At 44.1% G+C, this 131867-nt stretch overlaps 4 protein-coding genes across 8 annotated transcripts; 2 read left to right on the forward strand and 2 right to left on the reverse strand.

Annotated features, from left to right (window-relative positions):
• The first annotated feature begins 1196 nt into the window (after positions 1–1196).
• On the forward strand, positions 1197–99982 carry TMEM177 (transmembrane protein 177). Of its 3 annotated transcripts, XM_079969323.1 has the most exons (3): positions 1197–1206; positions 97100–97129; positions 98833–99982. In XM_079969323.1, the coding sequence occupies exon 3, from the start codon at positions 98847–98849 to the stop codon at positions 99774–99776; it is 930 nt and encodes a 309-aa protein (XP_079825449.1). In that variant the 5' UTR covers positions 1197–1206; positions 97100–97129; positions 98833–98846; the 3' UTR covers positions 99777–99982. The 3 variants fall into 3 exon arrangements, with proteins under 3 accessions (XP_079825449.1, XP_079825450.1, XP_079825451.1); XM_079969324.1 differs by lacking the exons at positions 1197–1206; positions 97100–97129 and adding an exon at positions 97135–97174; XM_079969325.1 differs by lacking the exons at positions 1197–1206; positions 97100–97129 and adding an exon at positions 97170–97193.
• Positions 18868–66183, forward strand: MRAS (muscle RAS oncogene homolog). 3 transcript variants are annotated; one of them, XM_079969512.1, is made up of 6 exons: positions 18868–19026; positions 43943–44153; positions 51643–51796; positions 52934–53033; positions 54164–54243; positions 65862–66183. In XM_079969512.1, exons 2-6 carry the CDS (start codon positions 43961–43963, stop codon positions 65959–65961), a joined length of 627 nt encoding a protein of 208 aa, XP_079825638.1. In that variant the 5' UTR covers positions 18868–19026; positions 43943–43960; the 3' UTR covers positions 65962–66183. The 3 variants fall into 3 exon arrangements, with proteins under 3 accessions (XP_079825638.1, XP_079825640.1, XP_079825639.1); XM_079969513.1 differs by lacking the exon at positions 18868–19026 and adding an exon at positions 34350–34373; XM_079969514.1 differs by lacking the exon at positions 43943–44153 and having other exon boundaries at positions 18903–19026.
• Positions 99983–101352: 1370 nt separating the features above from the next.
• On the reverse strand, positions 101353–105831 carry LOC307212294 (fibrinogen-like protein 1-like protein). The gene is made up of 3 exons (XM_079969429.1): positions 105766–105831; positions 105499–105685; positions 101353–102059 (listed from the first exon to the last, which is right to left on the reverse strand). Exons 1-3 carry the CDS (start codon positions 105817–105819, stop codon positions 101407–101409), a joined length of 894 nt encoding a protein of 297 aa, XP_079825555.1. The 5' UTR covers positions 105820–105831; the 3' UTR covers positions 101353–101406.
• A 10359-nt stretch (positions 105832–116190) lies between these two features.
• On the reverse strand, positions 116191–120542 carry LOC307213610 (fibrinogen-like protein 1-like protein). Its single transcript, XM_079971647.1, has 3 exons — positions 120437–120542; positions 117848–118010; positions 116191–117020 (listed from the first exon to the last, which is right to left on the reverse strand). Exons 2-3 carry the CDS (start codon positions 117999–118001, stop codon positions 116359–116361), a joined length of 816 nt encoding a protein of 271 aa, XP_079827773.1. The 5' UTR covers positions 118002–118010; positions 120437–120542; the 3' UTR covers positions 116191–116358.
• Positions 120543–131867: the final 11325 nt, after the last annotated feature.

The following is a 131867-nucleotide window of genomic DNA, read 5'->3' on the forward strand; positions in this document are numbered from 1 at the left end:
AAAACCCCTAGGTGGGTGTCACCAATGGAAGCTAGGGAAGTAAAAAAGCTTAATATGGACTCTAAATGGCCAAAATATTATGAAATCTTGGAATATGATGGTGAAAGGGTTAAACTTCAGAGTTATGAGAAACTAAAGCCCAAAGTTCGAGATTGGTTGCACTATCATCAGATAAATGAGACATTTAAACAGGACAGGAAAATAGGATTCCAGAAAGAGCGGTCAAAATTAGAAACAGAATTGTTGGAATCCAATACTAAGAACTTATCGAAAATGTATAACTTGCTGTTGAAATGGAATACACAGGATGAAACGGTGAAATCAGCAATGATTAAATGGGCACAAGATATTGGTCATGATATTATGTTTGCTGACTGGGAACAGTTATGGACCACCGGTACTAAATTTACTGCATGTAATGCTTTAAAAGAAAATATTATGAAAATGATCTATCGGTGGTACATGACCCCAGTCAAGCTTGCAAAAATTTACCATTCGCCTAACAATAAGTGTTGGAAATGCAATGAGACTGAAGGCACTTTTTACCACCTTTGGTGGACCTGCCCAAAGGTTAAAGCTTTCTGGGAAATGATCTATAATGAAATTAAGAAGGTCCTTAAGTGGACTTTTCCTAAGAAACCAGAGGCTTTTCTCTTGGGCATGGTTGGCCAATTGGTGCCAAAGAAGGATAGGATTTTCTTTATGTACGCCACTACAGCAGCAAGAATTCTACTGGCAAAGTATTGGAAGATGCAAGAACTACCTATTCTGGAAGAATGGCAAACAAAGGTGATCGACTTTATGGGACTGGCCGAGATGATGGGCAGAATCCGTGACCAGGGGAAAGAGACAGTGGAGGAGGACTGGAAGAAATTTAAAATATATCTTAAAAACAATTGTAAAATTGAGGAATGTTAAGATGTCAGGGGGTAAGAGGTAAAGAATTGCAGCAGTAACTAAAAAATTAAAGGAAATTTTATGAAAGGGAATTAAGATAATGGACCTAAGGGTTGCTAAAGAATCATTAAACAAGGATGCAAGGAAGGGGAGGCATGGGGAAGTCAAAGGAAAGAAGGGTATGAAATGAGGAATTTAAAGTCACATGGGTTTAATTGTTATGTGCCTTATTTGTTTTTTCCTTTTCTTTTGTCTGTTTTGTTGAGTTTTTGTTATTTGTTTGAAAAATTAATAAAAAAATTAATTCAAAAAAAAAAAAAACTTCTTCCCAACAACAAGGGAAGCCCCAATTGCATCAGTGGCCAACGATCAATTAGCCCGCCTCCCAACTTTAGAGTGTCCTGGCAGCCCCCACCGCAACACGTGCTCTCCATGAAGGAGAACACGCTTTGCTTTTGGAGCAGAAATCTGGAAGCCAAGGCCTACATAACTCAGTGTCTCTCTTTCTCAATTTAGACAAAAGGATGTGCTTGCTGCTTTCTGTTCCTGATCTGTGGGACCAATGCAACAATTAAGAGTTTGCTAATACAGATGATGCTGTTTACCCATGGTGACGCTTCTGCCATTTCAGGGTGACCATGGGCCTGTGCAATAGAATCTTTAGTTAGATTGCAGCCAAGTTTCATGAGCTCATGTGCATGACATTACACTATGTTAGCTAGTGTGATTTGTCCAATGTATGTAATCCTTCCTTGCCAAAAAGTGGGGAGAATTGTGTGTGTCCGGCGAGCTGGCATGGGGTGCATATTTACATTGTGCCAGGATCACACACTCCCAAAGCTAGTCCCATTCCCTATTGTGTGGGGGCAGGATCACAAGAGCTGAGGGCTGAACTTAATTGATACCGTGTGGGATTTTCCCCAATCCCCCACTGTCAGGGACTGGACTGAAGAGGAGGGCTGGGAATTGCCCCCTCCTCTCCCCCTCTGCTTCCTTCAGAGGGGGAGGGGAAGAATCACCTCCCCCCAATAGCTGCAAGAGGAGAAGGAGACAGGGTTGAATTACAACAAGATGCTGAACTGCCAATTTATGAAGTATTGGGAGGAGGAGGAGGAGTTGGAGAACTGAGAGCAGACACATCCTTGGAGAGTCTGGGAACTCCCTCTCACCAGTCACTTAGAATTCAAGAGCAAAGAGCGTAACAACGTTTGACTCCTGGGACCTCCAGTAGGGACACAGGGTGTTGCTGGGGAATGAAAGGGAGGGGATCAGAGTGAGCAAAGTCACCATAGCATCCAGAACTAGATTCGTTGCCTTGCTCCACAATTGCTGAATAAAACCATAAATACCGGTACAAACTTCCTTGTTTCTTCTTTGATCCTGGAGGCTACTGGGGGAGGAGAGAATCCATCGAGTCCAACATTCAAACTGCAACACCATTGATTCAACGTGTGCATGCTGCAACATGCCTGCAACCTGTATGATTTCTGCATGTGTTTGTCAGGTATTGGGTCTGGCTTTCATGTTCCCTTCCTCTCCCCTTCTAACAAAGCATTATATTACTATAGCAACACTGAGTATATATAGATGTTACAGTCAGTGTTAAGATGGTGTCAGTGTGCCACTTCACTTTACTGCTTACTGTAATGTGTGCACAGACAATCTGTCAGTGCAAAAACAGTCACATCTTCAAAGCGTACCTTCTTCCAGAAGAAGAAGAATGGGGGTGGAGATATATAAACGTGGCACTAGCTTGCAAGTACAGCGCTGGGCTTTGTATTTAATCTGGAAATCAAGAAAGAGTCGTACATCTAAATAATGTATGGCTAATATAATTATTTTGAAAGCTCTGCAAGAGGGGATGTCAGACTCCTGATAGGTTCACATCAGGGTTTCCTTTCATTATTCGCCTCTCGTTCAATATTGCCCCTTCACTATGGATTGCATTGATTTTGTAATCAAGAAAAGTAGTCATGTGGTGATTTTTCTTCCTGGAAAAGAGGGGGAAATAACAAGGGTGCCACTCTAGGAGAAACTGTTTGGGGAAATTATCTGTAATCAGATGCTTGAGGCTGGAAATTAACATTAAGCTAATTTGTTTCCCACTAGAAGGATCAAAATATTATATTTCCTTCTGCACAATGATCTAAATAGAAACGCTGAGAATTTGGGCACGGTACATGGGGAAAAACCAAGTTTATACTGAAATTTCTCAGAAAAAGCAACACAAACCACTAAATATTAGGGGTCGTTCACACTTCCCCTTGTTCCGTGCCTGAAAAGCATGGGTCCAAGAAGTTTGGCCTCTGCCCTGCAACTTCCCCCCAGAAAACATATTTTCCTAAAAACGTTCCATAAAGAAGACCACACCATTCAATAAGTATCTTGCATAACTCTAGCTTGAAAACCTGCTGGTCTTTATTGTGGGAGTTTATAGAAATAGTGGACATTCGCAGGGACTCACTGAGGGAGTGGGGGGCACAGTTTTGGAGGAGTACGGCAAATGCCACTAGAAAAACAACTAGTTAACTTGGCTGCTCTGGGACTGCAATCTTTTTTTGGTCTTCTGATCTGGACATTTACCTGCAAAGTTTGGGTAGCTGTAACCTTAGCAGAGTTTGCAAGTTCTTGGTTGCTGGACAATGCACAAACTTCTTCCTGACAGGAAGCATTCCAGACAGGGCTGTACCATGGGGGAGCTGCTGGGGCGATGGCCCTGGGTGTTTCTAGGGGGTCCTGGGAGGGTGGTATGAGGAGGATGCAACAGACATGTGCCCTTCAAATCAGTCTATGAAGACACACTCCCCCCACTGGTTCCAGATGACTTGCTTATTGAGCATCCATCCCAATTTGTTTGCACAAACTTTGTGGGAAGGTTAGATGATGCCACACCAAGCAATTGTTATGCCATACTTTCCAGAACATTTCCTCATCACTTTCCTTATTGTAAAAAGTGTGATTTTGCCGTTTAAACTGAAACAGGTTTGTTGCATAAGAGCATCATATCATCATTAACTGAGCATCCCGAATTTGCCTGCATGTTACTGAATATCACCTGAAAATAGCAACAGTTTGGAAGCACTCATAAAGTGGTCAGTCATATGGGAGAGGTGAAGCACTGTGGGGAGCTATCTGCTCTTGCAGTAGTCATGGAAATGGTCACATGGCATAGCTGCCAACGTTTCCCTTTTTTTAAGGGAAATTCCCTTATTCCGAATAGGATTCCTCGCAAGGAAAGGGAAAAGTTGACAGCTATGTCACATGATCCTTCAGTAATCCAGGCATACCAGTCTCCAATTAAACTTCTAAAAGCAACAATTTGAGAATCCTAAAAGCAATTCCATACTCTCAAACTAATAATTTCAAGGTTGCCGGGCCAGAACTTTCAGCCACTGGATGCCTGGGCAAACAGGAATGTTTTTAATTCTCTCCTGATGTCAATAGGCAGGGAGTTCCATAGTGGAGCTGCTGCTACGCCAAAATATTGATTTATTATACAGGGTCACACACATTAGCTGCTGTTGAAAGCAGGGGAACATTGGCTACTTTGCTTTTAGCACCCAATCCTGTGACTCCTATTTGTAGACTTCATACCTGGTCGTTGCAGCATGCAGAATCTTCTTGCAACAAGTTTCTCCCAGCAACTTCTTCCTCCTACCAGCTTCATCGCCTCTTGATACTGTACTATACTCCTTCCGTTCCTTCACCTGACTCAGTCAGTGTCTGCATCTTGTGATCAGCCACCTTGGCATCAGCAAAGAAACATTTTCCTTCCATCCATCTAACTAGCTTGTGTAAAGGAGCTGCCTCACCTTGCAAAGCAGAACTTGCGAGCCTCCTGTCTTAACTTTGCACTTGATAGTCCACTGCCCCGCCCCTCCAAAAAAAAAACACCACCTGATTTCTGGGTGCTTTCACTCCAGCAGGCAAGCATTCTGTAACAAAAAGCAAACACGACGACAATTTATTTAACCAACATGGCTTTTGACTCCCAGCACTCTCCATATTCCAGAGAAGATGAGCCAAGCTAATGTGACAAGGTCAGTGCTTTCACTTGAACTGTGAGGATCAAAACATTAGTCTTTTGGAAAGCTGCAGAAAATGTCAGAAAGGAGAAGAAAATCACTGCACCCTTTTCCTGACATTTCCATGCCAGATAAAAAAAAAACCTCCATTTGTTTCCTCTACTGGCTAGTAAATATAATGGCTGGGGACTATAATCATTGGAATGAATTATTATATGCCTATGTTGTGTGTGCATCATCACTATGTATGTTTTGTAGCATGTATTTATTTATTTGTTACATTTAGGGAAGTTTTTAATGTCTGATGCTGTATCGTTTTTAATATTCAGTTGGAAGCCGCCCAGAGTGGCTGGGGATAAATAATAAATTATTATTAATTATTATTATATTATATCTCACCTTTCCTCTAAGGAACTCAAGGGGGTATCCGTGGTCCTCCCTCTCCCTATTTTATCCTCACAACAACCCTGTGAGGTAGGATATGCTGAGGAGCAGCAACTGACCCAAGGTTACCCAGTGAGCTCCATGGCTGAGTAGAGACTAGAACCCTGGTCTCCTAGGTCTTAATTCAACACTACACTACTGTGTGTGATGGATGGGAGATACTCAGGACATGATACAGTCCACTCAGGGTGCAGAGAATCCTGGGAGAATTCAGTAGGCTTATGTCTGTCCACCCCATTCAGTCCTCCATCTTGCCTCAAGTTGAAGTAGCTGTTGAAACCATCCAGAATGTGTAGGGCAACCTTCTCAGACCTGATGCATCAACCTCGTGTTTTGGATTTCATCTCTCATTATCCATGGCTATTGGTCATGGTTAGGGTTCCAGCCATTACTGGAAGGCACCAGGCTGGAGAGGATTTGAGCAGAAACTCTACTACATCAAACCAGTTGGGGGACGGGGATAAGTAGTGTCAAGTTATGTCTGCCTTCGCTTTTGACTGAGTTGTAAATTTTGAGCATGTGTTGCTCATTTTTAACTAAACCAGCTATTCTCACTTGACTGTACCTTTGCATATTGGTTTTAGAAAGCTAATTTCGGTCACTGGAGCATAAACTGGGGAGATGGCTTGCCAAGAGTAACCCACAGATGCATCTTGACAGGTCCTTTGCCTGCTGGGGAGGAAATGGACAGGCCTCTCCTCCCTGCACTCAGCCAATGGGCATTTTCAGCCTGTGGATCTTCCAAGTTCTGTCTTGTGTCACAACTTGCCAGAAGCCAGAATGGGGGAGGTCATCTGGTCTGTCTTCTCTCCTGTGATTCTACAGCTCACTCAGCCTCATTCAATCTGGCAGAGCTTCATAATGGCCTTGTTCCAGCTACAGAGAAGCCGTCAAGCGGCCTCCCCACAATCTTGAGCAGATATGGGAGATTCAGGCCCATTGCATTCCATCTCTTCAACCATCCACAACAGTCAAGGAGAGATTTGTATGTTGTTAAGGCCAAAAGCGGGGGCCGCCGAGGTCAGTTATCTTGGTTACTCTTATTCCACATGCTGTGAAATGAAAGTCAGTCTCTTCCACTGTATGCTAGTGGAACTACTAATATCGGAATAATTGTTTCAAAGATGGGTGGGTCCTACCATAGGCAACCCGATCACAACTGGGCTAGCCATTTGCATACAGAAAACTAAAATTCAAAAGCAAGTGGTTAGAAGTGGCCCAATCTGTACTATGAAATTCTAAAACAGGTTGTCATTTCCAATAATCGACCTCTCCTTTCCTTTCTTACTAGGTGGGTGATGGAGAGGGAAAGCCTCATAAGGGCAGCATTTGCCCCAGTATTCAAGATCACCGAACAATGGGGATCATAACCAAGTCCCAAGACACAGAGCCAAAACCTACAAACCAACATAGCTTTAGTCAGGTGGCTAGTCGAAGTATCTAATGAAAAAGAAACAGCATGATCCATGGGCGAAGACCTTCGGAACACACTCAGCTTCACAATATGTTTTATAGGCATCAGAGGGCCTATTTATTCATTTAGTTAACAAAACTTGTATACTGCTTATGCTTAATTGTAAATTAAATCTCTAAGCCAGGGGTAGGCAACCTGAGGCCTGGGGGCCGGATGCGACCCAATCACCTTCTCAATCCGGCCCGCGGATGGTCCAGGAATCAGCGTGTCTTTACATGAGTAGAATGTGTCCTTTTATTTAAAATGCATCTCTGGGTTATTTGTGGGACATAGGAATTTGTTCACTTTTTCCCAAAAAAAATATAATCCAGCCCACCACACGGTCTGAGGGACGGTGGACCGGCCCCCTGCTAAAACAGGTTGCTGACCCCTGCTCTAAGCAGTTTACAAATAATACAAAACGTACATTAGAATATGGGCCCAAGACCCCTTCCCACCCACCACCAAATCTTCAGTTTACATACCAAAGCGGCGTGTGAATCGGCTTGCAATCTGGAATCCCATGAAAACTGGTTATTCTGAGAATGAACAAATCACAGAGATATTATATTTACAATACAGTCATACCTCGGGTTGAATGTGCTTCAGATTGAGTCCTTTTGGGTTGCGCTCCGCGGCAACCGTAAGTAATGGAGCACGTTACTTCCAGGTTTCGCCACTCGCACAGATGCTCAAAATGACGTCACACACATGCGCGGAAGCAGCAAAACGCGACCTGCGCACGCGCAGACGCACCATCGCGTCTTACGTTCCATTCAGGATGCGAACGAGGCTCCGGAACATCCCAAGGTACCACTGTATAAACAATACATTATGTTACCATGAAAGATGTTTTCCCCACAGGATTCTCTTCTCTTCCCTGTGCTATGTAGCATCTACACGAAGCCGCTGGCAGAGATCATATGGGGCATTCTGTCTGAGATGTCATCAGTATTTGGGTGGCACCCACCTTTTTCTCTTATTTCATCAGATACAGGGGAAGCTGCTGATGTCCGGAATCAGTGTTTGTGCACAGTAATAGATGGGGGTGAACAAACTGAGATTCAATCTAGACAAGACGGCGGTTTATCCACACAAATGAATGGTGTTCCACTCCTTCTGGATGGGCTTGTGCTACTGGGTCAAGTTTACAGTCTGAAGGTGCTTATTCAACCAGGTGTTGTCGTCATAGAATTGCAGAGTTGGAAGGGACCACGGGGGGTCATCTAGTCCAATCCTATGCAGTGCAGGGATCTTTTGCTCCATGTGGGGCTGGAACCCACAACCCTGAGACTAAGAGTCTCATGCTCTACAAACTGAGCCATCTGCAGAGCTGCCACTCAAGTGGCCTCCATGACTTGAAGCACCTTTTTAATCATCTTTGGCTGATATGCCAGCTGCAGCAGTACCTAGATGGAGATTAGTGGTGTCATGAAAATCGCTTGGCATGCCCATGAAATCATTTACCCCTCTCTGAAAAATATGGAGGGAAATTGTTGTTGCTTTGGGGGAATGTGGCAAAAAGAAATCCCCAAAGTTTTCCAGAGGTTGTGGCTTACTTTATTTCTAAATTATGTGCCTGAAGGGGAAAGTTTTTGTCAACGCTGTTGTTTTTACTTTGTAAAAAGTGTTGCAGCAAACTTGCCTTTCCAGTGCCAGATATAGAGACCTTCTGTTTTTACATCCTGCACTTCTCAGTTTATGATTCCTACTGTATTTGTACGTCCACATTATTAACTGTTTTATTTATTCCTCTACTGGAAAAAGCCACAAATGTTTGCATTGCTTTCTGCTGCAATTTATATTATATTTTAATATTGAAATCTATTCTTTCTTCTACTTCTTTGTGATCAGCCCAGAGAACATATGTCATTAGGCAGTGTGGCAGATATAGTTAGCAAATTAGCAAACACCTAAAACCCTATTCAGATTCACCAGTAAGATTTTGCTTAGTCAAAAAGGGAACTCAGAGGCTGCCTTCTACCAAGTCAGACTATTGGTCTATTGGCCTCAGTATTGTCTCCACTGACTGGCAGCATAGGGGTTCAGATACTTTCCCCTCAGCCCTCCTTGAACATGCTGGGGATTGTACCTTGGGCTTTCTGTATGCAAAGCAATTGCACCACCACTGAACTACAACCCTTGTCCATAAATTATCCCCCAAATCATGGATCCAATTGAGGCTGTGCTTTTGCTCCCATGCTGTGTTTGTCAATTCCTAAAACTAGAAGCTAATGGTTTGCAAAAAAACAAAAACCCTTAACTTTTGAGGCAGCCAATTTCTATAGCTAGCAAAAACAAATTAAACATTATGGTTTTTGTATGGCATTATTCACTGAGATATTGTTCAAATGTGTCTTGCATCATCTTACAAGATTCTTTCTCAGCCCATGGGGTTTGCTGAACAGAGTGCAAGCAAACTGCATGGAAATTTCATCAGTGGGCTACATTAGATATTATCGCTTTTGTTCTCTCTGGATGATTAATTCCCACATCTCCTTTGTCTTGCTACTCACATCGCAGACTAATATGATTCCCCCACCACGATATAGCACGTGTCAATCTAACTAGGGCTTTCAGAGCTTAATGGCAGAAGACTGAAGCAAATCAAATGTATTATCGCTATTAAGAACCTCTTGGGATGCATCTCATATGTTTTTAAACCATCACATATTTGGCTGGCTAGAAGCGGAAGCCACCCACCCACTAGGGTGGGGGGTACATGTAAGCTCAGAAACAGAACAGGTTTATATATTGCTCTCTGACAATCTTCACCTTTTCCACAGTAGCCCAATGGAGAACAAGCTGAACACCACCTATCCAGTCGAGGGAATCACCCACTAACAGTGCCTCAGTTTCCTGGACTGAGCTTCAGTTTATTGGTTCTCTGCCAGTCCACTGCCAAGACCTGACACTGGTCTGGCACATCCACTGCCACAGATGCAAAGGAGAAATGGAGCTGTATTTTATATTGTTGTACTCCATATCCCCAGATAACTCATCTCAGTGGTTTCATGTAGATGTTCAACAGCATGGGGGATAAAACTGATTTATGTGGCACCCCACCTTGGGGGATCTACAGGACCAAACAGCATCACCCAAGCAACACCCCCCTCCCCGGAGATGGCCATACAAGTAGGACAGCTGCTCCAGAAGACTACTATGGTCCAGTGGCGTAGCGTGGGGGGTGCAGGGGGGCCCGGCCGCACCGGGCACAACATCTGGGGGTTAGGAAATCCACGGGTTAGGGGGCGCAAATCCATGGATTAGGGGGCACAAATCCATGGGTTAGGGGGCGCAAATTACTTGCCTTGCCCCGGGTGCTGATAACCCACGCTACGCCACTGCTATGGTCAATGGTATTTTAAGTTTGTTTTGTATACATTCAAGTTCTAATGGAATTGTCACGTTCTGTTCTTTGTGTGTTTCATTGTCATTTAACTCCGGCAGTTGGTTCTCCTCTTCTACAAGGAGCCTATCTAGGTGACCGACAGACTCTGTATGGACCTGAGAAGAACCTGCTGGATCAGGCTAATGGCCCATCTAGTCCAGAATCCTGTTCTCACAGCAGCCAACCAGATGCCTGTGGGAAACCAGCAAGCAGCATCCGAGCAGAAGAGCACTCTCCCCTCTTGTGGTCCACAGCAGCTAGTGTTCAGAAGCGTTACTGCTTCTAACAATGGAGGCAGAACACAGCCATCATGTCTAGTATGCAAGAAACTCATGCTCAGGTGCCCAACAGAGTGCCGCATCTTCCAAAGATGAAATCTGTGTCTTCCCAATGGGCCCTTCATCATCAATGTGTTTCAGGTAGAAGAAAATGAGCCTGTTTGTCTATCATCCACCATTTCACTTGAAAACACTTTTCTGACCTTAAAAGGTAAAGGGACCCCTGACAATTAGGTCCAGTTGCAGACGACTCTGGGGTCTCCCTTTATTGGCCGAGGAAGCCGGCGTACAGCTTCCGGGTCATGTGGCCAGCACGACTAAGCCGCTTCTGGCAAACCAGAGCAGCACACGGAAACGCTGTTTACCTTCCCACCGGAGTGGTACCTATTTATCTACTAGCACTTTGATGTGCTTTCGAACTGCTAGGTTGGCAGGAGCAGGGACCGAGCAATGGGAGCTCACCCCATCGCGGGGATTCGAACCGCCGACCTTCTGATCGGCAAGCCCTAGGCTCTATGGTTTGGACCACAGCACCAGAACTCCCCTATTTCCACACCAAGGGCTGCTGATGCTCTTGCCCATCCCATAATCTACATTAAGGGCAACGTTCCAACATTGCTTGAACTCTATTTTATTCATCATACCGCTGCTCCTTGTACGAGGCATTTTCTGTTACATCTGACGGCCACTAGGTGTCACTGACTTCTTCTCCGCTGGCTTTCACGACTCTCGATGGCAACACAAAAGGAGCATTCGTGCTCGCCTTAATATTTCTATTCCACGTATGACACTGCGTAGGCCACGGTCAAATGCCACATCTGGTTGTTCAGCAACGTGCCAGGCTCAATCTCAAAGGCAAAAAGCAGGTTCGCTGTTCGTTTCCCCCTGGGACTGCTTGCGGAGGCATTTTTTCTAAAATGAATCACGACATCCCCTTTTCACATGGGCATCTCTGTGTGTGTGTGACTGCTAACGTGATGCAGAGAAAAGAAAACCAGAAGCATTTCTGCAAAGCCATCCAAAGACAAGCACTGCGTAAAAATCGTGACTGTAATGCAGAACTAAAGGTAAAGGGACCCCTGACCATTAGGTCCAGTCGCGGACGACTCTGGGGTTGCGGCTCTCATCTCGCTTTACTGGCTGAGGGAGCCAGTGTGCAGCTTCCGGGTCATGTGATCAGCATGACTAAGCCACTTCTGGCGAACCAGAGCAGCGCACGGAAACGCCGTTTACCTTCCCGCCGGAGCGGTACCTATTTATCTACTTGCACTTTGACGTGCTTTCGAACTGCTAGGTTGGCAGGAGCAGGGACCGAGTAACGGGAGCTCATCCCATCGTGGGGATTCGAACTGCCAACCTTCTGATCTGCAAGCCCTAGGCTTTGTGGTTTAACACAGCACCACCTGCGTCCCCTAATACAGAGTTACATCGGCATTAATAATCCTAAGCCAACCACCAGATCTGGGCAGATCTGATCCCTCCCCATGCAAGTACAGAGGGGCATGTGTAGCAGAAGCTCCCATTCCTCCCCCAGCACACTCATGGGCTGAAATGCTGCACACATCAAGGTGAATAGGAAGAACAGGACACCAAGTGAACCCTGTGTTGACTCATCCAGAAATGCTCCCAGACAGATTATACGCAAAGCTGAAAGAAATCCAATCAACAGGGCAGGACATTTAGAAAAGTCTAAATATCTAAGCTGTTATATAAAATATACAGAAGTAAAGCTAGCCAGAATGAAGCAAGAAACTGGAAGAATTCAGCTTCCACTTCTGTTAACAGCCAGTGTGACGTAACGGTTAGAGGGTCAGACTTGGAGTAGGAAACCCTGGGTGCAAATCCCCACTTAGCTGTTAAGTTCACTTGGGCCAGTCACAATCTGTTAGCCTAACCTACCTCCTCACAGGGTTATTGCAAGGACAAACATGGGATGTTGCATTATTCCACCAGTAACAAAGAATTCCCACTTCTGACATGGCTAGACTGAAGTTTTCCAAAATAGGGATTGTCACGGACATGGGCAACCAGCTGCCTGTCGCACATCATGATAAATCAGATATTATTTTGCACCAAAGTTTGGGTACGTTTTCTTGTTACTTGTCCTTCTTCTTACTATTTTTAATGTAATCAATTCTGAACTGAATGAGTGAGTGAATGTTTAAATGGATGTTAGCCATCAATAGCTTTCAGCAGTTTAGCTATCTCAAATAAACAGGACTTTGCCTCTGAGAAGATGAGCTGCTTTCCTTGCAAGTTACGAATCAGCAAGGCATGAATTGGCGTCAATCAAGGCAGTAGTCTTACAAAAGCATCCTGATAGGGCCAGAGAGCCCTGTAATCACGATGCCAACTTGTCTCATCGGAGTAAGCAGAGAAAGAGGCTTGGAGCAAATCTGTGGGGTTTTTTTTTTGCTATCCCTGCCAAACATGTGTGCATGGATGAGAACTCTTGAACAGATAGAACTAATAAATGATTGAAAACTGGTACCGTTGCCTGGGTCCCCTTCCAAACCCAGGCTACATTCATGACATGCCGAGAAGGACAGTGTTTTTGGTTTTTGTATGTGAAAGCACTTTTGCTATGGCTGCAAATTGGTGTATAAGTCAACAATGGATACAAGCATTGGAGCCCTGAAGGCATATTTACACGGCAAATGTACATCATATTGTACCATCATAATTGTCATGGCTTCCCTCAAACAATTCCAAGATTGTGTTCCTTAATGATGGTGTTGAGAATTCTCTGTCACCATCCCTCCTGCACACCCACAGAGAACTACAAGTTCCCAGATATCCCCTGCTGTGCTGATATGCCAAGTGGCAGGAAAGTGAGTTGGCGCAACGTCTAGTCATCCTGATGCCAAAGGCACAAGTTATGCAGCCAAGGAAAAGCATCCCGTTGGGAGGTTCCCATGTTGTGGTCCACAACATGTTTTGGAAAGTTAATTTTGGATAGAACAAGCACAGGATTTTTGCACTTAAATGAGTACAGCTCTGTTAGCACATGACATCTCACGTTCCAAAGACTAACTTGACCCAACAATCTCTCCCTCCCCACTCCATGCAAACAAGTGTCTCACTGCAGCCAACTAAAGAAAACCAACCATGCTCTGTCCCCCCCACCCCACCTCTCTCACTGCCAAGGAAATATAATGAATGAATAGAAAGAGAATCTACCCAAGTGACGCTGACACAAAACCTCACACATACACTATGTAAAAGAATGAAAGTTTGCCACCCACCTCTCTTCTCCCCCAACCTTATATTGTATACAACATCAATGTCTCACATAGGACATAACTGATTTGTAGAAAAGATACTATGACCTGAAAATAGACAATGCACGTGCTCTTGAAACCCCCAAAAACTTGAATAAAAATTTTATGTGAGAGAGAGAGAGAGAGACAGACTGCATTAACACTCCAACTGATCTCACGTCTCCATTAAGTTCCTTGGGTGCTCCACAAACCATAGCTTTGGATTCAGCCCACAAAGAAAGTCAGCTTTGATCTCCCAGCATCAGCAAAACTCACCCACATATGCTAACCCTCCTGGCTATGGCTCTCCTTCCTAAGGTGGTAAGGTCGTAAGGCATCCAGCCAGGTGAGGTAGGAAAAGGCCCACCCCACTCCTCCTGGGAGCATCTCCTGTTAATCTCTATCACAACATGGCCATACCTCCAGTTACAGAGATAAGGATATTTAACTGGCCATCAATTTGACAAAGAAACTAGCTTAACCAGTTCAGCAGTTCCTCGATCCTATGACAATATTTTCTCATTTAAAGCTGGATTTACTTTTTCCATGGAAAATCTGGTGTTTTTCTAAACAAAAAACAAAAAAAAAACCAGTAACTAGAAATCGTAAATCCAGATGAAGGATGCAATCCTAACCCTGGTTTCAACTAGCCAACAAGGAGGACATGAGGACACATCATGTCCTCAAGGAGGACACATCAAGCAGGCCACACACTGGATTTGATCTTTGGCGCCGGTATAGATGTGATCATGTCTCCTTCGATGAAGGTGCCATGGTCGGATCACTACGCTCTGAAAGCCAGGATTGACGTTCCACCCCCACCCTGCTTAGGTTGCGAGCCGATTTGGGCTCGCCCGCAGAGGCTGATGGACCCTGATAGATTCCATCAAGCCTTGCGGGACCTTGCTCCCCCTGGCGACTCATTGACTGAGCTTGTTGAGGGCTGGAATACCCAGCTCCTGGCAGCCATCGATGAGATCGCACCTAAGCGCCCTCTGCGACCCCGCAGAAACCGGGCTCCCTGGTTTACCGAGGAGCTCCGGAAAATGAAGCGGGACCTCAGACGGCTAGAGCGAGTATGGCGGGGTGCCCGTGACGGAGCCTCAAGAACAACTTATAGGGCTTTTATGAAAACCTACGAGATGGCGGTGAAGGCTGCTAAGAAGTCTTACTTCTTGGCCTCCATTGCATCCGCTAGCTCTCACCCGGCGCAATTATTTAGTATAATTCGGTCTTTAACGTCCCTTGAGGGACAGCCAAATTTAAATAACAATCTGACACACAGCTGTGAGGCATTTGCGAGCTTTTTTGCGGAGAAGGTCCTGTTGCTCTGCCATGACCTCCCTGCCAATTTGGATACAATAAAGGAACTGGAGGCCCCTCGACTGTCCTTGGGTCCAGTATTGGACCACTTTGACCCGATATCTCCAGCCGATGTGGACAGACTCCTCCGAGCTGGAAAGCCCACCACCTGTCCTCTTGACCCGTGCCCGTCATGGCTGATTAGAGCGTGTCCAGACGAGGTACGGGCCCCCCTGGGGGATATCATCAATTTGTCCCTTGGCACCGGGATATTCCCAGGGGAACTGAAGGAGGCAGTGGTGCGTCCGCTCTTAAAGAAAACATCATTAGATCCCTTAGATCTATCCAATTACCGCCTGGTCTTGAATCTTCCATTCCTGGGTAAGGTGATTGAGAGAGCGGTTGCTGAACAGCTTGGTAGATTTCTGGATGAAACATCTGCTCTGGATCCATTCCAGTCCGGCTTCCGCGCTGGTCATGGGACCGAGACGGCTCTGGTCGCCCTAACAGATGATCTCCGCAGGCAGCTGGATCGAGGCGGGTCGGGGCTACTGATTCTTCTAGTTCTGTCAGCAGCCTTCGACATGGTCAATCACGAACTTCTGGACCACCGCCTTGCCGACGTGGGGATCCAGGGCACAGTCTTTCAATGGCTGCGCTCGTTTCTCTCTGGTCGGGGACAGAGGGTGGCGCTTGGGGGGGAATTGTCATCATGCCACTCCTTGGTGTGTGGAGTGCCTCAGGGTGCGATTCTCTCCCCGATGCTTTTTAACATCTTTATGCGCCCCCTCGCCCAGCTTGTCCGGAGTTTTGGGCTGGGTTGCCATCAGTATGCTGATGACACCCAACTCTATCTGTTGATGGATGACCATCCTGACTCGGCCCCAGATACACTGGTGAGATGTCTGGAAGCTGTAGCTAGATGTTTACGTGGGAGCCGGTTGAAGTTAAATCCTTCGAAGACAGAGGTCCTCTGGCTGGGGCGGGACGATATGGGATTGAGGGGGCAACTCCCATCTCTTGCGGGGGTGCAATTAGTGCCAGCACCGTCCGTTAAGAGTTTGGGTGTAATCTTTGATACCTCCCTCTCTATGGAGGCGCAAATTACAGCTATAACAAAGGCGGCATTTTTTCATCTCCGCCAAGCTAAGCAGTTGGCCCCTTATCTCTCTCGCCCTGACCTAGCCACTGTGATCCATGCGACGGTCACCTCCAGACTGGATTATTGTAACTCGCTCTACGTGGGGCTGCCCTTGAGACTGACCTAGAAACTCCAACAGGTGCAGAATGCCGCGGCGAGACTCCTTATGGGGTCTTCATTGCGAGATCACATTCATCCGGTACTATACCAGCTGCACTGGCTCCCGGTGGAGTACAGGATCAGGTTTAAGGTGCTGGTTTTAACCTTTAAAGCCCTATACGGCCTAGGACCCTCATACCTATGGGACCGCCTCTCCTGGTATGCCCCACAGAGAAACCTACGGTCTGCAAATAATAACATCCTCAAGGTCCCAGGCCTCAGAGAGGTTAGGCTGGCCTCAACTAGAGCCAGGGCCTTCTCGGCTGTGGCTCCAATCTGGTGGAACGCTCTGTCACAAGAGACTAGGGCCCTGCGGGACCTGACATCTTTCCGCAGGGCCTGCAAGACAGAGTTGTTCCACCAGGCCTTTGGTCAGGGCGCAGCCTGACTCCCTCCTCTGGCAACCTGCACAGAATTTTGCTTAATCGGTTGCCATTAATTTGATTTTAATTAATTTTTATAATGAAATATTTTTAGAATGTGTGATTATTTGATTGTTTGATTATTTGATTATTGTTAGCCGCCCTGCGGGACGCAGGTGGCGCTGTGGGTTAAAGCCTCAGCGCCTAGGACTTGCCGATCGAAAGGTTGGCGGTTCGAATCCCTGCGGCGGGGTGCGCTCCCGCTGCTCGGTCCCAGCGCCTGCCAACCTAGCAGTTCGAAAGCACCTCCGGGTGCAAGTAGATAAATAGGGACCGCTTACCAGCGGGAAGGTAAACGGCGTTTCCGTGTGCGGCTCTGGCTCGCCAGATGCAGCTTTGTCACGCTGGCCACGTGACCCGGAAGTGTCTCCGGACAGCGCTGTCCCCTGGCCTCTTGAGTGAGATGGGCGCACAACCCCAGAGTCTGTCAAGACTGGCCCGTACGGGCAGGGGTACCTTTACCTTTACTTTAGCCGCCCTGAGCCCGGCTTCGGCTGGGGAGGGCGGGATATAAATAAAATTTTTTATTATTATTATTATTATGAGCACAACTGGCTTCTCCATCTTGTCACCCCCACCAACTGATAATGGTTCTGGAGATACTACATAGCCATCATAACTAGAAGCCACTAATGAGCTGGCCTGTGGTGATAGATCTAGTAGTATTAATACTTTGGGGGGGGGGGGTTGCTGAGGCTGAGAATTCCTGGCCTAGTTAGGCCACCTAATGATAACGTGGCAGAAACGGTATTTAAACCAGGTACCTTCTCAGTTTATTGTTTCAGTTGCTTTCAGCCAGGGCCGGATTTAGGTTTGATGAGGCCCTAAGGTAATGGGGCCCTTTGTATGTCCAGTTGTCCTTTGTCAACAACAAATTGACGCTGTTTTTTGTGTTGAATATATGCTATATGGTAATTTACGGACCTAAGAGGTATCAAAAACTATTTGCACATAACAAAATATGTACATCATAGGAGCCTACACAACACAAAACACTGTTGCTGTATGTAAGTTTTATTTGTTTTTTATCTTATATTTTGGAAATGTACATCCAGGTGTTTGTTTTCCTCTAATTTTTTTTTAGGGGGAGCCCCAAGAGAGTGGGACCCTGAGCTATAGCTTGTTTAGCTTATACATAAATCCAGCCCTGCTTTCAGCACATAGCAGTATCTCTGGCTTTCTTGATTTTTAGTGCAAGGGCTATGTCCCCCTCTCCACTCTCAGAGGCAGAGGCAGAATACTTCTGAATACCAGGTGCTGGGCCCTGCCAAGTGTGGCATGGGATGCTGCGCTCAGATCGTGGGCTTCCCAGCGGCATTTGGCCGGCCAGGTGTGAGAACAGGATGCTGCACTGACTAGGTGGGACCCGGCACGGCTCTTCTGGAGTCCTGGCGCGCAATACTAGCCCGCAACAACGATGCACTAAAGGCAAGAAGCGTAGGTGGGCGAAATGGATCTTTTCCTCCCATTAAGGAGAGAAAAAAAGATGGAGCGAAGGGTGCCCTGGATAAAATAGCAGCGCGTACACAGGGCAGGGATCTGGAATGCGCAGAGTTGGGAGCGGCGCGTGCCGCTCTTTGGCACTGCTGATGGCTAGGGAAGCGCTAGCTTGGCTTTATTTGCGGAATAAAACCGCCGCCCCTCCCTTCTCAATCGTTGCTGGACGATCCCTCCAGCAAGCCCACGTGCAAACAGCCAGGGATCCCAAACGACTGAAGGAGCAGCGCGTCCAATGCCCCCTTAAGGTGCCGCCGCCCCCCAAACGCCTGCACCTTGTAAGTCCACCTTAAAAGCCAATTCATGGAGGGAACTGGGGCAGGACCGGACCATTTTCCTGAAGGAGGGGGGGACCGCTCTTGCTGACCCCGATGCCAAAAAGACTGTCTCCGTCTCTGTCAGTCTTAAACAAACCCGTTCAGAAAAATAAAGCCTGCCAATCGCTTTCTTCCCTCCCGCCGCCTTCCCGCTCGCGTTTGAGCCCATTCTATTGGTAATCGTCCCGGTCGGCCTTTAAAGAACCCCACAGAGAGGTCGCTGTAGCTTTAAGAGGGTAGAGCTGAGCTGATTGGTCGCAGACGGGGAGGGGGCAGGAGAAGGCGTGACTGACGGGGAGGGGGCGGTTTCATGACCATCTTCTCCTCGGAGTGCTTTTCCAAAGGGATGGATTTACTTTGAAGAGAAAGAAGCGCCAACTGGAGCCAGAGAGCGTCTTGTCCTGGGACGGGCGAGGCTTGGGCCAAGCCGGGTGCTGGCGGTGAGTGACTTCTGGGCTGAATAAAGCGCAGTCTTTTTTGTTTTGTTTTCGCCCACCGAGAGGCGATGCATGTGACTCTTGAGCAGAGTTCTGCTATCAAAGCTTGTGATTGTCAAACGCTGCACACCCTGTAACTTGAAGATCTCTCATTTCCAGAAATGTAGATCTATCTTCGTATTAACTAGCCTGGCCAGAGTTATAATTCTACCCCTTCGAAGAGGTGCCAGTGAAGAACTTTGCCTGTGTAGTTCGCCTCTTTCCTGCAAACTATTTTCTGTTCTTTAAATGACTAAATATAGTTCTGTTCGGATGACCTAATTTGTTGGGCGATATAGGGAGAAGCCTCTTTTTTGGTAAGTGTTTAGCAGTACAGTTATTCGTGAGCAATAATAATTTATGCAGCGTACTTAGGAATGCTCCCCCCCCCCCGCGTCGGTTCTGTGTTTACTCAGAAGCATGTCCGATTGTACTAAGTGCGGTTTGTTTCCAAGCTAAATTTATACAGAACTGCAGTCTCAGTTGATCATAGTATATTTCACATGCCTGACCTTTATGCTTGGACTCTTCTCTGGCTGCTTTTGGAGATTCCTTTCAAGAATATACTTTTTTTTAAAAGGAAAAATGCATACACCTCTCTTTTCTAAAAGATCATTGGCTCAAAAAACCTAAAGCCTCAGATCTGAAGCTATTGGCCTGAAAGGTACATAATAAAGAGCTGGAAAGAAAAACAAAAAGCTGCTTCACAGCAGGGGAAGATGAATGAAATGAATGAATAGCAAGCTTATACCACAGTAGCATGCACATTTACTCAGAAATAAGTCTCACTTTGTTCAATGGGACTTGCTCCCAAGTAAGTGGTTCTAGGGTTGCAGCCTTAACGAAGCTTTTTTTTTTTTTTGTACACAAAAAACAACTAGCATACAGAATCTAATGTCCTGACTGAAAATCTGGTCTCTAGCTAGGTATGAAACAGATTTCATGTGGAAAAACCCAGTCAGTAGTTAAGCCAATTCATATAAGCAACATAAGGCTGATCTACCAGATTGATTCTGTGCTGTGTAGTGTTGGGTTCGTTCAGAATCTGGCACTGTGGACTTGGCTAAGTGAAAATATGAATAGTTGGAAAGTGGATTACCCCATCTTTGCCCAATTTCTTGAAGGAGTTTACAGCCGAAGCCTCTGTTCTTCTGCTCTTAAAGCAAGCCCCTGTCAGTCTCATTCTCAGGAAAGTATGCATAGGATTGCACCCTTAAGAAAGAAACTGATACTGGTCATTATTAATAGTTCAGAGGGTGTATCTGTGCTTGACAATGTCAAAACAAGAAAATAGTTTTTCAGTGCATCAGATGGAATGGACTCTCATCCTCAGAAGCTTTTGTCACAGTAAACTTTTCAGCCTTTTTAAGGAGCTACTTCTTTTGTGTCACGCACAAAGTAATAGACTAATATGGTTATCCCTCTGAGGGTCGAAATGTGAAATGGATGAGGTAAAATAACCTTGTGATGAACTGCTTCTCTCAAAAAGTTGCATGTGACTTGACTCTTTGGCATGTAGCCATGTGACAGCATTGCCACACATCCAGCTTGCAACATTTAGGGCTTCTTTACACGTGATTTTCCTGCACAAATATGACTTGTACGCGGGGGGCAGGGGGAATTAGCACAATGTGTTATGCCTGTTCTATGCATTTGCGTCTCCTGCACTGGCGTGCATGGAAACCGTCACCCCTTTGTCACAACAACGCTTCAGCCACATTGTAAGTGGAGCTGCAAACTTGAGCCTGTAAGAGGGGAAACTGTTTGACTACATACGCCACATCACGGACATAGCCAGGATTTGGGGGGGGGGGCAGAACCGAGTTATCTGCGAGACAATTTTTTATTTATTTACATGATTTAGGGGGGCAGCCGCCCTCCCTGCACCCCCATGCACCACATGCCATGTTTCTGCACTGCTTCCATATTCTCAGTTGGATCAGTTCAGAATGCAAATTATTGCTAGCCCATTTTGTCACAGGACTAAAAGGCACTTTTGAAACTCGTATTTGTGCCTTGCGTGAATGTCTCTGATGCATGGTGGAATATAGAAGAGATATGGAATGTTTGCAAGCATGTTTCGTTTTGTGCAGACAGGGGAGGAGGGCTGGTGAAAAGACTAGAGAGGAGATGGATGGGCGGAACTATAGCCACCTCATCAAACTTGCAGACAGTTCTTGAACCAGTCATAGTAACCACTGGTACCCTCGAGGTGTGAGCTCCACTCCCATCAGCTAGCATGGCCAATAGTTGGGAATGATAGAAGTTGCCATCAGCAACATCTGGAGGGCACCATGTTGCTTACCCTTGTTTTAGATTAATCTTTCTCACGCGACTGTTGTAAAGTGAAGGAATGGATTTGGAAGAATGGCATAGTATAAGTAAATGAACTTTTAAATCAAGGCTTATTCATAATTTTAAATGCATTGCCTGTTTGTGGTTGGGTTTTTGTGTTGTTGTTTTTTGTCTAGGAGTCTGCATCACTTTCACAAGAAAGTAAAAGTATTATTTTGTGGTGGGGAGAGATTTCTCTGCAGTGATGTGGAATGCCCTCCACTAAGTGGAGCAACTTGAGCCAACACTGATTTAGTCCAAGGTTTTAAGACATATTTGTTTGCTCTGAGTATTCAGTCCGGATTGTTTAACCTGCTCTGCGATTGGCAGATTTTAGCTGCCTTAATTTGCTGTTGCTACATTTAGTAACTCTGTTGTATGGTTGCCTTATTTGTTAACTTAGTATCCATTGAGAGGAATGTGGGTATAAGTATTTTCAATAAATAAAATGCAAAGACTTTAACACACTGGAGGATCAGAAGATACATATATCAAGCTGTTTGTATGCCACATTTCCACAGTTTATCCACGTTCAGGGTGTCTTACAACATGAAAATAATAATAATAACTGCAACATAACAAAAGCAGTCATAATCAATAAACAAAACATCAAAAATATGCAGCCAAACTGAACAATTTCCACATAAATCACAACAAGATCTAAAATAAAGATACAAAAAACCAACAAGAGTGCAACAGCCTCTGGTTTTGTCCTTGGAGTCACTCAGGGCTCTGCCATCCCAGGCCAGGTGGGAAAATGCCTGCAAGGCAAGGAGCAGGTCTTCCAAGACTCACAGCCAAAATGCCTCACAGATGCACACAAGAGTATCAAGTCTTGGTGAAGAGTTGATTGATACAACTAAATAGATGGTTCATTTTCCCCAAAGACAAGAGATGTATGAAGGAATCCATTGTGAATGCAATGTGTGACAATCAAGTCAAGCGTGCTGTAGTGAATAGAGTGCTTGACTGGGTTCAACTGCTGATTCAGCCACTAAGCCATACAGTATTTCACTAACCTGGGTCCTCCCAATGTTTTGGACTACAACTCCCATCATCCTTAATCATTAGCCATGCTTCCTGGGACTGATGGGAGTTGTAGTCCAAAATACCTGGTGGTCGCGAAAGGCTGCACTACACTCCTCGGACAGCCTTGGCCCATTTACTGTGTCCTAGCCTAACCAACTCACTGGGTTGCTGGGCGGATGAATGAGGATAACCTTCCATGGGCTGCCCTGATCTCCCTAAAGGTTAAATAGGACCATATTCCTCACATGAGCCTTTCTGTTCCAAGCTTCCCGTGTTCCTATTACTCCCCCCCACACACACCTTTATCATTGGAACATTCTTGCATGGTAGGTTATTCTTAAGCATGACCTCCTAGTGAGATTCATGACTTATATAGCTATTAGCTTTCTTGTTTTCACAGGCATTTATACCCTCGTAGTATTGTATGGTGTGTGCTTTTATGTTTTCCTTTTTGGCAGCTTGTATTCTCCATGTTGCCACCTTTTATTGTTCATTGTGCTATGCCAAAAGCTGTAATCAAGTTTGTAATCTTCTAAGATCTATTGCACTGCCCCACCAAACCAGTTGGACAAAATGTTTCAGATTAAGATACGAGCCCACTTGCCAAATGAGGTCTCCTGATCTCCTCCTGCAGGGGTGGGGACCCTGTGAACCTCCAGATCTTGTTGGATCCTTACAAACTATGGATCTTCTTCCCTGAAGTTAGGACAACTCTTTGCTCTAAATATTTCCATCCTGCCTTTCTGTGAATTCTTCCCATCTGTTTGGAGGTGGTGTAAGACCCTCCTCATCCATTTAGCTCTGGATTTTTTAAATTTTTAAAAAACGATTTTCTATAGTTCTTTAAGAAATTCTGTAGTGATGTACTTATGTTGTTGTGTTTTCAGTTTTAATTGGGGTTTTTTTAAAGACATTCACTATGAACAACTCTGAATTGCTGTGAAAGTGGTGTAGAAGTATTTTAATTTAAAAAAATGCATTAATGAAACATATTTCCCTATTAGGAATCAGTCCCTTGATAATAATAATTTAAAAAATGCATGTGTAGTGTTAGGGGGACTCTGTCAGCATCAAAAAGAAGCATTTATACCCTAAATATATTCAATACAACATGAAAGGTCCTGACCCTGAAACTGAATCTTCCCATAACATTTGCTGGAAATCGATGGACATTTTAAATGGCTGCAAAAATCCATTTGTGTGGGGCTGGGTTTTAGAATGGGTGCAATTATGAGAAATTAGCAAGGGAAAAGTTAACTGGCAAAGAAGTCCAATTTGCCCACGGCAGTGAAATCCTTCTGGCTGCCAGAACTCTCAGTATGGAATAAGGTGTGCTCTACAACTGCAGCTTCTGCTTGGGACTAATGAGTCAGGCAACTAATGAATAGTTACCATGGGTACACGCACAAAAAGTTGCCGCCCCCTATTATAGGGGGTCGTATCCATCAGCCCGGAGTTGAGACCGGGGAGGTGCCAGACCATTGTAATGGAGTGGATGAGGACCTATAAGCTGAAGCTGAATCTCAACAAAATGGAGATGCTGTGGGTAGGTGCTTCTCTCGTCTGGGAATTAGGTAGCCCAGCTCTAAACATGGTTACACACACACACACACACACACACACACACAAACCCATATGTAGTTCAGGAGCACTTTAGATCCTGCTTTGACCCTAGGCGCCCAGTGGTTTGCCAGCTATGGCCATTCTTGGACAGAGCCTGGCTATAGTAATCCACACTCTGATAATCTCTTGGTTAGATTACCGCAATGTACTGTACGTGGGGCTGCCATTGAAAATGATTCAGCAGCTACCTCAGGTATGTTAGTATAGGAATGATGCCTCCATCTTCCTGTCTAATTCATGCCTCTTTTTCCTGCCTGCTGAGAAAGAGCATCTGAACAGAACTGGCCCCCAGAACACTCTGTCTGCTGAAGGGGTGGCCTGCCAACTTTTCTTAAATTTTGGCAAATACAGATAGGAGCTTATGAAATATATACATTGTGGGCGTTCTAAATACTGAAGGTAGAATTCAACTTCATCCTGTTCCAATCATTCATGCCTGCAGAAGCATTCCAGCTTGCCAGACAGAACAATGCTCCACCCCCCCCCCCATGTGCTGTTCTGGGCTTCTCCCAACCGCTGCCCCCAGGGCCAATTGCAGGGGGGGAGCCCCATGATGCAAGTGGAGGTCATTGCACTGGGCTTTTGCTGATGGGGCTGGTTAGGTGAATCTTGCCCTCAAATTCTTTAGATATTACTAATTTGCCTGTCTCCTAGCTTTGGATATTTTATTTTTCAATTCTGCTAAAGCACACAAGAGTTGTCGGTTTTGCTATGTCTAGACAAAGAGGGTTGTGTCTTCAGTTTTGGCATGGTGTGACTTTTGCTGGTGGAGCTGCATTTGTCATAACCGTAAAAATGGAGAGGAACAGAAGCAAGTTCACTCCCTCAGATCTGGGTTCTGACCCACTGACTCATACTCTTAACAGCAAGGTCAGAGGTTATCATGCAGCCTATAGAAAGAAGATGGCAGTCTTGTATTACTAGGTTCACAAAGCAGCCCTATGCATGCTTAGGTGGAACAAAGCTCTATAGGTACGGACTGGGTTTCTTGACTATGTGATTTGATCACCCCTGCCTGATCAAGGTAGGCCCTAGCCCATCAAGACAAGCTTCGCCCCTCAATTCTGCTTACACTCCAAGTCCTCCTCTGCCTGCTAGCCTATGTCCCTTTCCCCAAAGAGGGATAACTCTGCAGTTTTCCTCTCATTGCAAGTAGCAGGCATAAGGAAGGGCTGTATTTGGGATTACAGGACAGGAAGAGGGGGGCAAAGGGTTAAAGCCCCCCACCCCAGTGCCATGCACCCCAATCTGCTCTGTGTGCAGGCTATAAACGATGCAAAGGCAAGCTACATGTAGTTTGACCTTAAGTAATAATGACTCTGATTGAACTTCCGTGTAATCTGTTGCAGAGTGAGATCTTGTCATTCTTATCATATCAAGAATAGCTCTGGTGACCACACACACACTCACGACTTTATTTGTCCAGGAAGGATGTGAAACCCAATTTCTGTTTACTAGCAGACTTGTGGGCTGATTTCACTTACTCACAGTTTTACAGAGGAAGTGAACATTGCATAAAATAAAACGCCTTTCCCCTTTTTTCCTTATGAGAGAGAGAGAGAGAGAGAGAGAGATATTCTTAAACTGGGTGGAACATCCCAAGAAAGCGAAAGGGGATGGATGAACAACTGATCCGCAATCTGAAACAGCAAAGGAGTTTTGCTTTTTGCTTTCTCTGCCTTTATCGGCCTGAGAAATGTTAACAGTGTGAGGGTGGGGCTGCCAAAGAGACACCAGAGAGACATGAAAAAAATCAAACCTGATGGGTTCCGTCTGCCCAAGCAGCTGGACGCCAGCCCCGGCCATACGCAGGCTTGTGCTTTTAATTGGCAGCGGTGCATCGTGATGTAAGTGGAGAGCATGGAGATGATGAATCACGCTCGTAACTGGCACAGCGCCTCGTGTGTGCTTCCTAGCAGAAGACGCAGCAACAGGAGGCTAGGACTGCATGGAGCAAGAACTGCTCTGTGTGTGCCTCGGAAACTTCGTGCTATTCTGTGTGGAACAAATAAGTCATTCTTGGGTGTGTTGATGGCTGAATGGGGGGGGGGGTAGGTGGGGAATGAGGTGCTCAGCCATGTGATCACCCCCTACCTGAGTTCTTGCAAATTGAGTTGAGGCAGGCAAGTATGTATGCTTGCACATAATTATTTTCCATCTATATATGTAATGCAAGAAGAAGAATTCAGTTAAAAGCATCCATCACACACCATATATCAAAGGGGGCATCCATTAATAATATGATCAACTCATTATTCTGAGTTCCCCAGTACTGTAGTTAAAATATGGAACTCACTTCCACAGGAGGCAGTGATGACCTCCAGTTTGGATGGTTTTATATATAAAAAAAAGGCGAGACAAAATCGTGGAGGATAAGTCTATCAAGGGCTGCTAGCCATTCTGAGGACTGTGCTCTGCTTCCACAGCTGGAGGTGAAATCCTTCTGAACACCAGTTGCTGGAAATCATGCTATTGTTCTCAGGTGCTGCTTGCTGTTTTCCATTTGGGGCATCTGTGAAAACAGGAAGGGACTACTGCATCTTAAGGGATGCAGGTTGAACCACAGAGCCTAGGGCTTGCCGATCAGAAGGTCGGTGGTTTGAATCCCCACGACAGGGTGAGCTCCCGTTGCTCGGTCGCTGCTCCTGCCAACCTAGCAGTTCGAAAGCACATCAAAGTGCAAGTAGATAAATAGGTTCTGCTCTGGCGGGAAGGTAAACCGTGTTTCCGTGTGCAGCTCTGGTTCGCCAGAAGCGGTTTAGTCATGCTGGCCCCATGACCCAGAAGCTGTACGCCAGCTCCCTCAGCCAATAAAGCGAGATGAGCGCCGCAACCCCAGAGTCGGTCACGACTGGACCTAATGGTCAGGGGTCTCTTTACCTTTACCTTACTGCATCTTAAAATACCATACCATAGCACCAAATACAATAAAGCCCTTCTCCTTATTTATAATTGATTCATTTTTCAAAATTCAAATCCTGTCTGTACTTGAGGAGTTCACTGCTGGATCAGACCCAAATCCCAAACTGGTCCAGCACCATCCTGTTTGTCTTTCACTTATATGGCAACATATAAAAAGCAGCTTCTTAGACTCTAGTCTTCCTCTAGTCTTCCTCTGAGTTGGTCATAGGCTGGATGGACCATAGGTATACTGCAAAGCTAGAAGGAACCCAAGATGTTATCTGGTCAACTCTCCATCCCAAGGCAGAAGTCTCCACATACCAGCCAGACACATACTTCCCACAGTCCGGTATAACAAATCCAGCTTTCCAACATTTCAGACACAAGTATTTCCCATATCTGAGATCCCTGCAGCAACACTGATAGTAATATGTCATGCCAGCAAAGTGCAGGATCTGCTCCAAAATGGTGTTCAGTGGGGCTTACACAGGTTTGCAGACTGAAGGTGCTTGAGAAGGGTAGATGATTCCTGCTCTTCCAAAGCTGTGTAAAAATGACAAGCTGCCTCAGCGTGAATGCCCTTTCAGTTACTTAAAACAGTCATTTGTGACATTTCGGTGTGACACAACTCTGTGGAAATCTAAATGTGAAAAAAGGAAAAGAAAAAAAGAACAGCTGAGTTTTCCTTGTGCAGAGTTTTGGAATCCAATGTATTTCTACTTGATCTCTGAAGATTGGTATGAGCTGTGGGAATAATAAGAGTAGAAGGGTAGACGAAAGTGTTTTTCTAGTCTGTTCTATAATAACACACGTGTGTGTTTGTGTGTGTGTGTGTGTGTGTAAGGCAAATCTGATAAGTAATTCACTTTCAAGGCTACAAGGGGATCATATTATCCACAAGCTTGAGAAGGAACTTGAAAGGTTAAGGAAACATCACTCAGAACTATTGCTTTAAAGATCAAAGAGGCCGGACTCCTGTGAAATGCTGAGAAAGTAAAGAACACAAGGGACTGAGTCCCAATTTGAAACAGAACTTGTGCAAAAGCAGGAGATAAGAGAGCGGGCAAAAGCAGGATGGGTTTGGGGACAGCATTTGTTGCGGCAGTTTAGACTTGCTGTGGAAATCTGGCAGGCAATGGGAGAGGAGGGGGGAAAGATCAATCACGCAAAACATGTTTCTTGTCTTTCTTCCGGAGTATCTGCTATGGACTCTTGCAGAAAGACCATCATATCCAGGACCATATTTCAAGAGGTAAAAATGTGGACACAAAAAGTTGTTGAGCTTTTTTAGGGCAATCACTGCCAGAGCCCCAGTTGCCAGAGCCTGAACCCAAACCACCCATGCACACACACACAAAAAAAAATGGAAAGCCCAAAGTCCAGGGCATTTGCTTTAAAATGTAAAATTCCCCCCAAATGGGCATGTAGGGCCCCCAAAAGAGGACATGTCCAGGAATTCCCAGATGTATGGCAACCCTACTTGGAGTCTTACCTGTTTTGTGGAAGGCAGCATGACAGTTGAGGCCTTCTGAGCTGAACACATTGCGTTCCTAAATATGACTGGCAGAGATGCTACCTCTGATATTACCAGCAGCTACTGGCCATGATAGTTATGTTTTACCTGCACTGTCAGGGGTATTATGTCTCTGAATACCAGTTGCTGGGAATCTCAGGTGGGCAGAGTGCTGTTGTGCAGATTGCAGGCTTCTCACAGACATCTCATCAGCCACTGTGAGAATAGGATTCTGGACTTGATGGACCACTGGCCTGTTCCAGCAAGCTCTGTTTTCCCCTATTCAGCTCCTTAGAATCATTGAGTTGGAAGGGACCTCGGTGGTCATCTAGTCCAAATTGACCCCTCACACAATGCAGGATCTGCATTGCAGGATGGAATCAGAGCTTCCCTAGCAGATGGTTGTCTGCCTTTGCTTTAGTACTCCAGTAACGTGGAGCCTGCCAATCACTGAGCATTCTGTCCCACTCTCTAACAGTTTTTACCATTAGAAATTTTCTTCTGATGTTTAGATTAAGTCTGTTTTCCTATTATTATTATTATTATTATTATTATTATTATTATTATTATTATATTTATTGAATTTATATTCCGCTTATACCCAGAGGTCTCAGGACAGTTCACAGAAAAGATCAACATAAAACCCACAATATATATATAATCAAAATAAAAACAACAACCCAATAACATCCCCCCCCCCAAAAAAAACCTCACATTTTAAAAAAGGAATAGGATATCAACCAGATCAACCAAAGGCCTGGTTAAAAAGGAATGTTTTTGCCTGGTGCCTGAAGGTGCCACGTGAACTTCTCTGGGGAGAGCATTCCACAGATGGGGAGCCACTGCAGAGAAGCCCGTTCTTGTGTTGCCACCCTCCAGACCTCTCAAGGAGGAGGCACATCAAAGAGAGCCTCAGAAGATGATCTCAGGGTCCGAGCAGGTTCATATGGAAAGAGGCGGTCCTTGAGGTACTGTGGTCCTGAGCCATTTAAGACTTTATAGGTCAAAACCAGTACTTGAATTGGGCCTGGAAACTAATTGGTAGCCAATGCAGTCCTGCTCTCTACAACATCTTAAGTCTGTTCCATCTTCTCCGTTACAGCAGATCAGATATTTGAAGACTGTTGTTACATCTCCCGGCTAAGCACACCCAACTCTTTCAACCATTCCTCATTCAGCTGTTTCCAGAACACTGCCCTGGTCTTCCTCTGGACATGCTCCCGTGTCCGTAAGGATATCCAGGCTTGAAACCCTGAGAGGTATGGGGTTTGTTTTAAAAAAAAAATCCTAATAGTTGCGGTGTAACTCAATACAACATTGTAATACAATTTCTCCCTGCCCTCCCCATCAAACTGTGGCAGGATGGGGGTGGGATTTGCTGCAAATTCTTCACAGATGGCATACTTATGTGGGAGTCTGCATTTCAAATATGTTCATGTTCCAGGCTGTTTTAAAAAAAGAAATAGAAAAAAGTGGAGATTTTTTTTTTCTCTGTGGAAAATAGATCTGACTTTAAAATGTCTCTTCTCTTTCCCCCACCCCCATTCCAATTAAAACAACCATCCCCTTTCATTTCTTGCAATGCTTAGCTCTAATCTATACTTTAGCTATTCCGAAAGGCTGTGTTATAATATCACTGCCTGATTCAGCTCAGAAATGGTACCTGGTGGAAGGCCAGTTCAAAAACCTTTTTGTGCTTCTTTCAAGAGGTCCAAGTGCACCCATGGATGCTAGAATGGGGAGGGGCACTGAAAGTACTGCTAAGTTAGTCACTAGATGAACTTGGAAGTTTCTTCTTGCTGTTCTTGTTTAGGAGATACAATAATGTTCTTGTCTGCCTTCCCGAGTCAAGCATCCTCTAAGCTTTACATGACAGGAGGAAGGAACTTTGACTTGGTGTGCATCGTCTTCTCCCAGTAATGAAAATGCATTATTATTAATCATTAAATTTGTGTACTGCCCTTCATCCACGGATCTCAGGGCGGTTCACAACATAAAATTGCAATATAAAACCCACAAAATACATAGGAAAAATAAAAGCAACAGCAAACTAATAATTCCCCTCCCTCACAACTTATTTAAAAGGGCATTGGATGCCAATCATCCAAAGGTCTGGTTGAAGAGGAACATTTTTTCCTTGCGCCTAAAGATCTATAATCTATAGCTGAACCTCCCTGAGGAGAGCATTCCACAAATGGAGAGCCACTGCCACCCTCTGGACTTCATGTAGAAGAGGCACACAAAGAAGGGCCTCCGAGGATGATCTCAGGGCCTGAGTAGGTTCATATGGGGAGAGGTGGTCCTTGAGGTATTGCTGTCCTGAGCCATTTAAGGATTTATAGGTCAAAACCAGCACTTTGAATTGGGCCCAGAAACTAACTGGCAGCCACTGCATTTGGGCCAGGATTGATGTAATATGCTCAATATGTCTTGACCCGGTGAGCAACCTGGCTGCCGAATTCTGCCCTTGTTGAAGTTTCTGAACCATCTTCAGAGGCAGCCCTACTGGATCAAGCCAGCATCCTATTCTCACAGTGTCCAGCCAGTTGTCTTCCCAAACTCATCCTTCCAAACTCAGTGCTTTCTTTTTGTTGATGTCCATCGCCTTGTGTGTGAGTGTGTGTTTGCTGCCTGTAGTAGCTGTTTAGTTCTAGCATTCATGGCACTTTTATCAAGCTAGGAGTACCAGCACCTTCTCTTTTTTTCAACCAACCCTCCAACTCATACCCTTCACCAGAACCTCCCAGAGTAGGCTACAGAATAAGAAAACAATGCAGTAGAACACAACTCATAAACAGTCAAAAGCAGTTTCTGGAAAGGAGGAGAGTGCTATTGCCCTCATTTCCCATCTGTGGTCTTCCCAGAGACATCTGGGCTGCATAGACCTTTCCATCTGATCCCCCAGGAAACCACTTATGGGCTATTGGCCACACAACTCTTCTGTGAAATGTGCACTCTGTTCACTCTTGAGAGACTGTTCCATGAATGTCTATATAGTATATAATTTTAGGTGCTGTTGTCTACTGTCAATAAGCCAAACTTAGTAATGAGCAGCATATTGCGTAGAAGGCAGACCCCAAACACTGGCCGTTTTCCAAGCTACCTGAAAGAATGGTGCAAATAGGCAACAAAGCAGCAGTAATCCTGTTCAAATTTATATTCTCCACAGGAAAAAATAGGATGTGGGCTGGTGGAGAAGCAATTTACATTAATCATCATCCTAGAATTATTCTACTGAAGGGTCTTTACAGCTTATGCTATTCTGGCTGTGAATTTAACTTGGCACTGTGTTGTCTGAAGTATAAACTAAGGTTGCAGAAAGGTGCCACAAGAATACCAAGTGAGGAGTATTTTATTACACTCTTATTTTGCCTGAGAGGCCCCCCACATCCCCTCTCCCCAAATCACGCTCTGTGTTGTGTTGTAAAAAGAGGGAGGCAACTCTTTGATGCCAGTCAGCAGAGCCCATGAAGGAAGATGTGGTTTCTTACTCACTTTTTTCCCCATCTAGCAAAACTGTTTTTAATTAAGCATTTGGGATTTGAATTATTAAATAACAGAGCAGTTTCTGTCTGCTTTTGTTCCCTAGCTAATGCGCCTGCCAGACCATTATTGACCTATTTTTTAAGAGTTTGGATAATGAAAGCAAAATGGGGATGTTTTACAAACATGTGGCAGAGCAACCCTATCCCATTCCATATTTTTAAAAACTGCATGTGCCGGTTGTTTCAGTCAGACCTCCCCACTCCATCTCAATTTCAGCAGGGATATAAATTGCACACTACTCAAGGGACAGCTCTGGTTGCTATAATCTTTTGCTGTGACTATCAACAAGCTATTGTCCCAAATTTCTGAGGAATATTTAAACCCCCGTTTTCTTTAGGAATTCGCTAGGATGTTACTTTAGAACGTACAGATGTTCACTTCTTATGTGGGTTAAGGTCCCCAGGAGATATTACTACATCACAAAACTTAATGTGGGAATAATGCCTTTAAATGGTTGAGATGGAGTTGAACGCTAGAACCTGTGTGATAGCTGCACACATCAGCATTGAATTTTTTGGGCTTTCCTCCAGATCAAAAGCAAGCTAAATCTTCTATAGTGCATGGCTTTGAGAAAAATCACACATTTGCCTCTGTTTTTCCAAGTTGTTCTACCAACTCTTATGGCTTTGCCAAAATCTTGCCACTCACAGTGTGGTTGTGTTCACTTGGGTTCTCTTTGTTTTGTGGGTCATTTCCCTCATAATGATGAGTCCATATTTGTAAGATGTATACACAGTGCATACCGCTTCCTAGTTCCTGTGTGCCAAATGTGTCTTTTACATGCCAGCAAAATAACAGCTTAACTTCCAATCCAATAAAGATGAAAGGAATTAAATGAACTAATAAGATTGAATTAAACAAAACTGAGCTGTTTTTAATTGGGTTACTACACTTAGAGCTCAACATTCCTCCAAGGAGCTTAGGGTGATATATATATACCATCATCATCATCCATGGTTCTTCCTCCAGCACCCATCCATTTAATCCATACAACAACCTGTGAGGTAGGATAAACTGGGATAGCATCTGGCCCAGTGTCACCTTGTGACAGAGTGGGGACTTGAACCCTGGTGTCCCAAGTCTCTTTGCTGTAATCGCTATACTACCCTGTCATTACAGCTCTTGTAACTGTCATGTTACAAGAAGGGTTAAAAAGTACTTGCACAAGCAATTCCCCTTTTCACACTTTTGTCTTCAAAATATATACAGTGGTACCTCGGGTTAAGTACTTAATTCGTTCCGGAGGTCCGTACTTAACCTGAAACTGTTCTTAACCTGAAGCACCACTTTAGCTAATGGGGTCTCCTGCTGCTACTGCGCCTCCGGAGCACGATTTCTGTTCTCATCCTGAAGCAAAGTTCTTAATCTGAAGCACTATTTCTGGGTTAGCGGAGTCTGTAACCTGAACCTGAAGCGTATGTAACGCGAGGTACCACTGTATGTAAATGGTGTATCTTTTATTACAGGGAAATGCAGTTTCATCCTTAGTCACTGAAGGTCCATGTTGTGATATGGAATGCCTTTTACTGTACCTTGGGTTTAAGTTAGGGATGGGCATAGATGTCAATTTCCATTTCTCCCCGTTTTTCCAAGCTTAAGTTCAGTTCTCCACGTTTCCAAATCAGTTAGTGATTTTTCAAAAGTCCTTATGAAAATTCATCAGCATTTTGTTGAGAATTCATTCCTGACATACACATTTTTGTATGCAGTTTTGCCTAATATACGCCATTTTACAAAACAATTCCCACTAATACAATGCATTTCCGTATATTCTTTCCACCAATATATGTGTGTTTATGCATGCTCTACCCTTCTATACATAGTTTTGTACACATTACTTGACTGGAGAAGTGCATTTCAAACTTTGGAGAAGGGATGTCCATTTCAGTTTGCTTATTATGTTGGAAAGTTCAACTTTTTTAATTTCTCCTCCACCCCTAGTAACTTTGTATCCTTTTCTTTTCCTTCCCTTGTTTACTATATAATTTTCACAATCAGCCTCCAGGGACTGGAGTCCTTCCACAAATATAAAATTGTGTTTTTATTTCCATTGGTTAAAATAAATGTGTAGATAATGTTGTTCACTTGGTTTGACAGTGAATACTTGGAGGTACAAAAACTGCTGAATGTGACTAGTGGCTAAATGAAAACATGTTGTGGTAGGCCAAGAGCAATTCCTTTCTTAATCATCCCCCAAGGAGGTTTTGTATAATTTCATGTGTTTGTTTTAAAGGAACTCTGTTTTAAAAGCAGTGGCACGCGTCTCTGTTTCCTTTTGTGCTTTTTTTTTCAGCAGAGAGGATTTTCTATCCAGGAGCTTGTCAAGAAAATGTCAAGAGTGGGCCTTCTTGGGTTGGTGGTCAAGGTAAAATACATTACACTGTCGACATCCATTAAGGCCGGGAGAAAATAAACCTCTGGAGGCAGATCTTAGCTGTGTTCTTGAAGTTTAGAAGTCTGTTGAAGCACAAAAAATTGAATATATGCAGTTTTAGAGTGGGAGGAGAAGTGGATGTCCTTTATACACCTTCATGTGTGCACAATTGTTGAAACAGTTCCACATGCTGGTCCTAAAGGAACCAAAGATTACGACCTTTTGATAGGAAGAGTATTGTTTTGGTTGGCCCAAAACATTTGGATGCCTGAAGTGGATGAACACACCCATTCCAAGTTTAGAAGCTGACTGTACTAGGAGTTGTTTGTTTTCCACACTGGTAGGATTAGCAAGTAGCACACCTGAGGATAGTAGGTTTGCTTAGGAGTTGAGTATGCTGCTTTAGACCAAATCAGACCACTGGTCCATCTAACTCAGTACTATCCATACTGACTGGCAACAACTCCCCAGCATTTCAGACAGGGGACATTCCCAGCCCAGATGTAGGGGACTGAACCTGGGATTTTTCTGTGTACAAGGCAGGTGCTCTGGCTGTCAGCCTGGCTGTCAAGGTGGTGACCTGGCTGTCATCCTTCCCCATCCAGCTTTGGAGAGATGTAGGGCAGTCTGCGCGACATGCAAAGAATCAATGCCTTGCTGCTGCCCCTCGTCTCTCTGCCAAATGGTGGCCCAGTCCTCTTTTAGCCCCAGAAGCTGCTGATGCTTGTCTGCTCAGGAACACACACACATTTTTGCAGCCCCAGATCGACAGCAAAACAGAAAGCAAAGGTTTATTGAGCTCTTGTGGGTGACAAGTTGCAGAGGCCTGCCTTTAGTACAGCAGTCTCTGCTTCCCCTTTAAATGATGGTTCTTAATATTTAATGCGACTCTCTGAGGGCATGTAAGCAGCCTGAAGCCACTTTTCTTTTGTGAACCAACCCCTCTTGCCAATTGGCAGAGGGACCTTGCATTCATAACAATAACAACTTACTGTTACAAAGTATATCCACTGGCAGTGTGCATGAACTTGTCACGCAAATAAGTTTTTCCTCTATACGGAATCTTCCATGCTCATCCTCAACATGCTGCTTTGAGTCTAGATCCTTTCTACCACAGTAGTGGCTGCGGCTACATGACAATTATGTGAAAACCCACCACATACCGTATTTTTCCGTGTATAAGATTTTTTTACCAAAAAAAATAGCTTTAAAATTGGGGCTCATCTTATACATGGGTAGTGCTAAGGGGTATTTTCTTAATTTGGAGTCCCCCAAAATAGGGGGCGTCTTATACACGGGAAAATATGGTAATTAGGTTGTCCATGCCTTTTTTGTCCCTGCACATCCCCCAGGTGAATGAAGAAGGAGGAAAGTAATTGTGATCTTGTGGTAGGATTCAGCTCATGAGTCCCATCAGTGGAAGCCCTCCATGGTGCGATTTCACCTTTCCTCCTCCATGCCCATCTGAAATTGACTATGTGGGGGTCAGGAAAACTGCCAGAGTTGGGGATCTAGCAAGCTAACATGCATGCCCAGACAGAACAATCAACAGTGTGTTGTTGAATTTCTCCCTTGGTATTTGCACCCACCCACAACACGGGTGTGGGGATGCACCCCCCGTTGCTGGAAGCACACCCACTCCTTCAGACACAATGGATTGTAATGTAGAATCAACCTGCATTGATATTTTATTTCTGGATTGAAACTAATTTGTGAAAAAGCTCTTTTTGGGGACGTAAAATATGCATTAGGTCTAGATGGCAGTGTACACTGAAAGTTGAATATAATGTTGTGTGTGTGCTCCAACACCAACTGATAGAACAACAAGCAATCTGTAGTTCTGTTATCTGTGTTTACAGGTGGCTTTTGTTTTACGAAATGCAGCTGCTTAGATTGCAATTTCACAGGAAGGTGGCAATGGTGGCAGTGAAACACGTTCACCCCCAGCCATTTTCCTGCCCTCAAATTGTCAGCTCCAGCTGCTTTTCCTCCACCTGTACCTTGGAGATGGAGAACTCTTGCCTTGCACCCGTGTGGCACTAGAGCATGTACCAACAAGCTTCCAACAGGATTTGTGATCCTAGACTGGCCTGTTCTGCGTAGTTCCAAAACTATATTGTGTGCAGACAAGTCCATATAGGCCTTTCTGACAACTTGGTGATTTGCTGTTTTTGTTTGCTTGTAGTCGACTAAAGCTAAAATGGATTGAAACTTCCTTTGCAACAAGTGTGAGATGCCCTTGAGAGTCTGAGAACAGATGGAAACAGGGAGTCTTGAGCTTAAATAAGAATTACTGCTCTCAGAGCTGAAGGCACCTTTCTCAGTTACAATTTATGTATGTGATCAAGCCTGGAGCTGTTGCTAGGCTTTGAAACCTTCCAAGCAGAGTACAGAATTTCAGAGCTTTAGGTGTATGCGCACAAGGAGCTTTGTGGCGTTAAAAATGATTACGCCTTGTCCCAAAGTAGTGTCTAAATGTGCTCACCTACTATGTTAAAATCCATAATGCAGATCCCCTGCCAAACCACAAAGGGCTAATGAAAGTGTTAATAGATGCACATTTGAGAGCCTGAGTTCAGCTACCAGTCTAGCTGTGGGATCCTGGAGCCATTCCTGTAGAATGAAAGGGTAGCTTGGAGGAGGTGGGGAGGGAGTTTACATTTCTGAATCACCTTCCCCGCTTCACATCAAAAACTTCCTGCATTCAGTAAAGCTAGCACAGCAGGGAAAGGCCTGTACTCAGCAATAATAAATAAAATAAAATAAATTCATAAATACATTTTCCCTTCGCAGGTACAGCCTGGGGTGGGGGGATGAGTTCAGCAAAGTGGAATAAGAAGTTGTCTGTGCATGGCACTGATTGGCTGGTGTCTGTGACATCATTAAGAAATTTCCTCACCCTGGAAGAAGTTTGCATGGGGAAGGGAAGTTGTGTTTTTCGGTGAATACATGACAATTAATAAGCCTTTGTGGGGCATTAAAAAATATATGAAATAATGGATGCTTGAATTGTATGGGAGAAGCGCTTAGCCGCTGCTCAGTTTGCTGCTTTGCATGCCTGTCATTTTGGTTGTGACACCAGGTCTTGCTGCATGAGCTCTTTTTAAAATATTGCAGCTTTACACCTTCCTCCCATAAAGTTCAATACACATACTACACATATCAAGTCTTCTTTTTTGTGAAGCATCCAAAAGAAATATCCAAAATAGAGACAGTTGTAACAGTGATCAAAGGCAATTAAAACGTTTCCCCTTGATTTCCTGGTGTTTTGAGGAAGTTTGATCTGGAACAGCCAAGGGTGGTGAACAGGAGGGATTACTAATTCATTTACTAGAAAGCTGTGATTTCCAAGAGGGAACCTGCCCATTTCCAGGGATTGTGCTAAAAGGAAGGGCAGGGGTATTTTGGAATTCCAAGCAATTTCCTCCTTGTGTGGATTAGCTTTCTTTCTGTTACGTCTACATAGGCAGGCATATGGACTTCTCCAGTATCTGATTTCTTTCTCCTGCCTAGTTAATTCAAATCCACTGTGTCGGTGATTACTACTGAAATGAGAATCGCTTCCTTTGCATTAAGTACTTTCATTGAAGGTGGTATTTTTTATTGTTTAAAAAAGGAACAATAATAATTTTCTCCAGGAGCAAAATGGAGAATAATATTTTTTTTAAAAAATACTAATAATAAAGGAAGAAAGAATAGGGCACAGTGCAGCCAAAGTTAAGCCCTTTTATGTGTCATTTATTTCTGCTGGAGGAGGTCTAAGTGCAAATTTCACCCTCTCATTGAGATGTAAGGGGATTTAAAAAGCGCTTAATAAGAAAAGCAATGTGCTGCAATGGCCTGAGTTCTGGAACTGCACGCAGGGAACAGTGGGGCCCTCAGGGAAGGACTTTGGGGCAGAGGTCTAGGGCCACACTCAACAGGTGGGCCCTGAAATAAGGCAGGGCTGGCTTTTGAAAGTTACCATCTAAAAGCAGGTGCAGTGTGGAGGGAATATAAACACCTACAGGCAATTACCCATTTATTCATGTGTACATGCGACTGCGGGACGCGGGTGGCACTGTGGTCTAAACCACTGAGCCTAGGGCTTGCCGATCAGAAGGTCAGTGGTTCGAATCCCCGTGACGGGGTGAGCTCCCGTCTTTCGGTCCCTGCTCCTGCCAACCTAGCTGTTCGAAAGCATGTTAAAGTGCAAGTAGATAAATAGGTACCGCTCAGGCGGGAAGGTAAACAACGTTTCCGTACACTGCTCTGATTTCGCCAAAAGCGGCTTAGTCTGCGGACAAACATCGGCTCCCTCGGCCAGTAAAGCGAGATGAGTGCCGCAACCCCAGAGTTGTTTGCGACTGGACTTAACTGTCAGGAGTCCTTTACCTTTACCTTTTTACATGCGACTGCACACATCACCACAAAACTGGAAGTGGCATGAAAAAGGGCAAAGAAGAGCATGAAAATGGCGTCTAGCCATCCCACAAGCTTTTGCAAGTGCAATCCCAGGAGCCTCTTCTGTCCTCACACTGCAGGTCTCCTGGGAAATCTACAGACACTTTTTAGTTTTGCTAATTAACCTGTAAGCAGGAGGGGTGTGTGAAATTGCACTCTCCACTCAGCCCTTTAGCTGCCTGTCTTCTTGGAAAGTTTGCAGCGCCGTGACACTCTGATTCTGCCTACCACAGTAATTTATGGTGACGTGGGTTTTATCGCCGAAGCTATAATTTTGTGTTTCCCGAAATAACTGTTAAATGTTCATCAAGGAGCAAAGGCCTTTGGCTGTTCCTTTGTGCAATTCCAGGACTGTGTTTCTTCTTAAACGCACTCCACATAGATGGCGAAGCAAGCAAATGCTGCTCTTTCAGCATAGATGGAAAGGGCATCAGGTGAGGAGCTCTGGTTCCCTTATGTGAGATTTGGGAGGTAGCGGGGAGAGAACAGCTGGCAACCGTAAAATGAGGTTAAGAATTGCCAGCACCGTATGAATCAGCCTTGAAGGGTCATTCACTCTTCACAGGAAAATGCACAGAAGTGTTCTCATTTCAGCCACCAAGTTGACTTGTGAGAATTTTAGAAATGGCGGCAGTGAGAGAGTGGGGGCAGGAGTCATTGCCCTTGTTTCGAAAGTGGAAGGATAAACACATGCTCATTAGAGTTCTCGCCCCACACCCTTTCCCTCATATGCACCCAGGGCTTTGGGGAAAACAAAAGAACAGATTTAGGGAGAGGAGAGGGGGGAAGTTTGGGTGCACAAGTGTAAATTCTTACACTAATGGAATGGGGGACTTGGCACTGCTTTGGATATAAGCCATAGGTTTTTTAAAAAATAAACCAGCCGAACTTGAATAGTCATTCAAGCCATAGTTAGGGACGAACAGACCATGTCAGTTTTACACATGTTCACATGTCCATTCTGTCCCATTTTTGCAGTCATTTGTGATTACTATTTTTAAAAAGTGAAAACTTACAATTAAATATATATTCCTCACAATCTTAAAAACTTATTTTTTTCTCTCGATGTACACAATTTGAAACAGATGTAATCCTAAAATATGTGTTTTAATGCACTTTGCCACCTCTTTGAGCCAAGATCTGCATCTCAAAGTTCAGAGGAATCCAAAGGATTGTTGCGTTCCACCAATGTATTAGTCTAAGACATTTGAATTTGGTTGGTTCATTTAAATGCAGCCTGAACAAAATTTTCCACTGTACTTAGCAATGGTTTTCAAACCTTTTGTCCTCCAGGTACATTTTCCACATAGATCTGTCCACCGTGGGTACCTTTATGTACTTACCTTGAAACCGCTATGGATTACACAGCAAGTTCTGGGGTGCATCTAGGACACATACTTAGTTAACAAATGGGTGTCATTGTCCATTCTTATTCTGAAAGGCAACTCTAAAGTGTCCATTTTCTTATTTCCCATTTATCACTGATACCATCCCTGTAGTTCCACTGATTGCTTTATCCTAGACATGTGTTGAGCTGCTGGCAATAACTATAGAAGTAGATAGAGACTGTGCCTCTAGGTCTAATGAACAGCTTTCTCATTCCCTCCAGCATTCATCCCTGGGTCTGAAACCCTTCATTAATAAGGCCGAAACATCCAGGGAAGCAAAAACCAATATTGATAGTCCATCACTTGGCCTCCCCTTTACCCACCAGTCTGCTGCAGATGCACATTGCAAGGGCAGATTGACAATGAGAGAGAGAGAGCAAGCTCCATCTTTCGAGGAAGCTTGCCCCTCGCCATTATTTGTTGTTATTTATTTATTAAACATATACCGGTAGTTTAGCCTGACTTTTGTTGTATGATCCCAGGGAGAGTTTCAATGCCATTAAAAAAAAAAAAAATCCATTCTAAACAATTAAGAACATTTTTTTATTTTATTTTTTAAAAACCCACTAACATTCATTCATAAAAACTAGCGGTGTGCCAAAAATTGTCCTTTTTAAATAATAATAATAATAAAAAATCCCCATCTATTAATGAGAAAAAAGATTTAATCTGAAAATTCTCAAAGGGTGGAGAGAAAATGCCAGTGACATTCTCATGGATGGGATGCAGAGCTGTGTTGAGCTGACCCTACTTTCAAGGTGGCTGAGGGAGGTCTGTGAGTGTTGTTTTGTTCTGCAAATTATCTCTCCAGGGGTCTGTACTCTGCAGCATTCTTAAGTGCTCATCTTCCCTAAAGACCTCAGCTGGATGGTACACCTGACAGCTTTTTGCTGGTTGTTTTAAAATGAAGTTGTTGGGTTTTTTACTTTTAAAGAAATGCTCGTGGACCATTTTTGGGGGTACGTAAAATGCAAAAGGAAAGACTTCCGTTAAACAGTATTAGTGAGTGCACCAATCTTAGGCGTTTGGTAGCCATCCTCCTTGGCTTCCCACACTTCCATTAAAGCTCAGGAGAAGATGCCACAAAGTAACTCCTCCCATGGTGATTTTTGAGATCAAGAAGGCTGCTGAAGTACAAAAAAAAATCTCAAGTGGAGAGCAAGTGCACCCTACCTTTGGCCACTGTGCAACAAGGCATAATAAAAAACCTCATACCCAGTGAATTCTAAAGTACCATTAGAACGAGACCAAAAAACAGAAGCCACATTTGAACTGAAATAAATCTTTTGATAAACTGGAGGGCAGGTTTCAGCCCAGCAACTAATAAAAATGCTCCTTACAGCTCCCAGTGGCAGCTGCAGCTAATGTCCCATAAATGCCCAGGCAAACAGGCAGGTCTTTTCCTGGTGCCAATATGCTGTAAGCTCTGGCACCAGAACTGCTTCCAGGAGAACAATCCACAATGGGGCACCACCACAGAGAAGACCCTACCCTGTGTCACCACCAGGTGAATCTCCATCAATGGTGTGATAACAAGAAAGGCCTCCCTCTGCCATACCAGCTATAAGGGGTAGGCTGTTATGGGGAGAGACACCTGTTCAGCCATCTGGGCCTCAAGTCATGATTGACCCTCACCAGTTTTACTTCCATCACTGAGTTCTCCTTATCTCCTCTGGAGCTTCCTGCTCCTGTATAAGCTCCCAACCTGAGCTGGAGCAACAAGATTGCCTAGGGCTCCAAGCAAAGTTGCCTTGAGCTAGGGAAATGGGCAATGGATGGTATGTGAGAACCAACCAGAATACGCTGGAGACTACAGAATTGTGGACTAGACGAACGTAGGTCTGATTTAGGAAGGAGACCAGCCCCTGGGACCCTGGCAATTCCGAAACAGGGGCAGGAAGGTGATGGCTTCTCCTGATTGGTTTAACCCCGATGTTCAGAGGCTTAGTGCATCTGCGGACATGTGTCATGAACAAACAAGGTTGCTCTAAATGGCTCACTGGTGATCATTTATCATTTCCATCTCCTGTGCAGTTGGGCTGGGATAGAGAGCAGGTTGGGAGACACAGGTTCGCAATGATTGGGTGCACTGGGTGAGCTCCATGTCCCTAAGGAAAGCCATGCGCAGACCCACCACTGTTGTATTGTTGAGGGATTTGGTGCCTAGTCTGTAACACTGGACGTTTCTCTCTCTTTTTATAATCAGCTTCATAGCCACAATTAAACAGCAATAGCGTCCTGTAGCTGTTGCTAAATATGAAAGCTACAGATTTTGAGAGAACCATCTGGAAGAGAGAAGGAGGAACACTGAGGCAGCTCCAGCTGCTGTTGTTGTATCTAAGTGCCCCCCCCCTTGCAGGTTTCATAACAGGATTAGGCAATTTCAACGTCACACAGGTTACCATGGATACTGTAAATCATTGTCATGAGCAGTTTCTCGGCCGAGGAGTTTATACATACTCAGAAAGGCTTTTCCCCCCCAGATAACTTTTTATTTCTTTTTTTGGCAAGATGAGATGTTTTGGTTCTGAGCTTCATGCTCTCTTCTAAATGGTGTGGACTATGTATTGACTTTGACCAGAAGGGGAAAGAAGAATTGAGGTCTCCTGCCATCTTTTGTCTCCTGTCTCCCCCACTTACAGACCTTGAATCAGGCTTGTTTTGCAAATGAAGCCAAGCTAATCCAAACCTGGGTTAGGCACTGAAAATTTAGGGGTAGTGCTAAATCCTGGATGTGGTAATGGGTGGAGGCAAGTAAGCTGAAGTCCAAGTCAAAGAAGACAGAGATCTTTGTGGGAGGTTCATCCTGCCCCGAGTGAGTGGGGTTCCAGCTGTTCTGAAGGAGATTGTGGGGCTATACTTCACTTATAAGGATCAGGTTTGTAGTTTGCAGATGACAATGAGACACATGTGGTCTCTCTGGAATGGAGAACTCTCTTAGCAGCTTAGGATGGGGTGCCAACTTTCCTGGCTTCAGTTGTGTATCCAAATCCTGGTACCTCCAAGTTGGATTACAACAGTACATGATGCTGCATTGAAAAGGATCTGGAAACATCAGTTAGCCTAGAATGGAAGTGGCTAACCTGGTGTCTTCCAGATGTCCTTGGACCACAACTCCCATCAGGTGAAGTCGACATGTCCAGTGGCCAGGAATTATGGGAGTTGTGGTCAAATAACTTCTGGAGAGAACCACATGGGCTACTCCTGGCCTAGAATGAGACTGTGAGATCACTAACTGGGGCTGGATGATGCAATACAACCCTATTAGCACAAGTGCTTTATCAGGCAGGTTACTACGACATGTACCTACTCAGAACTGAAGATCATCTTGCCAGAGTCTTAAGACATAACAGGAGAGGAGGCAGCAGACATGTAAATGAGGCTTTGTAGGATGATAGTTGGGAGTGAGTTGCACTATGGCCTTTTGGGAAGGAGAAACATGTAGTGGCCATTTTCTCATCTCTGACTTTTACACCATCCTTAGGGAGACATATGGCTTCCTTGATTCCTTCATAGTACCTGCAGAGTCTCATCTGCATGACTGCTACCTCCTTCTGTGTTTCATATTAGGCTCTTATGAGAGCCAGGTCCATAGCTTTACTACTAGCTACCTTTTTTCAATACTCACCCCCAAATACTCACTTACCATCATCTTGACAAAGAGTTTTGGAGAACTCGAAAGCTTGCATGCTATTTTGTTGTGACACAAGAATTCTCTCTCTTTTCCAGTTCTAACCTATCGATACCATGGCTACAAGTGCTGTTCCAAGTGAAAACCTTCCCACGTACAAGTTGGTGGTGGTCGGAGATGGGGGTGTGGGGAAGAGTGCCCTCACCATTCAGTTTTTCCAGAAGATCTTTGTGCCAGACTATGATCCAACTATTGAAGACTCTTACCTGAAGCATACGGAGATAGATGGGCAGTGGGCCATTCTAGATGGTGAGCCACCTATTTTGAATTGATGGGCTTTCATCTGATGCTGCTCAACTTTTGTGTGTGCATAAATTCCATATATCTTATTGATTGCATATTGTCAGAGCTGCCTCTACGTCCCAGCTCACAGAGGACCAATGCTAGGCTGTCGTAATGTACAAAAGTCTTTATTGAAGTTCAATTTCCATTTCAAAGCCGCAGCGCGCAGCCCTACATCTTAAACCCTAGATTGGCGAAGTCCCGTCTGAATCTCCTCCCCTCTGACACCAGTTTAAGATCCTAGCCCTGCTCCACCTTTTCCGCTGCTCTCTTCTCCTCTGGGTCCTCCTGCCCGCTGGGGCATTCCCCTTTCTGGACTCCTCTGACGCTGAGTCGCTTAGCTCCTCCCCCTGCCTCCGGCGGGCTTTAGGACCCGGTTCCCAATCCTCATTCTCTGCTGTCCCACGCTCCTGTACATTTGAACTTGCCTCTCGCGCCAACCCAGTGACCTTCCTCCTGACCGTTACACTACTTCTGTCACTGCTTCCCTCTTCCGGGATACTGGCCGGATCTGACCTCCCCTCCGTTGTCTGACTCTCCGATGGAGGCATGGTCAGCCCTGACTCCTCTCCTCTCCCTGCTGGGGGAGATGCTACTCCCGATACCTGTGACTCTTCCCCCCCACTATGCTCTGGTGGGGAAGCTGGTCCTGATTTCCAACTGCTGCTCTGGGAGTCCCCGCTGGCCCCTTGCTTCTGGGGTGTCCCCCTTGGGACCCCCCTTGCCCTGGCCACCGGCGCCCCCTTCTGTGAATCTTCCGATTCGCTGGAGAGGCTCATGGAATCCCTCGGGCCACTGTCATCTTCTCCTACGCTGCCCTCAGATTCTTCCCCTTCGCTCTCCATCTCCCCTCTTCCCTGTGCTTCTGCTCCTGAACCCCTGACACATATGTTATACAGTATCTCAGTACAGATAAATGAGATGCAAGAATCAAGTGGAGCTATTCCGATTTGCCCTTGGTATTTCTTCTCCAAATGAAAGTTATTTTAATGATAATGATTTAAATCACTGAAGTTTTGGTTTGGGGGATCATGGCCAGAACACACAGGCGTTTGGGTCTTTAATGGAGTGTTTTGCCCAGGTATTCAAAAATATGTTTATCTTGCTAGGCAGCGTGCTACAGAGAAAATATAAAAACCACTGAGAGAGAGAGAAAACATTACAACAGACAAAAAGGCATCAGACAGAATTCAAGCAAAGAACACATACAAAAAGAATGAAACACTTGGATAGAAGTAGATTTTGCTAGAGACAAGTATAATGTGTAGTTAAATTGTGGAACTCACTGCCACAGGGTGTACTGGTGGCCACCAACTTCAATGACTTTAAATAAGGATTGGACAAATTCATGGAGGAGACAGCTATCAGTGGCTATTAGGCATGATGGCTATGCTCTGCCTTCCTGGCTGGAAGCAATGAAACTTCTGTGCTACACCCTCCCCTAGTTCAAATAAAGAAACTCAGAAGTTCTCTCCTACCTGTTGTTCCAGGAGCGTATTTCAGTACCTTAGCATTGTACTGTATTTCTCTCAGTACTGGCTCCAAGACTGAGCAGTGGTATGAAGGTGACATTGATGGTATTTATTTGTTTGCCATGCTCAGTTCCTAGTTTTTCTTCAAGGACCTGAGAGGGGCATATATGGGATTCAATTCTCACAACTATGCTATGGAACAGGTGAGGCGAAGAGAGAAAGAGAGAATGTGGCTTGATCTAGGTTACTCCATGAGCTTTGTGAAGTGAAGATTTGAACCCACGTCTCCTCAAACACCCTCTTTATTAATCCATTGCACCAGCCCTTCAAAGTGTTCCCAAATTTACACAAACTGAAGCCATTCCTGAAATCGACTCAGCTACAGATTCACATTTTGCATTGTTGTTGTCATTGCTGTTTTTGCTTCAGATGACATGTGCACTTGAAAAGCACTCTTGCAGGTCTGAAAAGAAATCCGACCCCCTCTTGAACTTTTACTAGAGAACAATGTAGGAAAATAAAGGTAACCAAGGCAGGCGCTATTCATAAACTTGTGAATTGTTATGCAAGGGATGTTTTTTGATAACCACTACCACTTTCTCTGCATGTAACTATTTTCATCATTTCTCTCCTGGGGCTGTTTGTCCAGTTGCTCACGAACTCAGTGCATTTGTATACATGCAATGTTTATGCACACATGGCTGGAATCCAAGAATTAACCTTGCTACACTAAATTAATTCCACCTTTGTTTTGAGCGGTTTGGATCAAACAACTTGTTTTAGTCTCCTGTTTTCTGCCACCGCTGCTGCAACCACCCAACATCTTCTGTCTATTTGCTGCTGAATCTGATGCTTACAGAGTATTATTATTATTATTATTATTATTATTATTATTATTATTAATTTTGCTAGAGGCCAGTCTGATGCTGGTGCTTCAAATCTGAAGCCAAAGAAAAATGTTTTAACAAGGCAGGCGAACAGTAGTCTCCTGAGCTCACAAGAACCTGAGTACCGGCCCCCCGCAGGCAACCTGTTCCTACAGCCTCCATCCTGATTTGCTTGCACAAAGCTTAAACAGAAGTTAGGCTCCGGCCAATCTTTATTGAACATTCATTGGGATTTGTGTGCAAGGATGTTAGATGACAATGAGCATTCATCCTGGCTTGCTTGCAAGGTGTTTTATATGTCTTCCCATTAATCCTTCATTTGTTCCACACTTTTCACTTCCTAACTGCAAAAAGTTTTGGGGTTTTTTTGTTTGTTTTAAAAGGGGGCTGCAGGGTAGCATTTGTTGCACCATGGTGACAAATCCATTTTATCAACTTCAGCTGTGCAAATCTAAAGTTGCAGCCTGTACTTGCATCCCTCCTTCAAACTACTGACCAAGTGTCAGCACCTTGGTAAGGTAAAGGTAAAGGGACCCCTGACCATTAGGTCCAGTCAGGACTGACTCTGGGGTTGCGGTGCTCATCTCGCTTTATTGGCCAAGGGAGCCAGCGTACAGCTTCCAGGTCATGTGGCCAGCATGACTAAGCCGCTTCTGGCGAACCAGAGCAAGTAAAAAAATGGGAAGGAAGAGGTGTGGATTTTATTTTGTCCTAAAGGATGCTTGGGAGGTACCTTCACAGTCTTTTGATTTCTGGCTGGCATTGTAAGCCTACTTGATTGGAAGCAAATTCCATCAAAATCCCTGAGACTTGAGCAAATCTGGTTAAGACAAGGTGCTATGCCCACAACGCCATAGTCATCTGGGATATTTAGAATTACAATTGTATGCATTTATGCTCTGGTACTAACTCCACAAGTATGTATGCTTCTGTTGGCTCAGAAGTGAATTCCACTTGGGTCAATTTAGCCTTCCCCTAAACAAGTACGTGTAAGCTGGTTGCCTAAATTCTTCCCATAAGTTCTGTCAGCATTTCTTGCTGTGTTTGGCTTGGCCCACCTCCAGATGTGCTCTTGCTTCACACCAAGATCACGCTGGTTCGTCTGCCTCGCTTCTGCAAAGATCATAAAAACAGCTTGGGAATAATCTAACCAGAAGGTTAAAGGGCCAGCGATCATTCTGAAAGCATTCATGCTTGCATAGTCGCTGTCACTGAGAAGCTGGTTCCTGGGTTTCTTGTTTTGTTTTAAAATCTGACTTCTAAACATGCTAAACGGTTAAGGTTTTTGCCTCTATTCTGCTGGCCTTTTTTGCACCAGGGTCAGTGAACAGGTTCCTAGTTGTGCCATCTCTTCTTAGCACTCCAAATCCATGCTTCATCAGAAGTGAAATTATTTCTTCCCTTACAGAGGAGAGGGATAGTTTTGAATCCTAATGTTTGCTTTTTTGTATTAGAATCAATCCCTCCCCTCTCCCCAAAATTAGATCCCTTTCTCTCTGTCTTTGAAGGGGGGAAAGTATTGGCTGTTTCACACCACCCTCACAAGTTGTAAATCTTCTAAGGATTTCTTGTATCATGTGGTATGCCATCACATCATGGCAAATGCAGAATCAGAGCAACAGATCACAAATTAGCATAGCAGCGATTCAGAAGTATTGCATGCTGCTCTGATATTTTATGATACAGAAATTGCAAAGCCTTCCAAATTGGTTTTTTGTGTGTGAGTGTATTCCATAACATGTATTTGACACAACAATAGTGCATTAATAATAATAATAATAATAATAATAATAATAATAATAATAAATTTTATTTATATCCCGCCCTCTCCAGCCGAAGCCGGGCTCAGGGCGGCTAACAACAATAAAACAGTACAAAAGTACAGCATAAATGGATGGATTTACACTGGACCGTCCACACATCATTTTGCTCTATTATTTGTTCTAAGATGCTTCCCCAATGCTGTCTTGAGGGACGAAAAGTAAACCAAGACATTTGTGGTACAAAAAAAAAATTGTGGGATTTCAGTAGGATATCATGGGGATATACACTAATTAGAAATGGAACAGTATTTCCACTTTGAAATTTTGTAGCCACAGAAAGTATTGAAAGCAGGAACATATATAACCACCCCAATACCATCACGAGCACAAATCATCATGAATGCACAATAAAAATCATATCTGAGGGGCTCTAAATAGATAGTGTAAGCATATACCTTACATATTGCTTTTTTAATTTTTAAAGGGGGCGGAGCTAATATCTAGGGGCCTGAATCTGCCTTTACTTTTCACCAAGCAATGAATACAGTGGACCAGATTCAACTAAGTAGTTGTCCTGGCAGAAGCAAGGACAATGAGTTCTGCTAGCGCATTAGGACTTTTCCCGCTCTTCCCCTCATCCTCCCCAAATCGTATTGGGAGAATTGGGAAAACTCCTAGAACAGTATACAGTGGGAGGAAAAGGGAGGTCATTCTGTCTGGCAAGCTTGCACTGACGGAACAATCACCTTAGCGCAACTTGTTGAACTGTATATCTAGTCAAGTTAACTTTGAAAAACAGGTGTAAACTTGCCTGGAGGCCACAGTCTTTGACCTGGAGCCTCTGTGCTCCCTAATCCCAAATATACAGAGGCTGGCTGTGGCTCCATAGTTTGTAGTGGGGGAAAATGCATTCTGTACATGCTCTGAGGCATAAGAACCTCTTTAAGGTTACCAGATCTTTTTCAATGAATCTGGGGACACTTTTCAACTTCATTGGATTTTGTATGGGGACTGGTTTGTAAATCCGGAGACTGTCCCCAGGAAACGGGGACGCCTGGTAACCTTACTTTAGATATTAAGGAGAAAATGTGGTACACCCTTAAGTGTTGAGATTCCTGCATTGCAGGGGTTGGACTACATGACCCTCACAGTCCCTTCCAGTTCTGCAGTAATATGATTCTAACTGTTCCATTTGAAGCTTCATGGGGCGGGTCAAGTTCTAACAAGTCAAAATCTCCCTGCATTTGCAAAGCATTTCAGGATAAAGGCCAAGCTTAGTGCCTTCTCTGGTGTGCTAGCTTTCCAAGTAACCCGCTAGCTTGACACAAGGCAGTTTCAAACAACTCCACTTGTATGCATTCAGAGATTGTCATTGTTCCATGAGAAGACTGTACCACGTGCCATCCCTCGGCACTTAAATCCACTCACAAGGTCTGCCGGAGAAACAAGGGCACGATATTAAAAGAAAGCAATTATAGCATAATTCCTTTTTTTTTTTTCCTTCCTGGGCTTTTGCTTTGCTTTTGCTTAATGGCTTTAGAACAGTCATTCAGGAGTAGCCTTGAGGTCATGCCTTTCTCCGTCTGGCAACAAAGAGTTATGGAAAATAACTTTTATAAGAAGGAAAGAATGTTCTCAACCATTCCCCCCCCCCCAAAGGGTGCCTCAGAATTGGACCCACGCAGACTGCAAATATATGGAGCAGGGTTCACCTTCCCTCCTCCTAGCCAAGGAGAGAAGCTAATGTTTCAGAAGGGGCAGGGTAAAGAATACAAAGACGTCATAATCGTAACAGCAACATTTATTTCACCAAGCGTACACCAAACGTACAGTGGGACTGATGCTTTAAAAAGCAACAACAACTACAGGCCCGTTGAGTTCTCTAGACCAGTATCCTGTTTCTAACAGGGAGTAGCTAAATACTTCTATAAGAACATGAAAGAGCCAAACCTCTGTTGGTTCCCAGGATGGAGGTAGGTAGAAGTAGCCTCTGCTCTGCTCTTCACTACAGGTGTTTGAGCATAGTTTATTTTTCAGAAATATACTAGTGCATCTGACAAAAGTGTACCATGTGAAGCTGCCCTAGGCTTGGACTCTATGGATTATTCCATGGTCCAGGGACTCCTTTGCTGCCTATGTGTTTAACAAAATGCAGTTACACAACATACGATGTGACAGAATGCCCTGTCTAGCTTGGTCCTCAAATGCTGAGGTTTGAGTTTTAATATGAGGTCCAGCGCCGAGGGCCTTCTGACGGTTCCTTCATTGCGAGAAGCAAAGCTACAGGGAACCAGGCAGAGGGCCTTCTCGGTCGTGGCGCCTGCCCTGTGGAACGCCCTCCCATCAGATGTCAAAGCGATAAATAACTACCTGACATTCAGAAGACATCTTAAGGCAGCCTTGTTCAGGGAAGTTTTTAATCTATGATATTTTAGTGTATTTTTGGTTTTTATGGAAGCCACCCAGAGTGGCTGGGGAAACCCAGCCAGATGGGCGGGGTACAAATAATAAATTATTATTATTATTATTATTATTATTATTATTATTATTATTAATACAGTCATATTTTGGTAGTCGAACGCCATGGAATTCGGACGTTTTGGCTTCCGAACGCGCAAACCCGGAAGTGATTATTCCGGTTTGCAAACGTTCTTTGGGAACCCGAATGTATGACGGGGCTTCTGCAGCTTCTGATTGGCTGCAGGAGCTTCATGCAGCCAATCAGAAGCTGCGATTTGGTTTTCGAATGTTTTGGAAGTAGAACGGACTTCCGGAATGGATTCCGTTCAACTTCCAAGGTACGGCTGTACATCCGTAATGCAAAGGGAGAAGAAGATTGTCAGAGGGGAATCTTAACTGTTGCAAGGCTCAAGCCCCCTTTCAGTCTAGTTCTTGGGTTACAGTGGGGTGTTCATCATTGCTAAAACTAATAATCTGGGAGACTTCAGCTGCCATCCTAAGCACATCTGCCACCCTCTTTGCGTGTGACTTCACACATGCACTGAACACATGTAGAGGAGAGCTGGACCCTGCTGCCCTGGCTGCACCCTCCCAACATCCAAATGTTGAGCTGGGCATAGCCATAAGGAGCACCTACATGCATGCACCCTTAAACTCTTTTTACCTTTCTTGGTCAGTATGCAGATGTAGGTAGGGCTGGAGGTGGGGCTGGGCTAGCCATGCACAGCCCCACCTTCCTCCAGCATAGACCTGGCAACGTGTACAAAGGAGGCTTAGCTCTCAAGCAGATATGTTTAGGGCAGGAGAGTCAGGATGGACACACAATTTGGGTGCAGGCCAACTTCTACTTTCTCTTTTCCCTTGCTGTCCCTAGTTCTGGACACGGCAGGCCAAGAAGAATTCAGCGCAATGAGGGAGCAGTACATGAGGACGGGGGATGGATTCCTCATAGTCTACTCAGTCACAGATAAAGCCAGCTTCGAGCATGTGGACAGGTTCCACCAGCTCATCCTCCGAGTCAAAGACAGGTGAGTGCATTTGAGCAGCAAGTACTCTGAACTCCCATGGATTCTTTTGAGGAGTAAAAATGTCGGAGCCCTCCCTCGAGAGACTTAACTTTTTTGTATGGCTCTCGACTGAGTGGACACTGAATTGATTTGCATCCTTACCTCCTACATTTTTTATGACTTTATATTTTTATGACCCATCCTTTAACCCATTAGTTATATTTAAAATATCTGCATGTTGCCCTATGGAGATTTTTTAATGAACAGCATTGGTGTTTCTGATGTGGCCATTCAAAACCAGATTCTCTCTAGCCCGGGTCTCTTGTAACAATAAGATGTCATACCCAGTTATAAAATCTTTGAAAGTGACATCCTCAGTTTTATGCTGCCAGCCAGTGTGTAAAGTATGCTTGTTCACATGTTACATTGAACACAGGTACATTTGGGGGTGTGGCAGAGCTGCTGGAGGGAGCAAGGGAGAGAAATGTTCCCTTCAGTGAGTTTCCTTAAGTTACCTTTGAATCCAAATTCCCCAGTCTCCCAGCAGGGACATGCCTCATCCCACATTGTTCAGGAGTGCCTACTCACCCTCCAGATAAGCTTTTGGGGGGTTACAGGTGACTGCAAATGCAGGGAGGAAGAATGGAAACTATTTCCTCCTTGAATGTAAATTGCCGTCCCAGCATCCAGTCCACTGACTTGTTGTCCTATTTTCTGTGGATTGTTTTTATGTGTACCGCTTAGAAATTTGAATAATTAAGCGGTATATAAACATCATCAATAAATAACATTTATAACTTGAGCAGTCAGTCCATACATTCAGCTTCTAGTTGCTGACAATGACCAAGAAGAGTAATTAAGCAGTGTCCTTGCATGTGTGAACCAGGCCAAAGCTCAGATTTCTAGACTGGTTTCAGGTGTCCACTGCAAGTACATTTGCTATTAACATTTGCTATTTAATGCACCAGCAAAAGATAAGAAAAGTCTTGGTAGATCACCATGGCATTCATTCATGATTTGAATCAAGCTCTGTTCTTCAGTTAAGCAGCAAGTGCTTTGGTTTGTGGTTTCTGTCTTCTTCAGATACTAGAAATAATGTGACACCCAAGAAGCAGGGAGTTTTTGTACTGATGTTCTCTCTTGATTCACTTCTTCCAGGGAATCTTTTCCAATGATTCTGGTGGCCAACAAAGTAGACTTAATGCATTTGCGGAAAATCACCCGGGAACAAGGAAAGGAAATGGCAGCAAAGCACAATGTAAGTATTTTGGTTTATTTCCTGTTTGCATGCACATGTGCCCATTTGTACACCAAACCCACCAAGTATCTGTCTTTTCTGGAATATATGAATATATTTATTTCAGAAATTTCTATGGTGTCTTCACCAAAAATTTCCACAAGGTGGCTTAAAAAAAATAAGATACACTGGTACCTCAGGTTACAGACTCCTCTAACCCAGAAGTAGTACCTCGGGTTAAGAACTTTACCTCAGGAAATTGCTTGCCAGCAGCTCGGCAGCAGCAGGAGGCCCCATTAGCTAAAGTGGTACCTCAGGTTAAGAATGGTTTCAGGTTAAGAACGGACCTCCGGAACGAATTAAGTTCATAACCAGAGGTACCACTGTACTATAAAGACATTGTATGTATTCTAAAAATATACTATCATTGCTTGGGCTACATCAGCAACAAATTTCTATATTTCATATGAATGCTTTTGAATATCCCTTTTCCATGGTCTTCTGTTCTGCTATGTGCTACTGTATTTTATTTGATTATGTTGTGACCCACACTGGGATGTTACAGGATGAAGTGTGGTTTAAAAATGAAGTAGTAATAATAATATAGATGTCCTTGTAAGTACATATGTATTTTGCAGACAGCCATTCCTTCTCCCCAGGAAACTCTGGGAACTGTAATTTTGAGAGGGATAGCAAAGCTCTCTCCAAACTACCCATTCCCAAGTTTCTTTACATGAGACTATGTCAGTTAAACTGGTATAAAACTGATGCAAGGTTATAGTGCAACTATGTCACTAGAGAGCACCTTTGTCAAGTCATTTTCTGCCATGGAATAGTGTACAAAATGTAGCAGAAGAAACCCTGGAACATGTAACCCACCCTCTTCTTGTCCTCATTATCAAGTATCAGTGTGACATGCTCTATCTGTGAACAGCTCTTTAATCTTTCTGAGCTTCTAGTTATTCAAACTGTCTTCAGGCAGATTGGGGAAATAAAAATGAAACTCTATATTTGGTACAAGCCACCTTCCTTCTTTGTTATAATGGAATCCCTACTGTGTAATCAAATGTTTTCTTTCTCGAGAATCTTTACATAAAACCATTTCCCCAATAATATACATATTTAAGAGTTACTGGGCCTTTATTTTCCAGATTCCATATATAGAAACCAGTGCAAAGGATCCCCCATTGAATGTTGACAAAGCCTTCCATGATCTTGTTCGAGTAATCAGGTGAGCCATGATCCTGTTGAGTTGGCCAAATACTGACACAGTTTGCAAGGGTTTAATGAATCTATCATCCACGTGCTAGAAGCAAGAGCTAGTTCATATCTCACTGCTAAATGCCAGTTTTAATATAATGCACTGTTTACATATATATATTTCAGCACACAAATGACCATCTTGGTAGCACAATACTTATCCCAGATCAGTTGTGGAACCATTTGATCTCTCTATCACAGATGGTCCACATGATCAACTCAAATGGCCCATGTGAGCTTGGTCAGCCTTGAGTTCTGATGACATAATGTCATCTAAGCTCAACATGGATCACTGCCTTCCGTGGATCATGGATCACTGCTTTGCCGTGGTGAAGGGGCTTGAATAACTCAGAGAAGCTATGAGCTATGCCGTGCAGGGCCACCCAAGATGGACAGGTCATAGTGCAGCGTTTTGACCAAACGTGATCCACCTGGAGCAGGAACCGGCAAGCCACTCCAGTATCCCTGCCAAGAAAACTCCATGGACAAAGGCAACAGGCATATAAAAGTTATGACTCTGGAAGATGAGCCCCTCAGGTAGGAAGGCGTCCAACATGCTACTGAGGAAGAGCGGAGGACAAGTACAAGTAGATTCAGAGCTGATGAAGCAGCTAGGCCAAAGCCGAAAGGATGCTCAGTTGCGGATATGCCTGGAAGCAAAAGGAAAGTCCAATGCTGTAAAGAAAAATATTGCATAGGAACCTGGAATGTAAGAACCATGAACATGGGTAAGTTGGAGGTGGTCAAAAATGAGATGGCAAGAATAAATATTGACATCCTGGGCATCAGTGAACTAAAATGGACGGGAATGGGCGAATTCAGTTCGGATGACCATCATATCTATTACTGTGGGCAAGAATCCTGTAAAAGAAATGGAGTGGCCCTCATAGTCAACAAAAGAGTGGCGAAAGCTGTACTGGGATGCAATCTCAAAAATGATAGAATGATCTCGATACGAATCCAAGGCAGACCTTTTAACATCACAGTAATCCAAGTTTATGCACCAACCACCGGTGCTGAAGAAACTGAAATTGACCAGTTCTATGAAGACTTGCAACACCTTATAGAAATGACACCAAAGAAGCATGTTCTTCTCATTATAGGGGATTGGAATGCTAAAGTAGGGAATCAAGAGATAAAAGGAACAACTGGCAAGTTTGGCCTTGGAGTTCAAAACAAAGCAGGGCATAGGCTAATAGAGTTCTGCCAAGAGAACAAGCTGGTCATCACAAACACTCTTTTCCAACAACACAAGAGATGACTCTACACATGGACATCACCAGATGGGCAGCATCAAAATCAGATTGATTATATTCTCTGCAGCCAAAGATGGAGAAGCTCTATACAGAAAGCAAAAACAAGACCTGGAGCTGACTGTGGCTCAGATCATCAGCTTCTTATAGCAAAATTCAAGCTTAAACTGAAGAAAGTAGGAAAAACCACTGGGCCTGTAAGATACAGTCTAAGTCAAATCCCTTAAATACACAGTGGAAGTGAGGAACAGGTTTAAGGATTTAGATTTGGTGGACAGAGTGCCTGAAGAACTATGGATGGAGGCTCGTAACATTATACAGGAGGCAGCAACTAAAGCCATCCCAACAAAAAGGAAATGCAAGAAAGCAAAGTGGCTGTCCAACGAGGCCTTACAAATAGCGGGGGAGAGAAGGCAAGCAAAATGCGAGGGAGATAGTGAAAGATACAGGAAATTGAATGCAGATTTCCAAAGAATAGCAAGGTGAGACAAGAAGGCCTTCTTAAACTAGCAATGCAAAGAAATAGAGGAAAACAATAGAATGGGAAAGACCAGAGATCTGTTCAAGAAAATTGGAGATATGAAAGGAACATTTCGTACAAAGATTACCATAATAAAAGACAAAAGTGGAAAGGACCTAACAGAAGCAGAAGACATCAAGAAGAGGTGGCAAGAATACACAGAGGAACTATACCAGAAAGATATGAATGGCTCGTACACCCCAGGTAGTGCGGTTGCTGACCTTGAGCCAGACATCCTGGAGTGTGAAGTCAAATGGGCCTTAGAAAGCACTGCTAATAACAAGGCCAGTGGAAGTGATGGTATTCCAGCTGAACTATTTAAAATTTTAAACGATGATGCTGTTAAGGTGCTACACTCAATATGCCAGCAAGTTTGGAAAACTCAGCAGTGGCCAGAGGATTGGAAAAGATCGGTCTACATCCCAATCCCAAAGAAGGGCAGTGCCAAAGAATGCTCCAACTACCGCACAATTGCACTCATTTCACACGCTAGCAAGGTTATGCTTAAAATTCTACAAGGCAGGCTTAAGCAGTATGTGGACCGAGAACTCCCAGAAGTGCAAGCTGGATTTTGCAGGGGCAGAGGAACCAGAGACCAAATTGCAAACATGCGCTGGATTATGGAGAAAGCTAGAGAGTTCCAGAAAGACATCGACTATGCAAAAGCCTTTGACTGTGTCGACCACAGCAAACTATGGCAAGTTCCTAAAGAAATGGGAGTGCCTGATCACCTCATCTGTCTCCTGAGAAATCTCTGTGTGGGACAAGAAGCTACAGTTAGAACTGGATATGGAACAACTGATTGGTTCAAAATTGGGAAAGGAGTACGGCAAGGCTGTATACTGTCTCCCTGCTTATTTAACTTATATGCAGAATTCATCATGCGAAAGGCTGGGCTGTATGAATCCCAAACTGGAATTAAGATTGCCAGAAGAAATACCAACAACCTCAGATATGCAGATGACACAACCTTGATGGCAGAAAGTGAGGAGGAATTAAAGAACCTTTTAATGAGGGTGAAAGAGGAGAGCGCAAAATATGGTCAGAAGCTCAACATCAAAAAAACGAAGATCATGGCCACTGGTCCCATCACCTCCTGGCAAATAGAAGGGGAAGAAATGGAGGCAGTGAGAGATTTTACCTTCCTGGGCTCCATGATCACTGCAGATGGTGACAGCAGTCACAAAATTAAAAGATGCCTGCTCCTTGGGAGAAAGGCGATGGCAAACCTAAACAGTATCTTAAAAAGCAGAGACATAACCTTGCCAACAAAGGTCCGTATAGTTAAAGCCATGGTTTTCCCAGTAGTGATGTATGATGCTGGACCATAAAGAAGGCTGATCGCCGAAGAATTGATGCTTTTGAATTATGGTGCTGGAGGAGACTCTTGAGAGTCCCATGAACTGCAAGAAGATCAAACCTCTCCATTCTTAAGGAAATCAGCCCTGAGTGCTCACTGGAAGGACAGATCGTGAAGCTGAGGCTCCAGTACTTTGGCCACCTCATGAGAAGAGAAGACTCCCTGGAAAAGACCCTGATGTTGGGAAAGATAGAGGGCACAAGGAGAAGGGGACAGCAGAGGACGAGATGGTTGGACGGTGTTCTCGAAGCTACAAACATGAGTCTGACCAAACTGTGGGAGGCAGTGGAAGACAGAAGTGCTCTGGTCCATGGGGTCACGAAGAGTCGGACACGACTAAATGACTAAACAACAACAACAACAAAGCTCAACATGCCCCTTCCAGCTCAGGCCATTGTATCACCTGATCCTTGAAGGTTGATGCCTTCTGAGATGGTCTAGGGCGGTGACTTTCAAACTTTCTTCTCTCTGAAAACTGGGAGGGGGAAATTATCTGCTAGATAATTTGGGGCAGGTCCTAAGATCCATGCTCAGTGTTCATTGGGTATCATCCAATCGTCTTAAGCCTCCAATCAAACTTACTGTGCTCCTGGAACATTCTTCTACAGCTGCACCCTGATCAGTAATGGTGGGCAAAGTGCCTTTCAAGGAAGAGGACTCATGCTTGAAACCGTAGAGAAGTTTCAAATAAGCTCCAGGTTTTCTCAGAACCCTGCTTAGAACCACTAGCTCAGGGTAATTGTCCATTTCTAAGATGAGAGGTGCTTAGCTCCAATCTAGCCTGAAAGCTGTTGGACTGGGTGTGGGTGCTTAGCTGGGGGAATGAGAAACCAGCTAGGTAGTACAGCCCCTGAGAACGTTCTCTGGAATAGAAGAGACTCCTCAGAACTGGAAATACCTGCTTTAAACCATTGAATCTCATGTGCAACAGTGGCCCAATGTAACATGAACCCATATTCTGCCACATGCAAAATTAGGGAAAGTCCAGTTGGCTTTTATGTAAACAAAAGTCTAAAATATGGGCTTAATGTGCCTCTCTTCTCAACCTTGCCACTTAGCTTGGAAGTTTCCATTACTCTTACTTGTATTACAGTGTCTGGTTTTCCTCTATATCTTATTTTGGCAAAAGTCCAAAAGCACTGGATGTCTTTGTCCATTTATTTAGCTGCCGAGTTGTTTTACTCGCCCATCGAGTGGAAAAAGCACTGCCAGTTCAAGTTGAGAACCCACTGTGGTGGAATGGATGAACCATCAATCTGTCCTGTCTAAACTGGGATTATATTTCCAGTTTGGCTGCAGATTTTCTTCAAGGGGGTTTGTTTGCTGAATTTCTACACAACCTGCCTACTAAAGCTGCAATACTATAATGCTTACCTGGGTATAAGCCCCACTGAACTGGCATGAGTATGAATCTGCTGAAAAATAACTCCACGTGGAAAATGTGCTTCCATGGAAATGGTCACTTTTACTAGATTTCATGGAAATCTAGTTGGAAAACATGTTGTGTGATGCCTCTCCCCTCCCCCTCCCTCAGTTGAGCTGAGGATATAGGCCTGCAGAAACGCTGCCATTATCATGGCCATTTTTCCAAGCAGTATAGAGAAAAGAAGAAATACGTGGTGCTTCCTTCTTCCTTGCAGTCATATCTTTTGCTGATTTATGCCTGTTTCTCAAGAAAGCAGGTGCCACTACCCACTCATCCTAGATCATCTCCTTTGGCAGCAGAAATAGGGAGTGGGTGGTGAGGAGAAGTCGCTTTGGGAGGACAGATGCAAGCTGGAATTGTGCCATGTTGTTTTCAAATCATTTTCCTCATTAGTAAAGCTGGCACTGAGAAGACTCCCTCAGAGCTGAGCTGGTGCAGCCCCCGTGGTTTAAATCTTGCGTCAAGGACAGGCGCACGCACGGCACTGTGGCAAATTGGGCAACATCTGGTTCTGCCCAAAGAATCTTCATCATAAGGATGGCGAAGCATCTGGTTGCTCTGGTTTTCCATTTGCTAATTGTCTTCTAGGGGTCGGCAAAATTTTCAGCAGGGGGCCAGTCCACTGTCCCTCAGACTTTGTGGGGGGCTGGACTATATTGGGGGGGATGAATGAATTACTATGCACACTAGGCAGGCCCCACAAATAACCCACAGATGCATTTTAAAAGGAAACATTCCATGCAAGAGCACCAGGCAGGCCATACAGTATTGTAGTTGATAAAAATTAAAATTATTATTTTTTCTTACCTGCACTGATGATCGTCATTGTTTGAATGGGGGGGGTCCTTGCCTGGGTTTGGTGCTGCATTGCGGCCTGCTGGGTCTCCTGCTGCTGGCACCTCTTCAGCACTTTGGGGGTGGGATGGGGGCCCTCCCGCTAGCAGCGGAGGCCGAATTGCAGCAGCCGCAGCAGCCGCGGAGTGAGCTCTGGACTGCGGGATGGTCTCCAGAGGCCTTCCCACAGTCCAGAGCTTTCCCACCAGCAGCGGAGGCCAGATCACCGCCACACAGCCAGCGGGGAGAGCTCTGGACTGCCCACAGGAGCACCAGGGCGGCGGCTGGAAGTTGAGTGGCGCGCAAGGGCTGGCTCTGCAGAGGGGCTGCTTAAAATGGGGCCCAGCCAGCTCAACCCAGCTCCCTTCCTCCTCTAGGCAGGGTGGGGAAAAGCCAGGAGGAGGGAGGGAGGAGGCGCCACCATGGTGTGTGTGAGGGAGGGGGGGAAATGGCGCAGCCCAAACAGAATCCCCACGGACAGTCTGCAAGCCGGATCCTGAAAGCAATTGGGCCTGATCCGGTCCTCGGGCCTTAGTTCTAGGGCATCACTGCTGTTGGAGTTGATCTGGTGGAGAATGGATCTATGATGCATTTTCATGAGGATCTTTAAAAAAAAATGGCAAACTGCTGAAGAAATTGAAGATTGAATCTAAGACTGGAATAATGGTAAACCAAGAGAGACCGAAATGGACAGATTCATCCATTTCTAACTTGTGAGTGAGAATGCCATCAGTGCCAGATTTACATTCATATAGTAAACCTGAAGCAAGCATCACTTTTGATCCCCTTGTATGAAAATACCTGTGACAGTTCTGCCCCATTTTGCCACAATGCTGTGTGTGTTTCTGTGTCTGATACAGAACTGAAAGCCTTCCTGTTTTACCATTACACCTTTGTATTTTTACAGGTAGAATCCACACTACTTAACCCTTATACAATGATGGTACCTGCTTACCTTATTCCTTTGAATTCTGCTGCCACCATTAAATAAATTCTAAATACTCCCCTGTTCACATATCACTGCACACCCCCACACAGTAGCTGGGTCTAGGCACAGGATTGAGGGCACTTCCAGAGGACCTGCTTATTGAGCGATCAGCTTGATTTGCTAGCAGGGAGATTAGGTGACATTGCGTCAAAGCAAATATTATCCCACAATTTCCACTCCGTTTTCCCGACACTTTCTTTATTGCCAAAAGTCTGACATTCTGGGGAAGCAGGCGTGTTGCACAAGACTTCTCAGTCAACTATAACTTTGCAACAGGAATTTCTGCTATGTGCTTGAATCCTACCCAAAAATTAGTAACAGTCTGGGAGCACCCTAACAGACTGGGAGACTTAGAATCATAGAATTTTAGAGTTGGGAGGGACCCCCAATGGTCATCTAGTCCAACCCCCTGCAATGTAGGAATCTCAACTAAAGCATTAATGACAGGTGGCCATCCAACCTCTGTTTAAAAACCTCCAAGGAAGAAGAGTCCACCACCTCTCATGGGAGTCTGTTCCACTGCTGAACAGCTCTTACTGTCAGAAAGTTTTTTCAAATGTTTAGTCTGAATCTCCTTTCTTGCAACTTGAAGCCATTGGTTTGATTCCTACCCTCCAGAATTTTAAATTTTAATTTAAAATTCAAACAATTTATTAAAACTTGTTTAGAATGTCATATAACAGGCTTGTCTGCAAGTTAGGTGTTTAACGATACTTTGAAATTATCTTCAAAATAAGAGTTACTTCTAAAGAAATCTATTTCTTTGTCCTTTTTCCGTTTGTTTGTTTTTACTAATACCCCTTTTGTTCACAGGCTTTCCAGAGGGCTTTAACCTGAAAGTCTTCCTTCTGGTTAGGGTTCTCTTACTTACACACACACACACACACACACACACACACACACACACACACACCAAACTCACAAGACACAGTTACTGAAGAGGTGACTATGTGTCAGACAGTTTCTTTGCACACTGGCAACTCAAGATCACCTATTTTATTTCTCAGGCCTTGAGAGTAAACTGCAATTCTTTTCTTCTCATGCAGTTAACCAGTTACAAGCCAAACCATTTTTATAGCAGCACAACATAAACTTGCTTAACTTGGGCATCATAAAGGCTGCGTACACACTATTCAAAGCACATGTCCTCCCCGCCTCGAAGAATTATTGTTATTCTGGTTTGTGAATGGTTGCTAGGAGTTGCAACTCAGTAAACTACAGGGCCCATAATTCGGGGGGGGGGGGGGGAATGTGCTTCAAATGAGCTTTAAATGTATAGTGTGTATACAGCCAATATTTCTGCAAAAAAGGACTGGGAGCCTCCCAGCCCATATGTGAATGACGTTGTGCAGATTCATGGAATCATAATGTGGGTGACCATTAATTCCATTCTGCACTGAAAATAAAATGCTATAAATATTATCTTCCTCGTTTTCATTGTGACTCATAAGAAATTCTGCACATTCAATTGGAATTTCATAGGGATGATGTGGCACCTGTCACTAACATGCTCTGCCGTGTCCTTAAAGACAGGTAGCTGATTTTATCCAGTGAGGAAAAAACACGTTGACAAAGAAGTAAGTTCCATTAGTCCAATAGGACATGCTTCCTAATAAGTATGTTTTAAATAGAAAGATCGGTTGCAAACTTAGGTAATAAGGAGAGCTGCTGTTCTTTGTTTATTTCTTTGCTTTCTGTGGAGCAATGCTGATTTGTAAGCCTCTCTCTTTCTTTGAATATCCCTGAAGCTGGCAGTCTCCCTAGCTGCCCATCAGAGCAGTTTAAAAGGGCAACCTTTTCTTTTTAATGCTGTGTTTTGCAGTGTCCTCAACTCTGAGCTGGCCAAGTCACTTTGCACCCTATGTTGTGCATGACCCATTCCCCATTCATCTATGTAGCATTAGCTATAAAGTAAGATCCTTTCCCTCAACTGTCTTCCTATCCATTAATCCGGGGGTGGCGAACTCCCAAGAGACTGTGATCTACTCACAGAATTAAAAACTGGCAGTGATCTACCCCCTTTCGGAGGGTTCAGGGCAAAGATGTTGAGCTTTTTTTAGGGAGAAAGGGGGACAGCCACTCACCAACAGATCGCTGGGGATACAAACAGCCACGCTGAGTAAACTCAGCCTTCAGTTCTGCAGAATTCTATTTTACGCTAAGGAAAGGGACCCAGCGATCAACCACGACCAACCAAAACCTCATGAGGATCTACCAGTAGACTGTGATCGACCTGTTGGGCATCCCTTCATTAATCCATCTCAAAATGGATTTCTGTGCTGCCTTCCCGTCTTCATTAACTGTAGGCCTTTAACTGGAATGGGACATCTGGCATTTGTATATGTCCATTATGCCACACTGACCCATTCAGCCAGGAAGGATAACCCAGCCTTGCCTTGCAGTTGTGTTCTCTAGGATGCTCTGCTAGAATGGAGGCTTTATATGCCTGCCAGCCCCAGTTTTGCACAGAGGAGGCAGCATAGACTCTGCTTCTCCAGCATACAAGCTTTTCAGTCATTGCAAGACTCTTCCGGCTTTTCCTGGCTGGCAGAGAAGGGATGTGAGATAGAAGGAGGATTCAGTGGAAGGGAAAAGCTTGAGAAATGCTGCTGCTCCTCTTGGTGTTACACCTAAACGACATGACACACACTTCAGAACCAGAGCCACAGCCATGCCACACCATAGTGACATTTTGTTCTGCCCTTTCAACAAAATTCTATACAGAAAATACTTACGTTGGCACCTTTCTGCATTCACTGATTTGTACCAAGTCCTATGGGAGGAAATGGCAAAGGTCTACTTTGAGCTGGAAATGGAGGGGGCTATAGATCAGCGACAGAGGGCATCCTTGGAATGGGTGAAGCAAAGAAACCTGTAGCCCTCCAGAGGCTGTTGAACTTCCATCAACTCCAGCAACATTCAGTGGCCTGCAGGTTCCCCATCCTGGGGCCAAAGTCTCTTCTTCTTGAGACTAGGGCTGGGTAGAGGAGCCCATCTCTCAACTCACCACATTAGATGCTGTGGGCTTGCAGCCACTAGATGAAACTACCAGCTCCTTTATTTTAAGAACACACCTTTTCTATGACATGAATTTTCTCGGCTGTCAAAGTTCAAGACTAGAGACAGAAAATAGTTTTTGAGGGAAATGAAAGTAGTGTGAGCGAGTTCCTGTTCTCCTTGGTATCTTGCATGTTTCTTACACCTCTGCTCACAACAGGTTTTGAAAGAATAGCAGGAAGGGTGGTGCAACATAACTATGGCAACCCCATAACTCCTGACCCCAGCATAGCTGCAGCTTACCTGAATGGAGAGCTGCAGGCCACGAATGCCAGATTGGCTCTGTTGTTATGTCCATGCAGCCCCACCCAAACCACTGCTCTGCCCCACCCGAGTTCTGTTCAAGTAAGCTGTTGAGAGGGTAGCTCCTCTGTTGGACATCAGTCACTATTGCATACAGGTCACGTGCCTCTTTCTACCAACTTTAAAATAAAAATAAAAATCCAAAGCCACTTCAGAAGGTTGTGAGATCTAGTGGAGAAACAGTGAAGGGGAAGAAGGGATTGATCCACCATCCTCTTCTTTTTTTCACTCTAGGAAATCCATCTCTGTTCCTTGGGAGAAGGAGAGCGAAATAGCTGGGGTCAGAAGGTGGTGCTCAAATACAAAAGATTAAGCAGATGCTATGACAATTTTTCTTTTTCAAGAGACCAAGTGCACAGAGCAAGCCATGCCCACTTTTTACACCGAGCGAATTTAGCCACAGCAAGGTCCCCAGTTCAGTCAGGCTCTAATTAGTAGAGTACTTAGCATAATGATTAAAATCTGCTCTCCCTTCAGGGCACAACTCTGTACCAGCTGTTAGGGAGGGAAGTCTGCTTCGCTCCAAGGGCCTCGGAATGCTGGAGACAGAGGAAAGAATTCAACATCGCACTCTTATGATCATTCCATCAGCTCAAGTATTTCTGCTTGCCAGATGGAAAGATCTCCCCCGCTGTGCAGTTCTGGGGGTTCTCCTTGTGGAGGTGGAAAATAGATCTGACCCACGGGTGGGTAATTAACAAAAAGAATCGGCTGGGCATCTAGATTCAAAACAGAGGGCCCCAGAGCCCCCAGCATAGTTAAAAACACTATTAGAATTAACCCTCAACATAGTGTGGAATATAGGTCGTCAAACCCTTTTGCATATCCCACTTAGTCTTCCTTAAAATGCTTGCCCCCTCTCTTTACCACTCTAGCAATGACCACACCACACCTTGTTAAGTAAGTTTAAAAACTTTACTTACTAAATCCAAGGGTCTGATTCAAGCATTGTTCCATACTGCAGCAAGAAGAACATTGGTAGATTGCTCTTGGGTGCAAAATACACACTATAGTTTCAAACATGTGGTCTGAACGTTGATTGATTACATGGCACAGAGAGAGAAAGAGAGTAAAGGAAGAGAAGCAGCTTTACTTCCTCCTTCATGGAGGTAAGGGGGCATGACTTAGTAGTTGTGTCTAGGAAGAGGCTGCTCTATGTTAACTGCACTTACGCATAGTTATGTTTGACTGCAATTACCCACACTCCTGACCCTTCAGAGTGGATTTGGAGGAGGAGGAAAGTGCTATTGGACTAGTGGGAGCCCTACTTTTTGCACACCCTGTTAATTGACCCCAGCCCAGAAAGCTCAAGACCTAACTCAATGTACACACACATACAGGTATGCGTAGCGAAACCCTGTCTACCATTTTTTTTAAAGAGGGGGGAAAGCTTCTGCTGTGGCCACACCATACATCTAAAGTGCATTCAAGGCACATTCTGCCCTTCAAACAAAGAATCCCTGGGAGCTGTAGTTTACATCTCACAGAACTACAGCGCCCAGCATCTTTAGCAAACTACCATTCCCAGGATTCTTAGGCTGGGGAGTTGGAAGTATTCTTTAAATATATGATCTGTATGTACCCTTCTTCAAGAGAGATCAGGGAAGCAGGAGGGATGTGTGAGTTGCTTATCTTTTTCTACATTCACCACTTCTTCTTCTTCTTATCATCATCATCATTAGGACCAATGAGTCTTTTTGATGAACTGTAAACTCAAAGAAACTTACAATTCACAGATCTAAACCCACACCCAATTGCTATGCCAATGACGCAGATCCAAACACATGTTACTTTCTGTGAAAGAAATCCTTCTGTCCTGAAAGCCTGTTTCTTTTCTTTCCTGTCCAGGCAACAGGTCCCAGAGAAAAGTCAGAAGAAGAAGAGGAAGACCAAGTGGCGTGGGGACCGAGCAACCACCTCCCACAAACTGCAGTGTGTGATTTTGTGACTGTCTCATCTTCCTCTCAATCCATTCCAACTTGAACCTAATTTGAAACTCAAAAGGAGGAAGCGGGGAGAAGAATCCAGCCTTGAAGCCCTGTGCCACCTAACTGCAACGTAATGTTTCAAGAACGGCAATCCTTGCACGGAAGGACTTGATGGGGAGCAGAACCTCAAAGGCATTTTTGAAGCTCAGCCAAAAGGCTGCTTGACAAACGGCACAGGGTGGTTTTATTAAGAAAAAGGAAGAAAAAAAAGTGCCCTCAAAGCAGGGGGCAAACTACTAGGACTTGGGAGTATTTGTGAACATTCACCATCTCGGCAATCTTTTGTTTTGTAATGGAGACACAGTGTTCTCGGTTATACTTGCACACATTTCTGGGCACAGCCCGTTTCTATACAGTCATGAATGATTCCATTTTGTACAGTTGTTTGGGGTGGGGGGAGGTGACTAGCAGTCGGAACTTCCTTGCTCAGCAAGTGTGGAGTGAGGAAGAAACAGCAGGGTGTGTGTGTGTGTGTGTGTGTGTGTGTGTTCTTGCACTGTACACTCCCAGAAGTACTTGGCTATGCAGCCAAACTGCAATTTCATATGAAATTGCATAGATTTGAAGGGAGAAAATGAATTCCAGCTGCTCTGGGGACTCCAGACATTGTGTCAGATCCTGGAGGGCAGCCAGCTCTCCGTCTGTAAAATGCCAGTGAAAGAGGACGTAGGGGTTTGTTTGTTTGTTGTCATTGTCCTCCTTGTTAATCCCAGTTTGGGGAGGGGGGCTGCATTTCTGTTAGCAAACTGCCATGAGGGGGAAAAAGGAGAAAAGCAGTCATTTTGCTAATCCTGACAATATTTAAATTAAAACGTTATTTGCAAAATAATAAGAGTACGACTGGCTTTAAGAGAGAAACTTTATACTGATGCAAATTGAATACAGTTGTGTGCCTATGCATTTTGGTGTTGAAAGGTGAGGGGTGAGGCTCAGTTCAGATTATTAATTCCTTTGCCTTGCCTTTCATTTATGAAGTCAAATAGTTTTGAGTTTTATTAATTGATAAATGTTTACATACCAGCGTTCCTCCAAGGAGGTCCAAGTAACACACAGGGTTCTTCTCCTTCCTATTTTTATCTTCCCAAGAACCCTGTAGGGTAAGATTGAGAGACAGTGGCTTTGTTTACACTCCCATTAACTGCATTTCCAGTGCTGAGTTTTTTAATCTGTGGTCACACATTGCTATCCCAAATGCGTATGTATCTTGGTACAAACTACTGCTGTTCTGCACATTGTTTTTTATTCCAACTTCACACCAACTGGAGCCCTTTAAGCAGTTCCTAATTTGTCTTTAGCCAAGGTGTGAACAGCTTTGCATAGGATAGAGACATCCCTGTCCTGTCAACCCCCAAAGTGCAGAAATGAACAGGAACAAATATGAGAATGATGAGGCCCTGCTCATGTGAACAAGCTAGGAGTGAAAGTGTTCAAGCTTGCAACAGAGGTTGTGTGTGTGTGTGTGTGTGTGTGTGTTTATTTGGCTATGTTAGGAGCAAGAGGAAGAACAAGCAAGTGGTAGGTCCTTCGTGTGGAGAAGACAGAGAAATGCTGTTGGGTGGCAGGGGGAAAAAGGTGAAACTGCTCAATACCTACTTTGCCTCTGTCTTCACCCAAAGGGAAAGCAATGCCCAACCTGGTGATAACAGAATAAATGATGAAAGGAGGGAGCTGCTCCCCAATATAGGAAAAGAGATAGTAACCTAGCTACATTAAATAAATTCAAATCTCCAGGGCCTGATGAGCTACACCCAAGGGAGGAACTTAGAACCTCTGTCTAAAATCTTTGAGAATTCTTGGAGAACAGGTGAGGTCCCTGTGGATTGGATGTGGGCAAATGTTGTCCCTATCTTCAAAAATGGGGGGGGGGGCAGGTAGCTACTAGCCAGTCAGCTTGACATCAGTACTAGGAAAGGTCCTAGAACAGATAATTAACAGTCAACAAGCACTTAGAAAAGGATGCTGTGATTACAAAGACCCAGCATGGGTTTCTCAAAAACAATTCATGCCTGACTAAGCTAATTTCTTATTTCATAGAGTAACAAGCTTGGTGGATCAGGGGAATGCTATGGACATAGTGTATCTTAATTTCAGTAAGACTTTTGACAAAGTCCTCCATGATATTCTTAGGTGGATTTGTAGCGGGTTGACGTGACCTGAAGAATCCTGGGAACTGTTGTTTGTTCAGGGTACTGGGAATTGTAGCTCAGTGGCAGATCAAGTACAGTTCCCAAGAGGGAAACCATGTGTTTTAAAGGTGTGCAAAATATACGATGTGGATGTGACCCATTCCAGGTTTCCTTCTGTTGCTGCCCAGTTAAAACCGCTAATCCTCCAGCCAAAAGAGCAATTAACATGCAGTGGCTGTATGGAAGCCACCGTTTTTGGTCTTTGACAATTAGGGCAAGGCATTTCTAAGACAGAGTGAGGGTCTCCTGTGCACATTTTGCATCTTAATAGCATGAGTGCCTTTTCTGCTCTCGGCAGCCCCAGCGCCTGCGCTGTGGGAACCAGCCAAAGAGTCTGGGCTTACGCTTCTGGCACAGCACACCCTCTTTTCTTGCATACTTTAGACTGAAAACTGACTTTTTCCAAACAAAGACAGTGTTAAGGATGCAACACAACACCAGCAGCAACAAAAAGCAGGAAATCCAAAATGAGGGCCACTACACCCTGTTCCAGCTCACACCATTGTAAAGAGGGAAGAAAACACAATGGTGTGAATTGGGCACCCAGCAGGATCCTCCCTTTCCTTTCTGAACTTCCTGCCTTCCATCACTGCTGACTTCCAAGACCTAGTTTCAGAGCTGAATGCTCCTCACTGCTATACATTCAAGGTTGATGCTCTCATATATATGCGCCCACAATTCCTGGTTTGACTTTGTCCCCAGAGGCGCACTCCATTGTCTTTTGAGATAGATGGATGCCAACAAAAATTCCTGGAGAAGGGTATTTTCATTTCTGACCATCCTCTTGTTCAGTTAAAAGAATCCCGAGTCCTGTGCAAAGATACTTGGTTGAGAGATAGACAGATCTGTAACAAATGGACTCTTTCTAGAATAAAATATAGGTAGGCATTTAATAATCTAATAGGCAAAGGAGAGAGCAGAGGCGAGGAGCCTGTGATCCTTCAGATGGTGCTGGACTTCAGCTGCCACCAAACCCAGCACAGCCAAGAGTCAGGGATAATGAAAATTGTGTCAAACAGCATGTAGAGAGCCACAGGTTGCCCATTCCTGAAAGGGTGTGTCTGTAGCAGCAATTTATTTACTGCTGATATTTATAATGGGGAAAGTAGTTTATGCAGCATCCCAGGTAGAACTGGCTATTTCTTCATTCCCTGGTTTTCTTGCTGAAAAGTGATTCTCAGTATGTTTGCACACTAGGGATGGGTAACTTTTATTATTATTATTACTACTACTACTATTATAATTGTTATTATTATTTATATTGTGCCATCCATGTGTATTGACAACACAGAAAAGCACCCCATTGTTAATAATAATAATAATAATAATAATAATAATAATAATAATAAATTTTAGTTATATCCCGCCCTCCCCGGCCGAAGCCGGGCTCAGGGCGGCTAACAACACTAAAACAGTGCAACATTATAAAAACATTATAAAAATTAATTAAAATCAAAATTGATGGCAACCATAAACTAAAGTTTTGTAAAGATTGCCAAGGAGGGAGTCAGGCGGCACCCTGAGCAAAGGCCTGGTGGAACAGCTCTGTCTTGCAGGCCCTGTGGAAAGATGTCAAGTCCTGCCTGATTCCAGAATAAATCAGAATCTGTTGGCACATTTAGGGACTTGGTCAGATCAGCTGCCAGAGTCTGTGGCCTACCCAACAACTGTATAAAGATGTCAGGTATTGACACCAGTTCTGAGTATTCCTCTGCTTTACTTTATTGGTTGCTGCTTGTAGAGTTCGGGGAAATGTGAGGATGTCACATCTTGTTTCCCCTCAGTGGCGTAGCATGAGGAGACCACAGGGGCAGTTTTCCTGGGTGCAGAATTTCAGCACCCAGTGCTGCGTGCTTCCGTCGCTGGTCTCTGTTGAAAACGGCTTCTCCATGCAAACCAGGAGGTGACCTCTCCAGACAATGGAACGACTCTTCTGCAGACACCATTAGGCAGTGCATGCATGCTCTGTCCATTTCCCACCCACCCACCCACCCTCCACACGGCCCCAGGCCACTGGCAAACCACGCTACACCACTGCTTCCCCCTGCCCATAAACTCCACAACTTCATGGCAGAGCAAATGCAGGTCAGCAGCATCTGTGTGTCTCCACCTAGCTTGAAGTTTGGATTTGAGTGGATCAGGACTGGACTCTGAAACAGTGCATGTGTGGTGTCCACAGTGAAACTGGGTATCCACTAGTATGCCTGGATTGTCCCTCCCTCATCCCCATATGCAGCAGAGCATGCTGGAATGCCCATGTTTCCTTTTATGGTAGGATGGACAAGTGCCCCCTATTCAGCTCTAACAACATGATCCATTCTTCCACTAGGAGCCGCGTGAAGTGTGCCCCGGCATGGTATGGTACAAGCCTTTGGGATCCATAAGCTCCACAAATCCATAAATCCATAAGCTCCACAAGGGCGAAGTTGTGCTGGCTCTAAGTTACTAAAGTAGTTGGGCAGTGTGTCCCTGTAAAACAGGCTTCCTCAAACTCGGCCCTCCAGATGTTTTGAGACTACAATTCCCATCATCCCTGACCACTGGTCCTGCTAGCTAGGGATCATGGGAGTTGTGGGCCAAAAACATCTGGCAGCCAAGTTTGAGGAAGCCTGCTGTAAAAGAATGACATGTCTTCTGCCTAAATTGAGTTTGAATTATAAATTGGAGTCAGCAGGCAAAAGAGAGAATGTCTTTTTGGCTGCTTGAGCCAAACATTTCAAAAAACGAAGCTCCTTTTATCACATGCCCATTCTTCACTGAACATGATCTGGATGCAGGAAGCACTCTGGAATTTCAAATAAGATGCTAACATTTTCTTTTAATTTTTGTCTAGAGATGGAAATATTGCTGGATGTGCTTTTTCACAGCAGCCCTGCTGAAAGAGTGGGTGTATTATCAAGAGCGGGTGTGGCACGTGACAAATCCTGCTGCAGCCATAAGAAAATTCCTCCTACAAGAACATTATGCACACATTGTTGACCTACATAGTCCTCTTCAGCTTTTTGCCATCTCTCTCTCTCTCTCTCTCTCTCTCTCTCTCTCTCTCTCTCTTTCTCTCCCTCTCTCTGTGCCTGCTCTTCTTCACCCACCTCATCTGCAATTATTAATTAATTAATTAATTAAATTCCTAGAGCACCCTTCATCCAAAGAGCACAGGGCAATTTACAATATAAAAGCACAAAAATACATAACATAGCAACATGCCACAAACAACAACAACCCAACCCCGCCCCCAGTTTAAAAGGCCGTAGATGGTTTAATTTGCCTGGGAGAAGAGCAAAGTTTTTGCCTGGCACCTAAAGATATGTAATGAAGGCGCCAAGTGAGTCTCCCTGGTGAGAGCATTCCACAAATGGGGAGCCATAAAAGGCCCACTCTCGTGTTGCTGGCTTCCAGACCTCTCACATAGGAAGCACATGAAGACGGGCTCAGATTAAGGTTGCAGGGTCTGGGTTGGCTCATACATACAGGGAGAGATGGTCCCTGAGGCAATGAGTGTGTCCTCCTCCTCTCCTCTCCTCTCCTCTCCTCTCCACCCACCCGGATGAAAGGGCTCTATAATGAGGGCTATGACATGTACCACAGCCAGCATCTATGGTTTTCTTTGTGCTATGTGTGTGTGTTGCAGGCTATCTATTGCAGTGCTGGGCTTCTGTTGCATGAAGGCAAAAATGACCTACTGGAAAGGTTGCAAAGGTCACATTAACATTCTTGTAGATTGACTGAGAGTGCTGAGGTGCATCAGTCTTCTTGCTTTGGCTTTTATACACGAAAAGCAGACCTCCGCTGTTGTTTTTTTCTAAATGTTTCCTTCTGCTTTGTACTGTCTCCTCCAGCTCATCTATTTTTCCTCCCTAGTCTGCTTTTTAAGACTCCAGAAACTGCGCAGTCCCACCCCCAGTTTGCCCAAAGGGCACAAGAAAATTCAGTTCTGCTTTAATTCAGGGAGGAAAACAGGAGATTATCGGCTTGACCTCATGCCATAATAAAACCACTATATACGCAGGCACATCCTTCACATGCAGTTAAGTGTGCATTCATTTGTACTTAAGAGGATTAGTTGCTGGCATTAAATAAATAACCCATCATGAACACCCAATACATGAAATGTTAAGCATGCATCAGCTTGACATTAGCAGCAAAATTAGCAGAAGTAGTATACACAAATAATATTTCAGTTAGGTTTTATGAACTCGTGAGCAGGAGGAACTTACACTGTACACTGTACTCAGCTCCAGGAGCCATTTCCATTAGCATATGCTTGAAAGTGATTTTTTTAAAATACGTATACTCAAGAGGGCATCAAGGTTAAGTGCAACCTGACACATGCTCAGCCCTAATGACAGACTGTGATGGCGTAATCGTATTTTTCCACTGGAAACAAAGGCTGCGATGCCAATGAAAAGGCCAAGTGGGATAACTTTGTGTCATTAAAAGCATGGGGGAGGCAGGAGAAGGTTCCTATATGCCATTTGCCTCCTGCTGAAACACAACAGGGACGTTCTTCATTTATTCCCCATTTTCTCCATAGAAAGCAAGGATGGAGAGACCTGTGAACCTTCAGATGTTGCTGGACTACAAATCCCATCATCCATAACATCTGGCCACGTTGGCTGGGGCTTGTGGGAATTAGAGTCTCATGAGATCTGGAGGGGGCCACAGAGAAGGAGTCTCAGATATTTGGGGCCTGAGTCACTTAGATATTTAAACACTAATGTGCAGACTTTGAATCAGGCCCAGAAATGAACTGACAACAAATGCAGCTGTTTTAAAACAGGAGCTAAATGGAACCCTGAACAGCAATCTGGCTGCTGCATTTTGAAACAACTGAAGTTTGTGAGTCATATTCAAGAGAAACCCAAAGTAGTGCTTTTTTTTTCAGGGTACGCAGTACCAGCACCTCTTTTTTGTTGTTGTTAAAAGGTGTTACACTTACTGTAACAACTTCTTGGTGAGTACAGGCACCTGTTTTCCTAGGAAAAAAGCACTGGCCCTAAGCATGGTGCATTGTAATGATCCAATCTGGAAGTTACCAGAGCATGGAATACAATGGCCAGCTCATCTCTCTCCAAAAAGACAGTGGAATTTGCTGCCAAGGAGTGTGGTGGAGTCTCCTTCTTTGGAGGTCTTTAAGCAGAGGCTTGACAGCCATATGTCAGGAGTGCTCTGATGGTGTTTCCTGCTTGGCAGGGGGTTGGACTCGATGGCCCTTGTGGTCTCTTCCAACTCTATGATTCTATGATTCTATGATTCAAAAAGGGGCATAGCTAGTGAACCAGTTGTAGCTAGAGAAAGGCATTCCTAGCCACAGAGACCACCTGTCTGTGCTGAATCCAGAAGCAACCCCCAAGCTGTGAACCTTCTCCTTCCAGAGGAGTGCAAACCCACTATGAGAAGCCATCTCCCCACCTCCTGGATGTGAGACTGAGGCACACGAGTTGTGTGTTATAACACCTCTTCGTTTCACCACCTCCAAGCACTAACACCTCAATCACCTCTCCCAGGTCAAAGCTGGGTGTTCTCTGCCTATTGATGACACTTTACTCCAGATCATGGGTAGGCAAACTAAGGCCTGGGGGCCGGATCCGGCCCAATCACCTTTTAAATACGGCCTGCAGTCGGCCCGGGAATCAGCATGTTTTTACATGAGTAGAATGTGTGCTTTTATTTAAAATTCATCTCTGGGTTATTTGTGGGGCATAGGAATTTGTTCTTTTTTCCCCCTTCAAATTATAGTCCATCCCCCACAAGATCTGAGGGACAGTGGACCTGCCCCCTGCTGAAAACGTTTGCAGACCCCTGTTGGAGCCTCCGCTACGACCAAGCTGGAAAAGCTCATCCTTCGGTCGAGTCCTTCGGAATCGCCTCTGACGATGATTAACAACCTGAGCCTCTGATAAGGCTCCAGGCACATTCCCTCATTACGCAGCAGCAGGGAAGGACAAGAAATATGAGCTACATTGCAAAGAGTTTTATTTCTAACTATGCAGACAGAAAATAAATATACATGCTCTCTCTGTGAAAGCAGAGAGCAGCTGGAACAAAGGAACAGGAAACCAGTGAACATCGTATCCGTCTCCCGTCTTCCGTGAGACTTCCAACAGTCTGGAATGTCTCTGGAATGTAAACAGAGTCTTGTGACTCCAAGCGCTGCACAGTGGTATAAACAGAAACCAACAACCACTGCTCCAGATTGACAGTTCCAGAGGCTTCATAAAGCAAGGGGAACAAGACAGAACCCTGCGACAACTCCCATGGTGCCAAACAGTAGCCTTGCACAACTGCTTACCGGAAAAGGCCCCAGAGATGGACATGGAAGCACAGAAGCACAGTGTTCCCACCTCTCTGAGATGCTCCAGAATGATATTGTTGTCACCAGTATTGAAAGCTGCCGAGGTATCAAGGAGAATGAGCAGGCTCATGCTCCCCCTATCTCTTCTGGCAAATGTTATCAACCAGGACAACAACCAGGGCAGTTTCAATGTCATGGCCAGACCTGAAGCTGGACTGGAATGGATGCAAACAATCAGTTTCTCTGAGCATACCTAAAGCTCAACTTCTCAAGCATCTTGCGCACACAAAATATATTTGCCACTGGGCAATAGTCTTTTAAGACCCCACCATCATCAGCCTGCCCTTAGCCAGCCTCTGTGTCTGCTTTCGTATTGACAACCAGTCCAATGGCTGGAATTGCCTGCCAGCTTCTTTAGTGTTGCTCTTGCATAGAACTCTGCCGGGGAGGAAGATAGGGCAAAACTAGAATTAGCTCTGGCTGTCATTGGCTCTGCTTACTGTCTGTCTCCTTGTCTTCCATCCTCCCAGTCCCAGTGGGCATCAGCCAACAGTGGGAGCCACTGTCAGAGAAGGACTTCCAGGTGGAACTTCACTGTGGTTTATAATTCAGAGAGATTCCTTTCTATGAGACACTAAGTAACCATGTTAAGTAAAGGGTAATGCAGGGAATCGCCTAAAGTCACATGAGACTGCTAGGAGGCAGGAAGGCTTGAGTCTTCTGGACCAATGTACAGATTACAGCTTTCTTTTTTATCAGTCCTTGTTTATAGACACACCCCACAAAAACCCACACTCAGCAGTTTTCGTTTTAGAAATTAAGGGTATCATACATAAACACACACCCACACAACCCTCAAGAGGACTTTGTGTTATCCATGTGTAAATACGGAAAGAGAAAAAAGTGGATTGCATTCTGGCAAAGTCAAGCTACAGATAACCAGAATGATAAGGTCAAGCTGGGAGTTTTTCTGTTCCTGCCAGACGTTTTGTACAACTGGATCTTTTTGCTGGAACATTGGATTTGGCAGCCTCACCTCTCAGTCATGTACTCTCAAGCTGTGTGGACGCACTGACCAAGGAAATTGCAGCCTCAAATTACCAAGAAAACACCTGCAGGACAAGCAAATCCCATCAAACATCTCTGTAAGAGTCATGGATCTGTATATGCCATTCAATAGTACCATTAGCCACTCTGGGCCAAGCAGAACAGAATAGAATACAAATCTGCATATGTGCACAAAAAGATCTATGTAATGCCCAATCATACCCAAATCACTAAAAGGGAGGGGAAACCTCTCAGTTATTATTTTAAGTGGTTTATTACTAAATGAACACACCAAGATTGTTGTTGGTTTTTGTCCTTACTCAATGTCTGCCTGCCAGTTCATCTCATTTACCCAGAAGTCATCATTCCACCAGCTCCTTATCCTGTATTGCCTCCAGGACCCACTTCTAGTAGCCAGGGTTGCATCAACCTACCTTTGGCCGATTAATTGTGTCTACCCATCTTCCTGATCGATCACTGTCAATTGCCATGGGGTTCACTAGTCCTTTAGCTGTAGAGCCATCCCAGAGCCATGAATAATTCACACCGCTATAGAGCTAATTCAGCACAAAGTCTCCCCATTTCACGGGGTCTTTTCCTGCTTCTGCCAGCTAATAATGCTGTAGGGTTCAAAATAAAGAGCAGGGACCGGGACGTAAATCAAAGAGGCCATTACAGGCAACGTATATCTCATCATGATTAAGTGGTCCCCTGATTTCTAGAGAAAGATAAGGGCCAAAGAAAAGTAGGTCCCTTGACAGCACTGGGTAATTCTTAAAGATATTCCCCAGTAACTAAAGCATTACTCAGGATAAACCTGACGTACAGATTTTAGGAGCAAAGCCATAGATCCGCCTTTATAAATGAGCTCTGCACAGTGACATCTATTTACAGTGGTTATGAGTGATGAGCTGGAGTCCAAAGATCCATCTGCAGAGTATCATATTGAAGCCAGGCCTCCCTATGGAAGCAAGGAGAGAGGGAGAATTGTTCTTCAAGCAAGTAAGCACAGGGCTGAGACTTGGACAATCTGCAGGCCCAGACTCAGCCTTGCTCTGCTTGATTTTCTGCAGCAGCCAAGCAAGAGGATGATGACTAAAGCTGACATTAAAAAAGTGTAAACACACACTGGAGGGGGGTGTCTAGTGCCTCAACGGGGCCAGCCTAATTATTTTCCAGTAATAGGCATTCCCTTAAATTACAACTTGTACCACACTGGAAGAGTGGCAGATGCAGCTGATAGACTATATGGAACTAGCCGAGGTGACCGGCAGAATCCGAGACCTGGGAGAAGAGAAAGTTGAAGAAGACTGGAAGAAATTTAAGATTTATTTAAAAAAAGCATTGTAATTTGGTTGAATGTTAAGAAGGATGCTAGATCATAAATAATTGAGCACCATTAAACTAGATGGAATTAGGGTGACAAGTGAGATTGAGGAAAAAATATAAACCTTTGGGAGAATTATTAGATTATATTTTAAATGAATGGGATACAAGAATGTAAACAAGATGATAAATTGCGGGTAAGAATTGACAATGATGCAAGTGGGAGCGGGAGACGTGAGGGAGTCCAATGAAGCTAAGAAAATATGTTATGATATATGTTTCATTGTTTTTTATTTCTGCAATTATGTTTAAAAATTTTAATAAATATATATATATATATAAAAATTAAATTACAACTTGTATTCCAAATAAGTATACAAAGCCCTCTCATTTCTTTCTCGAGTGTGTTCATGGCTTATTAGCACTGTAAAAGAGCTCTCTGGAGTACTCCTTGCTCTTGAAAAGAAAATGTAAGCAAACGCAAAATTCCAGAGGACAAAACTGCAAATAAAACACAGCGCAGCAGTATAGGAAAGTTATAACTTTACACCTGAAAACTGGTAGATACGGTATATACTAATCTACTATATAGGACCCTAACTTTAAACTTGATGGTGTTCGCTGTGCTGCAGGAACCTCAGAAACAATCTGAGACATGGAAAAATAGAAAGCCATTATTAGCTCATCAAGCTGAGGGTTGTCAACACTGACTGACAGGAGCTGTCCAGGGTTTCAGACAAGGGACTTCCCAGCCCTGCCAGGAGATAACAGGGATTCTTCTCTGAAATGACTTGACAAAAGGCCTTCCTCTGTGCTTTACAAAGAACTTGTTTCATTCCTTTCTTTAGAGCAATCTAAAACAGAAATTTAAAATTACTGTTAAAAAGAAACATGAAAAGCAAGTTAATGCAAATATTTTAAATGTAAATAAAACCAGCAATTTCAAAACAATTCCACATAATCAAATTATATACTGAAAATTCCATGCCTGGGTAGGCTTGCCATAACAAAAAGGTTTTTTAGCAGATGCCGAAAGCAGTATAGTAAAGGTACCTGCCTAATATTAATGCATAGGACATTCCAACGAGCAAGTGCTGTATATATTTATGTTCTAATGCATGTATCTGCCAACTGTAGAAAACACAAAATGCATACTGACAAAGTGTCCTCTAGCCCAGTGTTTCCCAACCTTGTGCCTCCAGCTGTTTTTGAACTACAACTCCCATCATCCCTGACTAGCAAGACCAGTGGCAAGGGATGATGGGAATTGTAGTCCAAAAACAGCTGGAGGCACAAGGTTGGGAAACACTGCTCTAGCCTACAGAGGTTTATGTCACAATAAATCTGCCTGTTTTTAAGTTGCCACAATATTTTTGAAAATAACAATAATAATTAAAGGTAATGTTATATGCACACGAGCACTTTTTTCATATTCATTCTAGATGAGTATCTTCTTTGGAACACTTAGAGAAGATCCACTGGTCTTTTATGAATGCTGGTTTCATCGTTTAATAGTTTGACTACTTAGCTAATCAGTATCAAGTATACAGCTTTTCTCGTGTGTTTATGCTTTCTCTTAAAGTTTCTCTTGCTGCATTGCATACAGTAACTAAAATATGCAGTGTGATTATCTAGGTTGTGGGTGTCAGAGGGGGAAAAATGTCAGCTGCCTGTATTGTACTATATATGAAACTGAACAAAAGCCCTTTTTCTCTTTCTGAATCTGCCAGCCTGTCAATCTGCAGTAAAGAAATAACTAACCACCCACTCTCCTCCACCTCCTTCTTACACATTGTCTTTTTCTTAAAGGAATACATTGTTCAGTTTAAATTTACAAAAGTTGATCTATGTGGAAATGTGCAAGTTAAAGATCTATATGTCTATATGTTGGGTTGTTTACTGGTGTCCTTACACAGATGGTTGCAGGATCTAAGGAAGCCATGCAGTTTTGACAAAACATATGTCATGGTTTGTTTTTAAAGGTCTTTGAATTGTGCTCAGAAACATACTGGGGGCCAGTGTAGATTTCTTAGGACTGGTGTTATATGATCTCGGCAGCCCCTCCCAGTCACCAGTCTGGCAGATGCATTCTGGATTAGTTGTAGTTTCCAAGTCACCTTTAAAGTTAGCCCTATTAGTTAGACTACATTGCAGTAGTCTAAGTGGGAGGTAACCAAAGCATGTACCACCTTGGTGCAACCGTGTGCAGGCTCATAGGGTCTCAGCCATTGTACCAGATGGAGCTGGTAGACAAATGCCTTGGACACAGAATTGACCTGTGCCTCCATGGACAGCTGTGAGTCCAAAATGACTCCCAGGCTGCACACCTGGTCCTTCAGTGGCACAGTTACCCACTCCATTCAGGACCAGAGAATGCCCCACACCTGCCTACCACTTGTCCCCCCAGAAATAGTACTTCTGTCTTGTCAGGATTCAACCTCAGTCCATTGACTGCCATTCCCCCCCCCCCCAACCACTTCCAGACACAGGACGTTCACATTTCACTGGTTCCGATTTAAACAAGAACTAGAGCTGGGTATCATCTGCATATTGGTGAACACCCAACCCAAACCCACTGATGATCTCTCCTGGTGCTTTCATATAGATGTTAAAAAGCAGAATTGAGTCCAAAATGGGCTCTTCATATCACAATAGAATTTGAAGTTATCATTGCTAGGCCGAATTGCTGCGATAAAGATGAATGTATTGCCAAGGATGTTGTATTTGTTTCAAACATTGCAAATTTTGGACAAGATGGACTGTTTCAAGAAGTGGCAGAGAGACATTTCTAGATTTGTGTGGCAGGGCAAGAAGCCTCGAATAAAATTTAAGATTTTAACTGACGCTAAAGAAAGAGGTGGATTTACCCTGCCAGACCTGAAGCTTTATTATGAATCAGCCGCCTTTTGCTGGCTGAGAGAATGGCTGCTTCTTGAAAACACGGACATTTTGGACCTAGAAGGTTTTAATAATGTTTTTGGCTGGCATGCATATTTGTGGTATGACAAGGTCAAAGCACATAAAGTGTTTAAAAACCATATTGTCAGGAAAGCACTGTTTAATGTCTGGATAAGATATAAGGACTTGCTTGAAAATAAAACCCCAAGGTGGTTGCCACCAATGGAAGCTAAGGCTCTGAAAAAACTCAATATGGAGGCAAAGTGGCCGAAATATTGGGAAATTTTGGAACAAGAAGGAGACAGATTAAAACTGCAGAGTTTTGACAAATTAAAAAACAAAGTACGAGACTGGCTTCATTATTATCAAATAAGGGAGGTTTTTAATCTGGATAAGAAAATTGGTTTTCAGGTGGAAAAATCAAAATTGGAAACAGAATTGTTAGATCCTAAAACTAAGAATTTGTCAAGAATGTATAACTTGCTGTTGAAATGGAATACACAGGATGAAACGGTTAAATCTGTTATGATTAAATGGGCACAAGATGTTGGACATAACATTATGATAGCTGACTGGGAACAGTTATGGACCACAGGTATGAAGTTTACGGCATGTAATGCCTTAAGAGAGAATATAATGAAAATGATTTACAGGTGGTACATGACACCAGTCAAGCTTGCAAAAATTAATCATCTGCCCGATAATAAATGTTGGAAATGTAAAGAGATTGAAGGTACATTCTTTCACCTTTGGTGGACGTGCCCAAAGATTAAGACCTTTTGGGAGATGATCTATAATGAAATGAAAAAGGTATTTAAATATACCTTCCAGAAGAAACCAGAGGCCTTTCTCTTGGGCATGGTCGGCCAATTGGTGCTAATGGAGGATAGAACTTTCTTTATGTATGCCACAACAGCAGCAAGAATACTTATCGCAAAGTATTGGAAAACACAAGATCTACCCACCCGGGAAGAATGGCAGATGAAGGTGATGGACTACATGGAACTGGCTGAGATGACTGGCAGAATCCGAGACCAAGGAGAAGAGTCAGTGGAAGAAGATTGGAAAAAATTTAAAGTTTATCTTCAGAAATATTGTAAAATTAAGGAATGTTAGAAAGATGTTGGAATAGAATTATGTGGTTTTAGCAGAAAAGATATAAAGGATTAAGTAAAAATGAATTGGTGAAAGAAGAGAATGCAAAATCACAATATATTAAGATAAATTATTAAGATAAAAACAAAGCTGGAAAGGATTTGCTGAAATATCTAACTGAATTAGAATACAAAAATGGGAGGTGTTAGGAGGTCAAGGAAGTAAGTGAATGAAAGCAAGGGATGTAAAGGTTTGATCTGGGGTTTTTTTTCAATAGTTTGTATTTTTTCTGTATTTTTTCTGTATTTTTTCTGTATTTTTTCTTTTTCTTTTTTCTTTTTTCTCTTTATAATCTTTAAATTTTGAATAAGTATTATTTTTTAAAAAATAGAATGATGCGGATAGGCTGTAAGTGTGTATGTATGTATATATGTATAGGGCCCTCCTTGCCCTATTGCCTTCCAAAACAGATGATTAATCTTGAATTTTTATCTTAAGCATATGTCAAGGATTTTGAGTTCACATCAACATTGAGAGATCTCCTTCATTTGAAGGTTTCTAAACAAAAGGCCTGACAACCATATATCAGGATTGCTCGATGGCGTCTCCTGTCTTGGCAAGGGGGGGCTGGTGCCTGATGGCCCCTGTGATCTCTTCCAACTATATGAAATAAGAATCTAGCATTTCTTAAATCCTTTGCATAATTATATTTAAACTAATATATTTAATACATAAATAACCTTTTAAAAGGAAAAGAAATCTTAAAAGGATCTTAGTTTAAGAAAGAAACAGCTTTAGAAAAGACTTCCCAAAAATGCTCTCTTTCTTTCTGCCAGCTCTTCTTCTCTTGTTTCTCAGCCTCAAAAATAGAAAGAAAGAAAACCTATTTTCTCCAGCCAAGCCAGTTGTCTTTTTCACTGCTCTTGACCTTCTTAACCTTAGGAAGAAGATATGGCTCATTTTACTATTTATCCACCCTTAATTTGTAGGGTCAGTGTAACCTTGGCTGTCAGCCTGTAATTCCCTTTTTACGAATTTGAGAATTGTTTTCTGCTATAAATCAGGGGGTCCCTTGTCTAGGAGAAAAACATCTTGCCAAGGTTTTTAGGCAGCTGGTCTTCTGCCTGGCATGAAACATTTTAAGCTCATTTTTAAAATACAAGCCCTGATTAAACATATAAGCTTTAATAAAAATTCAGGCTTATGATTAGATGCCTCACTTACACACAGGAAAGTGAGGCTCAGATTGCAGCCTTAGTAAATTAATAAGCAAATAGTTAAGGTGAGCCATTTTGGCTGTCATGTGAAGGGAAATATTTTTTTAATGCGAAAAAATAAAATTCAATCAGATTTTACTCTTTACATCTGACCAGAAACCCAATCAGTTAGTAGCATTCCAACATGCTCGTCCTGGGAGGCGTGCCATGCGTCTGAGGGGGCATGGTGCGCATCCCGAGGGGCATGGCACGTGTCCTGGGGGGTGCCACCGATCGGAGAGCAGCATTTTGTCCCCCCCCCCTTTGGAATGGCACCTCAGGGAGACCACCGCCCCCCCCCCCACCTTGGAACACCCCTGCATACTCATAATCCAAAAAAATGGATTGAAAAATCCAGCCGTTGAAGAAAGGCTCTCTGCTCATGCTCTGAAGCATTTTCTTCTATATTTCATATGTTCTAAGGCAAGCATTCAAAATAAATGCTGGAGCTGAGCTCTGGCTCATATTAACCTCTGAATGCCGTCATTTTCAATCAGAAACATGCACATCTCTAGCAAATGCATCATGACTAAGAGATGCAAAGAAACCGAATCGTATTTGCATGTAAAGATAGGACTGTAATCTCATTTGCTGGTTCTGTTCTCCAGCACTATTAAGATAAAACGGCATAATCTCTGGCTCCACTTCTCCCTTCGCTAGCCGCATCCATCTCTTTCTGAGCTATCCATAAATTAATTCTCTTCTGACTCCTTCTTTTCTTTATTGCAGCAATGAAATCATGCACACATGTGTCATGCCTCCAGACAGCCAGAATATGAATTTAAAAAACCAGTAGATGGCTCTTCATCAAAACCATTGCACAGACAGGCTAGAAAGGCATCAGCTTTGTATTAGACAACTTGTAGGGGCTCTATTTTCAAAGATACTGCTTTACAACAGAAGACTAGGCCATAGATTAATCTATGGGTATATTAGCACTACAGATTTAAAACAGTTTAATATAGTAATATATAGGAAGCTGCCTTATTCCATTGGTCATGTAGCTTAGTATGCTCAACACTGACTGACTGGGAGAGGCTCTCCATTGTTGAACCTGGAGTTGAACCTGGAAACTTCTGCAAGCAAAGAATGAGCCTTCCTACTGAGCTATGGCCCTTTTGCTCTACTCTGCCTTCTCCTCAGGAAATATTATGAGTGGGGTAAAAAGGAAAAGGTAAAGCGTGACAATTAAGTCTTGTCGCAAATGACTGTGGGGTTGTGGCGCTCATCTCACTTTACTGGCCGAGCGAGCAGACGTTTGTCCGCAGACAGTTTTTTTGGGTCATGTGGCCAGCATGACTAAGCCGCTTCTGGCAAAACCAGAGCAGCGCACGGAAACGCCATTTACCTTCCCGCCAGAGCGGTACCTATTTATCTACTTGCACTTTGATGTGCTTTCGAACTGCTAGGTTGGCAGGAGCAGGGACCGAGCAACGGGAGCTCACCCTGTCGTGGGGATTCGAAGTACCGACCTTCCGATTGGCAAGCCCAAGGCTCAGTGGTTTACACTACAGTGCCAATGAGTGGGGCAGATATCACTAATAAACATTTCCAGAGATTTCAGTTTCATAAACATACATTTTGCATGTGAGTCAATTGATTTTTTAAAAGGAATTGTGGATTAGGAAGTGGGTTCAATTATTTCTTCCAATAAAAGCCAAAAATTCATCACTGATGCATTCTTCCATCTTGCTGCTGGTGAAAGTCAGGCAGTTTGTTGCGTCTGGTACTACTCAGTCTCCTACTTTGAATAAGCTCAGGAAAATTGTCACTTTTGGATGCATTGGAGAGATAAAATTAAGGGAAAGGACTGTGTAGCTCTCCCACAAGTGCTTCTTTCAGTGGATTTTCTCTGTAGTTATGTCCTACCCTAATGGAATTCAGAATTTGACCCTGGGAAGTGACAGTGATTACAGGCTGAATCCAGTGCCAAAGGGAGGGATTAGTCTTTCCCTTAGTATTTCAGACAGAGGGCCTGACTGATTGCTTTTCAAAGCTGAAAGGTAACCAGCCCTAGTGTAGCACCCTGCTTGTGGTTAACGCTTAGCTGGAATGAAATATTCAACGCAGCAATAGAGAAATTAAAATAATAATTTATTTGTCAGACAAATAAATATGAGGCACAGTGGTATATGGTTACCAAGCTCTGGCCTGGCCTCCTGCCATTCTGGCCAGTGCTTATATTTCCTTAATCCAGCCCCCTTGCTCCTCCTGTGGCTGCCTCTGTCCAATCAGCCTGGTTGAAATTCCTATTGGCTGTTTGCTAGAACCAATCACAAAAGATACACCCATTTCCTCATGCCCTTTTATGGGAAACAAAAAGATATATATTCTTCTATCTATAAATGACAAATAAGTAGTAATATATCTTACATGTGTCTCAACAAGGAACCTTAATTACCAGCTCACCTCGCCCTATTGCCCTCCAAAACAAATGGTTTAATCTCAAATTTTTATCTTAAACAGATGTCAAAGATCTTGAATTCACATCATCAATGAAAGATCTTCTTCTCTTGAAGGTCTTTTAAACAAAGGCCTGACAACCATATGTGTGCTCTAATGATGTTTCCTGCTTGGCAGGGGGGCTGGGCTGGTGGCTGATGGCCCCTGTGATCTCTTCCAACTATATGAAATAAGAATCTAGCATAAGGATTTAACATTTCTTAGCTTCTAATTCCTTTGCATAATTACATTTAAGCCAATATATTTAATACATAACATAGATAGCTTTTTAGAAGAATAAACCTTTTCAAAGTAAAAAAGGAAGGAACATTTTACAGCCTCAAAATAAGATAGAAAGAAAACCTCTTCTCCAGCCAAGCCAGTTGCCTTTTTCACTGCTCTTGACCTTTCAACCTTAGGAAAATATGGCTCAAGTTGAATGGGAGGCACATGGTTTTATTTTACTATTTACCCACTCTTAATTATGTTTATCTCTTTTTTATCTTCTGTAATATGTAGGGTCAGTGTAACCTTGGCTGTCAGCCTGTAATTCCCTTTGACTTTGAGAATTGTTTTCTGCTATAAATCAGGGGGCCCCCTTATCCAGGAGAATAAACATCTTGCCAAGGTTCTTAGGCAGCTGGTCTTCTGCCTGGCATGAACATTTGAAAATCTTTAAGCTCATTTTAAAATACAGGCCCTGATCAAGCCTTAATAAAAATGCAGGCTATGAGTAGATGCCTCACTAGTTCATTGTGTTTGGAAATTAAAATGGAAGGTTTGGGAGTGACTGATGAGTTACAGGTGGCCATTTTGCATTTGGAATGAATGGAAAAGGTGACCAGCAGATGACAGTAAAAGCTGATGGATGAGGTGAACACAAATGTCAGAAAGAACATAAAATGATAATGTCTTTTGGGGAACTGTCCCAAATTTATCTATCTATCTGTCAATCTATTTATCTATCTTTCATTCCATCCATCTATTCATGACAATAGATAAATTAAACATTGGGTATTGGGTATAAGTACAGTAGTACCTCGGGTTAAGTACTTAATTCGTTCCGGAGGTCCGTTCTTAACTTGAAACTGTTCTTAACCTGAAGCACCACTTTAGCTAATGGGGCCTCCTGCTGCTGCTGCCACGCCGCTGGTGCATGATTTCTGTTCTCATCCTGAAGCAAAGTTCTTAACCTGAAGCACTATTTCTGGGTTAGCGGAGTCTGTAACCTGAAGCGTATGTAACCTGAGATACAACTGTACTACTATATGCACTGGTATTTTATGTAATATTGATCTGTGAAGAGTTTTTTTGTTCTCTTCTGGATTTTGTGATATATTTTTAAATGATAAATAAAATCTATTTATTTTTATTTTTAAAAATCCAGTGTTTTCTCTGCTAGATGGCATTCGGCAGGCACTCTGGTACTACAAACTTGCTGAAGCTGCATTGGTGCAAGAAGTGAATTGAATCTTGGAGTGCTTCCACACTGTCACTGTTTTTTCAGATGGGATTCAGTCGCACACTGGCAAATTCAAGTTGTGCAATTAACGTCAATTGGACGGCCCTGCACAACAAATCTGCTTCTCCAAAAGACTGGACATTTTGAGATAAGGAGACTAAAGAGAAAATGCACTGGAAAGTGTGAGGTAACACTTGCTGTGGTGCAACATCATTTAATCTCCCTGCAAACAAAACAGGATGAATACTCAATAAGCAGGTCATCTGGAAACGCCCAATCAGATTAAAGCACAGAAGTGTTGGTGATTGAAATATGCTCAGAGTCGCAAAGTGATTTCATGCTCTTTATTCAGCTCATAGTGGTGAGGAGGAATGAATGAAAGTCCCCTCAAGGTATCTGCTTTATATACATTATTTACACAATGGGCTGCACATGATTGGCTAATTCCGGAATTCTACTGTAAGCCAATCAGGTTGTGGATTCACTTCTATCTGGAGCATGATTGGGTAGTTCCTGCCAACCAATCATACTGCTGCATTGTTCTAGGACCAATCAGACTGCTGCATTCTGAATCCTATTGTTCTAGGACCAATCAGGCTGCTGCCTTTTGGATCCTATTGTTCTAGGGCCAATCAGACTGCTGCAGTTTGGATCCTATTCAACCCAGTACATAACACCCCTCCCCTCTAAGTTCCAGTCCTGCCCGGGAGGTCGCATTCATAGTCCTCGAGGTACGCCGGCGGCCTACGTGTGCGTTGCGGCCTGGGGTGTTCCCTGGTCCGGGGTTCAGGTTCTGGCTCGTGTTCCAAGGATGCTGGCTGTGATGGGGCTGTTTGGTCTGGTGCAACCGGCTCACTCAGTCGTGGTTCTGGTTCCGGTGTCCTTTCGGCCTCGCAGGTCCTCTCTGTATTTACTGATTCTGCCTCTCCTGCTGGCCCCTCGTGCTCTATGGGCCTCACTGCCCCTCTGTTCCCTTGGGACTCCTCTGCCCTTTCCTCCTCCTGGTTTTCTCCTGGGAATCGTCGCCGTATCTGGTCGCAGTGGCGGCGCCAGCATTGCCCCCCATCCGTTAACACCTCATACGACACGGGGCCAGTGACCCTGGTGACTGTGGCGGGTACCCATGCTGGGCCTGCCCCAAAATTCTTTGCATACACTGGGTCCTGAGCCTCGAAGGTCCGGGGGTTCTTGCCTTCCCCCACCACTGCCTCATCCTGAGCTCTATCGGGGTGAAGGCGGTCCAATCTGATTGCAAGGCGCCGACCCATTAGTAGTTCAGCGGGGCTCCGGCCAGTCGTTGAGCTGGGGGTGCTGTGCTGTGCTAGAAGGAATGTGGCAAGGCGGTACTCCCAATCCCCTTGTGTCATACGGCGAAGGGTGTCCTTGGTGGTCCGCACCATGCGTTCTGCTTGGCCATTGGTGGCAGGGTGGAATGGCGCCGAACGGATGTGGCGGATGGCGTTCTGCGTTGTGAAGGTTTGGAATTCTCCTGACGTAAATGCAGTCCCGTTGTCTGAGACGAGAGTGTCAGGGAGCCCGTGGGTTGCAAACAGCCTGCGTAGTACCCGGATGGCTGCGGACGTAGAAGTGGACGGTACCAGTGCGACTTCCAGCCATTTGGTGTAGGAGTCCACCACTATGAAGAATGTTTTCCCCTGAAAGGGGCCAGCGAAGTCCACATGCAGGCGTGACCATGGTGCTCGGGCGGACTCCCAGGACTGGACTGGGGCCCTTGGGGGATCTGGGCGGGATTCTTGGCAGGCCTGGCAGTGTTTGACCCAGGCCTCTATCTCTCCGTCGATCCCTGGCCACCACACATAACTCCTGGCAAGGGCCTTCATTCTTACTACCCCTGGGTGTGTCTCGTGTAGGGCTGTGAGGACCCTTTTGCGGAGGGGCTGGGGAACAACGACCCTGCTTCCCCATAACAGGCACCCCTTGTGGGCCGACAGTTCATGTTTGCGGGTTGTGTAGCCGGCGAATTCTGGCCCGGGGCTGTTGCTGGGCCATCCCCTCCACACCCAGTCCAGGACCCGGGAGATGACCCTATCTTTCTTGGAATGGTGTGCAACTTCTTGTGCCTGAATGGGGCGGTCAGGAAGCAGCTCCAGGCTCATAACCTCTTGTGCAGGTGCTGGGTCGGGGCCTGTTTCCGGTAGTGGTAGCCTGCTGAGGGCGTCCGCATGGCCCATCGCCTTCCCCGGACGGTGAATCAGTGCATACTGGTAGCTGGCAAGGAAAATTGACCACCTGAGGACGCGAGGAGACAGCACTTGGGGGGTCTGCTTTTCAGGGGCAAACAAGCCAAGCAACGGCTTGTGGTCAGTCACCACGGTGAAGGGCCGCCCGTACAAGAAATCATGGAATTTTTTTACTCCCTTCACGATTGCCAGACCCTCCTTGTCGATTTGCGAGTAGTTCCGCTCGGTTGCGTTGAGTGTCTGGGAAAAGTATGCCACTGGTACCTCTCTTCCATCCGGGAGTTGGTGTCCCAGGACAGCGCCAATTCCATAGGGCGAGGCGTCGCATGCTAGCACCACCGGCAGCCTCTCGTCGAAGTGTGCCAAGACCGAGTTTGAGACAAGCAAGTCCTTGACTGCCTGGAATGCGGCCTCCTGGCGCTGGCCCCACACCCAAGGGGCCCGCTTGTCCAGGAGTCTGTGTAGGGGCTCCGCTACCGCCGCCTTGTGGGGAAGGAAGGAATGGTAAAAGTTCAATAGTCCCAAGAAGGCCTGAAGTTCAGTCTTGTTCTTGGGAGCTGGGGCATCACAAATGGCCCGTACCTTGTCCCCAGTCGGGTGGACCCCTTCTGCGTCCACCATAAATCCCAGAAAGTCCACCTGAGGCACTCCTAGTAGACATTTTTCCCGCTTCACCTTGAGACCCGCCGTCTGGAAACGATGCAGAACGGTGCGGAGGCGGTCCTCAAACTCCTCTGGTGTGGGCCCGGCAATCAACACATCATCGAAGAAGGGGGTGACGCCAGGAATCCCTTTAAGTAGAGAGTCCATTAGATTCTGGAATATGCCTGGTGCCACGCTGATACCGAATTGCAGCCGCTTTACCCTGAATGCTCCTCTGTGCGTCACAATCGTCTGTGCCTCTGCTGTGGCCTCATCTACTGGCAGCTGTTGATATGCTTGGGCCAAGTCCAGCTTGCCAAAAATTTTCGACCCAGCCAGGGTGGCAAGAACATGGCTGACCACTGGCACTGGGTATGCATGGGCCGTAAGGGCCTTGTTTATGGTACATTTGTAGTCTGCGCAGATGCGGACCGAACCATTAGGCTTGACGGGTGTGACAATTGGGGTTTCCCAGGGGGCATTAGGCACCGGCTCCAGCACTCCTTGCTCTACAAGCCGGTCTAATTCCTCGTCTATACGGGGTTTCAGGGCGAACGGGACCCGGCGGGCCTTGAGTCTGACCGGTCGTACTGCGGGGTCAAGCTGTAGAGCAATTGGGGGGCCCGTATACTGTCCCAATTTCCCATCAAAAACCCCCGGAAATTCCTTGCATATGGCGTCCACATCCACTTGTAAGCTAGTGTGGTTCACCCCGGTGACGGCTAGCCCCAGTGGTCCAAACCATGCCAATCCCAGTAAGCTAATGTAGGGGCCCTTGACCACCAGCAATTCCAGTTGCCGCGTCCGCCCTCGGTATTGCACCCTGAAGGTCCCCACCCCCATTGTGGGGACCTTACGTTTCTGGAAGTCCCGGAGGGTGAATGGGGCCGGCCTGAGTTTGGGACCCCCAGTAGGACACAGTTTCCTTAAGGTCCTTGCCGAGATTATGGATAGAGTTGAACCCGTGTCAAGCTCCATGCGGCATGGGGCCCCCTCTATCTGTACGTCAACATAAATTTTCTCTATGTTGGGGTGGGGCAACTGGTATACCTGGAAGTCCGTGAGCTCAGTCGAGTTGCCTTGGTGCGTTGGGCCCCGGGACCTGGGGCTCTTGGATTGGTCATCTGATGCCTGGCGTCGGGTGGGCCGAGCCCGACACACCCGGGCGATGTGTCCCGATTTTCTGCACTGCCTGCACTCTGCGTTGCGGAAACGGCAGGTCCTCCTCTCGTGACTTTCTCCGCAGCTTGCGCAGTTCCCTCCTTCTCGTCGAGGCAGCTGTGGTATGTGGGCTGCTTGAGTGCGCTGCTGTACTCGGTGCACCTCCTCCCTGTTGGATCCTGAGTCGTCGGTGAGGTCTTCATGGTGGACCCTCGGTTGGGATGGCTGGCTCGGCCGTGCCTCTTGCGTCGACCTCTCGGCAGCTTCCGTTGCCAGGGCCTCCTCCAGAGCGACCTGGAACGTTAGGTCCTTCTTAGCGTAGAGGTGTCGTTGCAGCTTCTCATCCCTCAGGCCACCGACGAGGCGGTCACGAAGCATGTTCTCCAGCTCTGAGAAGTTGCAGAACCGGGCGGCTTGGCGGAGAGAGGTCACAAACCCAGTTATGGTTTCCCCAGGGGCTTGCCGCTTTGCGTAGAAGGCATTTCGACGAGCCACCACTGAGGGCTGCGGCGAAAAGTGCCCCTTCAGCTGTTCCATTATTGTTTTGTATGGAACAGTAGCGACGTCTTCAGGCGCAAGGAGAGCCCGGGCGATTTCAAACGTCTCCTCTCCGCAGACGCTGAAGAATATTGCCCTCTTCTTGGCGTCTTCTTCATCGGTGACCCCTTTGGCTTCTAGGAGGAAGGTGAAACGGGAGGCGTATGCTTCCCAGTCTCCAGATGCTGGGTTGAACGGCGAAAAGCTGCTGTTGGTTGCCATTCTGAGTTCCTTGTGTCCCGGAGCTGAAGCCTGGATACACGGTGCGAGGCAGCAATGCGGCAGGTGGCGGTGCTGCGGTGCTGTGTGTGGCAGTCAGCTCAGCGGGATCCCATCCTCGTCGCCAGTGAAATATGCTCAGAGTCGCAAAGTGATTTCATGCTCTTTATTCAGCTCATAGTGGTGAGGAGGAATGAATGAAAGTCCCCTCAAGGTATCTGCTTTATATACATTATTTACACAATGGGCTGCACATGATTGGCTAATTCCGGAATTCTACTGTAAGCCAATCAGGTTGTGGATTCACTTCTATCTGGAGCATGATTGGGTAGTTCCTGCCAACCAATCATACTGCTGCATTGTTCTAGGACCAATCAGACTGCTGCATTCTGAATCCTATTGTTCTAGGACCAATCAGGCTGCTGCCTTTTGGATCCTATTGTTCTAGGGCCAATCAGACTGCTGCAGTTTGGATCCTATTCAACCCAGTACATAACAGTGATAGAGCCAGTAGTTGTTAAACAAAGAAAGGGAAGGGATGCAAAACAAGTTAGGGTAAATAGCTCCCTGTGAGCTAATATTATATTTTCTGAAAGGAGTTCTGAGGATTAACAGACAGATTCTGATTGGTCTCATTTTAGGGTAGCTGGTGCACAATTTTCCAGCACTGCTGATAGGGCATTCAGGCTTCATCCATGACCGCCTGCTTCTCTCAGAGGGCTTCTTCAGGTGATCATGCGGCGTGTGAAATGTCACAAAACCAGGAGCTGTACCATTCAGCCAACCCCATAAAAACCTCCACAGTGCTGCAGCACAACTGTGCTCAGGTTTAGGGTTTGAAGTGGAAGGGTTTAAACCAGGGGTGGGGAACCTGTGGCCCTCCAGGTGTTCCTGGGCTCCAGCTCCCATCTGGAGCATGGCCAGCATGCTCCCAGCCAGCATGGCCAAGGGCCAGAAAAATCCCCCAATTCTGGTTTAAATCCTTCCTCTTACACTGCACTGTTCAAGTTGAGGGCTACAATTCTCCACCAGATCTAACCGTAACTTTAGGTCCCTGTGGGCCCCTAGCTTGTGCCCACCTATAAAAAATTCCATTTTTGACCCAAGGGTCTATACCACTTGGCTGCATGAATACCATTAACCTTATGAGACAATACCTCAGGAAAGCATTCTCACCCCCAAAGCACGGGGTGTGGGTGTGTAGGCCTAAGAGACGCTTCTTTCCACAGTATACTGAATCCACCAGTGTTTCGCATGGTGTGGAGAGGGAAATTTCCTCACACATAATGGGCATGCCAATAGGGAGATGCATGTGATTGTTTTCTTATGCACAGCTGTCGCAGGCTATTTGGGAAAGGATGCTTCCTCCTCCCTCAGGAAACAAGTGTCAGAACACTGGTAGACTCAGATTGCCATGAGAAATGTGTATGAGATCAATACCATGTGAGGGTCAGGACTGCTGCTGATGGTGTTACAATGACTCATAACAGCATGGTGAACTGCAGATGGCAAGCGGCGCAGCACATTGGGGACTGTAATACCCATGGCTTGCATCACAAGTGACCTGTATTCAGGAAGCACTACAGGTCCTCGCTCTTGTCCGTTTATATACATTACTCCTGGGAAGGGTTGAACGAAAGCGTCTTTTCTTTAATTCTTTACTGGCGTTTATTACAACTGCCACTTTACTAGATGGGCTCCTGTAGTGGCAAATGGTACATCTACAAATTAAAAGTATTTATGTGCTCCAACGTAGTTTTATTTCTGATTTTTATGGGCATTAATTCATTCTCTGAAAACCAGCTGGAATGAGAAACAGGAATAAGGAGCTTCTTAATTTAGACTCAGGGCTGTTTTTCTTCTAATACTTAACGCATAATACTCAAAACAACAGCTTTATTATACACGCTGCATTTCAGGAAGGCCTATGGAATCAAATAAAACATAAGCCGGGGGTGGAAGAGGAATGCTGTCTTAGAAAAAGACAGCTAAGCTTATGCTGCCAAGGCAGGAATTTGCAGTGGGTTCTACACTGCTGAGGCATAATGAAATGTATACACTATTTGAAGTATGTGACTTCCCCTAAACTGTAGTTTGTTAAGGTGCAGGGAACTGTAGCTCTGTGAGGGGGGTAGGCTATGGTTCCCAATATTTTCTCCCATGTACTTTAAATGTATGGTGTTCACAACCTAAACAGTGCTGCAGATCAGTTGCCTAATCCCTGAAGACAGATGTGCAACTGCAGGGTACTATATATGAACTGCAGGAAGCTGACACACTTGCTAATTCAGTAGGTTTGCCAAGCATTGCATTGCATTTCTGATTTTAAAACCTTTCTGCACCCTCCTGGAGTGCCACCACCAGTCAGTGTAGACAATACTAAATAGACGAGGTGTCTGGCAGCTTTCTATGCTCCCATGTTCAGACCCTTGTGATATGTGGACAGCCATCACAAGGATCACAGAGCGTTATGACAAATAGGCATGCATGACGTGTTGACATGTCTTAAATAGCATGCTAGAGTTTGCGACTTGCTATTCATAAGCAAATGAAACTTGTCACCTAGTTATTGTTTTACACTACAACCTCCCTACACAAAGCATCTCCATGTATGAAAAATAAGCATTTACCATATTGTGTGAATGGCAGGACAAATTTCTCTTCATATTTTGGGTACCATGTTCTGGCTTCGTGCTAGCAATGACCCTGAATTCTTCCATCAAGCAGCCAATGCATTACAGCAGCTGCTCAATCTATAGATTTGTCGGTTTTCAAACATCAAGGTTTGGCACAGGTGGTTTTTATTCCTTAGTAAATAGGGAAGGCGGGAAGAAAAGAACCATGTGGGGAGGTGTTGGGGGTACGTCCAAAAAACAGAACAAATAAATGTCTCCATAAAGAGCACCAAGTGCTTGACAGTGAAAACTATTCCAAATAAACAAATGGTATTCACTATCCAAAAGGGACTCATGCAGCCAGAGTTTTCCTACCTCATCATTCATAAGAGCCAACACTTTAATTAATGTGGCAGCAGTCAACAAAGCCTTATGCAGAATAGTGCAGACAGATCAGGCATAATCCTACATGGACTTTGCTTTCAGTATATATATATAACCACTAAATGACTAGCTTAGAGCATGTCCTCTAGCACCACCTAGCAGACTGACTGAAAAAGTTACGGCAGTCTGAACAAAAATCAGTACAGTCCCGTTAAGAAGCACTGTTAGATTTAACGCCTCACAATTTGTTTATGTAAATCTATGGTACAGCTGCATTTGGAAGACTGTGCATAGTTTATTTATTTCATTTCAGTGATTACCTCACTTTTCCATCCAAATGGAAGTTCAAAGCAGCTGGCAACAGCAAATAATATCAAACCGCAATCCAACAGTATGAAATAACCTATAAAGTTTCAAATCAGTACCTATGTTTTTATCAGCCCATCTAAAGAGAGAGCTAAAAAAAGTGATACTGCTGGGGGTTGTATCAAAATCTCAGCACAGAACTTTGATTCATGTTTGGAGGTAATCTGAGAGTGTTGTGTTTAAGGTGTTAACTATGAAATTACATTATTGTATCAATACACACTGTGTGGAAGCAAAAAAAGGGGGGGATTTGTGACACAAAACAAACACAAAGCTTTAGTAATAACTTTAGAAGCAATATGAAAGTTAACACAGCATGGAACATAGTGGCCAAGTAATCTCTGTCCAAAGGGTGCTATACCTAGCAAACCAGCTGTGGCTGAAAATAGGCACTCCTAGTCACTGTGGCTCCTGAAACCTGCAGTGACAATGTTGGGTCAAGGAGCATTCTTAATCTACAGGCCTGCTTCTTCCACCTCTCGGTCCCAAGTCCTCAGACATGTAATACTTCTGTCATATCAGGATTCAGCTTTAATACACTGGTCCACAAGCAGCCCATCACCACTTCTAAGAGTAGCACTGCTAATAAATACAACAATGCAAATAAAAGGATCTTTAAAAACCAGGATCTTTAGCCATCATGTTTGTTCATGAGTGTAGTGAGAAACTTGGATGACAGCAAGAAACTTGCTACTGATCAAAAATTAAAACATACGTTATTTTTTTATTTGCAAATTTAACTAAGTGAGGGAGGGAAAATATTAAGGGAATATAAACACCTTTTTATGAAAGAAAAAGAATATATGAAAAATAACAAACTTCTTAAAATCCACCAACAACTCATATTAAGGATACAATAACCACCAATGCATCCATCCGAACTTAAACATTAATACAGTGATACCTCAGGTTAAGAACTTAATTTGTTCTGGAGGTCCGTTCTTAACCTGAAACTGTTCTTAACCTGAGGTACCACTTTAGTTAATGAGGCCTCCCGCTGCCGCCGTGCGATTTCTGTTCTCATCCTGAAGCAAAGTTCTTAACCCGAGGTACTATTTCTGGGTTAGTGGAGTCTGTAACCTGAAGTGTCTGTAACCTGAAGCGTCTGTAACTCGAGGTACTACTGTACATGGGGAGTCAATATGGTGCCCTACAGATGTTTTTGCACTCCAACTCCCATCAGCCCCAGCCAGCATGGTAAATGGTAAGGGATGATGGGAGTTGCAGGCCAACAATAGCAGTTGGTTACCACATTAGCCACTTCTGATTTAATATAAGCCCTCCAGTTGTTTATATGGGTATCCACATGAAACAGATGTCTATGAGTATCTTCCAATGTAGCCAGGATGGTCCTCAAGGCATTGGGTGTTTATCCTTCCAGGCTCAAAGTGAAAGTCTCGTATTGACCATAAAAGGCTAGCATGATCCACGTTAGAGAAATCATAAACTCTATCACAGAAGAGAGGACGAGATGGTTGGACAGTCTTCTCGAAGCTACGAACATGAGTTTGACCAAACTGTGGAAGGCAGAGAAAGACATGAGTGCCTGGCGTGCTCTGGTCCATGGGGGTCACAAAGAGTCAGACACGACTAAACGACAAATCACAGAAGAGTGCATACAATTTGTAAACAATTTAATATATATTTATTCTAAAAGAAGATCTACAAAAGAGTGGGTGAGAGAGAGGTGGGTATATTTTGCTCTTTTGCTGTGTGTATCACACCAACAGGTTTTTTGTTTCATTTTCACGGCTAATATTATACAACGGAAGTTTGCAAATCAGTGTAGCCTTCCCAGACATTAGTGCGCTTCATAGCTCTCTCCAAAAACCAGTACATTCCTGGGGAGGAAAGTTAGTTGTAACACACTCGGCCACATCATCATGACAACAGAAGCACAAGCTCCAAGGAAATTGCATGGCCCAAGAAATAACAAGCGTGCATTTGCTGTGCAAAAGAAAAGGGGGGAAGAAGCCCCCAGCAACGACCCTCTTGACTGCGATTAAGGGAACGTAATTGCGATTATTTTGCGAGGCAAGCAGCCTTTATCACCCCCGCCTACCCGCCACACACATATACACACTTCCTTTTAAAAACCTTAACCCCCTAACAAGGCGGTGCAACAAAGCAGAAGAGCTTGAGAGAGGCGGGGGCCCCTTCCCGCAGAATGCCTCTCCTGTGAGAGATCTCTCCCAGCCCTGCCATGATCAAAGGCTGCTCTGTTCCTCCGAGGCTCCTGGCGGGCTGCGCAGCTGTCCGCGGTAGTAGGCGAGGGCAGCAGGCATGGCAAGCCAGCTCGGCAGCTGCCCAGTCCGCGCCCCTGGGGCGGCAGGGCGAAGCCAAACGCTGCCTATATGCCTGCAGTTTGGCGGAAACGAGAGGGTTGGGGGGGGGGGGGCTATGAGTCAGGCAGGCCCTCCTCTCCAAGGGCTGCAGGGAGGAGATAAGCAGCGCAGCCCTGCTCGCAAAGAAGCCCCTCCAAGGAGCTGGCTCGTGGGTAACTGGCCCGAGCAACGCGCTCTTGCAAAGGATGATTTGCACATATATATTACTTCGAGGGCACCCCCTTTCTTTTCTCTCTCCGTTTGCATTTCAGTTTGCATTTGCAAACTCCCCGAATTTGCATTTCAGCTTTGCTCAATAAACCTCTTCGTGTTGGCTGCCTTGTGCTGGCTGCCTTATATTATATGCGTCTTCCTACCCGCTCCATCCTCCTGGAAAACGGGCTAAGGCAAAATCGAGAACTACAAGAAGAAGACAGGGGAAAGGTCCAATTATAGCCCGGCGGTGGGGGGGGGGCTCCAATTCCTTTTGCAACAGCAGGGGTTCCTCGTCGCCAAGGCAACCCGGAACTCCCGCCGGCTATTTTCTCTTGCTAAGCTTGAGCACGCCGCTTTCTCAGCAGCTGACTTTCTTTACGGCACCCACGTGCGTTTTCCCTTTCCGGTATATTAATTTAAGCTGCTGCTGCTGCTGCTGCTGCTGCGGGTGGAGTGTGGGTAGGTAGAAATGAGTTGGGATTTAACGCCGCCTTGCTAAAAGAGGTATTGGCCCATTCTGCTGGTAGGGGATCAGGTCCTTATCCTTAGCGCGTGCCCATTTCCCGTGCTTAAAAACGGAGGGGGAGCGGTGTAGTTTTTTGATGCTTTTATGCGCATTTAATTGTGTTTCTGAATTGCCTCTGTAAATGGAAGGGGTACAAAGCGGAACGAAGCATGGATACAAGTAGTTGCAGTTAGATGCAAAAGTAGTTAAAATTAGAGGGGTTCCTTCAGCCCCCCCCCCGCTAAATTCTGCGATCTGAAATTAGTATAGGTTGACTTGTTACCTTGTTGTATGACCTGCTATTTTAGGGTGACATCTGTTTTATGCTATGTCTGTGGCAAACTATAAAAAGCATGACATTTATGCTTACACTGCAAGGACATAATAACTGGCCTTGTAGGAAAGGCTTTTTTTCAGCTGGAACTCACCAGAACTCAGTTCCGGCACCTCTCAGATGGGTCACCGTTGCCATTTTAAGAGAACAAGGGAGGTATTAATGACAAGTTCCAGCACCTCTTTTTCTAGAAAAATAGCACTACTTGTAGGTATGTATTATTGTTACTTAGGTTGCTTCCAGATGACCAGTCTTGGGCATTCAAAATGATTTGTTTGCAGGAGGTTTCCACAGTGTCGCATTATTTCAATTTCCTGTCACTTCCCTTATTGCAAAAATTCTGATGGGGTGGGGAGGAGTAGTGCAATAGTGCCAGACTGACTAACTGTGTAACCCTAATTTGTATGTGATTGAATCCCACCCCCCAAAACAGAAGCAGTCCAGAAGCACCCTTAACGTACCATGCATATGTCATAGCTGTCTCTATGTCATTTTTATCTTCACAAGAACCCTGCTAGGTAGATTAGGCTGAGATATAATCACTAACCCAAAGTAAACCAATGAGAATAGAGATTTGAACCTGGATCTCGCAAGTCCTAGCTTGATATCCATTATACCACACTGACTCTCTTTAGATCTACTTCCTGAGACTAACTAGCAACAAAGTATTTAGTTATATACACTACACTACAACATCTGGGACCAAGAAGATAAATACTAATGCTGATTTTTGTGAGTGCTCACATCCCTACCTGTGAAATGGGAACTCGGATTTCCAGACAAAAAGTTAACCTTGGAAAATGTATTTAGCAACCGAACACTCGATTTTGTGTTCTGGGCTCCAGCTTTGCCCTGTACACAATTTATTGGACAAGTTTTATATGGCTTTTCGGTTTGCAGCAGAAAACTGTGGGACCAAAGGAGTGGTTTCAAACCCAAACTCTGCCTTGTATTCAGCTCCTTGAACAAGTTACTTTGTCCTTTCTGATTAGCCAGGCTCCTACTGCCACCATTTTGTGATTAACCAGTCATGGTTCCCCCTCCCCAAAGATTCCTGGGAACTGTCTGAATGTTGTTAGGAGACCCCATTCCCCTCACAATTCTCAGAGGCATTGACTGTTAAACCACTCGGGGAACTGTAGCTCTGTGAGGGGAATAGGTGTGTGCTAACAACTCTTAGCTCCCCTAAGAAACTATACTTCCCAGCACTATTTGGGAAAAGCCACGACCGTTTAAAGTGCCATGATACTGTTTTAAATGTATAGCATAGATGGAGCTTATGTGTAAGTATGCTAATTCATCACTTGTCTTGAAATTGAACAGGCTAGCAGCTGAATATGGCAGTTCGGTTCCTTTGGAAGACAGCGGCCATGGTGGAGAGGCATAGGACTGGTTTCCTGGCAGTTTCCTGTGCTGGACTCTTTGGTGCTAACCTGACTTTTCACATCTTTCCTGAGGAGACATTCCGACCATTGTATCAGGCTTGGGCCAAGGGGAAACCAATGGAGCTCTCAGGAAAATTACAGATCCTGTTCCGTGACATCATCAGCGACGTCAGAGCAAAATCAGCAAATCGTTACCAAGCCTTTGTGGCCTACAGCTTCCACCCGGTGAGCGCTGGGCTTCCATGGTTGCCTGCAGGCTGTGTCGTGGGCATTCCTGCCCATTTCAGTGGTGCAGCCAGTGATGGGACTGCCAGCCACGTTGTCATAATTGAAGGCAAAGAAGTGGACTGGGAGAGCACTGAAGGCCTGGCCTTGAAGGAGGCCCTGACCCTTTCTCCAGAGGCTCAGAAGTTTGCCATTGCAAGAGAGCTCATGTACTTGCAAAGCAACGGACCCTTTGTATGTGCTGCTGTTGCCCCCGTTTGTTTAGCTGGGACTTGGATTTCTGGGGTAGCCATAAAGCAGCTCCTGGGCTTGTATTCGGGTCCAGTGCTCTTACGAGGCCTTTACAACATGGCTGTAATGGCGATTGGATTTGTGGGCTATTGTCTCTTGTACGACGCTGTGAGTCAGGCAATGGATTACAGGACAGACAGAAATACAGCCACTGTTTCCACCAGCTTTGCTAGAGGTGGAGTGGAGTTCTATAATAAAATTCTGTCCCAGAACAAGATTTTCCGCACGCTCATGGGCAAGAAAGGAGAGCGGATATATGCCCCAAGTGGCAATCTTTTCCCAAGATACTGGTTCAGATTAAAACACGCATCATACACTTCCAGAAGAGACTTGATTATCAATATTTTAAGCATGCCCCAGGCATAGGAGTAGAGGCACTGTTGAATTTTGAGCTTGTAGATTATGTATTCTCTTTGGAACACTGTAGCCTGGTTTCACTTTTCATATGATTTCATTAACATTTCAATTATTATTATTTGTGGGGCGGGGAGGAGAAGTGGCTTGATTTTATTTTTCCTCTCTGTCCTGGATGCACTGGTTGTCTTTAAAAATTAAAGCCTCGCTTCAAATGTTCTGTGTCCAACATGCTTCTAAATTCTTTCTTAAAACTGAGGGAGTGTTACTTGCCAAGCACTGAGCTGGAAGAGCTAGCATTTTCTTTATTTTGCATATCATTTTGAATGAACATAAAATGCAGAGGGCAGCATGATGTGCTCTTGTTAATGTAAAGTGCGGGTGGTGTGCAGAGCTGTGGGCAGGTGCAGAACTGCCATGTAACTTGGTATCTTTAGGAACATCTAAAGAAAAGATGTAGGAAGCAAGTCTCTAGTCCTCGTGGATTATGGAGGAAAGTTTAGCTAAATATTGGATCCATGTGTTGAGAACGCTGAAACTTACAGCAGAGCCTATGAGGCTACTGGTGCCCTGTATGGTTCCATGTTATTCCCCAGTGTAAACCTGCATCTAGTGTAAATGCTGTTCCCCCATTCTGGTTCCTTAATGCCAGTTGTTATCCTAACCACAATCTTAACATTAACAGCCAGATGCAGTGACCCATTGCACTGTTAGGATCGTCCTACTCTCGTGTAGGGCCCTGGCAGAGACACATGCCCGACTGGCATGTTCTCTACCTCCTGGTCGGTTGTTCAGGAGCTTCAAAAGCTTTCTTCAGCCCAAACATCACAGCAACTGATACCAAGAAGCATCAGCACACTTAGGGATCCGCAGACTATTCACAGTTTGCATAACAGAACTCAGTAGGTCAGCATTTTGGCTAATCTACATTTATTTACATATAATACACTCAGAGCATTCTGACTTAGCTCCTTCCTCTTTCTCATCAGACAGCAGAGAGAAAGAACAAAGGACAATAGTCCCACTTTCTGGAACACAGTAATACCGAAACATCCTGTCTCTGTCGCTTCCCACTCTGTGGAATGAAAACATACACCGTCAAGTGATAGACAACAATCCCATGACTGCACCCAGAAATAGTACCTCAGGTTAAGAACATTGCTTCAGGATAAGAACAGAAATCGTGCTCCGGCGGCAGCAGGAGGCCCCATTAGCTAAAGTGGTGCTTCAGGTTAAGAACAGTTTTAGGTTAAAAACAGACCTCCGGAACGAATTAAGTACTTAACCCGAGGTACCACTGTACTTTACTTGGCCTTTCCTGTGAGTCTTTGATTGACGTGAGAATAAAATTAAGGGTTGTGGTTTTTTGTTCTTAAAAAAAGACACCTCTCTGTTGCGGCTGAAAAGCTATTTTAATAAAGAACCGGAAGACTTCAGAGTGTTGCAATCAGTGAAAAAGTTATACAGGAATATTGGCTTGCAATTCTGTCAGAAATACATTCCCATGTCAGTGAGAGGTAGCAGAAGAAACCACTATTCATTTATTTATATAGAAAGGTCTGGAAGCAAAGGAATCTGCAGTTTTGTTGCACCCCCTGCATCCCATTACAGCAGTTTACAACATGAGAGGCTGAGTGCATTTCTACACCCTACTGCAATACATGTGGATGGGCTTCAGCATTATAACTGAGCTCCTGCAATTCTCATCGCATAATGTGCCCCAGTGAAGCCCACCTTTGCGGTTGAGCTGTGCATCAAAGCAGGAGTCGTACCACCAGCCCCCACCATGGACGTCTGCACAGTTTTGTTTGGTAGATCTGTCATTGTCCTTGTCTTTACAAGAAAACCTCATGTTGTCGTGCATGTTTTTGGCCTTGGAAGAAGTGAGAGAGTCACCTGCATTACCCTCGTAGGTCCCTAACTTGAGCATATATTCATCGTTCTCATTTCTCAGGACAAAGCTATCGTATTCTGCATATCTATGGTGTCCACCTGCATCTACTAAATTTATTCTGACTTTGTACCATTTCTGCTGGCTTATTAAGGAAATGTACTCGGTGCCCAACCAGTGATCTCCCACCAAGTTGCCAAACCCATATTTATAAGTTGTCCAGGTCTCTGACCAGGTGAGTTCAGTGTTGTGGGTGTTGTGTTGGATAACTGTCCACCCATTGCATCCATCCATGTGGCACCAGGCTACGAGCTTGATGGCGTTCTCGGGACGTAATATATAGAGGCCACTCTCTGTGTGGCCTGCCTGGAACATTTCGTCACAGTCCCGCATGTAAGGGATCGCTAGGGAACAAAAGATTGATTGGATGGTGAGTTTCAACACGCAGCCAGGTTCTCTGCAGCATCCTTGTAGAAATGTGTGCAAGCCTTGTGAGTTTGAATTCCTAGTCAAACAAACATCTGATATGTTGAAATATTTTATCGCCCTCATAAAGGTAAAGGTAAAGGGACCCCTGACCATTAGGTCCAGTCGTGACTGACTCTGGGGTTGCATGCTCATCTCGCTCTATAGGCCGAGGGAGCCAGCATTTGTCTGCAGACAGCTTCTGGGTCATGTGGCCTGCATGACTAAGCCGCTTCTGGCAAACCAGAGCAGCGCATGGAAACGCCGTTTACCTTCCCGCCAGACGTACCTATTTATCTACTTGCACTTTGACATGCTTTCAAACTGCTAGGTTGGCAGGAGCAGGGACTGAGCAACGAGAGCTCACCCCATCGTGGGGATTCGAACCGCCAACCTTCTGATCGGCAAGTCCTAGGCTCTGTGGTTTAACCCACAGCGCCGCCCGCGTCCCGATCGCCCTCATAATAATTGCTAATCTGTAATAGACGGAAGTTATATAAGACATTGGGATTGGACTCAAGTTTTTCTTGTCCAGTCCAGCAACGTGTTCTGACAGCAGCCAAGCAGGTGCCTTTTGGGAAATGTGCAAACGCCACCTGCCCACAAGGGCACTCTTCCCTGCTGTGGTTTCCAGCAATGAGTATTATGAAGTATTACAGCCTCTGACAATGGAGGCAGAGTGTAGCTGTATGTTGTTGTTTTATATAGAAAATCAGCAGTATAAGAAAGCGTACTTGCAATAAAGGGTCTTAGTTATAAAGGGTTATGGGGAAAGAGTGAAGGGCGGTTGTGAGAATGAGGTAAGGCAGGGAGATTAGCAAACTGAGTTAGGCAGCAGAGGGTCTTGACGTGAGGTGAAGTGAAAACTCAGCCAGTGTGCGAATGAGTTGCCAAAACTGCCAGCGAAGCAGCAGCTATTACTCATCTGCATTTATTCATGTATCTAAAAATGTGACAAATCCCATTGTTCGCTGCCTGTTATAGCAGCAAAAACCAATGAACTGAATGCATGCAGCGTTTTCTATCTGCCGTGAGAAGAGCAAATCATTAAGGCTGATGGTATAAGGATGCCTTTAATGACTCTCTAGTGCTGGATTTCCAGAGAAGCATTCCTTCGCATGGGCCCGATGGCTCCTGCCAACATGCATTCTTATCATCTGTTGGAGTGGCTCACCGGTGGGAATGGCAAAGCTGTTCTCGTGCTTCCTTCGCATCTCTTCTTACTGTACTGTGCAAATCACCTCCACTGTCTACTGACTTGTGCCGCTTAGGCCATTCTAAGAAACTTCCCTTCTGCAGCTAGCTTGGCCTCCTAAATACAAGCTCTTGAAATCCATGCTGCACCTTCAGAAGATCTCTTTGACAGGGAGGGGTACTCGCCACTCACTTCAATGGTGCTCCTAATTTTCCAGGAACTCCATGACAGGGACAAAGGGCACTTTGAGCACTCTTTAACAAAGTGTGGTACCTGCTCATTAGGACTGAGCTGTATTTGCTAAGCAAGCCTCAGTTTCATTCCGATTTACACTATTGAATGTGATCGACATTTTCAGAAACAACATCTCATGAATTGCCTCACTCTGCATTTAAAGACACGGGGAGAAATGCAAATGTCACACAAAGACAACCATTTTAACAGGGTGAGCATAGAATGATCCCCCTCTTTTTCTCCCTCTCCATGCTGATATCCGGGGGGTTCTTCTGATCTGCCCCGCAGCCAATTTCAGGGGTGCAAAGGGAAAGAGGGGAAGGACCACAACAAAGACCTGTTGTGTAAGTGAAAGCTTCCGCTGATCGGGTTCAGTTGAATGCCACCCATAAACATTGTGAAGAAATCTGTAGTATGTGAGGTGTGTGTGTGTGTGTGAGAGAGAGAGAGAGAGGCGGAGAGAGAGAGGGAGAGAGAGAGAGAAGGAAAAACCTACCATGGACACTCAATGTATATAAATTAAGCAAATAATAACAATGTTCATAGCTTCTCTTAGTAAACATACATTTGTAACAGTATTCCAGCACCATGTCTGAGACTACCTCTGCCAGGGAAGCTGCTGGGCAGTGGGGTGGGCGTTGCACCAACCGGATCCCTGTTCTGTTTCTTTGGCCCATCTCCTGTAATCCCAGATCATTCACCAGACTAGCAGGTGTAGGATTGGTGGGAGTTGTAGCCCAAACTATCTGGAGGGCACCAGGTTGAGGAAGGCTGTCATAATCCATCAATTCTCCCTCTTCCTCTACTCCTAACTACATCAGACGCTATTCGATGGTGCCTTATTTTAATCATAATGGCTTTGGAATGCTTTTTCATCCAGTAACAAAACCAGAGACCTATATAAATATTTTAAAACAAGAATAGAGGAAGAATTCTTCTTTAGAAAGAGTAGTTTGTAACCTCATAACTCTTGATCTTCAGTGACATGAACCTCTCTGTGATGATGTTATAAAACACGTTATATAATTCTCAGTGGATACCAACGAAGTATGGAGTATTTTATACAGTGAAGCTGCTGAAATCTGAGCGTACCATTTAAAGTGTGCCTTATAACTCCTCATTAATGAAGGTCAACAATTTTATCCATTTAAAGCATTGCCACATATTCTAATATATGGACATTAGTTAGATACTCAGGAGTTAGCAGGGAAATGTTATCGAAAAATGGAAGACCAATAATCCAATAGGTTATTTAAATGTTTCTTCAGAGATTGTATTTTCAAGTGGCTCAGAAAACGTGAATGCAAGCAACATCATTTGGAAACTAAAAATAAAATTAAGAAGAAACCAAAACTGAAATTTAAACACAGCATCTTGAAAATAATTATTGGAAGACCTTCTTTGGATGGGGGCATGGAAAACGCTTTTGTGAGGAGGAATCCAACAGAACTGAGACTGGGTGTTCAAAGTCATCCCCGTATTCAGTCTGCATTCACTGGAATTCACCAGTTTAGAAAGGAGGAAGAAATAAATCTAGTAGAGTTATTATGGGGAAAGAATTATCTCTCATGTTAGCCAGTCAGTGAGATATTTAGAACAACATGACGAAAATGTGCCCCTCCAAATATTGCTGGACTCCAGATCTCATCAGCCAAAGCCAGCCTGGCCAACGGTCACGAATGACAGGAGCCAGAGTCCAATAGCCTCTGAAGGTCCACAAATTACCTGCTTTTGCTTTCCAGAATCCTAATTATATCAGAAATGAGTGATTTTCTTGTCTGTTCTTTCCATAGATGCTAGAGTTCAGAATGCTGGAGTTCTTCTTAATCTTTTTTCTTTTATAAAAAAAGTTATTTTACATCTCAAGCACACACTCCTTAATATCTAACAGCAACACATAGGCACAATAAACAATAGTGTGACTTCACAAATCATTAAACATAAATTACCTTTTCTTTGCACAATAATTCTCCAGTTCCGAATTTGAGTGACATTCTTGACCAAGTCTAGGTTGACAATTTCGCTGAGTTGTTTCCTCAGTTTTTCCTCATTCAGTGAGCTTGTCACAGGGATCAGAAAAAGAAGAGCAACTGTAGCCAGCAGGACATTGGGGGGATGCATTGTGCAGACAGATATCTGAAAGAGGCCACACGCAAATTAGTAATAGGCATGAGGCTCCAACACCTCAGATGTAACAGACTGCTTGACAAACTTACAGCACTTTTTGGAGCTAAATTCAAATGGGGAAAGTGCTGCGGCAGATTCCCCATTTATGTTTTATAAGTGCAGATAAGATCCTGGATGACTAAGCTTGTTACTAGTTAACTTTAGTATGCAATATTCGCCAGTGCCTCCGCCATAACAGCTGCTACGCTCCTCAGTGCTGTTGACTTTGCTGCCTTTCCTAAACTGAAGTTTATTTGATTGTCCTTTGTAAAGTCAATATAACATGTTCCTCAGTAGCAGCAGGTGCATCTTTAAGAGGAGACATTCTCTAAGAATTAAATGATAACACGTTGGGTCTTTGTAATATTGGTGTGTGAGAGAAGACAGAAAATCTTTTGCAGGGAAATGATAGGTTGCCAATGAATATAAATTTGGATATGGGCATGGCTCAGTGCAGTGGCGTAGCGTGGGGGGTGCAGGGGGGGCCGGCCGCACCGGGCGCAACATCTGGGGGTTAGGGTTAGGGGGCACAAATCCACGGGTTAGGGGGCGCAAATTACTTGCCTTGCCCCGGGTGCTGACAACCCACGCTACGCCACTGGCTCAGTGCTAATAGGGGAAGGGATCAGGATTCTGTCTGACCAGATCCTGCAGAGATCTTTTTGGAGGAAGAGGTCACCTGGGAGTGGCCAATGACAGCTAGTCATATATAGCAACCTTCCATCACGTTATAGGAGAGGGATCTCCATCCACTCTGCTGAAAGAGCAGCAACTTTTGGCTCCTCTCTCTCTGAAAACTTTCCATTCCTTCTGTTATTACATAAACTGTGTAACTGAGAAAAGCTGCCAAGTTTGCTTTTTTTCCTCCTCCCTCCCAATCATTTTTCCTTTTGGGTTGTGTCTTTTAGATTGTAAGGTTGAGGGCAAGGGCTTCCTTACTGTTCACATTTGAAAGCCTCTGTGGGAGCCTTTTTCAGCTGACGAGTGAGATAAAAATTGCTTCAGATAAAGTAGTAAGAATAATGGGTGCCAGTAGCCAAGTGGCTAAGATAGCTGCATAGCTCTTGGAATCTGACTCCTTCCACCTCTTTGAACAATAGACATCCCTAACATTTAACAAGCAATAAAAAAAATAAAAAAATGCCGGGACGCAGGTGGCGCTGTGGGTTAAAGCCTCAGCGCCTAGGACTTGCCGATCGAAAGGTCGGCGGTTCGAATCCCTGCGGCGGGGTGCGCTCCCGCTGCTCGGTCCCAGCGCCTGCCAACCTAGCAGTTCGAAAGCACCTCCGGGTGCAAGTAGATAAATAGGGACCGCTTACCAGCGGGAAGGTAAACGGCGTTTCCGTGTGCGGCTCTGGCTTGCCAGAGCAGCGATGTCACGCTGGCCACGTGACCCGGAAGTGTCTCCGGACAGCGCTGGCCCCTGGCCTCTTAAGTGAGATGGGCGCACAACCCCAGAGTCTGTCAAGACTGGCCCGTACGGGCAGGGGTACCTTTACCTTTACCTTTACCATCTGAAAAATAGAAACTCAAAGGATCCTTATACTTGCATGGTATTAGCTGTGTAGTGGTCTGTATCCCAGCCTGGGTATTTTTTAGAGGGCTCTTTCAGATTTGTACTGTGTGTGTGTGAACATGCCAAACTTTCTGGGTCACAGCTCTCTATTTGTTGCATACTTTGGGGCTGGATTCTGTGTGTTGATCTGCTTGAGACTGATGGATAGACTTTCCTGACAGCAAATGACTTTAGATGAGAGAGTCCAACCACCTTCTTTCCCCTTTCTTTTTCCTTTTTTGGCAGATTCAGTGGCTTTGTCTTGAGCTTCTGCCTTAAGCGATCCAGTTGTGCTTTAGAAAATCCATGCTCTTTTTTTAGCTCTCTGTAGACCGTACTCTACTGGGTGAGCTATGATTGACTGATTGATTAAAAAGTAAAACAAAATACAGGTCAAGGAGCATCAAATTCATGTGACAACTGAGCTGCTTGTTCTGCACAATCAATATGCCAAAGCATGAAGATACCTTCATATGCCACCTGAGCAGGGAATGCCTGAACTGCTCTCAGGAAATGTCCATAAAATTCATAGTATGGGCCCCTCCAGACATCCTTTTTATTCTGCATTCATGATGACTTGTGCTCATCATGCGGGACTCAGGGTAGTTATATGGGATCCAGTTTTCAATACTGTTTATGCCTGCAAAGATTTTGGTGCAGACATACAGCTTGCTTTCCAATCACTGCAGGCCCCATAACTTCCTGCTCAGCTCTTGCAACTTTTTACACCACAAATGTTGTGTGTGTGTGTGTGTGTCCTGCTTTTGTTGTGATATATAGCATAAAAGTGCTCTTTCAGACAGCAATAATGCAGTAGCATCGTGGAAGCATCACAAAACAATTAACAGAGCAGAATGATGTGTGGATGGTGCAGTATAAATAAATCTACGACTATATTGCACCAGTGACATGCTGCAGAATGCACTTGCCAAAAAAAGCACCAGTCTGGAAGGGCCCTATGTAAATTTCTTGCTGTGATCTCTGATCCATTGGAAGTTTCAGTTCTTATTCAGTTCCTATTTCAGTGCCTATTCAGTTCCCTCTCCATTGCTTCTTCTCTCCCCTGCTGTTCAGTGCCTCCTTATGGCTACATTTCAGACATAATGTTTTTACTTATGGCATAAGAATAATGGATTGGCACTGTTTCATTTGTAAAGCATCAGTCACATAGCCTAGGTCCAGATAGTTTAATTAAACATCTAATGTAGCTATTTCAAAATGCAGACCGAAACTTGTTAGAGCCGTTTTTGCAACACACACCTGAGAGGACTGGAAAAAGACGAGCACAACTTGTGCATCAGATAAGGCAAATGTAAAACCTGAGCTCAACACACACTCCCAAGAGGAACGCTGGTGCTCAGACGAGAGAGTTTTCCTGTCAGCTTGCATTCCAGGTTTGCTTACACATAATGCTCACTGACTTTTGGATCTGTATTCTTCTGATTATTGTGAGCATCTCTCTCCCTCCCTCTCTCTCTTTCCTGGCAACCTTGCCTCCAGAGATGAAATATGCCCAAGATAGTGGAGAGGAGAAAGTTTATCCCAGAAGTTGTGTATAGTGCTGCACACTGATTGCTAGCTAAAGGTTTAGCATGCCATAGGTAAAGGTAAAGGGACCCCTGACCATTAGGTCCAGTCGCAGACGACTCTGGGGTTGCGGTGCTCATCTCGCTTTATTGGTACAGCTTCCGGGTCATGTGGCCAGCATGACTGAGCCGCTTCTGGCGAACCAGAGCAGCGCACGGAAACACCATTTACCTTCCCGCTGGAGCTGTACCTATTTATCTACTTGCACTTTGATGTGCTTTCGAACTGCTAGGTTGGCAGGAGCAGGGATCGAGCAACAGGAGCTCACCCCGTCGTGGGGATTTGAACTGCCAACCTTCTGATCGACAAGTCCAAGCTCTGTGGTTTAACACACAGCGCCACCTGCGTCCCTTTAGCACACCATGCCTGTTGCCTATTCATGATTACAATGACAAGATCCATAATAAAATTCTCAGAATGTTCACCCCAGAACTAAAATGAAGCTGAAATGGTAAGAAGTGACAAAGGAGGGCGTCCAACAAGGAGGACTGCTTCATGGAGCATTAACTAGTCTGGAGAAGAGCTCATTGTGGGCAAAGGGACGTTTTAAAAATTGAGTGCCCTGCCAGATCAAACAAAAGGTCCCATCATTTTCAGTAGTAAGGACCAGATTCAGCTAAATTGTTACACTACTGGAAGCCAATGTAATGAGTCCTGCCAATGCAATGTGACTCTCCCCCTTCTTGTCCCCCTGCTGCATCTTCCCCAAATCTTCTTGGGAGGGTTGGAGAACCTCCAGAACAACGCACAGAGTGGGGATGGGGAGATCATTCCATCTGGCAAGCAGATGCTGAATTTCAACAATGGCCAGCCATTTGTTTTCAGGGAATGAAGACAATAGCTTGGATTCAGAAATGCACTTTTGGGCTGATCTTTCCACTTCCTCTACATCATATCTATATGATGTATAGAGCTATATCAGGACCACAGCAGGGAGAAAATGCTAAAGCCTTTTGAATGCCACAGCCCAGATCTTGCTTGGGTCCTTCTGTACCTACTGCTTGTATTTTTCCCCCAAAAGACCCAGAATCTCACAAAGTCAAATGACATGGAAAACATCACTCTTCACCTAAGCATAACAGATCATATGATTGTAGCATTGATGCTGCAATCACTATCATAATGCAAATTTGCCATTATTAGATCCTCTTTTCCATTCATCAGTGACTTTGGTTTGGTTAAATTTGACGGTCAGAATGATAAAAAAGTATTTTTATGTCTAAAGACTGTACCTGCCCCCCCCCAAAAAAATATTTAAATTTAAAAATCTCAAATGTGGCCTAGGTTCTTTTAGCAACTGTGAACATGTTTTATTTGTTAACTCTGCAAATATATTAGGTCACACCCATGCCAGGATACAGGACTAAATTAACAAACAAAAAAGCAGTAAAATTCCCTCCATCATAATTCTCATGAAAAATCAGCACCTACATCTATGATTAGTTTGTTCTGCTTAGCTTTTGCTACACTCCCATCATAAATCCAGAGCAAGCAAATAACTCAGCAATTAACATTCCAGCTGCACCTGGACACCAGGAGCAAGGGAAATTGCCTATAGAAAGTTTTGCATTCAATATATTAATTGCCATGCCTTGTTATCAGTGAAACCATATAGCATAGCTCTTGCTGGAATGTACCACTTCACATTGTGGGTGGAAAATGGAAATGTTGATTGCTTCACATATAAAAATGAATATGTAGAAAATAGGCATATCTTAAAAATGGGAATAACATCCTTCTGACTTCAGAAACTTCTCCATACTGGGAGGCATTAAAAGTAAAAATACTTCACACTATTCAAAAGGTATAATTTCAAATATTTATAAAATTTTGCTCAAATATGAGCATGGAGACCAAATGGGTTTAAGAATGTCATGGAACACAGAATATGACATAACTACTTGGTTGGCCATGTTGCGGGGAGGGGGGACTCCTTTTCATCAGCTAAACACAAATAACTGTCGTTAAAGTTGATTCATAAGTGGTATATGACTCCTAGTAAATTATTATTATTATTATTATTATTATTATTATTATTATTATTAATAATAAATTTATATACTACCCTTCATCTGAAGATCTTAGGGTGGTTCATAAGATAAAAATACAGGATTAAAGCACAAAATAAATGGTTAAAGCAAGCAAGCAAGCAAACAAAACCAATACCCCCTTCCCACAAACACATTTAAAAGTCCATAGAATATTAATAATATGCATAAGTTCATCTGCATCAAGATGCTGGAGGGGATGTTTAGAAATTGGACCATACCTCCACCTATGGTGGGGTTGTACTGTACTAGAGTGCAATAATTTTGGGCAGTAGTATTCAGAGAAATTGATAATATCTCAAACTGCCACTTTATCCCAACAGCTCTATTAGTCCTTTTGTCTATATTTGATGAGAGCAATCAAAATTTGCACAATAAAAACTTGATAGTGCACCATTATGTCTGTGCTATAAATAGTTCCATTTGCTACCTTTCATGCATTCACATACCTGTGGTTTATTTCTTTTGACTTTATGTTTGTTTTTGCTCTACAGTGATCTATAATCATATATGGATTATGAAGAATGTCATCAACTCCTTTTTGATAACACTGTGATTTGTAAAAATTTGTACAATCTTTTTAAAAGTTTGAAAAATAATGCAAATTGTTTGTTTGTTTTTAAATGAACTGATTAAAGGCGAGGACTTATATTTATGCCATTGCAGTACCGTTGACTATGATTAAAAACAATAAGCCAGCTTAAATGCAAGAATCAGGCTTTGCACATAAACTCATAACTCTTTTGCACTAGATTCCATACTACCATCTTCCACAATTTCTTGGTTTAATTTCACAGCATATTCTTACTCCAGGAGAATAACAAGACTTGATTTTGTCTATGGATTAGGGTCTTGGCCTAGTGGTACAGCAGCTGCTCTACATGCAGAAGGTCCCAGGTTCAATCCCAGGCATTTCCAGGTAGTCCTGGGAGGGACCCCTGCTTGAAACCCTAGAGCAGGCATGGTCAAACTTGGCCCTCCAGATGTTTTGAGACTACAATTCCCACCATCCCTGACCACTGGTCCTGTTAGCTAGGGATGATGGGAGTTGTAGTCCCAAAACATCTGGAGGGCCAAGTTTGGCCATGCCTGCCCTAGAGAGTTAATCTTAGTCAGTATGGACGATGCTAGATGGACCAATGGTCTGAGTCAGTTCTAGGTAGCTTCATGCCTTCCTAAGGCATTTGATTTCAACTTCTGCCATCCGCAGTGGAAACTTTGAGCTGTATATTTAATGAGCGGGGCACTAGCAGGAGCAACACACAGCATGTGTGTGCATGCCATCTGTTTGCTCTTAAGATGTTATCTTTACTAGAGACCTCAAGTTCTAGAAAGATAGCAGACTTGCGTGGACATATAGACTGTCTGACGGGCCACCTCCTGATGGCAAACACTGTAAATGAAGATTAACTCAAGACTGGAGGAAGAAGGAAGCTGAACAGCAGATCTGGAAAGTACAGAAAGTCATTCTGTACTTTCTGTTTTATACACTGGAACCAGCAAGTGACTAGGCTGCTAACACATACACACACATTCTTCCTGTAAAAGCGGTGTCACCAAGAAGAACATCTTTCTGCTTTTCATATTGTTGAGGGAATGTGAGGGAGGCAGATGAGATTGTGTGTAGGGTTTCTGCTCTTTAAGTCTTTTAATCAAGGATGGCTAACCTTGCTTTAAGTGTTCATATCTACATTTTCTTGTGTCAATGAGGTAAGGGAGACACATAAGAAATGTGTTGCAATGTACATCCATTATAATATTCTTTGCTTATTTCATTTATGAATCACTACCTATGAAGTACCACAAAGTGATTTCATAATACAATAAATGCACACAAATATTTGTGTGTGTGAGAAAGCCCTGCTGAAAACTCGGAGGCTCTGGGCTGTGAAGTAAGTGTGGGGGGTCCAAGGGGTGCCACTTTGTCAAACCTTCTCCTCAAGACAGTTGCCCCAGTTTGCCTCATCCTAGCACCAGCCCTGTTATTACCCTGGTAGATCAGGGGAATCCTCTTAACATAATATATCTTAATTTTAGCAAGACTTTTAATAAGATCCCCCATTACATTTTTGTTGGCCAATTGGTAAAATGTGGACAAGATGGTGTTACTGTTTGTAGTTGATTAATAGAAAATGAAAGTGCTAATTAATGGCTGGTGTTTAACATCTTTATAAATAACTTGGATGAAGGAGTGGAGGGGATGCTCTTTAAACTTGCAGATGACACTAAACTGGGTGTGGTGGTTAAGAGACATCTTAAGAGATAGAAACAGGATTCAGGATCTTGACATGATGACGTGGGAAAGGCTCTAAGGGTTTAAGTAAACCACAAGTTAAACATGATGCAGCAGTGTGATGCATTGGCAAAGGGGGGGGGGAGGCTAATGATATTCTAGAATGTATTGACAGAAGACATCCAGAGTGCTGCGTCCAATTCTGGGCATCACAGTTTAAGAAGTAATTTGACAAACTGAAATGTGTCCAGAGGAAAGTTAACGGACCATGCCGAAATGGCAAAAATGGCCGGAAGAATCAGAAATCAGGAAGAGCAAAATCTTAATAAGGAATGGGGAAAATTTACAACCTATCTTTCAAACCATGGTAAACAGCTAAAATCATTAGTGGGACTGGAATAACACTTGTAGTTTAATGGTGAATTTTGGACATAATGGAGATGCAAAATATTTGGATTATTGTAAAGGATGCAGGAGGAAAGGACCAATAATAGGACCCACAAAGGGGAGGAGGGAAGTCCAGGAGATTATGTGTAATCTTGTTTCTATATTATATGTTATTGTAAAGTTTTAATTTGAAAAACCCAAATAAATAAATTTACAAAAAAAAAGAGAGGAATGTGTCCGGAGGACAGTGACAAAGATTTTGGAGCATCTGGAGCAAGCAAACCACAATGAATGCTCAATAAATAGGTTGCCTAGAGGGGAGGACCATAAAGAAGGCTGGTCGCCGAAGAATTGATGCTTTTGAATTATGGTGCTGGAGGAGACTCTTGAGAGTCCCATGGACTGCAAAAAGATCAAACCTATCCATTCTTAAGGAAATCAGCCCTGAGTGCTCACTGGAAGGACAGATCCTGAAGCTGAGGCTCCAATACTTTGGCCACCTCATGAGAAGAGAAGACTCCCTGGAAAAGACCCTGATGTTGGGAAAGATGAAGGGCACAAGGAGAAGGGGACGACAGAGGACGAGATGGTTGGATAGTGTTCTCGAAGCTACCAGCATGAGTTTGACCAAAGTGCAAGTCTCGTAATAACCATAAAAGGCTAGCATGATCCACGTGTACAGAAATCATAAACTCTATCACAGAAGAGAGGACGAGATGGTTGGACAGTGTTCTTGAAGCTACAAACATGAGTTTGACCAAGCTGCAGGAGGTAGTGGAAGACAGGAGTGCCTGGCGTGCTCTGGTCCATGGGATCACGAAGAGTCGGACATGACTAAACGACTAAACAACAACAGAGGGGAGGAACTGAGTCAGAACACTGGTCCATGTAGCTCAGTATTTTCTATGCTGACTGGCAGTAGCTCTCCAGGATTTCAGAGAGGAATCTTTCCCAGCATGACTTAGAGATACCATGGGTTGATGCTGGGACATTCTGCGTGCAAAGCAGAGGCACTACCCACTGAACTACAGCTCTTTCCCATTCTTGCAGAGTAGAGAGGCAATGTTCTTCATACTCTGGAAGCCAAACCTGTCCTGGCTAACATTTCCCTGTAACTCTGAGCAGGCTACACTTTTCTTCTGCAGACCCAGGATTCCTGCTCATAGTTTATGAGGGGAAGGAAAGAGAGGGAAAGTTCAGCCAGAGAGCCCATATAACGTAGTTACTTTCCTCTCTTTTTATGGACTGGCTATATACCAGTAATTCTGTCCCTATTAAGTTAAAAATGTGCTACTGAAAGAGTCTGATAAAGGTTTCTTAAGAGGAACAAAAGTCCACGGACAGCAGTTAATTTTGCATGGTTGATGAACCACACATAGCTGATAGAGCACATTTTGTATAATGAATATACCAATATGACTTCTGTCAATGTAGGACAGTTCACATTGCTCCTATTCTTTACATTTGTGCAATATCACTAGAACAAAAAGTTCTCCTTGGCACATGGAAGTTTGACATACCTTTATGGAAGGTGCAGGAGGAAATTTTCCTGGGAAAGCCCCCCCCCCTTGCATGAAAATGTGTCTGTTTTTCCTCAAGTGCCATTATATATTGCATTAACATATAGTGCATTAACTTAATGCAGGAGTGGCTAACATTTTTAGACCTGGAGGCTGCGTTACCACTTTACAACCCCTCTGGGGCTCATATACCAGCATGCCCAAAAGGTGGGCACAGCCACCACAACTGCACACATCACATGCACATAGTGACTGGCCTAAGATCCCACAGTGAGGTTCATAGTTGAAGGGGGATTTAGTTTAGTCTAGTCCAGCCATCTAACCACTTAGACCACACTGGAGTTTTCTTTAAGCTTTAGTGTGGTGCAGTTTGTATAGACCCAGGTGGAAATCCCCACTCAGCTATACCGGTAAATTTTACTGGATGATCTTAGGCTAGTCACTATCTGTCAGTCTAACCTACTTCACGATGTTGTTAAGAGGACAAAAGGGGAGAGAGAGGAGAAACAGCCAGTGCACACCACTTTTAGCTCCATTGAGGAAGCGAGTGGGATGGGCAGAACTAGGATGAATAAAAAATGTGAGACTGTAAGCCTTCTGGTACGCTAGCTATGGTGCACCACTGAGGTAGTAAGGGGCTGGACTATTTACAATTTTCAGGTTCAGGAGGTGGCAAACCATAACCCTCAAGAATATTTTTACACCTCTACTTTTAAGAGAAATATCTCATATAAGTTTATGCAAATCCAATAGGACCTACTCTCAGGTAAATGTGCATGTAAAGGATTCTATTCTTAATATCACACTTGAGAAACAACTTCAAAATCATTCTCCATTTATGCTTGCATAGAGTTTATTTGACAATGAAACAATAGCCATTTCTCTCTCTTTTATTGCAGGTATTTGTAAATCACAAATGAATTTTTGTATTTTTCATTAAAAGCACAGAGATAAAGACATTTCAGCTCTATATGGGCCTTCTCTTTTAAATAAGCTACTACTTTTTCACACTCAGAAATGTGCAATAGAGTATTGCAATTCTCTTGACATCAGCACTACGATACATAGACTAGATTTTGGCCAAAATGTTTAACAGTTGTTTCAGGTAGGTGGAAAAGAAAGCAGATACCACTGGGAAGAGCTACTGTGCTCTTATGTAGCTCTCATTCCTTTCAATGAGGGTTTACAACAAATTCCTGGAGAACTATTGTGTCCTAAATCTTGGGGCCTTATAAAAACTACATATTGGTGGTTGGTTTTTGGAGCTGATCTAAAACGAGAGGAAGCCTCTTATAGTGGTAGGAAATGATTCATTAATATCTTGGAGGTATGTGGCAATTTTTCCCATTGGGTCGAATCATGATGTATGCTGATGTACAGGGCATGGCCTCTGAGCACAACCCCCTCCAGCGAATGTCGCCTGTTAGGAGGGCTGAGTAACAGTTATCGTACCACCAGCCGCCACCATTATCTAGTGCACAGTTTGTACTGGCCCTCCGGTCATTATCCTTGTCTTCGGCAGAAAACCTCATGTTGTCATGGGTTCCCCATTCACCTATAGTGGTCAGTGAATCCCCAGCATCCCCTGTATAGTTCCCTAGCCTCAAAGCATAACCACTGTCTTCATCATCCACTTTAAAACTCTGGTATTCAGCATACTTGGTTTGCCCTTGACTGTCAGTTATGACAAATCGTACAGAGAAGGCGTTCTGGTTGGTTAAGAGGTGCATGTATTCATTGCCAAGCCAGTGGTTTCCCTGCAGGTCCCCAAAGCCATGCTTATAAGACTGCCATGGGTATGACCAGGTTGTCTTTGAGTTGACATTGTTTCTGTGCAGGACTGTCCAGCCGCCCCCATCATACTCCATGTCACAGTAGACCGCCAGCAAGGGAGAGTATTTGGGACGGATGACATACAGGCCGCTTTGCTTCCTGCCACGGAGGTGAGCAGCTCTGCAGTCCCTTGCAATGTATTCTGAAACAGAAGAACCAGACTCCTTGTAAGTACCTTGCAGGCAGAAATAAATAAAACCCACAAGCAATTCAACAAGCTGAGATTTTTGGACTGGTGCTGTGGACCCTTTAATAAGGAATTTATCACCACTTGAGATAAGACATGCTCCAACAATCTGCTCTTTCCGAAGCACACTTAAGGCCTTTTCCGAATGCATTTTTAAATTGATGACTTGCTGAACATCTTCTGGTGTTATTTTAACTGTATTATTTCTGATGTACATTTCATACATTGCTGGTTTTCTGTGTACCCCGGTCTGATTTTTTAATTACATGAGCAGTTTATAAATATTTTTAATACCCCTCACTGGCAGTGGCGCCATCACTTGGAGAAAGAGGTCCAGGGCCCTGCTCTGTGGAATAGGCAAGAGGGCTGACTTACAACATACATGAAGTAATAAATCCACCATTAAGACCAGAGTCTAAAATGATCTGAGAGCACCATTGCCAGCTGGCCTCAGTTCAGCTCTATTAGGGCTTTTCTACATAACCCCTCCTTTAGCAGACACACCTTAAGCCCTATGGAGACCAGAAGAGATTTGCAATGAGTATCACCAGTGATTATTAGCAGTAGATGGGGGACTTTTCTAGATGCCTAGGCCTACAACTCCCATCAGCTTCCAAGCCAACATGGCCAATGAACTGGGCTGACAGGAGTTGTTTTCCAACAACTTTTGGAGAGTCTACAGGTTCTCCATCCCTGCATCAGGTAGCAATGGCTCCTTACCAAATTTCCTCTCTTCTTACATTTTCATTTCATTTGAGTAGCATTTCAGGGCTTTTTGTTACCTTCATAAATGTTTTTTCCAGCATTAATCAGGGAAGCAGTGTCCTTGGTTGTCAGCATATGTTTATTGGCAATTTTTGATAACAGCTCATCCTTGGTTAAAGATGATGAAATGGAAATGAGAACGCAGAAACAAAGAGAAGAGTAAAGTAGCATCTTGGGAATCTGGAGAGGAAAAAGACCAGGCCATGAACAAATAGGTTCAACACCGCCATCTTCCTAAGGGAACTACAGTGGTACCTCGGGTTACATACGCTTCAGGTTACAGACTCCGCTAACCCAGAAATAGTATCTCGGGTTAAGAACTTTGCTTCAGGATGAGAACAGAAATCGTGCTCCTGTGGCGCGGCGGCAGCAGGAGGCCCCATTAGCTAAAGTGGTGCTTCAGGTTAAGAACAGTTTCAGGTTAAGTACAGACCTCTGGAACGAATTAAGTACTTAACCCGAGGTACCACTGTACTGTAAATGACTGCCTTCTGACAAAAGGTCTCTTCCAGTTCAGGAATTAATATCATTATCTTCTGCGATCTAGTGGCATTTTGTACTCTGTGAACCACTTCCAGATATACCTTCTTATAACAATTTCTGCAACATAACTCAGAGCCAAAAATATGTAGAATTAATTTTAAAAAGAAATCAGTAGAAAGGACTAGAAAATAACAGACATTAGAATAAGTTAAGCATCAATGTACACACTTCCATGTACTCTGTATCCAATGTGCTCCCACCACTCGTTTTGGGAAGCCTTGTGCACACAGTCTACAGCTATCCTGTAGCTTTTTTTGTGTGTGAGGCACTGTGTTTTGATGCATTCCCTCCCCCACAAAAAAACCCCAACTTCAACCAAATTCAGAACCGCTCATCAGATGAAGACATCCCACGTGGACTTAGGTGGCAGACTTGGGTAAACATCAAATCATTCTGATACATACAGCAATGTGTAAATGCTGTTTCAAACACAGTGAAACGGGACAACCTTGCTGCATTGTAAGGCAGTAATGTGTACACAGCCCCAGATGTACAGGATCACATGTATCCTTAGGTCCCCTTGGAGATTTGATGGAATTTTTCTTTTTTGAACCCCAAAATTAATAAAATAAACTGTTAATGCTGGGGACTTTTCCTGAATGCCTAGAAATGGAGTGGTCTGTTACTGTGTGCAAATGATTGTTTCTGCTTAGCATCAGAGATCCAATGAAGCCTTTGCACTTTGATAACTATACAGATGTATTGGTTGAGATTAAAGCCTGGCTTTAGGACTGAAAGCCTGTTTATTTCTGTTTCCTAATTCAAAACTTAATTCCTTTCCTAAATTCTGTACAGGGCAACAGAATAATAAAACTGGCTTGGCTAATAGAAGGAGAAACTGCTTTTTTGGAGAGGGGAGCCACATATATATTGTGCACACAAAAAAGAATTCCTTTTGAAAAACTTTAAAATGATTATTGCAACCACCACTCCAAAATGTAGTTGAATTAAGTTAGTTGTGTTTAATCGCCACTGAAATCAATGGGAGTTGAGCGAAGTCCCGAACCCATTTCATTTCAGCAGGACCTAGGTTCAGTTAACTTCAGGTGCATTCCTATACATTTCTACTCAGAAGTATGTCCCATTTAGTTCTACGGGGCTTAGTTCCAGGTAAGTGGCTATAGGTCTAACTTTGCAGCCAACGTACTGGGGGTGGGTGTTATTGTTTTGTTTGTTACTATGTTGTGTCTTTTGGTGCTTTTATATTGTAAACCATCCTGTAATCCTTGGATAAAGGGCAGTATTGAATGAAATGAATAAATTCATTTATTGCTCCAGATCTGAACACATTTCTGGAGACCAGTTTTAGTTTTCTCAGGGTAAAACCTGAAGTGCTACTGATGCCTTCACACCAGTTCAATGGGATATCATGGTGGGACAGAAAAACACGAGGATATCCACTGCAAGCAACAACCATACCATGCCACCTTTCCCCCAATAAGCCTTAACTGTGCTCTTGCTCCAAATTTTAGCGAAAGGTACCAACACTGTTGCCTTGTCATTGTAACAGATTAAGTAAGCCAGACACAGGCTGGAGCTTAGTATCTAGATGTTAGTTACCCAACCACTGCTGACTATCTAATGAAAATGGTTTTATACTCTGAATGCAGCATTATTTATATGGACACAGTTCATTTTAAATCTTAACTCTTTGCTTCTTGTTTCTTTGTTTCCATTATCTTTACCTGTTGTCTAACTTTGGGTTGTAGGATCCTTAGGCTAGGGACTATCTACCCAAGGTCCCTATTATTTGTATTAATATTGATATACATAATATATTGTATTTGATGCCCAATATGGGTCTCTTCTGATTAGCTGGCATGCTGGGGTTTTTTAACTTCTCCAAGAATTTGAAAAGTGGCACATAAACCCCACAATTATATTTTAGAACTTGGGACATAATTTTGACAGTCAACATGTTATTGATCTTAAACATGGCAATTATGTTATTTTCAAAGAACAATAGGGGGAGTGCGGTTGTACGTTGTGCCGAAGTTTAACAGCCTGTTTTGAATAAGAAGAACTAAATCTAGTAAGGAGAGAAAATGGAGGTTAGAACTTACCTTTCTTACTGATGCTTCTTAAAGGCAAGATTGCATGATCTGAAGAAGGCACCTTCAGACAACACAAATGATTTTTATTTTGCTTATATGCTCATACTTTATACTGGGATGGGCAAGCAAAGTAAATAGCTAATTATAGATGTTTGCATAAAGTGTCATTGGGTGCCCAGTCACGCAGGAACAGCTTGTAAATGGGTTACAGAAAAGTAGGGGATATAATCTTAAACAGTTCCTGCTACTTTGGGGTGTGCCCTACAAACTCTTAAGTACCATAAATGATGTGCAATGGATGAATTATGTTTGCCAAGTAATTTCAACTTTCTGTCAACACAGCCAATGGCAACAGGGAAACTTCCTGAAAGATTGAGTACCCACCTATGACTTTAGCTCAAATGATCCACCTAAAAGTTTGCTGTCTGGGTGGAGGGAAATTAAGCACCGTAGCGCCATAGTTGGCACAGTTTGGCAACAAGCAGCTATTTTAAGCAAATCTTCAGACGGTTTCCATCTGCCGCACCATTCACCAACCGGAATATAATTAAGGGGCTCCCTCATGCTCTTCGGTGATAATTTATTTTGAAATCAGTCCCCTACAATAAATGGGTGGACGGGCATGTGTGTGCCCATGTGTGTGCGCACAGGGTAAACCTCAGATCATATAGAGATCGTTTCTGTGCAAATCAAAACCCTTACACACATCCAATAGCTTTTCTCACCTCTGAACATTTTTGCGACAGTTTTGGGGAAACATTTATGAAGAGCAAGAGTGAGGGTGGACATTCTAGTTCAAGTTGCCTGAAAATGAACCACATGCAACAATGCAATGGCATCTTCACCTGGGAGGGTACATCTCTCAGGGAGTGGTAGTACAGATATTTTGCACAGAAAAGGTCCCTGATCTAGGTAGGGATAAAAAATACACCCTACCCCTGTTTGAAATGGTGGAGAGCTACTGCCAGTCAGTGTAAATAGATAAAAAGGAGCGGACCACACCAGTGGTCTAACTTGAGATAAGGCAACTTCATATACTCTTGTATGGCAATGATCTACTCCAGGTATGTATACACCACAGCCTTAAATTGCTTTAATACCTTTTCGCTTCTGTCCCATCTTTGCGGGAACTGCAGTTTGGACTGGGGCGGGAGGAGGCACAAAAGGGCTGAGAAGAATTCTTGGCAGCTTACCAAGAACAGTTAAAGTGTTCTTTGAAGAAAGTGATATAACACAAAAGTAGTTATAGCAGAACAGAAACCGATTTAAATCAGCACTGCAATCTTCCCCTCACTTCATCTTGGTTCTAAGGTGATGCAGACTTCATGGCTACAACACAAAGCCATTTTTGGCACACATCCTCCTTTGGTCTACCCTCTGGTTTGTGCAACATCCATCCATCCTGATAATTCTGAAGAGCTCAGAAGTGTGTTTACTATTTTGGGAACCTGTAGATGATCCTATTAAGACGTTGCCCAACTGTGGATTGTAGCATTTTTCTTATGGACCTATACAGCTTCCTTTGCACTTTTTTTTACAAAAAAGAATTAAATAATCTTTCTCATAAGTACTTCAAATATTTCTTAATAGAGATGTGGGTGATGCTGTGGTCTAAACCGCTGAGGCTCTTGGGCTTACTGATTGGAAGGACTTAACCACACAGTGGTCCTTTACCTTACCTACATATTTCTTAAACAATGATACATACTAAATGATTAATTCAACCACCAAAAGTTCATTTACAATTAAATGGACTATTTACTCTGCCTAGGATATTGTTTCTCTTTCTGCATCATGCTTTATTTACTATTTTTGTACTTTCATGCTGCTTTAACTTTTAGCTTTACTGTATTTTACATTTTGTATATTTTATTGTCACATGGTCTTGTTTTTTACTGGAGATTATAAGCTCCTTTGTGGAGGAAGTTCCTCAAAAAGTGGGATATATATGGTTTATGCAACAAACAAACAAATAATAGGAGGGTATACATGTTTTATAAGTTCATTGGTATTTTGACTGATTTTACAGTATACATAGTTTATTTAAATGTGTATGTTCACTCTGTGTCAAGCTGCAGCGAATTAAGAATGCTAATTAGAAGCAGGATACACCCAAGAAAAACAGCACAAAATTGCATTAAACTAAGGATGCAATCCCAGACACACTTTCATGGTAGTAAGTCCCACAGAACACAATAGGACTGATGAGACATAACCAAATTTCAACATTTTTGCTTACAGCACGTGTCTGTTTCTTTTAGAGACAACAATGGCTCAGAACGTTCCAGCTGCATGGTTGGAAGATACTGGGCAGATGCAGAGCTGTCTTTCCCATAGGGCTTAGCGGTGCGTTGCGCCAGGGCGCTGGCCTCTCAGGGGCGTCCCAGAGAGTGGGGGAACTGTGCGGCTTTGCCAGCGGCCTCCCCTTTACCTGCACACCTGCCAGCTGCGCCCCGCCAACCATATGGCTGGCAAGTGTGCAGCTTCCTTCCCAAGCCTCCAGGGGGATTGCTCTCCCAAAGCGGCATGGGGGAGAGTTGCAACCCCCCCCCCCATGGCTGGCAGTGCATGGCTTCACGCTCCCCCCCCCCCCATCCATGGTAATTTGTGGGCACTGGGCGGATATTTGCACCCTGGCGTCACATCTGCTAAAGACAGCCCTGGGCTTTTCTAGGACGAAAAGGAAGTGTCCCTAACTCAAGCAAATTTGTAGCAAATTACAAAGCTCACAGTGAAGTGGTGAATTGTCTGCCGTGATCTCCACATTTTTAAAATTCCACTCCTTGGTTCTAATGCAGTGGATATTAGTTTTACTAACAGCTCCAAGCCTAGATGAGGGAGTCCATTGCTTGCCCCCCCCCCAAAAAAAAGAATAAAGGGACTTTGGATTCAATGAATTTGTTTTGCAGCCTAACACCAACTACTACTGCAAAAACCACCACCAGTTGTATCTTTATGCCCTTGGAACTATCTGCAGGTATACTGGGGGCCTCTGCAGCAGACATGCCCATGTGCTTGCAAAACCCTTCTCTGCTGGACACACATCTAATCACTCCTAACCCCTTCAAACTAGTGAATTGGGGAGTTAGAATTGATTCCCCCCCCCTTTAGTTTTATAAAAATAGAAATGCACCAGTTTGCTAAAATGGGTAAAGTGAATTATCTTTCTTGTGAAGACCAAGAGCTGGATTCCAAAATCTGTGGTGACTTCCTAATTCTTGGCCCCACTTTTAAATCTGCACTAACAATATAGTACAAAACCAATTGTGCCAGAGTTGTAGTTCTTGTCCAGAAAAAATTCCATGTAATCCTTCACTGACACACATAAAGTTGCTTTTAATTCATTGCATGATGGAGAGCTGCTCATTCAGTTTTAAGTAATTATAATCATAGGTTTAACAGGGGTTTTATCCAGTTGATTTAAAACAGGCCATGTGTACATTTTTAATAAATAATAATAATAATAATAATAATAATAATAATAATAATAATACCACTTGGTTTACATTCTAAAAACTCAGTTTAAATTTTTATTCAAATTTTTATTTGTAATTTTATTCAAGTAAAAGGGGGTCTGGTTTTAGTTCCCTTCCCAAAAGCTTATTGAAAGTGACAAAGTAGGTAATCCTACTGATCCTTTGATTCAAGATACATGGGCAGACTCAGTTCATCAAATGCTGCGTCTTGCCAGTGCTTTCCCTTTATCTCTGAATCATAAACAGGCATCCCACTCACTCCTTGGAGGAATTCCGTGGAAAAGCATATTTTTTCAGCTATGCTACAGCACCATAGGCAAATCCAAGGACATCCTACAGAGCCATGTTCTGCACCTCCATCTCTTTAATTTATTTCTCTTTCTTTTTGGAAAAAAGGGGGGTAAATTAGATAGGAGCCATAGAACTGGGTGAGGGGTTAACACTGTCTCCAAGCCAGTGTGGTGTAATGGTTAAGAGCGGTGGACTCATAATCTGGTGAACCCGGTTCACTTCCCTGCTCCTCCACATGCAGCTGCTGGTTGACCTTGGGCCAGTCACACTTCTCTGAAGTCTCTCAGCCCCACTCACCTCACAGAGTGTTTGTTGTGGGGGAGGAAGGGAAAGGAGAATGTTAACCACTTTGAGACTCCTTCAGGTAGTGATAAAGCAGGATATCAAATCCAAACTCTTCAAGTCATCAGGTGGGAAAATGAATGAGATTGGAACCATGGCATTTGGGATTAACCATCCTCCCCACCAAGCCATTTCCCTCCATCTAGAATCTAATCACAGATTTCCAGTGTCTCTTCCCAGTTTTGGCCTTTCAAACTAAGCACTTTGCCGAGTCCTGGCTCTTCGACCTGATGAGCTTCTGTTTTTCAGAAGGAATTCTCTGGACCACACTGCCTCCTAGAGGTACTCTTAAAGTAGTGCACCACAGCCTAGTGCTAGGATCAAACGGCATCAAGTTTTCCAACTATGGCATAAGGAATACAATGCGGGCTTTGCCACGGATGGCAGAAGCTTTGTTTTTCCAGGGCTTATAAATGCAGCAGACAAATGCATCATCATGGTCTAACAGCCAGACCATCTGCATGAACGCTGAGTGCCAAATCTCACCCAGCACCATTAGCGAGGCTGTGCTATTTCGTTAAAAAAGAAAATGCTGTAAGATCCCGACCCACTAATTGCATCTGACAGAACATTTTCCCTGGTCGAAGGAAAGCAAGCACAGCCCTTTGTTTCTGTGTGGGAGCAAAAATAATCGTCTTATGGCAGCATCTGATGGATTCTGTAGGTTTTTCAAAACCTGTTGCAAATGCAGAAAGAATAATAGAAGGGGATAAGATTAAAAGGGGACACAAGTAATTAATCTTACAGGGTAATGAACAGTATATTCCTAATACTTGATTCCTCCATTGATTTTTCTATTAGGCTACGGTATCAAGTGTGTGAACAATTAATGAATCTGCACACGATGTATTTTTCAATCTGTGGTGGTCTTGGTTAAATTTCTTTGTTTAGACATCCTGTGTTGTTCAGTCTGATCCTGGGAGAAGTTGGCAGCAGTTTGCTTCATATATATATATATATATATATATATATATATATATATATTTGTGACAGAACCATATTTCTCCCTAATCATATTGGGAGATAATATCATCCAGCCTCATGTATCCAAGCAGGGCTTTATAAAGAAAATCCATGTTGCCTAAAGATTTATTTGGCTTCTCATGGAAAGCCTCCAGTGGAGGTGGGGGTGGGGAGTCTGTCCTACTCTTGTGGCCAATTTATTCCCTTGACCTTTTATGGTCTGGTGTTTTTCCCTGTATATTAAATATATGGCGATGTCCAGGGAATGATGCTCTATAGAGAGTACGGGAAGGCAGTGAGTCTACAAGCTAAAATTCTACATTGGAATGAAACAGAAGAAGTGGAGGCAAGGCTTAACAGTCAATAGGAGAAAATGCATTAATTATTATTATTAATTATTTATTGCATTTCTATCCCAAATTGTCTGCAAGGAGCTCAGCGTTTAATTGACATAACCACCCAGTGAGGTAGGTTAGGTGGCCCAACATCAGCTAATGAGCTTCATGGCTGAGTGGAGATTTGAACCCTGGTCTCCCAGCTCCTAGTCTAAACCTACATGTCTGACTGACAGGTGCCAGGGCAAGAGAAGGAGGAAGAGCCAGGGTTTTCCAAGACAGAGGAAGGCACGCAGGTTGTGGCAGAAGAAGAAGAGGCTGTTCAGGCAACAGATGGGTCAGTAGATTCTCCACCTTGTTGTCTCAGAACCAGGAGGGGCTTGAAGCAGGAAGAGCAGCGGCGACTTCCATGCAGAATAAGTCTCAGGTTGCAGAAATACAACCCAGCAGGGGACAGTATATAAGCTGGCAGAAGGGCAGGGTCTCACTGTGGCTGCAACTTCTCTGCAGGTGTCATGGGCCAGGAGTCCATTTCACCTGCTGAGCAGCAGCCTGAAGGGGTAGAAGGCGGAATCTCTCCACTGCAGCTGATCAGCTTTCAAGGACAGGAGAAGAAGGCACTGGTGGGAATCAGCTGGCTCCAGCCTTCTTAAACTCTCAGCAGCATTCAGATGCTGGAAATAGTGTCTATGGTTTCTGGTCCAACCTTCCTGCTTTCCATCTGGTCTCTTGTCTCTGTGATCATCTGGATAACCTGACCTCTGGATCCCCTGACTATATGAATGCTGCTCTCGGACAAGGGTACCTCAGAGACTCCTAGCCCATGCTTGCTCAACAATGGGGCTACGACAGCAGGGCACATATCTGGGGGACAGCTGCCTAATGCTAGAGGCATGTGTGTGCATATTAATCCAGAGCACTGTGGGAGTTGCTGTAAGTGCTTCTTTTGTCAATAAAGATTTAAGTATCAGATTTGTGGCTTTCTTAGCTGGGGTGGGCCAGGACAGAAGGTCGCAAGCACATTCATAGTGGGATATGAGAGATGAAGGGAAAGAAAAGGCCAGGGAAGGTTTTGAAGGAAAGCATGGATAGTTGGTTCTGGAGCTGGGAGCAGACCAGAAGGCAGTGTAGGAATATATGAAGGAACTGGTTGGGAGAGGTTCCCAAATGGAAAAAAATGAACCAGGCATCAATTACAGCAGGCTTCCTCAAACTCGGCCCTCCAGATGTTTTGAGACTACAATTCCCATCATCCCTGACCACTGGTCCTGCTAGCTAGGGATCATGGGAGTTGTAGGCCAAAAACATCTGGAGGGCCAAGTTTAAGGAAGCCTGAATTACAGTAACTCCCTGCTTGCTTGTACCACTGTCTCCAATAAAATAGCGGACAACTTCTGCATCCATCTTGTTTGTGACATTTTAATATCTACTGTGTCCTTTCTTGAGCTTCTTTTCAACTAAACAAAGGTGATGTCTTGGACTTGTCTTCCAGTGATGCGCTTGCAAAACCTTCTGCCACCTTTGCCAGTCACTTTAGAATTTTCTCCAGTTTGTCTGCACTTGTCCTAGAACAAGGGAATAGAAAATGGGTTTTGATAGTATATATCTACATATGCTATTAATGCCCATGACACAGTTATACTACACTGTTGAATCACAAACAGTTTATCGTCCATTATAGCAGTCAATTCCTCTCGGCAATGATGTTATCTAACAAAATATCCCATTTTTGAATGCAACACTTTATTGTCAAATGCACATACAAAGCACATTTCTTGCCAAAGGCTTGCAATATTTTTTAAAAAAAACACAATTGAGGGACAGGGACAGGAAGAGGAAAAGCTGATTTAAAAGCAATAACAATAACAATTAAAAGAAACCTAGTATGTTAACTTCCTTTTCATTCTTTAGAGGATAAAATATAGTTCTCCAAATTAACAATTATATCTGGAATCCAAAACTTAGCCTCCAAAGTGCTTGCTGCCCCTTCATTTTATTTTCATCTGCAATTTCTATGAGCACAGTGGGGCTAAGTCACAAATAAATAAAAGAAACAAACAAGAATACAGCCAAACCTACGGTAATTTTTTTTTTAGGATCCTATTTGATGCCTCCACCTCAGAGTGGCTGTGAAGTGGCTCCTGGGTCATAAGAAAAGGATTGTTGACCTCTACATCGATACTTCTCTCCTTGCACAGAATGGCAGGCTCCTGTTTGCTCATTTGGTCCGTGTTGCACATCCCAGGCCATTGCATTTGTCCTGGTGGTCTGTGTTGCAGCAGAGAGGTGAAATCTTGTTGGCATAAACCACGTTTTGGAACGACTAGGCCATTGTATTTTCATAGGCACTGGTGTGCTTTCCCAGGGTACTGCTGCCAGTTGGCACCCTCAGTGATGACATGATAGAAGAAAGCAGACAAAGGACAACAGCTGCAGCAAAATCCACATCAGCAACCATTTGGTCAGGCTTCTGTAGTAGCCACTCTACTCTCTGAGTAAGAGGCAACTCATCATGGCCTAACACAAAGTCAGGTGGTGGTTGGCATTTGTTGCCACCCATCATAAACTCACAGGATGCACACTGCATACAAACTTTTATTTTTTTTAAGAGTACTGGAATTATTTATGGTGCAAAAATATTTAGGCTGCATTCCAAAGGCACATTTTAAAATAAGTTTATTAGAAATCCACGGGATTTAGTTGTCGCAAGTAACAGGGCTTAGAATTTGGAGCACCGTGCTAAAATATCCAGACCATTTAACTCAAAGGGAGCCCTGTCCAAGTAATCATGCAACTGCTGCTACAAAACCTTTTGTGAAGCCTCTTCTACAGTGGCCTGTCCAGATCTAGAAGGGCAGAAGGGAGATTGGCATCTGCTGGTAGATCTCACTGTGATCTGAAGTAGATCAGCAATGCTTTAGGACTCCCACTTGTTTTAAGAATGGCTGCAACAAAATGACTCACCCACCCCACCTTGATATACTGTGAAATGAAGAAATCTGGGTGGGCGGGTAACCACAGGTGGTTTTTTTTGTATGGAAGGACTGTGAGCTCAGTTCAGCTGTCATACTCAAATCCCTGTGCTCAGAATTCTTAAATTCTAAGTGAATATCTTTTGCACTAGTGCCTTCTATTCAATCACTTCATTTTTGAGATTTTTTTGAGTGGTGGTGATGTCTCATCAGTTGAAACAGTGTGTGTGTGTGTGTAACCATGCCACTACATGCAGTTTTAATGACTTCCCAACACACTCCACTAAGAGTAAGATCAAAGCTAGGAAATGACATGTTATATATACATTTGGGTAATTCTGCCCAATGAATCTGGAATTCTGCAATCACCCAATCCAAAATGTAGTATTACTACATAGGTATACTATGCAGTATACTACATAGGGCTTGCACCCACCACCCCAGTTGATGTTTTGTTCTTTATGATTCTCCAGTGGTTTGACTTCACCCCTGAAGGTGCACTCCAAAATCGTTTCAGACAGATGGAAGCCAGCAATTATCCTCAGAGTGGAACTTTGTGTTTGTAAAGATGCAACCTCAGAATTTTGTGCAACTGAGAGTGGGCACAGGCAAACATATTTTTCAAGTAGTAACTGACCATTGTGTAATTGTAATCACGAAATAAGGAGGATAAGAAAATGGGTCGGGGGGGGGGAGTTGAATGAATTATTTGCATCTGTCTTTACTACAGAATATCTAGGGCTGATATCTATGCCTGAACTGACTTTCTCCGTAAGGGATCCTAAAGAACTAAGGTTAATGGTGGTGACAAGAGATGATGAGCTAGACCTTATTGACAGATTTAAAATTAACATCAGGTCCAGATGGGATCCATCTAAGGAATCCAAGTGTGAAATTACTGATCTTCTAATAAAAACATGTAACTTGTCCCTAAGGTTGGTCTCTGTACTAGAGGACTGGAAAGCAGCCAATGGAATATAAATTTTTAAAGGGGGATGCAGGAAATTACAGGCTGATTAGCTTAATATACTCTGCTTAAATTGATGGAATATATTATTAAAGATGAAATTATCAAGCATTCAGAACAGGGGTTGACAGCCTGTGAACCTCCAGCTGTTGGCCTCTGAATCTATCAGTCCCAGCCAGTATGGCCAATAGTGGAGGATAATGGCTGTCCACTATCATCTGGAAGGCTACATGTTGCTCACTACAAAGATAGAATAATAAGTCTTGTTAAAGAACAAGGCTGGCTTCTAAAGATTTTTGAGAGTGTCAGTAAACATGTGGACAGGGGTAATCTGTTAGACATTGCATACTTGGACTTTTGAAAAGCTTTCACATAGTCCTTCACACTGTAATAAATTCTGGTAAATGTTTGCCCACATCAACCTTGTTTTTAGGGTACGTTGTTTTTGTCCTTAAGTATGAATATGAGTACTGTACTCATAGGTAAAGGTAAAGGACCGCTGGACAGTTGAGTCCAGTCAAAGGCGACTATGGGGTTCATTTCGCTTTCAGACCAAGGGAGCTGGTGTTTGCCCACATACAGCTTTCCGGGTGATGTGGCCAGCATGACTAAACCGCTTCTGGCGCAACGGGACACCGTGACGGAAACCAGAGTGCACGGAAATGTCGTTTACCTTCCCACTGCTGTAGTACCCATTTATCTACTTGCACTGACGTGCTTTCAAACTGCTAGGTAGGCAGGAGCTGGGACAGAGCAATGGGAGTTCATTCCATCACGGGGATTCGAACCACTGACCTTCCAAGCGGCAAGCCCAAGAGGCTCAGTGGTTTAGACCACAGCACCACCCATGCCCCCACCGTACTCATGAGCAACCATCATTCAAGTGTTGTGTATAGCAGGGCTAAAAGTGCACTCATGCTGCTTTCCTATTTGATCCACAAAACAGTTATTTTTGTACTCAAGTATTCAAATTAGAATACAGCACAAAACTTGTCATGAGAACCAGCCCTTAGAGGTGAGACTTCACCAAACAAATGGGTTCATGCAGATTTCTTCCTCCATTTTTGCTGTTGCAAAATCCAGCCAACAAAATCAAGGCTATGGTGATAATAGTGTCTTAAGGCAAAATATATAATAGTATTTTGTTTTTCATTTTAAAAATTGAGTCCTTGCTGTTCTTTCCATTCATTGCTTATTAGGTAAGGTAAAGGTACCCCTGCCCGTACGGGCCAGTCTTGACAGACTCTGGGGTTGTGCGCCCATCTCACTTAAGAGGCCAGGGGCCAGCGCTGTCCGGAGACACTTCCAGGTCACGTGGCCAGCGTGACAAAGCTGCATCTGGCGAGCCAGAGCCACACACGGAAACGCCGTTTACCTTCCCGCTGGTAAGCGGTCCCTATTTATCTACTTGCACCCGGAGGTGCTTTCGAACTGCTAGGTTGGCAGGCGCTGGGACCGAGCAGCGGGAGCGCACCCCGCCGCAGGGATTCAAACCGCCGACCTTTCAATCGGCAAGTCCTAGGCGCTGAGGCTTTAACCCACAGCGCCACCTGTGTCCCTTCATTGCTTATTACAGACAGCATATTCTGTAAGTTAGAGGGAATTGTAAGCATTTGCCATAAATGACAGAGACTAATACCACATCTGTTAAGAATGCTTAATTTCCTTATACAGGACAAAACTGTACCTATGTGTCTTCCATAAAGGGGTGAGCATTGGGTTTCTGTCAGCTCCCTGCCAATTAGCACTGTATTCAATTGGTCAGCAGGTACACGTTCATTCGTAATGATTTCTCTGACTCCACTCCCACCCTGCCCATGGCACTCTAAAGCTCACAGAGCACATCAGAGGTTTTGCAGTCAATACTAAGCGAGGTTAGTTCTTAAAAATTAGTTCAGGAGAAAATCCTATATATTCCATTCCAAACCCCCTGAGGCCCTTGCATCCCCTTTTACACAACACAGGGCAGGTTCACTGACTCCCAGCCATCAGAGTGAAACAAACTGCCCTTTGAGTCATGACCTCCAGAAACCAAATGATGTGTAATTTGGGTGTGAAGATGGGATAGCACACATCAGATACTTGCTGGCAGAC

Source organism: Podarcis cretensis (genome assembly GCF_951804945.1).
Source record: "Podarcis cretensis genome assembly, chromosome: 1".
Classification (NCBI taxonomy): domain Eukaryota; kingdom Metazoa; phylum Chordata; class Lepidosauria; order Squamata; family Lacertidae; genus Podarcis; species Podarcis cretensis.

Bases quoted from the DNA above. Each gene is read 5' to 3' on its own strand.
- LOC307212294 (XM_079969429.1), bottom strand. From the start codon at position 105,819: ATGGGGAATCTGCCGCAGCACTTTCCCCATTTGAATTTAGCTCCAAAA. The intron at 105,686-105,765 runs GTAAGTTTGTCA...GGCCTCTTTCAG, and splicing joins ATTTAGCTCCAAAAAGTGCT to ATATCTGTCTGCACAATGCA. The intron at 102,060-105,498 runs GTAATTTATGTT...TTTGTTCCCTAG, and splicing joins AATTATTGTGCAAAGAAAAG to CGATCCCTTACATGCGGGAC.
- LOC307213610 (XM_079971647.1), bottom strand. From the start codon at position 118,001: ATGCTACTTTACTCTTCTCTTTGTTTCTGCGTTCTCATTTCCATTTCA. The intron at 117,021-117,847 runs GTAACAAAAAGC...CTTCTGTTTCAG, and splicing joins TGGAAAAAACATTTATGAAG to AATACATTGCAAGGGACTGC.
- TMEM177 (XM_079969323.1), top strand. From the start codon at position 98,847: ATGGCAGTTCGGTTCCTTTGGAAGACAGCGGCCATGGTGGAGAGGCAT.
- MRAS (XM_079969512.1), top strand. From the start codon at position 43,961: ATGGCTACAAGTGCTGTTCCAAGTGAAAACCTTCCCACGTACAAGTTG. The intron at 53,034-54,163 runs GTAAGTATTTTG...TTTATTTTCCAG, and splicing joins AAATGGCAGCAAAGCACAAT to ATTCCATATATAGAAACCAG. The intron at 54,244-65,861 runs GTGAGCCATGAT...TTTCCTGTCCAG, and splicing joins GATCTTGTTCGAGTAATCAG to GCAACAGGTCCCAGAGAAAA.